Source organism: Parambassis ranga, chromosome 5 (genome assembly GCF_900634625.1).
Source record: "Parambassis ranga chromosome 5, fParRan2.1, whole genome shotgun sequence".
In the NCBI taxonomy this organism is placed as follows: Eukaryota; Metazoa; Chordata; class Actinopteri; family Ambassidae; genus Parambassis; species Parambassis ranga.
This window is the reverse complement of record NC_041026.1, coordinates 4,580,716-4,724,062: the sequence shown is the minus strand read 5'-3', so window position 1 is coordinate 4,724,062 and position 143,347 is coordinate 4,580,716. Positions and strand designations below refer to the sequence as shown.

At 41.1% G+C, this 143,347-nt stretch overlaps 7 protein-coding genes and 7 long non-coding RNA genes across 17 annotated transcripts in view; 10 read left to right on the top strand and 4 right to left on the bottom strand.

Moving 5' to 3' along the window:
• Positions 1–4,017: 4,017 nt before the first annotated feature.
• Positions 4,018–6,770, top strand: LOC114435760 (uncharacterized). Its single transcript, XM_028405703.1, has 5 exons — positions 4,018–4,066; positions 4,923–5,192; positions 5,281–5,547; positions 5,836–5,970; positions 6,084–6,770. Exons 1-5 carry the CDS (start codon positions 4,036–4,038, stop codon positions 6,119–6,121), a joined length of 741 nt encoding a protein of 246 aa, XP_028261504.1. The 5' UTR covers positions 4,018–4,035; the 3' UTR covers positions 6,122–6,770.
• Positions 6,771–10,664: 3,894 nt separating this feature from the next.
• Positions 10,665–15,211, bottom strand: LOC114435771 (myelin-oligodendrocyte glycoprotein-like). Its single transcript, XM_028405720.1, has 5 exons — positions 15,122–15,211; positions 12,223–12,600; positions 12,028–12,132; positions 11,538–11,626; positions 10,665–11,451 (listed from the first exon to the last, which is right to left on the bottom strand). The coding sequence occupies exons 1-5, from the start codon at positions 15,201–15,203 to the stop codon at positions 11,428–11,430; spliced, it is 678 nt and encodes a 225-aa protein (XP_028261521.1). The 5' UTR covers positions 15,204–15,211; the 3' UTR covers positions 10,665–11,427.
• A 14,918-nt stretch (positions 15,212–30,129) lies between these two features.
• On the top strand, positions 30,130–30,781 carry LOC114435803 (uncharacterized). Its single transcript, XR_003670639.1, has 3 exons — positions 30,130–30,186; positions 30,450–30,521; positions 30,723–30,781. It is a non-coding gene; the product is annotated as an uncharacterized LOC114435803 (long non-coding RNA).
• A 3,025-nt stretch (positions 30,782–33,806) lies between these two features.
• Positions 33,807–44,099, top strand: LOC114435417 (Fc receptor-like protein 5). Its single transcript, XM_028405085.1, has 11 exons — positions 33,807–33,847; positions 35,301–35,561; positions 35,799–35,976; positions 38,020–38,039; positions 38,224–38,466; positions 38,544–38,779; positions 39,368–39,418; positions 43,414–43,492; positions 43,684–43,734; positions 43,853–43,909; positions 44,011–44,099. The coding sequence occupies exons 1-11, from the start codon at positions 33,811–33,813 to the stop codon at positions 44,097–44,099; spliced, it is 1,302 nt and encodes a 433-aa protein (XP_028260886.1). The 5' UTR covers positions 33,807–33,810.
• Positions 44,100–56,388: 12,289 nt separating this feature from the next.
• On the top strand, positions 56,389–66,059 carry LOC114435795 (uncharacterized). 2 transcript variants are annotated; one of them, XR_003670630.1, is made up of 6 exons: positions 56,389–56,800; positions 65,083–65,133; positions 65,251–65,307; positions 65,409–65,471; positions 65,572–65,634; positions 65,740–66,059. It is a non-coding gene; the product is annotated as an uncharacterized LOC114435795 (long non-coding RNA). The 2 variants fall into 2 exon arrangements; XR_003670631.1 differs by having other exon boundaries at positions 56,389–56,859.
• Positions 66,060–70,968: 4,909 nt separating this feature from the next.
• On the top strand, positions 70,969–72,852 carry LOC114435819 (uncharacterized). Its single transcript, XR_003670655.1, has 3 exons — positions 70,969–71,004; positions 72,198–72,458; positions 72,696–72,852. It is a non-coding gene; the product is annotated as an uncharacterized LOC114435819 (long non-coding RNA).
• A 3,430-nt stretch (positions 72,853–76,282) lies between these two features.
• LOC114435799 (uncharacterized) lies at positions 76,283–99,889 on the top strand. The gene is made up of 4 exons (XR_003670635.1): positions 76,283–76,311; positions 76,400–76,465; positions 99,732–99,791; positions 99,875–99,889. It is a non-coding gene; the product is annotated as an uncharacterized LOC114435799 (long non-coding RNA).
• On the bottom strand, positions 76,766–84,034 carry LOC114435739 (uncharacterized). 2 transcript variants are annotated; one of them, XR_003670608.1, is made up of 2 exons: positions 77,038–84,034; positions 76,766–76,881 (listed from the first exon to the last, which is right to left on the bottom strand). XR_003670608.1 is itself a non-coding variant. In XM_028405676.1 (1 exon), the coding sequence occupies exon 1, from the start codon at positions 83,568–83,570 to the stop codon at positions 77,496–77,498; it is 6,075 nt and encodes a 2,024-aa protein (XP_028261477.1). In that variant the 5' UTR covers positions 83,571–84,034; the 3' UTR covers positions 76,803–77,495. The 2 variants fall into 2 exon arrangements, 1 of the variants encoding a protein (XP_028261477.1); XM_028405676.1 differs by having other exon boundaries at positions 76,803–84,034.
• Positions 94,226–95,832, top strand: LOC114435801 (uncharacterized). The gene is made up of 3 exons (XR_003670637.1): positions 94,226–94,253; positions 94,470–94,502; positions 95,710–95,832. It is a non-coding gene; the product is annotated as an uncharacterized LOC114435801 (long non-coding RNA).
• Positions 99,890–114,824: 14,935 nt separating the features above from the next.
• On the top strand, positions 114,825–115,130 carry LOC114435823 (uncharacterized). The gene is made up of 3 exons (XR_003670659.1): positions 114,825–114,848; positions 114,969–114,984; positions 115,077–115,130. It is a non-coding gene; the product is annotated as an uncharacterized LOC114435823 (long non-coding RNA).
• An 8-nt stretch (positions 115,131–115,138) lies between these two features.
• On the top strand, positions 115,139–115,714 carry LOC114435793 (uncharacterized). Its single transcript, XR_003670628.1, has 4 exons — positions 115,139–115,159; positions 115,314–115,364; positions 115,480–115,542; positions 115,631–115,714. It is a non-coding gene; the product is annotated as an uncharacterized LOC114435793 (long non-coding RNA).
• A 9,398-nt stretch (positions 115,715–125,112) lies between these two features.
• On the top strand, positions 125,113–127,386 carry LOC114435763 (uncharacterized). Its single transcript, XM_028405707.1, has 5 exons — positions 125,113–125,162; positions 126,019–126,288; positions 126,376–126,642; positions 126,931–127,065; positions 127,179–127,386. The coding sequence occupies exons 1-5, from the start codon at positions 125,132–125,134 to the stop codon at positions 127,214–127,216; spliced, it is 741 nt and encodes a 246-aa protein (XP_028261508.1). The 5' UTR covers positions 125,113–125,131; the 3' UTR covers positions 127,217–127,386.
• Positions 127,387–131,268: 3,882 nt separating this feature from the next.
• On the bottom strand, positions 131,269–135,236 carry LOC114435767 (butyrophilin-like protein 2). Of its 2 annotated transcripts, none has more exons than XM_028405714.1 (5): positions 135,103–135,236; positions 133,629–134,009; positions 133,416–133,538; positions 132,931–133,019; positions 131,269–132,844 (listed from the first exon to the last, which is right to left on the bottom strand). In XM_028405714.1, exons 1-5 carry the CDS (start codon positions 135,170–135,172, stop codon positions 132,821–132,823), a joined length of 687 nt encoding a protein of 228 aa, XP_028261515.1. In that variant the 5' UTR covers positions 135,173–135,236; the 3' UTR covers positions 131,269–132,820. The 2 variants fall into 2 exon arrangements, with proteins under 2 accessions (XP_028261515.1, XP_028261516.1); XM_028405715.1 differs by having other exon boundaries at positions 133,434–133,538.
• A 3,995-nt stretch (positions 135,237–139,231) lies between these two features.
• LOC114435770 (myelin-oligodendrocyte glycoprotein-like) overlaps positions 139,232–143,347 on the bottom strand; it is a 4,141-nt gene continuing 25 nt past the window's right edge. Inside the window, exons 1-5 of the mRNA XM_028405719.1 lie at positions 143,281–143,347; positions 140,481–140,858; positions 140,320–140,397; positions 139,983–140,101; positions 139,232–139,890 (exon numbers count right to left, since the gene is read on the bottom strand). The exon at positions 143,281–143,347 is cut by the window's right edge and continues 25 nt beyond it. Coding sequence (XP_028261520.1) covers positions 139,867–139,890; positions 139,983–140,101; positions 140,320–140,397; positions 140,481–140,858; positions 143,281–143,347 — 666 coding nt within the window. The 3' untranslated portion in view covers positions 139,232–139,866. The remainder of the gene's footprint in view (positions 139,891–139,982; positions 140,102–140,319; positions 140,398–140,480; positions 140,859–143,280) is intronic.

The following is a 143,347-nucleotide window of genomic DNA, read 5'->3' as shown; positions in this document are numbered from 1 at the left end:
ATGTTGAATAGTGCTTGAAAGTGTAAGGCCATATGGGCTTCAGTAATGGTCATACTACAAAGACAGATCAAATGTTTTCTTTTAAAAATGTAAGAACTATATGTCTACTTGTATTATTTTGGTCTTAATGTGTTGTCTTGCAGCTTCAGGACGAGTTTCACAGAATCACCAAGGTGCTCCTGGAACCAAAGTTCATGTCAAAGCTAGATGAATACACCCCCACCTTCCTTTAATCCTTCCTTTAATATTTTAAGTTCATTTCTAGTTAATATTTCAAGTTATTTGTCGTTTACAAACTACTTTAATATGAATTTGCTGAACTAATATTGTTTATATCTAACTCATGTGGAACTTTCTTTGAGGGCAGCCTCCAGAGCTCAGGTTGAAAAGGTTAGATGATGCTTGATTAGGACCTTTGACTTCCTGGGGATTCAGCAAGTATCCTTATTAACTTGATTGGTTGTTTAACAATGACTTGAAAAAACTTGTTAGATGAAAGTCTGACATCCCTTACACAAAAATCAATGAAGGTATCTGATGTGTCCATTTTTCTTAAAAGTCAGCATTTTGGACTGTATAAATGTTTAACCTATTTGACCAGCTTGCACAAGAACAGCATTGATTTGGATTATTAAGAAATAACAACGTTTAGTGAGTGGTAATAGAAAATATATATTTTTGTTGTTTCAGGCTCCTCGAAATCAGAGCATCATGAGAAGGGAGGCTGTCATTGGCTGCTGGATGGTGCACATTTCAAAGAGTATGACGTAAGTTAAAGCACATGCTAAAAAGAATAATGGTGATTTTCTGCCATAGCTTCTAGTCCCACCTGGCATGTCTTCAGCTCATTTAAAGCCAAGTAAGAGTACTTTCAGGTCAAACTCTGACTTGGGACTCAAGAATACTGATTAGGTTTTGCTGGTTGAGGACCATAGGTGTTCTGTAGCTGTTCTGAAATACACTATGTTTGGTTTGTTTCAGGATGATGATGGAGATGGTGTGTCTAAAGATCTTGCTACACAAAGGATGAACATCTGCAATACAAAGACTGATGGCCTCAGAGATGTGCTAAGGTGTGAGGCTTATGTAGTGGACCTTGCATTTCCCTTTCCCTTTCCAAGGAGTTCAGGTATACTATCAAAGTTTTTCAGAAACTGCTCCCTGACTTGGACTATTCCAGGCTGTCCCCAAAAGTCAACAAAATTTTATTAATTTAAAGCAATTTTTGTCAATTTATGTCAAGAAAAATACATTCACATTTCTAACATTTTTTATGTGTGGTTGTTTGTTACACATAAGTATCATGCAATTCCCCCATTGTGGGACTAATAAAGGTTTCTTAATCTTAATCTTTGTGTAGATTATACACAAAAAAATGATGGCAACAAAGTGACAATTAATGTTATTGGGTAGATTTAAAGTCCTGTAGTGCAAACTTAACCAATTTACCTTAGAAATGCAGTATATCTAAACACAAACATGTAGTAAATATTGATTGAATTTGCTGAGATTGTCAAAATTAACTGATTTTTGCCACGACTAGTTGTACCAACTAGATATACTTGAGTTGTATTAACTCATGATTTCACATGCTACGACTAAATAAAAAAAACACATTTTGAGCATTGTTTTAATTAATGTCAACTCAATTTTTTTGTTTCCATTTAATTGAGCAGTTCAGCATAATCATTCAATCAATTATTACACAATTAAAATCTACTCACTTATATTACGTGTCACTTTGTTGCCATCATTTTTTAAGTAACTATGGCTCACACTCTTTACAGCGCACACCCACACAAACTAACATCAGCCCTTATTGCCGGTGGGTGTACCCTCTTTATATAATTAAAATGCTTAAGAGGACCTGCTGTTTCCAGCGGCATCTTTAAGTCTTGGGGGAACTTTATAGACTGTGTCCTGACAGACACACACTTCGCGATTACAACAGAGATCCAGTTGTCAGTGTTCAACCTTCAGAATAATGTGAGGCTACCTCCCACATACCAAAGATGTGAGTGATTTTTTTTATTCCTGTCAGCCCTGTCCAGGGTGTAGCCTGATGTATGGATCTATTAGACCGCAGAGATCTCTTGTCTTTTTCCAGATACTTATTCAGGCCTGAAAAGACCTCAAACTGTTGCTTTAAAGTAAAATCTAGATGAATTTAATCCAACACGTCATGGTAGGATTATTTTGATTATTATGGTTTATACCTTTGTGTAGAGTATTGTTAATGAATATTGCTTAAGCATTGAGTGTGTGTTATGTAAAAACATGTATAAACACACTAAGTAATACAAACAATAAACAAATAATTCAAATAGACAGTAACCCAACATAAAAAAAGAAGGATCAGACCCTGTTTTTAAGGAGGCCCTGAGTCTCTGACAGCTAAACAAATAAAAAAGTTGTATCTACTCACTGCAGCGGTCAACAGGCTGAGGATGAGGAGAAGCAGCTTCATCGCCACTTTGCTCTCAGAAATAAGCAGAATTAGGTCTCCCGTTGAGTCCTTGGTCCTTTTTATGACGTGCACTCGCTCAGTTCCCTTTTTTTCTCTCCTCATCCACTTGTGAGCTGTTTAAACGCCGTCAGACAGCGCCCCGTTGTGGCAGAGAGGTGACAGCACATTTAAACACTAAAATTGAATTTTATTATTTTATTTTTTACATGTTATGTTGTGTTTTTTGTTGTCAAAATATAAAATTACTCGTTAAAAAGGCTCAATTCGGATTGGTAATTTATGTCAATTTGCCTACGTCATCACGTTTTTAAACGTCGGTCAATTGCATTATGGGCAAATGGCGGCATGTTTGTTGTTTCGCCCCACTTGACTTGCGTTCACATTTCGGACTTTTCTTCAGTATTTTTGCAACACAGTTCATCATTCAACTCATCAAATGGAGGATTTATTATTTCAACCTGTTGTCGGAGCAGCGGAAAGACTCACCGAGACGGGTTTGGTGAGTTTTATGTTCTTTCTGTCACTCCAGTGTCAAGCGCGACTTACGTTTGTAGCATGATGCTAAAGCTAGGTGGAGCTAGGTCAAAGAGAGTTTAGCACGGACATGTGTGGTGTTTTGACATTTGTGTGTGTGTGTGTTTATTTTAATTCACGAAGTTTGCTGAGTCGCTGTGGTGCACTCATTCCTCAACAGACGATGATGGCCAATGTTTATGCTGTTTGTAGAAGTAACTGGAATAAAGCGTTTGTTATGAGTGATCGATTAGGACTTATTGATCCCACAGTGGGGGAAACTTGCTGCATTTGCCTAACAGTTGTAGGCAGAGAGAAAAAACACAGTGAAATAAAATAAAAAGCTATATTTGCTGTCCTGAACATGTTAAATTAGAAGTTTAACAGAATTAATTTTTGTTTTACGGTAAAATGAATGGAGCTGACTCATTTCTTTCCTGTTTTTGCCTACAACAGACTGAAGCTGAATTTGCTTGTGTGGCATCTGTTAACCTAAAGGTTCCGTCTTTGCTGGGCTACACCAGAATCTGGTGGGGTTCCTGGAGCTGGACAATGCGATGAGCGGGGGGGATTGTCTGTCTGCAGGGGCTCAGTAATTTTTTCTTCCTCAATGTCTCACACAGTTGTTGTTATTCTCTTCTAGCCCATATTTGTGTTTGTATGGCTCTCATAATTACTAATCTGAGCCAGATATTGCCCCGTGTTTTACCTGTGCAGTCACCTCCTTTGTTCAGGGCTTCCAGTTGGTGGCACAGATAATAAATGCACTGCTCTACTTTAGATCAGCCTGGTCTTTAATCCTGATACAACGCTGCTATGAAATATATTTCCAAACAGACTAAGAGAAGCTTTATTAACGAGGGATCTGGGGAAATCTGTGCTTTGGCCTCGGTTAGCATTTAGCTCCCCTCTGCAGCACAGCCACAGCTCTCATTTTAACACTTTAAACTAAGGTTTGTTTTCATGTGCAGTCAGGAAGTGGGTGTGGGTGAAGGTAGCAACACCAGCAGCATGAGACGGAGAGAGAGAGAGAGAGAGAGCATCAAACAGACAGGATGGAGGTCACATCGCTCTGCCTGCTGCTGTGTGAGAACATTTTGACTTTTTAAAAACTTGTTGTTCTGTCTAAAAAAAAAAAAAAGAGGAAGTTAGTTTTGGTAGTTTGTTGTTTCTGAAGTTTGCAAACTGGATGCAGAGGTTTACAGAGAGTTTATTTAACTCACAATGAATCATTTTATAGCTGTATTTTTAATCTTTTAAAGCTTCATTGGTTATTTAAGGGTCTTTAACATAACCAGTGTTATCTGTGCTCTTTAGTCGTCGCATGAATGTTGCACATGTCAAACATGCTCTGTTGGAGCAGGGCTCAGGGCTCATGAGAGGTCGTTGTGTGTCCGTCTTTAGCTAAACCTGCAAAGTTTTAATGTCTAAATGTAAGTGTGATGGGAAAATAACTGCTCATAATTACCAGAAAAACTTAGGACGTCCATGTTTCCAGGCAAGTAGGAAGATCGTGTCTTTTGAGCATTATGTGTTGACAAAACACAAAGTTCTCATCTAAATCCTCTTTGTCTGCACTAAAGCTGCAACAATTCTCTATTTACATTCCACCTTTTAAAGTGTGTTTAATGTTGTGAGTGCATGTGTTTTGCTGACCCAGTTCTTTAATGTCAAACCTGAACCAGCTGTTTCTAAAATCAAACCATAACCACAAGAGAAGAGGGTCCAGAAAAGCCACAGTACACAACCACAGTACCACGTAGTTATGTTGAATCCAGAGTGGATGGCACAGCGGACTGTGTCGCTGTGAGTCTTATAACGAACACCAGGATGTGGCCAAGGTCACGTTGAGGAGGTGGTGGTTTCTCAGCAGACCATTGTTTGTCTTTCTCTTTTATCGTGCATGATTGTGACTTTTTTTCCCCTCTTCTGTTTCCTGCAGCAGCCACGCTGAACATCCACCCACACAGGTCTCACTTCTTTTGGTACGAGCACATCGCTCTGAGCTGCGAAACGGCAGCACTGACTTCTGGGAACTGGACAGTGAAGAGAAACACCTCCTCTCAGACCTTCGAGCCGTGCAGTGCCGGGTGGGGAATCCCTCAGGGATCCTCCTGCATCGTTCAATACGCCTATCCAGCGGACAGCGGAGTGTACTGGTGTGAGTCTGAGCAAGGGTGCTGCAGCAGCAGCCTGAATATCACCATCGCAGGTGACAGGAAGTGCTCCTGTTGTGGCCCTTTTGCGTAGAGTTTGGACCCGTTTTCCATCACGGTGTGTTTTTTTGTCTTTTCTTCCAGGTGGTGCGGTGATCATCGCCGCTCCACCACTTCCTGTGACAGAAGGCGATGAAGTGACGCTCTCCTGCCACTACAGAGAAGATGAAAACGGCAAAGCAACCTCCAACTTCTCTGCCAAATACTACAAAAATGGCGTCTTCCGTGGGACCTATCCCACAGGAACCATGACCTTTACATCTGTGTCCACGTCTGACGAAGGTTTCTACACGTGTGAGCACCCAACACAGGGAGAGTCGCCACAGAGCTGGATGTCCATCAGAGGAAGAGGTGGGTCCAAACCATCGATCTGTGAAGTCATCCTTTAAATATGAGAGAAGCATAAAGCTAAAAGAAAAGACTTGGACTTTACACGTGTCTGTATCTGTCAGACTGATGACTGATTAGCTGATGATGGGGGAGAGAACTGATGATGGAAATTTGTATTTAAAAAAACTAGCTTAAAATATACATCTTAAAATAAAAAGATATTGTGTTTGTTATACCACTCTTCTCCACTAGATGGGAGCAGCTACATTTTTAATGATTGTTCTGACAGCGTTTGTGTCCTCCTTGCAGCTCAGCCTCCTCCTCTTCCTCCTCCTCCTCCTCCTGTGTTGTCTGTGCCCAGGCTGGTCTGTATCATCCTTCTGATCATCGTCTACGTTGTGTTGTCTGTAGTCTGTGTGACTGTGCACAGAAAATGGGCCAGAGGTAGGAGAACCGGTCAGAATTAAATAATAAACCTGTGCAGCAGTGCTTCAGTTTTTATTTCCAGATGTCAGACTGTCGCTGTGTTGATAATGTGATCAATTGTCGTCCTGCAGCTCGAGCTGAAGCAAAGAGAGCGTCTGACCAGCTGTGACAGACGTCCTGTTTCCTGCTGGGACGAGCAGCAGGAAATAACACTTTATTTGGTTTTTATTATTACTTTGTACATAGTTTGTATTTATTTCTCTGCTCTCTAAATGTTGTCACTATGCACAAATTCTACAGCAAAGAGCAGACCTGACTCATGTCATGTTCTGCCTTCTACATACTCTCTGTATTTAAATAAAGAAAAACTAATAACATCACTGTATTAGAGGCCGATTTACTCATAAATAAAGTCACTGAATGTTTCTATAATGCATGTACTGTTAGAGCAGCTAAACATTTTAAATGGTCTTCCTTGCTCCTCCTGTGTTGCTGCCCCATGTCTGCTCCTGGTTTATTCCTCATGTGTCTCTCATGCTTCTAGTGTCTCCTCGGTGTCCAGAGCGTCTCCTCACTTCTTCATTTCTAGTTGGTTGTTGTTTAGTTTTGGGATGGTTGTGAACCTTTTAACTCGACTATATTTACATAAAGCTCGACCTTTGTTGGACCTTTTGGTTTAAGTTCTGCTTTATGTTTGGAGCAGCTGAGTCTGGTTTGCTCTGCTGTGTGAAGCTAAAGACTCCAACTTGTTACCAAACCTGCAGGAGGATGAGCTTAATGAACATACGTCATGTTCTGTCAAGTAATTGTACTTTGGTACTTGTAATCTTATCCATATTGGATTTATTCAGACAAGATTTTACTGCACATGGTACAAGTTGTATTATATATGACTTTAGTCTTCACTTGCCAGAATGTACATTAATGTTTAGAATTTATTAGGTTTTTATTTTATATTTTTTGTTTTTACGCTCACTACTTTACCTTATTTGTATTTCTGTCTTTTTTTGAGTATACATGGAGCACCTGGAATGAAAACAATTTCCCCCCGGGGATCAATAAAGTATTTCTGATTCTGATTCTGATTCTGGACTGAACATGTACATTAACTACACATGCTCCATTTTCATTTGAAGATTATTTTAACCTGTTCAGATCCTTTGCAATGGAAGTCAATCATATATATTCAGTGTGTGAGTACTTTTACTTTGAATACTTACATCTAAAAGTACTTAAGACTTTTACTTAAGTAGGATTGTTGATGCAGCACTTCTACTTTTACTTGAGTACCATCTTCAGTTCTTCCTCTTCTACTGTCTGTCACATAGCTGCAGGGTTTTCTCTTTGAACATATTGTTTGTTTGACCGTCATTATAAAGTCACTCTGGATAAAAATGTATTTTATATTAACTTGTAAGAACAGTTCAGTTTGTCTCCTCACACATCACACACAGTGTGTAACTCATTTTCATTCTGTGTGTAGTTTAGATGGGAACAACTGACAGAGATGTTTCATAGTGTCAGAGCCAGCAGCTGATTCAAATGCAGCTGATTATACAGACCTCTGCCTGTGGAAGTCTGAATTGAGTCTGTCTGGTTATCACAGTTCAGTGTGATAGTAAAATAATGTTTAACTCAGGCGGACGAGCTGCTTTATCTGACGATAACAGCATGAACAGCCACTTATTGCCAAGTATGGCTGCGTTCAAACGTCCATAGTTGTTCAGTTAGAGCTGCTACACGCACACACTTTCATTGATCCAGTCGCTCACATAATTCACAAGTTGTGAATACGATTGTTGGCACTTCTTCTCTCTGAGATACAGCACATTTTCAGTAGGAACAGTTTAAAATGTGTGCTGAAAGTGAAAAGCAGGCAGCTGTTGTAGGACGTCTGGGTACTTTTGGCACGTTGTGTACTCGGGCAGACTATCACACAGGGAAGAGTATAGAAATGTCAACACTGGAACATTAAGCCAGTGTTTCCTTGAATGTTTTATCAACCAGTCAACAAATACTACTGTGCTTCTCTTATGATGAAAACAGCTTTGCTTTGCTAAGTGTTGGACTAAACTCAAGATCATTTAGAATACAGTGTGAATAATGCAGAACAATAAACAAGTGTTCACATTACGTCCCTCACACAGTGCATCAAAGAGTCGAGTCAGTGATGTGACTTAACGTAACATGCAAATGTCCATATGACCATTCATGAATGCTGATATAACTAAAAAAAATTCTTATCAGATGATGATACAAAGTCATTGACAATGGTGTCTGTGGAGGTGCTCGGCCTATTTCTGCTCCACTCTGGCCTCCTGCTTCAGTCGGTGCTGCTGTGTGAACTGACTGACTTCCCCTCAGTAAGAACCTGCAGAACGGTGAGCTGCTCTCTCTGTGTTTTACCAGCGACCTGATGTCATGATCGTTTTTCTGTGTACTATTTTTAATATTTTCTTTAACAATGATGTGATCAGTCTGGATGAATATAACATAAGATTTCTACTGGAATGTATTTTGAATGTATTTTATATTGAGTGTGTACATACAGTAAATGAAGTGTTTGGAGGATTGTGTTTAAAATGTATTTCTCTTCCAGAAATACAGATAATTTGTAATATGCTGCATTCTCTTATATTACTCATAGACTGGTTCTCTATCCAGGCATGTGTGTGTAGTTTAGATGGGTACAACTGACACTATTGTTTCACAGCGTCAAAGCCAGCTAGACTAAACTAAAACTAACTTTAAATACAGAGTGAATAATGCAGAAAAAAGAAGTCTGATTGCATATAAACTGTGATTGATCTCTCTTCTAAACTGATGTTACAGATCTGGACCATGGCCTCAGTGAAGGTGCAGGGCCTCCTCCTCCTCCTCCTCTCTGCTGTCCTGCTTCTGTCCATCAGTCTCACTGGATCTGAAGTGGTGGCTTCAGTGAAAAACTGTTCCAAGTTTTTCCTTGATGGAACTCCACCACATATCCCAGGAGTCTTAGAAGACAAGAAAATCATGAACCAGACCCGATACAAAGTCATCTGCCAGACTTTAAATAGCAACAGAACCTTTGTGACGGTTTATGACACCAAGAACAAGATTCCAGTGTTTTCTGCCTCCAGGTACACAGGAGGTGTTGGTGAAAAAAACAAGATACCCTGGAAGATTGAACCACAGGTGTGTTTGTTTTACACATAAATGCTGCATCCACCTCTCAGTTTTATCCAGCAGCTGTTTATTAAAATATCCGTCAGTTATTTGGAATACATTTGAAAACATTTCATACATTGACTGAAATAATATCCATCCTCAGGGCTTATATGATATGTGGCGCCCTCCTGTGGTCATATGGATACAGAGCATGTGACATATTTTTCAGGACAGTGTTTATTACTTATGGCTCTAATGTGTCTGAAGAAATTTTGTCTGCATCCACCCCTCCATCTGCAGACTTCCATATCTGTGGACCTACAAACTAATAATGATATCTAATACTGTGGCAGAAGTTAACACCTGTTGCCAAACCAATAACGGCTGCTGTTTTTAGTTTTCTGTTATTCTTTGTGGAAGTATTTGTTCATTTAATCTGCTTTTACATTCCCTCTGTTACAGCTTGAGAACCAGGAAAATGACAAGAACATGAAAGATATTGACCCACATCAGACCTACACAAAGCAGGCTGTTGAAAGTGATTATCAAAACGACCAAGATTACAACAAAGACATATATTACCACGCTCTTATGGACATAATGACAATGACAAAAAGTCTACGTTCACTCTGACCAACATTGTTCCACAAGTAAAGTCATTCAACAAGGGGAGCTGGGGCAAGGTGGAGACTTGTGTCAGATGTGTTATGGATAAATTCTGCCATGTCAACAACAAGAAACTAACCTTTGTAGTGATCGGAGCAGAGGCCAGCAACAACAATTTAATGCCAGAATAATCCCTCAATGCTTTCTGCTAATTTTTTTTTTTTTTAAATTTTTTTAATTTTTTTTTTATTTTAGATACTTTAATAATCCCAGAGGGAAATTGTTTAAGGCTGCTGCCAAGCAGTGTCATACAATGACCAGCAGGGCGTGCCACACCAGTGAGTGCACTGGAGGCGGAGCGGGTAAAGACTTAGGGAGGAGTTGGGATTATCAATTAATTATCAATGATTTCCATAAATAACTTGCAATTAATTACATTTTATATGTTCTAAAGGGATATTTCTGCAGCTTTTAATGCTTTTAGCAACATATTAATGGATGTATTTACTGGCTTGAAATGTGTGTTATTATTATTGCAAACAATCCAAAACAATGACAAACACCGTCCAGAATATTCTACAGAATAACATCAAATGTTCAGTTTTTCCAATTCTTCATTATCTTGCTGTATTAAAATATTAATTAATTATTATGAGAAAATCCAATAAAATACATTTATTGGATTTTACATTATTTTTCGGGTGGATTGTTCATCGTTATATATAACATGATTATTTCACACAATAAAAGATCCATTAAAGACACATTTTCTACAGCTTCACAGTTGAAATCTATGAAATCAACTAACAGTTTATAGTAGTGTTTTTAACATTGTTATTAGTTTTTTAGGTTACAAGATGATTATTTGAAACAAGTTGTAGTACCTGACTTTGTCCAGAAGGTGGTGTTGTTGTTTCTCTGTTAAAATTACGTGTTTACGCTGTCACAGTAGAGACGGACACACAATTTATTTATTCCAAGCTTTCATCAGGCAAAACAATTATTTCACTTGAACACTTAACACTTAACACAATATAAGTGCAGAACATGACACTCTGTGTCCCTTCAACAAGATTTCTGTAACGTGTGCTGGGCTCTAAAAACCACTACAGGTCATTAGTTTTAATTTACACACATGCTGGACAACAGACAATCAACGTCCTGAGGAGGCGTAAGTCCTTTAATCTGCTTCAGGTGTCCCATCAGACCGTCGTTTCCAGTGTCCTCTTGTATGCTGTGGTGTGCTGGGGGAAGCAGCCTTATGACATGACAACCCTCAGCAAGACACTGTCCATCCTGGACACTGTCCACCACCCTCTGTACCCAGCAGAGGAGCTCCTTCAGGCTGCTGTCTCAGTCCTGGTCCACAGACAGGCTGAGACAGTCCTTAGTCTGGGGTTCTCCTATGTGGTCCTACTAAGACACCTTGTTCAGCTCTTGTTTACAGTTTACACCTTTATTGATCAGAGTTTCATCATCTGACTTCAACATGAACGTCGTTGTCCTCTGAAACGTACACACTTTGTGTACATACTACCACACCGCAGGCAGGTATGAATCACGTCCAGAACCTCCAAAGCTCCTACTCATCAGGGACTGCCGGACTCCTGCCTACAGGTCCTTGTGTGAGGCCGGAGGAGCTAGACCCCCTTTGAGTACTTCAGGGTGGGGTAAGTTCAGCCACTCAGGTCTGTGTTCCAATGTGCTTTGAAGCACTTGGATCTAGATCGGAAGAACCTCAGATTTCTGGAAGGAGAAGAGACAAGAACTAGTCTTCAGTCTGCCAAACCCTCAATCAGCTGTTTGCTAAAACTGAAAAGACTTGGACTCACCTTTTTAGACACATAGAACTTGTATAAACCAAATCCAAGGACCAGAAAGACAGAAACAACCACGACAGGGACCAGCCATTTCTGATGATCTGGAAAACCAAGGGGAGAAGCACTGTGACTGAAATGCAGACACACAAATCCAGTTCAAATCCTTGATGAGCACTTGTTAGCAATGCTAGCTGATAGCAACACACTTTATGCATGCTAACGCTACAGCAACATGTGAGCAGATGCTGGACAGGACTGATCTAATGAGACACAGAGACGAGAGCTGATGCTGAAATGATGATGCTGTTTAATTAATCCAGCCGCCATCTTGGATTCTGTGGCTGGTGACGGAGGTTCTTACTTTATGACACAGGGGTCATAAAGTAAGAACTCCAACTCTTGACGAGTTTAGTTCTATTGTACTTTTTCTATTCTTACATTTGCTCTGACTCGTTCACAATAAAAGCCATGCATGCAGAAGACTTTTAGTGTGACAGTTTACCACGATCCTGCGGTTTACCACGATCCTGCAGTTTACCGCTCTCTTTAGAGGACTGAGGAATTATAAGGCCCAGCGGTGTCTTGGTTGTCCTGGTTTTAGCTGAGTCTGTGGACAATGAAATTATTTAAGTTATTAATAAAGACAATATTTTAAAGGGACAAATTGTAAGATTGTAGCAACGTTAACGGGACCTACCAATGATCAGGCTAATGATTGATGACTGCGTTTGGCCCCCTAACTTTGGGATCAAACATCTGTATCTTCCCCCATCTTCCTCTGAGACGCTGAAGATTTTGAGCGATATGTTTCCATGTTTGAGTCCGTCTTTGAACAGCATGGTCCTCCCTCTGTACGCCTCCATCTGCAGGTCCAGGACCTCTCCAGCATCCCTGTACTGATGGACATACTCCTCTCCTTTCAGCCGGTCTCTGGGGTCAGGTGGCAGGTTGGGCTTTGACCACTCCACTGTCTGCTCTGCCAGGTTTAACTCAGGATCCACGCGACATGTCAGGATGACATCATCACCTGGAGCAGCCATAACGGCCTTAGGTGAGCCGATGATCCGATACTGAGCTGAGAAAGAAGGAGGACATTTTGAAACCTTCTCAGTAGTCAAGAAGGAATCCTTTAGGGCCAGGTTCAAATCTTTTTTTCAGCTTCAGTTTTACTTTTCTGGTTCAATTCTCTTCTTCACTTTCGCCTCTCCTTTTTTAACCTTTGAGGTTCTGGCCCCATTTTTGCGTGGTGGGGTTGGGAGTATAGGTGAAACTGAAAAAAGGATTTGAACCTTAAGAAATAAGATGTTAAACTGTAAAAAGTTTGAATCTGAAAACAAAGAATCTGAAAATAAAACGCTAAATCTGAAAATATTTATTGAAATGAAACCTGAAAATAAACAATTTATTCTAAATATTTTTGATATATATATGATATATTTTATGATTGAAAAAAGTGTGTTAACTGAAAAACAATCAACATCAAATTTTAGTGTTTGAATAAATTTTATTCTTATCAAGTGAACAAAACTTGTGACCCCAATTTGGCTCCATAGAGCTTTGAGAAAGTTACCAGTTGGAAATGAAGTGTGTACGGTTTGTTGAGTATGTGGTTTGCATGAATTACCAGTGCAGCAGTCGACACACAGACACACAATGTTGCACAATTCATTTCAGTAACATTTATAGCACAAAAATATTGGGGCTCAGTATCAGCAGATACTCAAGGTCAATTGACTCCGGGGGTAAAAAAAATCTTATCAGGACGTTCCTAATATTTAGCTGTTTGAGTTCAACACCTGTATTTTGCTGACTCAGAGGGTAATTTAATCAGAATCGTGAACAAATGCAGAAGCGGCCCCCGCAGCACTTGTGAAATGTGTCTATTGCAGCTCAGAGTGAATGGTGTGGACGTGCACGGAGGCGCGTCGTGTAGGGTCGGGTAGGAGCCCGCAGGAGCAAGGAGAAGGGTGGAGAGAGTGAGCCGGAGAGCAACCAGGTGGATGTTAGCTGGCCACCGGAGGAAAGTAAGTTTACGCCAGGGGTCTCAAAGTCAACTTACCCGGGGGGCCGCTGGGGGTATAGTCTGGGTGAGGCTGGGCCGCATTAAGGCCGCATTAGAAAAAAGGGTTTCAAATATTCCAAAAAAGTACAACTGGTCCAATCGTCTCAATCTTTATTAATAACAGGTCAGAATAGGGATGCAAATTATTGATGAATTCAATAATCGTTAGTTGAATGACCTTATCGATCGAATTGATAAGAGGTGATTTTCCTGGGCCTGAATTCCCCTCAGTTTCACTCAGACTAAAATCTAAACATTGTTTACTAAATAAACTGCATGTCATATTCCTCAATGAGTGATTTGCTGTACCATTGGAGATACAGTACAGACAATGACATTTATGTAGGCTAAAATAACAAAATCTATTGTGAAGAGAAATTAAATAAAACATGTCCAGCTGCTTTAACATGAAAATAAGTTGTCCACTGGCTCCTCACACAGACACATGTCAGGAGTCAGGCGTGTTGTTTACAGTGAGGGCAGCTACTGAGAACATGTGTTCCATTCAACCAGCATCCTGATTAAAAAGAAAGAAAGAAACTCCAAGTACTTCATGTGACCTGCGTATTCACAGCGAGCACAAATGGAAATGCTGATTAACACGCGGCAGTCTCCTAGTTTGATCCATTCTGGGACTATATTCTGACGGAGCACTGCTACATGCGCACAGAGATCACGCCGCACCTGAAAACACACACGGTCAACATACTAGCAGCCAGGCTGCTGAGAACTGTCCAACAGACAGCGCGTCGCTCGGCACAGTTTTCAATGCGCGCTCTCTGTCCGCTGGTGCAGTACGATCACATATGTGCGCACGCCTGTGTGTGTGTGTGTGTGTGTGTCGGGGGGCGGAACTCCTCTGCATGCAGAGACAGAAACAACACGCCGAGCAGAACAGAGGCTGCCACTCCTCAAAAAAAATCCCAAACTAAATATCAGAGAAATACTGACGGGCAATTAATAATAAAAATAAAATCCACAGGACAAGCCTCAGTAAATAAGTGCGTGTGAGAAAAATGTGCGGGCCGCACTAACACTAAACTTTGATGTCAAGTGGGGGGCCACAAAATATCGGCTCGCGGGCCGCAAATGGCCGCTACTTTGAGACCCTTTACGCCCATGTTTCCATGTGCAGTACTAGCCCAAATAAGTCACGCTTCAACCAACAACCTCCGTTATTTAGTGCACCACCACCATCCTTCATTGTCGGCAACTGAGTCAGGGTGGGAGTCAGCCCCGGAGGACCCCGCCTTCGGCCCTGGAGACCGTTCTCCCCTGTGTTCCCGACCACGGTTTGGATTAGGACAGGAACAGCTAACAACTTGCACACACTGACCGTCAACGGAAGTTTTGCATGTTAATTTATGCAGAAGGTTAATGAAACAGCAAGATTAGGTGAATATGTCCTTATAGCACAGAAAATAGACCACTGGTGGAAAACACTGAGTTATAATTAGAGGTTAATGCACTAAAAAAGATCATATTTCATTAGAGTGTAAAAATAAGCAGACACAGAGTAGCAGTATGATCTTACCTTCCACACATGTGACGATGAGAATGAGTAGAAAAGTGATCAGAGTCAGAGCAGAAGAGAGAAAACCGTCCTCACTGCCCATTGAGATCCACAGAGTGTCAGCGTGTGAGACAACCCAGAGGCTGTGTGAATATATATACAGGCTCCAGACTCCAGAGACTCCGCCCACATTACTCAAATTACTCGGTCAAAGGAATCCCCACAGTGACATAGCTCAGTGTGACTGCACCACTGTGATCCAGCAGCTCCGCCCACTTGTCTCTATAAAACCACCACAGCAGGCAAAAGTGATCATACTTATGTAATGTGATGAAAGGATGAAGTGTTTGAAGTGAACTGAGCTGTTACAGACTACAGTCTGAACAAAGACATGTCTGCACCTAGGTATTATTAAGTACGGTGTAATAAAGAAGCAGCATACCATGAGGTCGTTCTTCCTGTTTCTCTCAGCAGACTGTTTCAACACCTCATGCAATGTATTTTATTACAGCCTGGTTCATATGTGTCTTGGTGTTTTTCCTTTCAGAGCAGAGATCCACCTTCATTCCTGCAGAGGTCTGTGACCACAAACTATTCTATTCTATTCTATTCTATAATGTTTAAAAATAAGAATGTTGACATGAAGCTGCTCTGTGGATGAAGTTCCTGGTTTGTGTTTTTATTTTCCACAGAGCAGCTTCCTTCCTTAGTTCCTTAAAATATCTGAGTTTGAATGTTGCGCTGCAGCTGACAGAGGAAACACACACACAGTCACATGCTGTAATACCACAGAGCAGCTGCAGTATCAGCACATCTTCAGTGTCATACATCAAGCCCATTAAACAGAGCCTGTAGTGTGGTTATGTTGATGCTGATCAGACCATGGGTCTGATTGATTGACTGGTCAGATTGACTGGTCTGCAGCATTGATTGACTGGTCAGCGCCATGGTGGCTGATTCAACCAGCTGAAACAATGAGTCGTAGCAGGTTCCTCAGTAAAGCTGGCTCAGACCTTTATCTACAGTCCAGCAGCTGTTCACATTCTCTGAAGACAGCAGTGATCAAAACAGAGACCGCTGAGCTCCTCCTCCATCTTCAGGTAGAGGTAGACCAGGTGGACAGGTGTTGGTGGACTTGTGGTCTGAATCTGGTTGGTGTCCTCCTGTAGCTGCCTCTGTCCAGTTAGGATAACATGTAACAGAGGACCTAAGAGGGACCTTTGAGGGACACCTGCTGTAACAGGGTGCACTGTGACTGGCAGTCTGTCTCCACTGTTTGGTTCTCTGGTGTCAGGTCTAAGAAGTGGTGGACTCTGGTCTCATCCATGGTTGCAGATGGTTACAGGTGAGGATCCACCTCAGAAATGACTCAGACAGTTGACAGCTGGATCCTTGCTTAGTTTGTTGCTAGATGTTTATATCATAGTTTTATAGATCAGTGCTCTCCAGCCTGCAGGACAAGGCTCATGGTCCAGAGTCTATCTGCAGTATTGTCCACGTTGGAAGAAGAAACACCAGCACTAGTGATCGATGTCCCGAGGAACATGTGGTGTAGAGATAACGATGAAACTTATCGCACATCAACGAGAAACCAGTGCAGTGTTGATGCATGATTTTAGGATTTATAGAAAATATGTCATGTAACATCATGATAGTCAGAGCCTGTAGTGTTTCTGTTCTATTTTCAGGTCAGAGCTATTTATAGTGGAACAGGCTACTCCCACATTCTTAGATGGATGATGGTTTACTGCTTCAGGTTTGGTTTGTTTTTAACCACACCTAGTTACAGTGAATGAGGTCAGCCGCACCTCCAGAGGTGCCACACAGAGCATTTGGAGTCACCAAGAAACCTGACAAGCATGTCTTTAGAGTGTGGGAGGAAGCTGGAGTACCTGCAGAAGAGCACAGGCACAGAGGGAACATCCAAACACACATGAGCTGTGTCTCATTTCAGGGTCTGCATCCTTCGCAGTGCGCATTTTAAGGCCGCTTACGCCACAAAGCTGCGCGAAGGCTGTCCCAATTCGCCAAAAGTCGAAGGGTCCTTCAAATGCGTCCTCCAAATGCGTCCTCCTTTTGCCTGAATTTGGAGGATGCATCGCTACCATCCTTCGTGGCCTTAAATATCCCACAATGCTTTGCGGACCTACTTTTTGTCCAATAGTACAATGACGGACCAAGCGAGCGGCAGCGGCAGGAGTAAAGAGTAAAGAGCAGTAGTTCGAGAGTTTTAAAATGCTAGTAGTGACAGCGGCATTAAAAAAAATGAGTTTTATATTTACAAACATGACGTCCTGTTGATACGAGGCGCTGTAAACTAAACGCTTTGATTGGATGTTGTTTCTTGTTGTTTACTGTAGTATAGTATAAAGTATAGTTCACGTGAGGAGCAATATTATCGTTATTATATCAAACGGTCATTCTGCCTGTTGGCATTTTGTTGAAGGAGGAGCAGAGAGAAACAGAAGAAACCTGACAATTGATAACGGAGGAGATGAGACTGGAGAGAGAGAGAGAGAGAGAGAGAGAGAGAGAGAGGGAGGGAGAGAGAGAGAGAGAGAGAGAGAGAGAGGGAGGGAGAGAGAGAGAGAGAGAGAGAGAGAGAGAGAGAGAGAGAGAGGAGAGAGGGGGAGAGAGGGAGGGAGGGAGAGAGAGAGAGGGGGGAGAGAGAGAAAGAACGGACAGACCTCAGCTCATACAGAGGATGTTGGACAGCAGTGATTTTATGTTCTGTGTTATTTAAATGTTACTTATTAAATTGTATATTAAATCGTTCTTGTCTCTGTGTTCTTAAACTCTTCTCACCTTGTTACATTATGTGTTTTCACCTATTTATAATTGAAGTAAACTTTTGAACAACTTCTCAGTGACCACAGTAAATCATTTATTGTTCTGTTATGTACAATATTTACAAAGACACAGAACATTTCTAACTATTTACCAGTGGGCATTATGAAAATGTACAGTTTATTATTTATAAAGATCAGCAGAAAATACTATTCACAAAGAACATATATATAAATGTTTGGCTGAGCAGGAGTCCTTGGTGCTGCTGGACTGGATGATGCCACGGTGAAGACCTTGGAGTCCTCTGGCTGTGAGTGGGACATCATCTGGGGGAGGGGGGTGCCTGTCTCCTCTGTCCACCACATCGTCCATCAGGGTTTGCAGAGCTGACGATCGGCGGCTGCCATGTTACTAAAGATGTTTTTAAAAAGGGCAAAAATAAAAATAATAACTTCAACAGAGCGGCTTCCAACGCAGCTTAAAATATGAAAAGCTATAAAATATGTATCCTCACCCTCCAGAGGTGATGATGGTCAGTACACCTCCTCCAGGACAGACAGCTGGTCCTGCCAGGGAGCCCCACTCTCCTCCACCCAGCATAATTCTCTGGTGCAGTGACAGACCTGATGCTTAATGACACATTAAAGCAGTGCTTTCAGGGTTATTTGCAGGGTTCTTACACATGTAGCTATTTAATATAAAGTATTCAAATTACAAACAGACCCTGTATCAAGTCTTACAATTGAATCAAATATAAATTACATTTATTCATATTTGTCTATCTACTGGTTATATATCTAGCGTTTGCTCAGTAACTGGTATATTAATTATGATCAATAATATGGTTAAACAGCAGCTTACCGTCACCTCCCCACTGCGCTCTCCCAGCCTGAAGAAAATGAGCCGTCACCGGTTTTGCTGCCGCTGGAGCCGCCTCTCCTCTTCCTCCAACAACAAATAAATATATTAAAAAATTCCAAATGTCTAAATCCACACTGTTGTCCCGCTTGTTGTCTAGTCCGTGTTGTGTCGCTGTCGCTGCTTTTGTTTTTCCCGGGGCAAAATTTATGACGTCGCGCCACAATCAGGAAGTGCTTTGAAGGCCAGACCGTCCCATTTACCAACGGTGGAGGATCCTCCGGAGGATCCTCAGGAGGACGCGGCCTCCTGAGGATCCTCCGGAGGATCCTCAGGAGGACGCGGCCTCCTGAGACCGCGTAGGCTGCGTCCTCCGAAGGATGCAGACCCTGAATTGGGACACAGCTCTAGTGTGCCGAGGCTTGCTTCGGTCACGTGACTAGTGACGTTTGAACCACTTCAGTGACGTTTGAAGCAGTTGAGCGCTTCGAACGGCATACGAGTCATGTGATTGGTTCGGGTTGTGAATCGCTTGGTGGGATCGGGTGAGTTCAGGGATAGGACATTCGTATTAATGTAGCTATATCAATATATAGTTAATCGCAATTTGTCATTGTGTACATTTTAGTAAAAGAAATGTTATTGATCACGTTTTGGATTAATCATGATGTTTGATTAGCCCTAATTATTATTTATCCACTTCAAATGTAATTTTTTATAACAATTTCATGCAGTGAAAGTGAAAATTTCATGTATTTTATTGTGTCAGTCTGAAATTATTAAACCATGTAGTGTAGTCGAACGACACGATTCGAATCCCAAACAATCCACGAACCAATAACACACACCGCAATTCAGTTTGTTCACCACTAGATGTCCTCCTCGAACACTGTGTCATTGAAGCCTCGAGTAATGAACTTTTTTCTTGAATCATGTGTCAAAGCTTCAACAAAGCCTCGAAAAACCATCACTAATCATGGGTCTCTCCTCAAAAATCACAGGTGTATTCGGAAATAGGTGTTTTTTCCCATTTTGTTTTACCAGTCTCCAAAGTGCAGTATAAAGTGATGGAAAAACAATAACAGAATAACAATAATAATACTTAAAGTTGTAATTTGAGTTCTTCAATAACTCACAAATGTCAGGGTTGCGTGTCAGTGCGGACACAGATGCAGAGAGCAGAGCAGGTACAGCAAAGCGTCTTTTATTTTACGCCCTCAGGGCAAAAAACCAAAATCAACAAACTAAGGGTCACACTAAGTGTGGCAAAAACGAAGTTCTTAGCACAGGTTCATACAGTCGAAAAACCAAAGCAAGGCTTAGTCACCGGGAGATCACTGGAGTAAAGGCTGGCAAGGCACAGGCACAATCCCAAAGCGACGAGACGAACTAGCACCGAGTGCAGGGAGGACAGAGACTAAATACAAAGGGATCAGGGTGGACAATTGGACACAGGTGGGACACATGAGGGAGGAGCAGGTAATCACCGGGAGGAGGAGGGAGAACACAAGGAGGGGGAAGTCAAGACGCCTGCAACGAGAGGAGAGTCAGTGAACAACAAAACAGGAAATGCCAAAATAAAACAGGAAATAACACAGGCAAAACCAAAACACAAAACAAAAGCCCTGGCTCAAACCTGAATCCCTGACAACAAAATAATGACAAGCTCATTTACCTCCAGGAGCTGTTACCTGCCTTGTAACCATCATCAGAGTCTCCCAGAGGAGCCACAGCACCCTCTGTTAACCCTCTTGCCCCTCCCACTGGGCTGGAGTATTTTGACTTCATACTTCTTTTACACAGGTAAGTATTTTATACCTCCCAAACACACATAGAAACCATTCAAACAATATTTCTAGTCACAGAAATAGTCAGGACGTCACAGCGTGACACCGCGTCGCGCCCGTGAGCGGTGCGCAGTGTAAGTATATGTGTATGGAGTTATGAGTAAAGCCACCAAGTGTGCACCCTTGATTGACCGGATATTACGGTGAATTCTGGCGAAGTTTTAGAGAAGGATAATATGTAGACGGAGCATGAGTGAGTAATTAACTGCTGTTCTAAAAACAGTGGCACACTGCTGCGGTGTTGACAGACAGCAGGCTTATCTGTGCCATCTGTGCACTAGACACCTTGGTGAGACTCTGCAGTTAGCTTGTTATCTAGCCAGCAATGTATAGATGATGTATCCCAGAAACATTCACCCCATCACAGCGAATCTTTTATTGGCAGCTACTGTGCAGGCGTACTGTGCAATAAAGTATTCTAAACATGAACAGTATAGAGATCTGTTACAGTGTGTGTTGTATTTACACACATTGTCCTCTGATGGTGTTACTCTTGTTGCTGTGAAACAAACATTTGATTCCACCTTTCAGTCATTTCCTGAGTCTGAGGTTACAGCCACAAATAAACCAGCATTCGGCCACAAAGTGAGCACATGTATAGATTCTACACTCTGGTTAAATGATGCAGGAAATATAACCATGTGAAACTGCCGTGGGCAGAGCTGCTGTCTATAGGTGGACGGGCACAAAGGAAGGAAGAGTCTATAATCAGAAGCTGATGTAGGTGAGACTCTCTGATCACACCTTTTAAAGAAACGTCACTTCTGCCTTCAGCATTATAATTATGAATGCTTTTTATTTATTGTACTGCAAAGTTTTATTGTACAACAAAATGTAATATGCTTCAATTCAACAGTCTGATGTTTTATGCATGTGCAGTAATTAAAGTACAATAACATTTATAGGGACCAGACTAAACCTTGGCAGAGAAACATGTTCATATGTGTGAAGAGGACAGGAAATGTAACCGTGTGAACCATGTGCTGTGGTCAGAGCTGCTGTCTGAAGTTGGGGCAAAGGGGAAGGAAGAGTCTATACTCTGCATTCTGATCACACCTTTTAAAGAAACGTCACTTCTGTCTTCAGCATTATAATTATGAATAGATAGAACACTTTGTTCATTGTGCTGGATGTGAGGATGGGGCACACTTTGCTCTGTGTGCTGGACTTATTCTGTAAGTACATTTCTGACTTGTTGTTTCTGAAGAGTGTTTCTGAGCAGACTGGTGTCTTTATGAACGTCGGCTGCTGATATGTCTCTGTTTTACACTGAAGTCCTGCTGGATTTGGCTCCACACATCTACATTGTGTATATATAGTGTTTTAATGTTGTGATTGATCACTTTCTTTTGGTTTGATGATGTCTGATGAGGTTTTAATCTTTATTTCAGTGTTCAGCACACTCCTCTACGGACACACTGAAGGTGACAAATTATACTTTGTCTTTGTTTTTTCTCTTCATTTGTATATTACACAAAGTATTTATCTCCTGTTTATCGTCTTCTCAGTGTTTTATATTACATTGTGTATTAGATTGATAATCACTTTCAGACACAGACAATACCAACAAATACGAACCTTGTGCCTCTTCGGAGGGTTGCTAATACATGAACCATTCCGTTTTAATACTCTGTCTTTACCGTTTGTTGCCGTCACTGTTTAGTTATTAGCGGAACTCCGCGATTGCAGTGAAAACCCCTTCAAAATAAAAGCGCTCGTATTTAAAATAAAATATAAGACAATATAAGCTAAAACCAAGATGCAAACATGCTGTAAAGATAACAGAATAAAAATTAACAGGGCTATCTTCGTAAGAAGGCAAAATATAAATGGGGTTATTTACATAAGATGTACCACAGCACAACATGCATTCACATAATTATCATAGAGTTTAGTACTAAAACAAACAACATGTTTGTGTTTAATCTCTTTTGTATTCTAACTGGGTGTTTTGGATTTGAACAGGTTCCATGAAGGCCTCTGTGATCCTGGAAGAAGGCTGGACTGAGATATTCTATGGTGAGATAATCACCCTCAGATGTGACATTCAGGGAGCTGAAGGAACTCAGTGGACGTATGAATGGAGACGAGACAAGTCAGACCTTTATTCAATATACAATGAAATCATCAGAGTTTATGGGTCTGATATTGGAAAATACAGCTGTCGGGGTAGACACAACAAGTTAACAACAGAGTGGAGTGAAGCCCTCAGATTGACTGTATCAGGTAAGCTGATCATCTTTAATCCATATAAAAGTGCTGAATTAGGTCAAATCTAACCAACAATTTAAGTGCTACTAAATACACACTAAGTGTTGTGCTGCATGTCTTCCTGTTTTCACAACAGTGTCTGAAAAGAATGAAGTGCAAAGATTTTTCTGCAGTAATTCATACTCTAACCATTTACTATTTACTGTTTGACTGTTTTTTACTGACTGTTTCATTTTTTCTTCCTCACTGCAGATAAACCTCGGGCCTCACTGAGAGCAGACAAGACAGTCATACCAGCAGGGGGCAGCGTAACACTGACCTGCTCTGTGGACGTCTCTTCAGGGTGGAAGTACTACTGGTACAGAGATGGCTCAGTGTATTCTGGAGTTCAACCAATAAATGATCAATCAGACACTGTCAGTGTTTCAGAAGGAGGAATCTATCAGTGCAGAGGAGGAAGACGAGGAAGAGGAGGAGACCGAGTGTTCTACACATATTACAGCAGTGAAGTCACCGTTAATGAAACTGGTGAGTTTAATAATTAGTCTTGAAATGAAACAACATGAACTTTTCAAATGTTTCATCTGTTTGTCAGTAATGAAGAAAAGAGACATTTTGTTACCAACAGAAACAAAAAACATTGATTACATGTCAGAAGCTCCTCCTGCTCTGATGATGCTGAAAAATCAGAACTTTACTTTCTTCATTTTTAGACAGGACTGATCCACATTGCACCTCAGTTATATTAATGTTGCTTGTTACTGTGTTAATACTTCCTCTTCCTCAGCACCACTGAGCTCCATGTTTTAAATCAGAGGCTTTTGTTGCATTTCTTCCCCTTAAAGTTGGTTTTTGTGGAGTAAACCTGTCTGTCTCTCTTCAGAAGTGGACAGAGGAATATTAACAATGTTGAGCTGTTGGACTAATGAAAAACAATCACTGGAATTTATTGAATGAAATAAAATGATGTCAGCATAAAATGTAATCAGAGTAAATACTGGGACACCAAACCACAGCACTTTGTTACAGAGCTCAGCTGTTAAAAAGATCAATATGATAAGAAATATTTAAGGTTATCACACTGTCTGCTGACTGACTGGATGTTTCTATGTGAACAGTTCCCAGTGTCACGCTGCAGCACAGCTGGCCTCAGATATTCATTGATGAGATTTATCTCCTGTTTATCGTCTTCTCAGTATTTTATATTACATTGTGTATTAGATTGATAATCACTTTGATCATTAATCATACAATGAATGTGATTAGATTACAGGGACAGATGTGTTTATCATTAAGGAGAACAAACAAGTTTGTTGTTCTTAAAAAGATGATGCAATTTATCTCGTTCCACGGCACCATACTTGCCTGCTAATCGAGCTCCTAGCATGCTAGTCTTCCTTAATAATTAATTTATGTTCTCTATTTGATTAAATACTTTTACTAAACAGATCCTGCATAATAAACGCAGCCTGACCTCTGAGTGCACAGTTTATTTAAAGGAGCACACGTTCTCTTGATACCAAATGACAGCTGTGTTTTCTGTTCAATAGTTAAGATGCCACAAAAAGTGGAAGCAAAGTCCTAAAAGCATACGACTCCTTTAAATAAGCTAAATCAAACATTTGAATTTCTCTCGTCATGAGTGATTCGAACTTTGAGGCACGAAAGTGATTTTACAGCTTTAGTCTCTCTTGGTGTGAACACAGGGTTAAATGATATTTGGTTCTTTCACACAGCCTGTTTAAAGCTGGAGGTCTGCAGGCAGAACCTCAGGATATTGTTGTAGTCACTGTGAATAATAAATGATAGATCTGTGAGACAGGACACTGAAGTAGACACACTGTGACACTACATCACACTTCTAATTCTGTCTGCATGCTCTCTGAAACCACACGCTGGTGGCAACATCACAGTTTAGTTTGTTCATTCTAAACAAGACAACAGTCACAGAATGTGTACAAGAGTTTGATCCTTCAGTGTTTAAATATATATTTTGTAATATAACCTCCAACAGAGACTCAACATCCACAAACATGTGGTTGATGTCAAGGACACTTTATCTATAGTTATATTCAGTCTGTGTGTTTGACCCTAGATTCATCCTGATGATGCAAATACAGTTTAAATGTTTCACAGCTTTATTTTTGTTTTTTTTGTTTGTTTTGTAACATTAGTTATTTTAAGATGTAGCATATCCCACCGAAAGATGGTCTCACACTTGAACTGATGATCTCAGGGTTTAATGAAAATCCCAAAACCAACGTAAGAGCTGGTTACAAACACAAAAGAACAATATATGTTAGCTACTTTCCTCACAGTCTTACTGCATATACATAGCTTAACCACAGCTCATATTTAGCGAATGCTAACTTAACTAAACAATCAGTATGAAAGTTAATAAAGTTCAAATTTAACTTAAGACACAGACAATACCAACAAATACGAACCTTGTGCCTCTTCGGAGGGTTGCTAATACATGAACCATTCCGTTTTAATACTCTGTCTTTACCGTTTGTTGCCGTCACTGTTTAGTTATTAGCGGAACTCCGCGATTGCAGTGAAAACCCCTTCAAAATAAAAGCGCTCGTATTTAAAATAAAATATAAGACAATATAAGCTAAAACCAAGATGCAAACATGCTGTAAAGATAACAGAATAATAATTAACAGGGCTATCTTCGTAAGAAGGCAAAATATAAATGGGGTTATTTACATAAGATGCACCACAGCACAACATGCATTCATATAATTATCATAGAGTTTAGTACTAAAACAAACAACATGTTTGTGTTTAATCTCTTTTGTATTCTAACTGGGTGTTTTTGATTTGAACAGGTTCCATGAAGGCCTCTCTGATCCTGGAACACAGCTGGACTGAGATATTCTCTGGTGAGACGATCACCCTCAGATGTGACATTCAGGGAGCTGAAGGAACTCAGTGGACGTATGAATGGAGACGAGACAAGTTAGACCTTGATTCAACATACAGTGAATACATGTCCATCACAGTTTATTGGTCTGACAGTGGAGAATACAGATGTCGGGGTAGAAGCAACAAGTTAACAACAGAGTGGAGTGAAGCCCTCAGATGGACTGTATCAGGTAAGCTGATCATCTTTAATCCATATAAAAGTGCTGAATTAGGTCAAATCTAACCAACAATTTAAGTGCTACTAAATACACACTAAGTATTGTGCTGCATGTCTTCCTGTTTTCACAACAGTGTCTGAAAAGAATGAAGTGCAAAGATTTTTCTGCAGTAATTCATACTCTAACCATTTACTGTTTACTGTTTGACTGTTTTTTACTGACTGTTTCATTTTTTCTTCCTCACTGCAGGTAAACCTCGGGCCTCACTGAGTGCAGACAAGACAGTCATACCAGCAGCGGGCAGCGTAACACTGACCTGCTCTGTGGACGTCTCTTCAGGGTGGAAGTACTACTGGAACAGACGTACCTCAGTGTATTCTGGAGTTCAACCAATAAATGATCAATCAGACACTGTCAGTGTTTCAAAAGGAGGAATCTATGAGTGCAGAGGCGGAAGAGGAGACCCAGTGTTCTACACATATTACAGCAATAAAGTCACCATTAAGCAAACTGGTGAGTTTAATAATTAGTTCTGAAATGAAAGAACATGAACTTTTCAAATGTTTCATCTGTTTGTCAGTAATGAAGAAAATAGACATTTTGTTACCAACAGAAACAAAAAACATTGATTACATGTCAGAAGCTCCTCCTGCTCTGATGATGCTGAAAAATCAGAACTTTACTTTCTTCATTTTTAGACAGGACTGATCCAAATTGCACCTCAGTTATATTAATGTTGCTTGTTACTGTGTTAATACTTCCTCTTCCTCAGCACCACTGAGCTCCATGTTTTAAATCAGAGGCTTTTGTTGCATTTCTTCCCCTTAAAGTTGGTTTTTGTGGAGTAAACCTGTCTGTCTCTCTTCAGAAGTGGACAGAGGAATATTAACAATGTTGAGCTGTTGGACTGATGAAAAACAATCACTGGAATTTATTGAATGAAATTAAATGATGTCAGCATAAAATGTAATCAGAGTAAATACTGGGACACCAAACCACAGCACTTTGTTACAGAGTTCAGCTGTTAAAAAGATCAATATGATAAGAAATATTTAAGGTTATCACACTGTCTGCTGACTGACTGGATGTTTCTATGTGAACAGTTCCCAGTGTCACTCTGCAGCACAGCTGGCCTCAGATATTCATTGATGAGACGATCACCCTCAGATGTGACATTCAGGGAGTTGAAGGACGTCAGTGGACGTATGAATGGACACATGAGAGGTCCAACATTACTTCAACATCCAATGAATACAGAATAAACAGGGCTTCCTCTGCTGACAGAGGAGAATACAGATGTTGGGGCAGGAAAGAGAATTTATACACATTGTGGAGTTTTGCCTTCACATTGTCTGTATCTGGTAAGTTTGATTAGTTCAGTTTTGTTTTATTGTTTACAACTAAATAAATTCTAATGTTTTTATTCACTGTGTTCTGAACTGAACTGCAGCTAAACCAACAGCTGACCTGACTGCAGACGAGTCAGCTGTTCCAGCAGGGGGCAGTGTGACTCTGACCTGCTCTGTGAAACAGTCCTCTGGATGGAAATACTTCTGGTACAGAGATCAGAATTCCTCTGAACCTCTGACCACACAGGAGGCTGTTTCACTTTCAGACCAACAAACCAGAGTCTCAAAGGAAGGAGAGTACTGGTGCAGAGCAGGAAGAGGAGGAAGAGGAGGAGACCCACTTTACTACACAGAGTACAGCCAATCAGTGAAGATCTACAAACTTGGTGAGTTGTATGTAACACACAATGTCTGCTGTGATCTTGTATCAGGATGAATAAAGTATGAACAGATATGAACTTGTTGTGTTGTTTCAAAGCTTCAATCAGACCTGTTGTGACTCTGCAACCTAACTGGACTCAGATATATGAAGGAGAGAAGATCAGAGTCAGATGTGAGATCCAAGGAGGAGACACTGAGTGGGGTTATGAATGGAAAGCACCAGACTCCAACAAACCTTCAAATCAGAATGAGTACAGGATTAGTTCTGCTTCTTCATCACACAGTGGAGCCTACAGCTGTAAGGGCTACATGAACAATGAACATACAACAACAGAGTGGAGTGATCCAGTCAGACTGACCGTATCTGACAGTAAGTGTTATTTTATTGATAAAACTCTAAATCTGCAATCTGACAGTCTGTTTTAACATCATCTCTTTCCAACAGGTAAACCCCGACCTGTCCTCACTGTGTCTCCATCATGGCTGAGTCCTGGAGCCTCAGTAACTCTGAGCTGTGAGGTTGAACATCCACCTGCAGGATGGAGGTTCTACTGGTATAAATATGTTCCTGGTCTGTCAAAGAACTCTTGGTCTTACAGCTATGAGCTGCTGCCTGGTAGCACTGATGGGACTGCACAGGATTCCTACATCATTCATGGACAGACACACACAGCAGCATATGTGTGCAGAGCTGGAAGAGGAGACCCAGAGTATGACTCTGATTACAGTGACCCAAAGTTTGTCTGGTCTGCAGGTCAGTTTGATTCTGTCCTCTCAGTAAGAAGAATTTATTCTGTCACTGTGATTCCTCTGTTTATTGAGAGAATCAGAATGAGCTGGTTGTGTGTCATTTTTTCATCGTGTCATTTTTGTGTTCTTACTTTGTTCCTTTGACATGTTTTGTTTTTCAGGTTTTCATCCAGCAGCGTCTCTCACAGTGAATCCTGACAGAGTCCAACACTTCACCTCTGAGTCTGTCTCACTGACCTGTGAGGGAAACTCTGCTGAGTGGAGAGTGAGGAAGTTCTCTGATGAAGGACGTCTGTCATCCTGTTCTAACTGGGGAACAATGACTGGATCCACATGTAACATCAACACATCACAGTCTGATACTGGTGTGTACTGGTGTGAGTCTGCATCAGGAGAGTTCAGCAACACAGTCAACATCACTGTACATGGTAGGTGATTTCTTACTATACACTAACCTCCACCTCACTGACTGATCTCTGACTGACGTCCTCTGACTGTCTCACAGATACAGACATTGTCCTGGAGAGTCCTGTCAATAGTGTGACTGAAGGAGACTCTGTTACTCTTGGCTGCAGACTGAGAGGACAAAACAAACTTTCCAATGTGTTTTTCTATCACAATGACAAACTTGTTCAAAATGATACCAGAGGGGAGCTGAAGATCTCTGCAGTGTCAGAGTCACATGAAGGTTTCTACAGGTGTGAACATTCAGGAAAGAAGTCACCTCAGAGCTGGATGTCAGTGAAAGGTGAGTAAAGATGTTTGATGCTCCTTTTGTGGTATATTACGGTAATGTTTTGATTATTGTCTGTGCTAATGACACCAAGTCCAATATAAGTGTATTAATGTATGTTTATTATTTCTAATAGTTGTATCCAGACCTGAAAGCTCCTCATCCTCAGTGCCATTAATTGTTGGACTGCTGTGTGGAATCATATTATTCTTTGTCATTGTGCTCTTACTGTATCACTACAGACAGTCCAAAGGTGAGACCTTTTTCTTCTGATGCATCATGTATTTACTATAAACTTTAAATGTGACACAGAATGACAGCAGAATATTTTTACTTTATAAAACCATGTAACAACAAATGTCTTTTTTCACAGATTCCTGCTTTATCAGGTTAGTGCAGCACTCATCTCTAAACTTTTCTTCAACATGCATCAGTGCTTTCATGTTTCTGTATTAAATGTACTGTATGTGTTATTTTACAGGCTGTTCCAGTCAGAGAGCAGCAGTCAGGGCTCCAACAGAAATCAGGAAGTCAGTACGAATGAACACTGCTCTCCTCTCAGTGGTCAGCACTTATTAAATACTATGTGGACTTTTATTTAACTTCTCTTCATTCAGCTCACATTCATAAAAAGCTGAGATCTATTAGACATGTTCTCAAACATGAACCATCTGAATAAGGCAGACTGCTCTGACTGTTCCTGTGTTCTTTCTGAAGGTGATTCTCCTCTGTATGAGTCAGTCACTCCCTCTGGACACACTGGAAATGGTTTGTCTTTGTCTGACCCACAAATGCATAAACTGGTTCATTTAACCCATTAGGATTATAGATTAGGCTTGAAATCAAACTCTAAATATAGATGTGTGTATGTTACAGAAGCAAGTGGACCCCAAGATGTCACATACTCTGTAGTTGAGCTGAAGAAGTTTGGAAAGAAGAGTGAGTACTCCAAATACATGCAGTGTAGAAAATGAGACGATAGTTAAGAAAGATTTAGTTTTTTTATTGTCAAATATTGTCTTAACAGAGAGGACACACGAGGAAGAGGAGGGGTGTGTTTACTCTGAAGTGAAGACAGCAGGTACAGTCGCCTACAACAGTCATGCTTGTGTTGAAATGTGTCGTCATAGCACCACACTGCAGGTAATTATTGGGTCAGCATGCTGTTAGTTACCTCATATCACCAGTGGATGGCAGCAGAGAGTCAAATCTTCCACATGGTCTATGTGAGGTTCAGGTGTTCCTAAAAGTTTGAGATGGAATAATCCCGTGCTGCAGACAGACAGATATAACATGAAGCTGAACTGTTCATGTTCTCACACATTACGTGTGCTCCACCATCAGCTCCTGCTGCAGATAATCTGCTGTATTCTCAGATCATCCACCACAAGAAAGGAAAGGCCAAGAATAAAACAGGTACAGTAAAGTCTGCATTCAGCTGCCATTGTTGTTATTGTGCAGTATTTACATGTATGCATCCACAGTTTACATCATGTTTAAAGACTTAAAGCCGTGACACACAGTCAGTCTTTGTATAAATGGACACTGCTGGTTAAGAACAACATCATGTTGAATGATCAGATTACAGTTGTAAATGAATCAGGCCTCCATTCACAGGAACATCAGCTCCTGCAGCTGCTGATGCAGCAGTTTATTCTGAAATCAGAGCAGGAGCAGCTCTCGGAGCTCATGCTGCCATGTAGGATTCATACTGTGAGTGATTTATTCTCCACAAAGCGCCACATGATGGATGACTGTGATAAACCATGTTCTGTCTTTGTGCTTCTCTTACAGGGCTGTGCAGAGACAAACAGAACCAAACAGAAGCTGTTTGGTTTTGGGAATCTGTCAATCTGAACCTTGTACATTTATTTGATGTTGATATATTTCATGCTCTGAATACTGTCCTAAAAACACACGCCTCTTCTACTGTTCATGTACTGCATCATTATTATTATTTACATCTGTTATCTTTTGTATTAAGCTCTGAATGTATCCTCATGTATCAGCACAGCTTTTTTAGCAGTGACACCAGCAGTTATTGCATATATCTAATAATCCATGATCTATTTTCAAGCATCACATTTTATCAGCTGTTCTCACTGAAAACAGATTATGAGAGTTTAAAAGATATTTCTCTTAAAATTTGGTCAGATTTACAATAAAGTTCATGTCTCCAGTGTTTCTGGTGTAATTGTATTTTTAATATGTTTCTGTGGGGTTTGTGTACATGTATGTGAAAGTGTTGGTCTGTTGTCTGAGCTGGAGGAACAGGTCTTGGTGATTGTGCAGCAGTAACACAGCATGCATGTTTGGATTTGTCAGTGTAACAGTTGGTTTTTACATTTTATTTCATTCTTCACCCTGCATCAGCTCTGATTCTCATATCATTGGTAGTTCTGTGGTGGACTGTGGCTCCCCCTGCTGGCCTGCTTGGGTGAAAAACTCTGTACTAAATTTATTGCTTCTAAAAGTCAATAGGTGACATCAGCCCTGCTGTTGTCTGTGGTCATTGTCGCCTTTTCTGCTGTTGTATGTGGGGGTCTTTCACATGGTGTAAAACTAAATGTGTGGAAAATGTGCAAGATGGTTGATACCTGTGGTCTCTGCTGTCATGGTTACTTTGTATATTCAGACTGTGTACAGGAAGTGTTCATGCTCTGTGGTCAAAACCTTTGCAGTGGTGTGAGTTTTGATCAGCAGAATCCCCCTTACAGCTCATTGTTTGTCTTTATATGGATATATAAATATATATAATATATATAAATATATATAATACATATAAATATATATAAACATATTTGGGCAGCAGTGGCTTCCAATAACCAGAAGGTTGGTGGTTAGATCCCAACTCCTCCCTAGTCACTGTTGTGTATCCTTGGGCAAGGAACCCACATAGCCTCCAGTGTACTCACTGGTGTATGGCGCTCTTTGCTGGGCCTTAGGCAATTTCCCCATTGTGGGACTAATAAAGGTTTCTTAATTAATATTACTATGCTGGACCATGTCGTAGTGCTCTGAGCCACAGCTGCAGTGTGAGACAGGATGCAGACGTTGGTCAAACTGTCAGCATGACGTAACCAACATCTGATCTCACAGGTGTGAATGAGGAAGAACTAATTCTGTTATTCTTGGCTGTGTGAACATTCAGGAAAGAAGTCACCTCAGAGCTGGATTTTAGGTAAGGATGAGTCTGTTTTCTGAATACTTTAATATAGTTCTCTGTTTTTAACATCATCTCTTTCCAACAGGTAAACCCCGACCTGTCCTCACTGTGTCTCCATCATGGCTGAGTGCTGGAGCCTCAGGAACTCTGAGGTAAGTAGTCATACAGTCAGAAGTAAGAAGAATTTATTCTGTCACTGTGATTCCTCTGTTTATTGAGAGAATCAGAATGAGCTGGTTGTGTGTCATTTTTTCATCGTGTCATTTTTGTTTTCTTACTTTGTTCCTTTGACATGTTATGTTTTTCAGGTTTTCATCCAGCAGCGTCTCTCACAGTGAATCCTGACAGAGTCCAACACTTCACCTCTGAGTCTGTCTCACTGACCTGTGAGCTGTGAGGTTGAACATCCACTGGCAGGATTCGGCACTCCCTGCCTGGGCCACTTCCCCATTTCCGGCCAAGGCGCCAGCTCCAGATCCAGTTCCAATAGCCAGTTTGGACTGTGGCGGGCCTTTAGCCCTGCCTTCCTGTTCTGACCCTGGAGGATCCCCAGCCCTGGGTTTCTGTCCAGACCCAGATGGACCACCAGCTCTGGCTTCCTGTTCAGGTCCTGGTCGGCCTAAGTCTCCGTCTCTGGTGGTCTTCTGCTCAGACCCTGGAGGGTCCGCAGATCTGTGTCTGATGGCTTCCTCCCCAGACCAGGGGGGTCCACAGCTTGGACCCTTTGGACAGTGTTGGTCTCTTTTCTTTTCATTCCCCTGTGTCCCCGCCCTAATGTGTTTCACTTGTGTCTTGTTCCATAGTATATTTTTAAGGTAGATCAGTGTCACTTCACCTGTTTCCCCTGCGTTATCGTAAGTTTTGTATTATTTCTTTCTTTGGTTTTTCTTGGTTTCGTTTTGAGATTTGCAAGTTGAATCCTGCCTGTGCTTGAGTCCCTTTTCCTCAGTACCTGACAGTTACTGTCTCCAAACAATCAAGGTCAAAGTTCTTAGAGCTTTTTGATGGTTTTAAAGTTTGAATAAAGTTGGACTAGGTTTTTTGGTGCTTTATGTTAACTGATAACTGCTGTTCTAAAAACAGTGACATACTGCTGCGTTGTAGACAGATAGCAGGGTTAACTGTGCCATCTGGGCACTAAAGACCAACCAGCAGCAGTTAGAAGAAGCATTGATGTCTGATGTCTTCATATTTCTTAGTGTTTAGTCATGTTACCTTGGTAAACACTGCAGTTAGCTTGTTCTCTATAGATTCTACTCTCAGGTTAAATGATGCCTTTTATTTATTGTACTGCAAAGTTTTATTGCTCTAAACTGAAGATAAGAGAGAGAGAAACATGTTCATATGTGTGAAGAGGACAGGAAATGTAACCATGTGAAACTGCTGTGGGCAGAGCTGCTGTCTAAAGTTGGGGCAAAGGGGAAGGAAGAGTCTATACTCTGCATTCTGATCACACCTTTTAAAGAAACGTCACTTCTGTCTTCAGCATTATAATTATGAATAGATAGAACACTTTGTTCAGTTGTGCTGGATGTGAGGATGGGGCACACTTTGCTCTGTGTGCTGGACTTATTCTGTAAGTACATTTCTGACTTGTTGTTTCTGAAGAGTGTTTCTGAGCAGACTGGTGTCTTTATGAACGTCGGCTGCTGATATGTCTCTGTTTTACACTGAAGTACTACTGGATTTGGCTCCACACATCTACATTGTGTACATATAGTGTTTTAATGTTGTGATTGATCACTTTCTTTTGGTTTGATGATGTCTGATGAGGTTTTAATCTTTATTTCAGTGTTCAGCACACTCCTCTACGGACACACTGAAGGTGACAAATTATACTTTGTCTTTGTTTTTTCTCTTCATTTGTATATTACACAAAGTATTTATCTCCTGTTTATCAACTTCTCAGTGTTTTATATTATATTGTGTATTAGATTGATGATTAATTTGATCATTAATTATACTGTGAATGTGATCAAATTACAGGGACAGATGTGTTTATCATTAAGGAGAACAAACAAGTTTGTTGTTTTTAAAAAGATGATGAAATTTACCTCGTTCCACGGCACCATACTTGCCTGCTAATCGAGCTCCTAGCATGCTAGTCTTCCTTAATAATTAAAATTTCTGTTCTCTATTGAGAAAATGTGCGTTCATTTGATCAAATACTTTTACTAAACAGATCCTGCATAATAAACGCAGCCTGACCTCTGAGTGCACAGTTTATTTAAAGGAGCACACGTTCTCTTGATACCAAATGACAGCTGTGTTTTCTGTTCAATAGTTAAGATGCCACAAAAAGTGGAAGCAAAGTCCTAAAAGCATACAACTCCTTTAAATAAGCTAAATCAAACATTTGAATTTCTCTCGTCATGAGTGATTCGAACTTTGAGCCACGAAAGTGATTTTACAGCTTTAGTCTCTCTTGGTGTGAACACAGGGTTAAATGATATTTGGTTCTTTCACACAGCCTGTTTAAAGCTGGAGGTCTGCAGGCAGAACCTCAGGATATTGTTGTAGTCACTGTGAATAATAAATGATAGATCTGTTAGACAGGACACTGAAGTAGACACACTGTGACACTACATCACACTTCTAATTCTGTCTGCATGCTCTCTGAAACCACACGCTGGTGGCAGCATCACAGTTTAGTTTGTTCATTCTAAACAAGACAACAGTCACAGAATGTGTACAAGAGTTTGATCCTTCAGTGTTTAAATATATATTTTGTAATATAACCTCCAACAGAGACTCAACATCCACAAACATGTGGTTGATGTCAAGGACACTTTATCTATAGTTATATTCAGTCTGTGTGTTTGACCCTAGATTCATCCTGATGATGCAAATACAGTTTAAATGTTTCATAGCTTTATTTTTGATTTTTTTTTTGTAACATTAGTTATTTTAAGATGTACCACAGCACAACATGCATTCACATAATTATCATAGAGTTTAGTACTAAAACAAACAACATGTTTGTGTTTAATCTCTTTTGTATTCTAACTGGGTGTTTTTGATTTGAACAGGTTCCATGAAGGCCTCTGTGATCCTGGAAGAAGGCTGGACTGAGATATTCTTTGGTGAGAGGATCACCCTCAGATGTGACATTCAGGGAGCTGAAGGAACTCAGTGGACGTATGACTGGAGACGAGACAAGTCAAACCTTTATTCAACAGACAGTAAATTCAACACAGTTTATGGGTCTGACAGTGGAAAATACAGCTGTCGGGGTAGAAGCAACAAGTTAACAACAGAGTGGAGTGAAGCCATCAGATGGACTGTATCAGGTAAGCTGATCATCTTTAATCCATATAAAAGTGCTGAATTAGGTCAAATCTAACCAACAATTTAAGTGCTACTAAATACACACTAAGTATTGTGCTGCATGTCTTCCTGTTTTCACAACAGTGTCTGAAAAGAATGAAGTGCAAAGATTTTTCTGCAGTAATTCATACTCTAACCATTTACTATTTACTGTTTGACTGTTTTTTACTGACTGTTTCATTTTTTCTTCCTCACTGCAGATAGACCTCGGGCCTCACTGAGAGCAGACAAGACAGTCATACCAGCAGGGGGCAGCATAACACTGACCTGCTCTGTGGACGTCTCTTCAGGGTGGAAGTACTACTGGAACAGACGTACCTCAGTGTATTCTGGAGTTCAACCAATAAATGATCAATCAGACACTGTCAGTGTTTCAGAAGGAGGAATCTATCAGTGCAGAGGAGGAAGAGGAGACCCAGTGTTCTACACAGCAGGCAGCAGTCACCATTGAGGAAACTGGTGAGTTTAATAATTAGTTCTGAAATGAAACAACATGAACTTTTCAAATGTTTCATGTGTTTGTGTTGTCTCTAATGAAGAAAAGAGACATTTTGTTACCAACAGAAACAAAAAACATTGATTACATGTCAGAAGCTCCTCCTGCTCTGATGATGCTGAAAAATCAGAACTTTACTTTCTTCATTTTTAGACAGGACTGATCCAAATTGCACCTCAGTTATATTAATGTTGCTTGTTACTGTGTTAATACTTCCTCTTCCTCAGCACCACTGAGCTCCATGTTTTAAATCAGAGGCTTTTGTTGCATTTCTTCCCCTTAAAGTTGGTTTTTGTGGAGTAAACCTGTCTGTCTCTCTTCAGAAGTGGACAGAGGAATATTAACAATGTTGAGCTGTTGGACTAATGAAAAACAATCACTGGAATTTATGGAATGAAATAAAATGATGTCAGCATAAAATGTAATCAGAGTAAATACTGGGACACCAAACCACAGCACTTTGTTACAGAGTTCAGCTGTTAAAAAGATCAATATGATAAGAAATATTTAAGGTTATCACACTGTCTGCTGACTGACTGGATGTTTCTATGTGAACAGTTCCCAGTGTCACTCTGCAGCACAGCTGGCCTCAGATATTCATTGATGAGACGATCACCCTCAGATGTGACATTCAGGGAGTTGAAGGACATCAGTGGACGTATGAATGGAGACATGAGAGGTCCAACATTCCTTCAACATCCAATGAATACAGAATCAACAGAGCTTCCTCTGCTGACAGAGGAGAATACAGATGTTGGGGCAGGAAAGAGAATATGTACACATTGTGGAGTTTTGCCTTCACATTGTCTGTATCAGGTAAGTTTGATTAGTTCAGTTTTGTTTTATTGTTTTCGTTTACAACTAAATAAATCCTAATGTTTTTATACACTGTGTTCTGAACTGAACTGCAGCTAAACCAACAGCTGACCTGACTGCAGACGAGTCAGCTGTTCCAGCAGGGGGCAGTGTGACTCTGACCTGCTCTGTGAAACAGTCCTCTGGATGGAAATACTTCTGGCACAGAGATCAGAATTCCTCTGAACCTCTGACCACACAGGAGGCTGTTTCACTTTCAGACCAACACATCAGAGTCTCAAAGGAAGGAGAGTACTGGTGCAAAGGAGGAAGAGGAGGAAGAGGAGGAGACCCACTTTACTACACAGAGTACAGCCAAACAGTGAAGATCTACAAACTTGGTGAGTTGTATGTAACACACAACGTCTGCTGTGATCTTGTATCAGGATGAATAAAATATGAACAGATATGAACTTGTTGTGTTGTTTCAAAGCTTCAATCAGACCTGTTGTGACTCTGCAACCTAACTGGACTCAGATATATGAAGGAGAGAAGATCAGTGTCAGATGTGAGATCCAAGGAGGAGACACTGAGTGGGGTTATGAATGGAAAGCACCAGACTCCGATAAACCTTCAAATCAGAATGAGTACAGGATTAGTTCTGCTTCTTCATCACACAGTGGAGCCTACAGCTGTAAGGGCTACATGAACAATGAACATACAACAACAGAGTGGAGTGATCCAGTCAGACTGACAGTATCTGACAGTAAGTGTTATTTTATTGATAAAACTCTAAATCTGCAATCTGACAGTCTGTTTTAACATCATCTCTTTCCAACAGGTAAACCCCGACCTGTCCTCACTGTGTCTCCATCATGGCTGAGTCCTGGAGCCTCAGTAACTCTGAGCTGTGAGGTTGAACATCCACCTGCAGGATGGAGGTTCTACTGGTATAAAGCTGTTCCTGGTCTGTCAAAGAACTCTTGGTCTTACAGCTATGAGCTGCTGCCTGGTAGCACTGATGGGACTGCACAGGATTCCTACATCATTCATGGACAGACACACACAGCAGCATATGTGTGCAGAGCTGGAAGAGGAGACCCAGAGTATCACTCTGATTACAGTGACCCAAAGTTTGTCTGGTCTGCAGGTCAGTTTGATTCTGTCCTCTCAGTGAGAAGAATTTATTCTGTCACTGTGATTCCTCTGTTTATTGAGAGAATCAGAATGAGCTGGTTGTGTGTCATTTTTTCGTCGTGTCATTTTTGTGTTCTTACTTTGTTCCTTTGACATGTTTTGTTTTTCAGGTTTTCATCCAGCAGCGTCTCTCACAGTGAATCCTGACAGAGTCCAACACTTCACCTCTGAGTCTGTCTCACTGACCTGTGAGGGAAACTCTGCTGAGTGGAGAGTGAGGAAGTTCTCTGATGAAGGACATCTGCCATCCTGTTCTAACTGGAGAACAATGACTGGATCCACATGTAACATCAAGTCCACATCACACTCTGATATTGGTGTGTACTGGTGTGAGTCTGCATCAGGAGAGTTCAGCAACACAGTCAACATCACTGTACATGGTAGGTGATTTCTTACTATACACTAACCTCCATCTCATTGACTGATCTCTGACTGACGTCCTCTGACTGTCTCACAGATACAGACATTGTCCTGGTGAGTCCTGTTCACCCTGTGACTGAAGGAGACTCTGTTATTCTTGGCTGCAGACTGAGAGGACAAAACAAACTTTCCAATGTGTTTTTCTATCATAATAACAAACGTGTTCAAAGTGATACCAGAGGGGAGCTGAATATCTCTGCAGTGTCAGAGTCACATGAAGGTTTCTACAGGTGTGAACATTCAGGAAAGAAGTCACCTCAGAGCTGGATGTCAGTGAAAGGTGAGTAAAGATGTTTGATGCTCCTTTTTTGGTATATTATGGTAATGTTGTTTTGATTATTGTCTGTACTAATGACACCAAGTCCAATATAAGTGTATTAATATATGTTTATTATTTCTAATAGTTGTATCCAGACCTGAAAGCTCCTCATCCTCAGTGCCATTAATTGTTGGACTGCTGTGTGGAATCATATTATTCTTTGTCATTGTGCTCTTAATGTATCACTACAGACAGTCCAAAGGTGAGACCTTTTTCTTCTAATGCAGCATTTATTTACTATAAACTTTAAATGTGACACAGAATTTACAAAACCATGTAATAACATGATCATTTTTTGTTAATAACAGGTTCTTCTGCAGAGCAGACAGTGAACCAGGAAGTAAACCAACATCAGATATACTCCTCTCTTCTCCACGGTCAGTGTTTCATCTGGTTCTGAATGTTTTCACAGATATTTATAAGATGTATTGATGCTGCTGCAGCTTTAATACTGTTCGATAACAACATTTAATAAAAACAAAGACATTTAAATGAGTGTGACAGATGTGAGGTGACTCATTTAATGTTTCACTGTCCTGTAGGTGACCTTTGTGTCTATGAGACAATCAGAGGAGCTGAAGGCTCTGGAAATGGTACAGTACACACTTTGATTGACATGGAGCAGGTTAAAGTTATAATTATTATAGAATCACTGTGAAACTCAGTACTCACATTAATGTTATTTCAGGTCAGGCTGAAGAAGATTACTATAATGCTTCATATCTGATTCAGCTCAAAGCTCTGGACAGCAGGAGTGAGTATATAAAAATATCAGACGTCACATTGATACTAAACTACAGAGAATCATTATTTTATATATGATTGATGTCATGATAACAGGACAACAAGTTGACCCAGAAGAGTCACTGTCTGACTACAGTAATATGAATACAAGCACAGGTAATATTCTTCATATACAGTCAGAGCTCATGTTCCAAAGACAGTATTTTAAACTGAGACTTTGCTGTGATTTTATTTCAGGTCCATGAAGAGACGTTCATCATCAACAAACAAAGAGAAGCACAGCTGGCAGCATGGAGTCAATGACTAGCTGTCTGTTTTAAGCTTGATAACAGAACACATTTCAGTGCTGGTCTATTTTATAATGTATATATCTTTTCTTAACTTATCCCTTGCTGTCTGTACGCCGTTGCAAAAATGCAATTTCCCCATTGTGGGATTAATAAAGGTTTCTTAATCTTCTTTTTTTGTTCATCTTCATGTTCTCCTGTTTTGAGAGCAGAAACTTCAGCTTATAGTGTTGTCATTTGTCATGTCTCAAGAGAGACCGTTTGTTGTGAGTTCATTTCTTTGAGCTGCAGCTTTCTTTAAATGTGAAGAATCATGAGTTGAAAGATGTTCTGTGTGTGATGCTGTCTGACAAAGGTTTGTTTGAGGCTCCTCCTACTGATAGACTCTCTGACGTAAATGTGGATATCATGCAAGAGCACAACCAGACGAGCAGCCTGAGACGTTCAATAGGCTCAGAGCAAAGTCAGAAAGTGGACACTGTCTGCAGCATTTTACACATGCTGAATCTAAATGTCACCATTAAAGCCACAGCACCACCCACAGGACAAACTGGAGTATTACAAGTAAAGGACATAAAGTCCAACATGGAGTTTCATTGTGTGTCATTGTTCTGTTCTTTCATAAACTTTATTTTGTGGTCTTTGAAATGTTTTGTAAATAAAATGGTTCTTATTAAAATATAATTTCTTCTTTACTTCTCATTGGATCCAAGTGCTGTATTAAACAAAGATTTACCACAGTTCACACAGATATTCCAACATGACATGCAGGCAAAGCAGTTTGAGGTTAAAACGTTCTTTTAGTATGTAATATGGAACATTTGTCGATCTTTCCACAAAGGCCTCACAGTAGTGCTACTTACTACATCCTATTCAATCTTTAAGAATTCCGTATACTGTGAAATACTTAGAGATTGATCTGCTGCTGTAGGTTGAATCAGCTCTCTGTGAATCATTTGGTAAACACTTAAATGTAACACATGCTTATTTATGTTTTAAAGGAAAAGTTACACAGTTTGGTTTAAAATGTATTTAGATTGTTTACACAGTGTTTGTGTGATCAAGACAGTTACTTAGGTGGTAGTTCTTTGCATACATGTCTACAAGAGGGCGTTTAATGAAAAAAAAAAACTTTAATGTAGTATAGACAAACAACCATTGGCTGTCTTTGTAAAGTTACTTTGGTTCTGTCCTGTTTCCTGTTTTATTTTGAAAGTCCTGTCTCCCTTGTATTTGTCAATGTGTTTTACTTCCCCAGTGTTCCGGCCTTTGTGATTGTTTGCCCCGCCCTAATGCATTTCACCTGTGTCTAGTTCCATAGTCTATTTAAGTCCTGTGTTCCCCTTTGTCTGTGGCAGATCATCTTGTCACCCTCCCTGTCACCTTCCATGTTCCCTGTGTTTAGTAAGTTTTGAGTTATTAGGGCCCGAGTACGAAACGTGCGAGAGCCCTATTGAAATGCAAGTGTTCTCTTTTTTTTCCGAGTCATTTGACGCAAATTTGACCCCCTAAAGATGCTCAAAAACTCACCAATTTTGGCACACAAGTTAGGCTCGCGAAAAATGGCAATCTGAAACTGTCGCTGCAACTGTGCCTTCCCAAATGGCTCAGGAGCGCCCCCTAGAATTTGCAAATATTGTGTATCAGCTACGGCCATGAAAATCAAATCAAAAACGCAGCACTTCATCATACGGCCTGGCTTTGGCGCCCCCACGACCTTCACCAAAGCACAGGAAATGGATGTATTTATGAATGTATTTCCTACATACTTCATCTTATGTGGATGAAAAAAATCAGGCATGCTGAGCCTGTCATTCTGAACAGATTGATATGCTAATGAGCTGATACCCTCATAGCGCCACCTACTGTGTGTGGTATGAATTGTGCTCAGGCTGATTTCCATGTTCCACACCTCGTATTTGAATGAACTCCTCCTAGGGAAATACTCTGATAGACCCAAGATTTTGTTACATGCTTTTGAAGACATGGTTGAGAAAAACATATCAAAAACGCAGATCGCTGTTACACGGTGTGGGCGGGGCAACGCCATGAAGTAGCCACAAGTTTTCAGGAATTTCCTGATGTGATGTTGTTCCTTCTTTCCCTCTGAGCTGGCCAGGAAATCCCTGAAAACTTGTGGCTACCCCAACTCGGCACTCATCACAGCCACAAAAACAAGACCCACTAACAATAAGAAGGACAATAACCGACGGAGAAAAAAAAATCTCCATTCCATATGTGTCAGGAGTATCAGAGAAAGTCCGTAGGATCTTCAACAGCCATGACATCCTGGTCCATTTCAAACCGATGACAACACTGAGACACAAACTGGTTCACCCAAAGGATAAAACTCCCAGGGAGAAACACAGCAATGTGATATATGCAGTCCAGTGCAGTGCAAGACTCAGCTGTTCACCTCCACCTCAAAGAGAAAGAACACTCCTTTGAGGACAACAATGTTCACATCCTAGACAGAGAGGAAAGGTGGTTTGAAAGAGGAGTCAAGGAAGCATCTATGTTAAGCTGGAAAAAACTTCCCTTAACAGAGGTGGTGGTCTCAGACATCATCTTTCCACCACATACAATGCAGTGATTCCATCCATTCCCAGGAAGTTTGCACATACTCACAGCAAGAACAAAGGGCTGTCAACCAGCCCCCCTCAGTCTCATAGTCATTAGCCAGTTGTTAGACACACCTGGCCCAGTTTCCCCACCAAACAGTTAGAACTGATGAAGCTGCTTGGATGAGCAGCAAAACATCTTCAAGAAAACTCTCCAGTCTTCTAGACGCCTTGCTTCTACAAGATGAATGTGAATACCTGTGCTGTGTCTCTGTCCATGGTGCTGACTGTGGAGCCGGCAGCAATGCTGGAGCTGTCCGAGGTGCTGACTGTGGAGATGGCAGCAGTGCTGGAGCTGTCCGAGGTGCTGACAGTAGTGTCTGCTGCTCGTGGGGAATGCTCAGCCTGTGTCAGATCTTCTTATTTAATTTCAAAAAGAAAGACAAAAAGACCTTTTTTGACCATTTGCTTCCCTGCAGCTCACATTAGCTTCTCTCAAAGCTCCTGTGTAGGTTTATAAGCAAACAGAGGCAGATTCACCACTCAGACTCCAACAACAATAGGACTTTAAAAAAAAGTGCACAGTGCAGCAATGTATTTTGTGAAGTCTAAACCTCCCAAAATCCTGTAAAGAGCAGGACTGTCTCCTAAACACCAAACCAGCAAGCTAGAAAACAGTTGGTTATCAATCTTCCGTTCTTTGAGTTAAGATGGAGCTACTAGCCAAGAAACAGCTGCTACCCCTACTGTGACCTCAGTTATGGAAGACGAGTGACTTTAAATCACAAAATAAAATATATCAGAGCTGAACGACATGGTTCAGCAGCTCCTTGCTACTTGCCAGTTCCAATAAATCTATAGCACGTAGACATGTGGTCTGGCTATGGCTGTGTGCACGCATTGATATGCTCCTAAGCTACAGTCCCTGTGCCACCTACTGGCTGGAGGACTTCTCTTTTGTATATGTGTGTTTTGGTGTTCTCTTCTGGCCTGCAGACCACAGCTCATGCCGGTAGCAGGGGGGAGAGGCTGTGGGACAACAAGGGAGGCAGCGGCTGCGAGTCCCGACCGCAAAGTGTGCGAGGGCCCGTCATCGCTGCTTACAGCTTTAATTTTATGTGTCCTTCTGTGAGAAAACAAAAGTCAAACCTCAGACTTATCAATCAGCAATTGTGTTAAATGTAACACTTCCATGTCTTGTTAGCTGTTTCTAATTCATACGACGTGATAATAACGACTAACCTCATCTCGATTCTCACTCTGTAGGTGATGTGTCCGTCTATGAAACAATCAAAGAGCCTGAAAACACAGAACATGGTACAGTATACAGCGAGATGTTTTGAGTCCAGACAAGTTACAGTTACAAATACTACAATGATATGTTTAAGGTCACAGTAACATGTGTGACATTCTAAAGTGTAACTATATGTTTCAGGTGAATCCAGTGACGTCGCATATTCTTTGATTCAACTTAAAAACGTGACTAAGAAAGGTGAGCACCACATACAGCAGCTGGAAAAGCTAACAGCACACAGGTGCTTTTAAATGCCAGTAATACCTGAAGAAAGCTCATTCATCTGGGTCTTTTAACAGGGAAGAAGCAGAAACCAGTGGAGAGCTGTGTTTACTCAGACGTGAAGATAAGATCATCTGCAGGTACACGGCGTTACAACAACTGTTAATAAAGTATATTTGTGTTTTTATTCTCCCTCCTGTGAAGTCACTTTTCAATACTGCCACATGTTTATATTCACAGCACAACCAGCCCCTGCTGCTGCAGCTGATGGAGCTGTTTATGCTGATGTCAGACGAAGGACAGGTCTTTGTGCAGCAACAACACAACATGCATGTTTAGATTTGTCAGTGTAACAGTTCACTTGTACAGATTGTTGACCCTGCATCTCTGTCTTCATTTCTTTTCCAGATCAATGAAGAGTTCAGGATCAATGAAACCAGCAGGATGGATGACAAAAATGCTCCTAATTTAATATCACATCATGAACAAAATACAGATTTTAACACACATTTATTCTCCTGTTTATAATGTGAATATCCCCATTGTAAGTTGATTCACTTTACAAAACACAGTAGTTTGTGGTAGTTCATCTTCATACAGGTATATGTGTAATTATAGTAATTTGTTGTGTTTCTATGTATGATGTTACATTAATGTTTAATTGTTGATAAACTCTGAAGCTGCAAGCTTACAACAGACCAGACATTGTACAAAAGAACGTGATGAAACCTCAGAGTTTATAAAGAGAAACCCTTACAGAAGTGTTGAACATGTGGCTCCCCCTGCTTGTCTGCAGGGGTGATTCCACTGGTTCCAAAAAGAGGTCAGAGAGAGTATGACTTATGATTTTAATAATTTTTATTGAATGAATTCACTTAATAAACGTTTGAACATAATAATATAATCTATACTGTTGTCATGACGAGAGACAAAAAAACTTTGTGTGCTGTTTTAGCTGTTTTGTTGCTTCTGTGGTCAATTGTGTGTCTATAATTTTTCCAGTTTAACTTCTGAAGTGTTAACTTGATATGTTTGTTTTGACTAGTTATAAATAAGCAATTCACATAATTTATATAATTTCAGGAAATCAGGAGATGTGCATAAGTGGCTTCATATCAGAGCAGCTCTAACCACTTCTGCTTGTTGACAGAATGATGAAACGTCCTAAAAAGTCAAGTCACAGCCTGACAGACCACAAGAGGAAGTGGAAGTTGTTGCTCTCAACACAGAGGTGGGTTGTTGGTTAACTGTGTCACCACAGTAATGTCACATATAGTGGTGTTGCTTCTTGGAGTCTGCATCCCTGGTATGTACACCTATATGTTTGTTTATATATATATGTACCTAGTGAGTTCAGAAAGCAGAGGTCTGATGTCTTTATTAACATGTAAACTAGTGTTTTTTAATGTCATAGTCAGGAGGTTCCAATCTTTATTTTAGTGTTCAGCACACTTTCCTATGGACATACTGAAGGTTACATTTATTTCCTGTTCATACATATTACCATTAGTCAGGTCATATATGATCATATATTTACTGAGGAGTTTGTTGGTGACATTTGATGTTATAAATGTATCTCAGCAGGTCAGGATGATAACTTTGGGCCTGATTATAAGTCACACAGCTGGACTGAGCAAGATTTTCAAACTTAGAAAGGGAGGGGTATTCAGATTGACCACTAGATGTCAGTGAATCCTAACCCTGGTTCTTTGTTTAGTCACGATAACTAAAACTTATTGGTTTTCATTTATACCATTTTGTGTAATAAACCACTCAGAATATTTGTATTGTTCTAAAGTTCAGGTGTTTACACACATTATGTAAAAAAATCTCTGCTGCATGTTGAAGGAAGATATGAATTAGTCGTTCCTTTATTTATCATCTATGGCTGAAAGTAAAACATCACATTGACGTCATGTCATGGGTTAGTGATGGCCAAGTGACACCGACGCTCTGATACAAGCTTCCGAGTTGCAACAGCATTTATGTTGAACCACTGCTTCGAAGCTTGCTTTGGTGCGGGGAAAACCCACGTGACCGATGATGTCCAAAACAGTAACTGCTTCGGTCCTCTCAGTGAATCACATGACTGGTTCAAATAACTCCACACTGCTTCATAACGTGAGATTTTGCTTAAACCGGCTTGGTCCAAAACAGTTTAACAATGAAAATGTTTGAATTACTATCCAGGCATATCCACAAGCTCCTACTGCAATACATACATTTATAGAATCAACTGACCGACCAATTAATCAGTCTTAACTAAAATATATGTACATCACACACCCTGGTTAGACTCATCATATAATTAAGACACTGTGTCCTATTTCACCACTAGAGGTCACTGAAACGAAGCTTTGAATGAACCCATACTCGACACAACTGATAAAGTGGTTCAATACGGCTTCATTGCTTCATTTGGCATCACTATCATGGGTAAGGATGGTCCTCTGACACCCGAGGCTCCGACACATGCGCGGTAGCTCATGAAGCAATTGTTTCGAACCACTGTGCCGAGGCTTGCTTCGGTCACGTGACTAGTGACGTTTGAACCACTTCAGTGACGTTTGAAGCAGTTGAGTGCTTCGAACGGCATACGAGTCATGTAATTGGTTCGGGTTGTGAATCGCTTGGTGGGATCGGGTGTGTTCAGGGATATGACTATATATCAATATATAGTAATAGATCAATCAGTTAGATATTGAAATATATTAGCTACATTGATACTTTTATCGGTTTGATTGCTGCAAAGCAATCGAACTCTTGAGATTCTTTAAATATGAGTTAAATATATTACTTAGATGCAAATGATTCACATTTATTTTTTTTATTATTTATATCTAAGAATTTCATAGCAATAAACTCAGTTAATCGCAAATATGTCATTGTGTACATTTTAGTAGAAGAAAAGTTTATGATCACGTTTCTCTTGCGTGTGTGTGTGTGTGTGTGTGTGTGTGTGTGTGTGTGTGTGTGTGTGTGTGTGTGTGTGGAGGACCTCTTGCTGATTCGCGTATCATAAGTTTTGAATTCGGACCCTCACACACCCAAACCGACGATGATTCCCCTACACCACCATCCAGCTTCGTTCTCCGCTGCAAATGCTTTAATTGTGTTAAACATTTTAATCGGATTCATCATGTTGTTTGATCAGCCCTAATTATTATGTATCCACTTCAAATGTAACTTTGTAACAATTGTGTGCAGTGAAACTGAAAGTTTAATGTATTTTATTGTGTCAACCATTCAACCAGGTAGTGTAGTCGAACGAGACTGCATGGAGATTCAAATCCCAAACAATCCATGAACCAATAACACACACCGCAATGCATTTTAATCACCACTAGATGTCCTACTCGAGCACTGTGTCATTGAACCTTTTTCTTGAATCAGGTGTCGAAGCTTCAACAAAGCCTCGAAAACCCATCACTACAGGAGCTGTTACCTGCCTTGTAACCATCGTCAGAGTCTCCCAGAGGAGCCACAGCACCCTCTGTTAACCCTCTTGCCCCTCCCACTGGGCTGGAGTATTTTGACTTCATACTTCTTTTACACAGGTAAGTATTTTATACCTCCCAAACACACATAGAAACTATTCAAACAATATTTCTGTTCACAGAAATACTAATTCCCACATTTACTCAGTTTAAACATTATTTTTAACAAACGGAAGTCAGCTGACTAGAAGCGCTCGACTTTGATATTTAAAGGGTAGAGAAAGGCCGGCACGCTTTGCCTGCCCACTTCCTCGTCAGGACGTCACAGCGTGACACCGCGTCGCGCCCGTGAGCGGTGCGCAGTGTAAGTATATGTGTATGGAGTTATGAGTAAAGCCACCAAGTGTGCACCTTGATTGACCGGATATTACGGTGAATACTGGCGAAGTTTTAGAGAAGGATAATATGTAGACGGAGCATGAGTGAGTAATTAACTGCTGTTCTAAAAACAGTGGCACACTGCTGCGGTGTTGACAGACAGCAGGCTTATCTGTGCCATCTGTGCACTAGACACCTTGGTGAGACTCTGCAGTTAGCTTGTTATCTAGCCAGCAATGTATAGATGATGTATCCCAGAAACATTCACCCCATCACAGCGAATCTTTTATTGGCAGCTACTGTGCAGGCGTACTGTGCAATAAAGTATTCTAAACATGAACAGTATAGAGACCTGTTAGTGTGTGTTGTATTCACACACATTGTCCTCTGATGGTCTTGTTGCTGTGAAACAAACATTTGATTCCACCTTTCAGTCATTTCCTGAGTCTGAGGTCACAGCCACAAATAAACCAGCATTCTGCCACAAAGTGAGCACATGTATGGATTCTACACTCTGGTTAAATGATGCAGGAAATATAACCATGTGAAACTGCTGTGGGCAGAGCTGCTGTCTAAAGGTGGAGGGGCACAAAGGAAGGAAGAGTCTATACTCAGAAGCTGATGTAGGTGAGACTTTCTGATCACACCTTTTAAAGAAACGTCACTTCTGCCTTCAGCATTATAATTATGAATGCTTTTTATTTATTGTACTGCAAAGTTTTATTGTACAACAAAATGTAATATGCTTCAATTCAACAGTCTGATGTTGTATGCATGTGCAGTAATTAAAGTACTATAACATTTATAGGGACCAGACTAAACCTTGGCAGAGAAACATGTTCATATGTGTGAAGAGGACAGGAAATGTAACCATGTGAACCATGTGCTGTGGTCAGAGCTGCTGTCTAAAGTTGGGGGAAAGGGGAAGGAAGAGTTTATACTCTGCATTCTGATCACACCTTTTAAAGAAACGTCACTTCTGTCTTCAGCATTATAATTATGAATAGATAGAACACTTTGTTCAGTTGTGCTGGATGTGAGGATGGGGCACACTTTGCTCTGTGTGCTGGACTTATTCTGTAAGTACATTTCTGACTTGTTGTTTCTGAAGAGTGTTTCTGAGCAGACTGGTGTCTTTATGAACGTCGGCTGCTGATATGTCTCTGTTTTACACTGAAGTCCTGCTGGATTTGGCTCCACACATCTACATTGTGTATATATAGTGTTTTAATGTTGTGATTGATCACTTTCTTTTGGTTTGATGATGTCTGATGAGGTTTTAATCTTTATTTCAGTGTTCAGCACACTCCTCTACGGACACACTGAAGGTGACAAATTATACTTTGTCTTTATTTTTTCTCTTCATTTGTATATTACACAAAGTATTTATCTCCTGTTTATCAACTTCTCAGTGTTTTATATTATATTGTGTATTAGATTGATGATTAATTTGATCATTAATGATACTGTGAATGTGATTAAATTACAGGGACAGATGTGTTTATCATTAAGGAGAACAAACAAGTTTGTTGTTTTTAAAAAGATGATGCAATTTATCTCGTTCCACGGCACCATACTTGCCTGCTAATCGAGCTCCTAGCATGCTAGTCTTCCTTAATTAAAATGTCTGTTCTCTATTGAGAAAATGTGCGTTCATTTGATTAAATACTTTTACTAAACAGATCCTGCATAATAAACGCAGCCTGACCTCAAAGTGAGTGCACAGTTTATTTAAAGGAGCACACGTTCTCTTGATACCAAATGACAGCTGTGTTTTCTGTTCAATAGTTAAGATGCCACAAAAAGTGGAAGCAAAGTCCTAAAAGCATACGACTCCTTTAAATAAGCTAAATCAAACATTTGAATTTCTCTCGTCATGAGTGATTCAAACTTTGAGCCACGAAAGTGATTTTACAGCTTTAGTCTCTCTTGGTGTGAACACAGGGTTAAATGATATTTGGTCCTTTCACACAGCCTGTTTAAAGCTGGAGGTCTGCAGGCAGAACCTCAGGATATTGTTGTAGTCACTGTGAATAATAAATGATAGATCTGTGAGACAGGACACTGAAGTAGACACACTGTGACACTACATCACACTTCTAATTCTGTCTGCATGCTCTCTGAAACCACACGCTGGTGGCAGCATCACAGTTTAGTTTGTTCATTCTAAACAAGACAACAGTCACAGAATGTGTACAAGAGTTTGATCCTTCAGTGTTTAAATATATATTTTGTAATATAACCTCCAACAGAGACTCAACATCCACAAACATGTGGTTGATGTCAAGGACACTTTATCTATAGTTATATTCAGTCTGTGTGTTTGACCCTAGATTCATCCTGATGATGCAAATACAGTTTAAATGTTTCATAGCTTTATTTTTGTTTGTTTTGTAACATTAGTTATTTTAAGATGTACCACAGCACAACGTGCATTCACATAATTATCATAGAGTTTAGTACTAAAACAAATAACATGTTTGTGTTTAATCTCTTTTGTATTCTAACTGGGTGTTTTGGATTTGAACAGGTTCCATGAAGGCCTCTGTGATCCTGGAAGAAGGCTGGACTGAGATATTCTATGGTGAGATGATCACCCTCAGATGTGACATTCAGGGAGCTGAAGGAACTCAGTGGACGTATGACTGGAGACGAGACAAGTCAAACCTTTATTCAACATACAGTAAATACAAGCCCATCAGATTTTATTGGTCTGGCAGTGGAGAATACAGCTGTCGGGGTAGACACAACAAGTTAACAACAGAGTGGAGTGAAGCCCTCAGATTGACTGTATCAGGTAAGCTGATCATCTTTAATCCATATAAAAGTGCTGAATTAGGTCAAATCTAACCAACAATTTAAGTGCTACTAAATACACACTAAGTATTGTGCTGCATGTCTTCCTGTTTTCACAACAGTGTCTGAAAAGAATGAAGTGCAAAGATTTTTCTGCAGTAATTTATACTCTAACCATTTACTATTTACTGCTTGACTGTTTTTACTGACTGTTTCATTTTTTCTTCCTCACTGCAGATATACCTCAGGCCTCACTGAGAGCAGACAAGACAGTCATACCAGCAGGGGGCAGTGTAACGCTGAACTGCTCTCTGGACGTCTCTACAGGGTGGAAGTACTACTGGTACAAACATGGCTCAGTGTATTCTGGAGTTCAACCAATAAATGATCAATCAGACACTGTCAGTGTTTCAGAAGGAGGAATCTATCAGTGCTATGGAGGAAGAGGAAGAAGAGGAGACCCAGTGTTCTACACATATTACAGCAATAAAGTCACCATTAAGAAAACTGGTGAGTTTAATAATTAGTTCTGAAATGAAACAACATGAACTTCTCAAATGTTTCATCTGTTTTTTCAGTAATGAAGAAAAGAGACATTTTGTTACCAACAGAAACAAAAAACATTGATTACATGTCAGAAGCTCCTCCTGCTCTGAAGATGCTGAAAAATCAGAACTTTACTTTCTTCATTTTTAGACAGGACTGATCCAAATTGCACCTCAGTTATATTAATGTTGCTTGTTACTGTGTTAATACTTCCTCTTCCTCAGCACCACTGAGCTCCATGTTTTAAATCAGAAGCTTTTGTTGCATTTCTTCCCCTTAAAGTTGTTTTTTGTGGAGTAAACCTGTCTGTCTCTCTTCAGAAGTGGACAGAGGAATATTAACAATGTTGAGCTGTTGGACTAATGAAAAACAATCACTGGAATTTATTGAATGAAATAAAATGATGTTAGCATAAAATGTAATCAGAGTAAATACTGGGACACCAAACCACAGCACTTTGTTACAGAGTTCAGCTGTTAAAAAGATCAATATGATAAGAAATATTTAAGGTTATCACACTGTCTGCTGACTGACTGGATGTTTCTATGTGAACAGTTCCCAGTGTCACTCTGCAGCACAGCTGGCCTCAGATATTCATTGATGAGACGATCACCCTCAGATGTGACATTCAGGGAGTTGAAGGACGTCAGTGGACGTATGAATGGACACATGAGAGGTCCAACATTCCTTCAACATCCAATGAATACAAAATCAACAGGGCTTCCTCTGCTGACAGAGGAGAATACCGATGTTGGGGCAGGAAAGAGAATGTATACACATTGTGGAGTTTTGCCTTCACATTGTCTGTATCAGGTAAGTTTGATTAGTTCAGTTTTGTTTCATTGTTTTCGTTTACAACTAAATAAATTCTAATGTTTTTATACACTGTGTTCTGAACTGAACTGCAGCTAAACCAACAGCTGACCTGACTGCAGACGAGTCAGCTGTTCCAGCAGGGGGCAGTGTGAGTCTGACCTGCTCTGTGAAACGGTCCTCTGGATGGAAATACTTCTGGTACAGAGATCAGAAATCCTCTGAACCTCTGACCACACAGGAGGCTGTTTCACTTTCAGACCAACACATCAGAGTCTCAAAGGAAGGAGAGTACTGGTGCAGAGGAGGAAGAGGAGGAAGAGGAGGAGACCCACTTTACTACACAGAGTACAGCCAATCAGTGAAGATCTACAAATTTGGTGAGTTGTATGTAAGACACAATGTCTGCTGTGATCTTGTATCAGGATGAATAAAATATGAACAGATATGAACTTGTTGTGTTGTTTCAAAGTTTCAATCAGACCTGTTGTGACTCTGCAACCTAACTGGACTCAGATATATGAAGGAGAGAAGATCAGTGTCAGATGTGAGATCCAAGGAGGAGACACTGAGTGGGGTTATGAATGGAAAGCACCAGACTCCAACAAACCTTCAAATCAGACTGAGTACAGGATTAGTTCTGCTTCTTCATCACACAGTGGAGCCTACAGCTGTAAGGGCTACATGAACAATGAACATACAACAACAGAGTGGAGTGATCCAGTCAGACTGACAGTATCTGACAGTAAGTGTTATTTTATTGATAAAACTCTAAATCTGCAATCTGACAGGCTGTTTTAACATCATCTCTTTCCAACAGTTAAACCCCGACCTGTCCTCACTGTGTCTCCATCATGGCTGAGTCCTGGAGCCTCAGTAACTCTGAGCTGTGAGGTTGAACATCCACCTGCAGGATGGAGGTTCTACTGGTATAAAGCTGTTCCTGGTCTGTCAAAGAACTCTTGGTCTTACAGCTATGAGCTGCTGCCTGGTAGCACTGATGGGACTGCACAGGATTCCTACATCATCCATGGACAGACACACACAGCAGCATATGTGTGCAGAGCTGGAAGAGGAGACCCAGAGTATCACTCTGATTACAGTGACCCAAAGTTTGTCTGGTCTGCAGGTCAGTTTGATTCTGTCCTCTCAGTGAGAAGAATTTATTCTGTCACTGTGATTCCTCTGTTTATTGAGAGAATCAGAATGAGCTGGTTGTGTGTCATTTTTTCATCGTGTCATTTTTGTGTTCTTACTTTGTTCCTTTGACATGTTTTGTTTTTCAGGTTTTCATCCAGCAGCGTCTCTCACAGTGAATCCTGACAGAGTCCAACACTTCACCTCTGAGTCTGTCTCACTGACCTGTGAGGGAAACTCTGCTGAGTGGAGAGTGAGGAAGTTCTCTGATGAAGGACGTCTGTCATCCTGTTCAAACGGGGGAACAATGACTGGATCCACATGTAACATCAACACATCACAGTCTGATACTGGTGTGTACTGGTGTGAGTCTGCATCAGGAGAGTTCAGCAACACAGTCAACATCACTGTACATGGTAGGTGATTTCTTACTATACACTAACCTCCACCTCACTGACTGATCTCTGACTGACGTCCTCTGACTGTCTCACAGATACAGACATTGTCCTGGAGAGTCCTGTCAATAGTGTGACTGAAGGAGACTCTGTTACTCTTGGCTGCAGACTGAGAGGACAAAACAAACTTTCCAATGTGTTTTTCTATCACAATGACAAACTTGTTCAAAATGATACCAGAGGGGAGCTGAAGATCTCTGCAGTGTCAGAGTCACATGAAGGTTTCTACAGGTGTGAACATTCAGGAAAGAAGTCACCTCAGAGCTGGATGTCAGTGAAAGGTGAGTAAAGATGTTTGATGCTCCTTTTTTGGTATATTACAGTAATGTTTTGATTATTGTCTGTGCTAATGACACCAAGTCCAATATAAGTGTTTTAATGTATGTTTATTATTTCTAATAGTTGTATCCAGACCTGAAAGCTCCTCATCCTCAGTGCCATTAATTGTTGGACTGCTGTGTGGAATCATATTATTCTTTGTCATTGTGCTCTTACTGTATCACTACAGACAGTCCAAAGGTGAGACCTTTTTCTTCTGATGCATCATTTATTTACTATAAACTTTAAATGTGACACAGAATGACAGCAGAATATTTTTACTTTATAAAACCATGTAACAACAAATGTCTTTTTTCACAGATTCCTGCTTTATCAGGTTAGTGCAGCACTCATCTCTAAACTTTTCTTCAACATGCATCAGTGCTTTCATGTTCCTGTATTAAATGTACTGTATGTGTTATTTCACAGGCTGTTCCAGTCAGAGAGCAGCAGTCAGGGCTCCAACAGAAATCAGGAAGTCAGTACGAATGAACACTGCTCTCCTCTCAATGGTCAGCACTTATTAAATACTAATGTGGACTTTTATTTAACTTCTCTTCATTCAGCTCACATTAAGGTTTAAAATTAAACTCTAAATATAGATGTGTGTATGTTACAGAAGCAAGTGGACCCCAAGATGTCACATACTCTGTAATTGAGCTGAAGTTTGGAAAGAAGAGTGAGTACTCCAAATACATGCAGTGTAGAAAATGAGACGATAGTTAAGAAAGATTTAGTTTTTTTATTTTCAAATATTGTCTTAACAGAGAGGACACATGAGGAAGAGGAGGGGTGTGTTTACTCTGAAGTGAAGACAGCAGGTACAGTCGCCTACAACAGTCATGCTTGTGTTGAAATGTGTCGTCATAGCACCACACTGCAGGTAATTATTGGGTCAGCATGCTGTTAGTTACATCATATTACCAGTGGATGGCAGCAGAGAGTCAAATCTTCCACATGGTCTGTGTGAGGTTCGGGTGTTCCTAAAAGTTTGAGATGGAATAATCCCGTGCTGCAGACAGACAGATATAACATGAAGCTGAACTGTTCATGTTCTCACACATTACGTGTGCTCCACCATCAGCTCCTGCTGCAGATAATCTGCTGTATTCTCAGATCATCCACCACAAGAAAGGAAAGGCCAAGAATAAAACAGGTACAGTAAAGTCTGCATTCAGCTGCCATTGTTGTTATTGTGCAGTATTTACATGTATGCATCCACAGTTTACGTCATGTTTAAAGACTTAAAGCCGTGACACACAGTCAGTCTTTGTATAAATGGACACTGCTGGTTAAGAACAACATCATGCTGAACGATCAGATTACAGTTGTAAATGAATCAGGCCTCCATTCACAGGAACATCAGCTCCTGCAGCTGCTGATGCAGCAGTTTATTCTGAAATCAGAGCAGGAGCAGCTCTCGGAGCTCAGTAGGATTCATACTGTGAGTGATTTATTCTCCACAAAGCACCACATGATGGATGACTGTGATAAACCATGTTCTGTCTTTGTGCTTCTCTTACAGGGCTGTGCAGAGACAAACAGAACCAAACAGAAGCTGTTTGGTTTTGGGAATCTGTCAATCTGAACCTTGTACATTTATTTGATGTTGATATATTTCATGCTCTGAATACTGTCCTAAAAACACACGCCTCTTCTACTGTTCATGTGCTGCATCATTATTATTATTTACATCTGTTATCTTTTGTATTAAGCTCTGAATGTATCCTCATGTATCAGCACAGCTTTTTTAGCAGTGACACCAGCAGTTATTGCATATATCTAATAATCCATGATCTATTTTCAAGGATCACATTTTATCAGCTGTTCTCACTGAAAACAGATTATGAGAGTTTAAAATATGTTTTGGTTGAAATTTGGTGAGATTTACAATAAAGTTCATGTCTCCAGTGTTTCTGGTGTAATTGTATTTTTAATATATTTCTGTGGGGTTTGTGTACATGTATGTGAAAGTGTTGGTCTGTTGTCTGTGCTGGAGGAACAGGTCTTGGTGATTGTGCAGCAGTAACACAGCATGCATGTTTGGATTTGTCAGTTGGTTTTTACATTTTATTTCATTCTTCACCCTGCATCAGCTCTGATTCTCATATCATTGGTAGTTCTGTGGTGGACTGTGGCTCCCCCTGCTGGCCTTCTTGGGTGAAAAACTCTGTACTAAATTTATCAGGCCGAGGATGAGGAGAAGCAGCTTCATCATCACTTTGCTCTCAGAAAAAAGCAGAAATAGGTCTCCCGTTGAGTCGTTGGTCCGAAACTCAGAAGAATAAAAGTTTGGCGTGTGTCCACATGAGCAGGTTGACTGTACTATGTCGGAGGAGTTACTAACTCCTCTCGCAGACCCTAACTCAGCACAGACCAAACGGATGCTCACAAGGTGTATATCAGGCGTTTTAAAGGCGTTTTCTAATATTCTAATGATCTCCGCCCCATAACTTGCACAGCCTATCAGCAGAGAAGAAGCACGGACCGCGCTGATTGGTCCGTCCTTCTCTGCTGAACTACAGCGGCTGAGCAAGTTATGGGCCTTATATACGCCTTATCAGTGTCCGTTTGGTCTGTGCTGAGTTAGGGTCCGCGAGAGGAGTTAGTAACTCCTCCGACATAGTACAGTCAACCTGCTAATGTGGACACACGCCAAAAAAAACGCCATTTGAGTGTCCGTACGACGTTAAACTGTGAAAACACCATACGGCGTATGACGTGAAACGGCGTTTAAAGTACTGGCTGTGATATTAATGGCTTGCGATACAAGCGTCCAGCGCCGTCTCTCCGTTTCTCTCCCGGCGGACAGACTCCACAGACCGGCCCACGGTCTGACAGGAACACGGCTCCTGTCTCAGTTGTGTCGGGGACAGAACACACAGAATTTCGTCCAAACCAAAGTCCACACTGCGCACTGAGTGGACCAGTGCAGACCGTGGAAAACTTCCACAGGTGACAGCGTGGACTGAAGAGGATTCTTTCAGGTAACGGAGAAAAACTCGCAGCGGCGACTTGAGGATTGGGGACTTCAAACTATTTACAGGTTTTTAAGTTTTTTTAATATGTCAAGTAAAACCCGAGTTATGATAAATAACATACGCATGTTTTTTCATGAACATTTTCGCCACATTCGCTGCGTGTTTACTGCGAGTTTTATGCGAGCAAACACCGGCGTAAGAGCGGCTCTGACCGGCATGACAAACGTGGAACCTTCTTTGCTATTGGTGGAAAAATGCACCACATCAACCAATAAGAAAATGTGTATGGCATCACGTGGTATTTAGTTGCTAAGGGAAGATTGTGGGAGAAACGCCGGCGAATGACAGACAGTAGCGAGTTTTGACAATGGACAAATTTGATATTTAGCGTGTTTGGAGTGTATAGCTAGTGTGTGGTGAAGTGCGTTTAGTTTAGTCGTTTTATTGTTTTGTGCGCCATGAGACGGCTTTTGAATGTGGAGCAGGCAGTGCGGCTCTTCTTTGGGCTGGAAGGCGCAGAGGGAGACACGGGCTGTGTCCCAATTCAGGGTCTGCATCCTTCGGAGTGCGCATTTTAAGGCCGCTTACGTCACAAAGCTGCGCGAAGGCTGTCCCAATTCGCCAAAAGTCGAAGGGTCCTTCAAATGCGTCCTCCAAATGCGTCCTCCTTTTGCCTGAATTTGGAGGACGCATCGCTACCATCCTTCGTGGCCTTAAATATCCCACAATGCTTTGCGGGCCTACTTTTTGTCCAATAGTACGATGACGGACCAAGCGAGCGGCAGCGGCACCGGCAGGAGTGCCGAATTCACATTTAAATGTAAGTAAAGAGCAGTAGTTCGAGAGTTTTAAAATGCTAGTAGTGACAGTGGCATTAAAAAAATGAGTTTTATATTTACAAACATGACGTCCTGTTGATACGAGGCGCTGTAAACTAAACGTTTTGATTGAATGGTTGTTTCTGGACTGTTTACTATAGTACAGTATAAAGTATAGTTCACGTGAGGAGCAATATTATCGTTATTATATCAAACGGTCATTCTGCCTGTTGTCATTTTGTTGTAGGAGGAGCAGAGAGAAACAGAAGAAAACCTGACAATTGATAACGGAGGAGATGAGGCTGGAGAGGGAGGAAGAGGGAGAGAGAGAGAGAGAGAGGGGGAGGGAGAGAGAGAGAGAGAGAGGGGGAGAGAGAGAGAGGGGGAGAGAGAGAGAGGGGGAGAGAGAGAGGGGAGAGAGAGAGAGAGAGAGAGAGAGAGAGAGAGAGAGAGAGAGAGAGAGAGAGAGAGAGAGAGAGAGAGAGAGAGAGAGAGAGAGAGAGAGAGCGGACAGACCTCAGCTCATTGAGAGGATGTGGACAGCAGTGATTTTATGTTCTGTGTTATTTAAATGTTACTTATTAAATTAAAGGATGATATTAAATCGTTCTTGTCTCTGTGTTCTTAAACTCTTCTAACCTTGTTACATTATGTGTTTCATCACCTATTTATAATTTAAGTAAACTTTTGAACAACTTCTCAGTGGCCACAGTAAATCATTTATTGTGTGTGTGTTGTGTTATGTACAATATTTACAAAGACACAGTTTGAACATTTCTAACTATTTACCAGTGGGCATTATGAAAATGTACAGTTTATTATTTATAAAAGATCAGCAGAAAATCCTATTCACAAAGAACATATATATAAATGTTTGGCTGAGCAGGAGTCCTTGGTGCTGCTGGACTGGATGATGCCACGATGAAGACCTTGGAGTCCTCTGGCTGTGAGTGGGACATCATCTGGGGGAGGGGGGTGTCTGTCTCCTCTGTCCACCACATCGTCCATCAGGGTTTGCAGAGCGGACGATCGGCGGCTGCCATGTTACTAAAGATGTTTTTAAAAAGGGCAAAAATAATAACTTCAACAGAGCGGCTTCCAAAACAGCTTAAAATATGAAAAGCTATAAAATATGTATCCTCACCCTCCAAAGGTGATGATGGTCAGTACACCTCCTCCAGGACAGACAGCTGGTCCTGCAGGGAGCCCCACTCTCCTCCACCCAGCAGTAATTCTCTGGTGCAGTGACAGACCTGATGCTTAATGACACATTAAAGCAGTGCTTTCAGGGTTATTTGCAGGGTTCGTACACATTTAGCTATTTATTTAAAGTATTAAAATTACAAACAGACCCTGTATCAAGTCTTACAATTGAATCAAATATAAATTACATTTAATCATATTTGTCTATCTACTGGTTATATATCTAGCGTTTGCTCAGTAACCGGTATATTAATTATGATCAATAATATGGTTAAACAGCAGCTTACCGTCACCTCCCCACTGCGCTCTCCCGAGCCTGAAGAAAATGAGCCGTCACAGGTTTTGCTGCCGCTGGAGCCGCCTCTCCTCTTCCTCCAACAACAAATAAATACATTAAAATATTCCAAATGTCTAAATCCACACTGTTGTCCCGTTTGTTGTCTAGTCCGTGTTGTGTCGCTGTCGCTGCTTTTGTTGCTGCAAAATTTATGACGTCGCGCCACAATCAGGAAGTGCTTTGAAGGCCAGACCGTCCCATTTACCAACGGTGGAGGATCCTCAGGAGGACGCGGCCTCCTGAGACCGCGTAGGCTGCGTCCTCCGAAGGATGCAGACCCTGAATTGGGACACAGCCACGGAGTGAGTTTGATGAAGACACACCCTGGAAGTGTCAGGCTGTGACGTGCCCCGTAGTGTTGTGGTGGACAGGAAATGCTTTTTTTTTGCTTTATTTAAACATATTTCAAAACATCACATTGAATGAAATTTCAATTTACAAAGAACTCGTTTGAGGAATACAAAAATTGCTTGCATTCAAAACAGTACAAATGATAACGTTCAACAGTCTATAACAAAACTAAGTTGAAAGAAGAAAAAAGAAATAAAACAAAAATTATAGTAGTTACAGGGGTTGACCTTTCAATAAAGCTTAAGCATATACAAGGATAAGGGAATGTAAAATTAAAAGACAAGAGACTCAGACATTGTTTCATATAAGTCATTAATTGACTGATTTTCCTTTATTAGTACTTTTAGGGATGTTATATAGTTTTTAATTTCGTTTTTAAAACTGTTAATGGTGGGCTTGTTGTTGTTCCACTTTCCCATGTTTACCATCTCATATTTCCTTTGACAGACCTTCCATATAAATCATCACTTGATGTATGTTTAACGAAGAATTGTTAATCCCAATATTTAACCATCGGTAAACATCCTTCCAAAACATCATTGTGACTGAACAAGAGAAAAAAAGGTGTTCAATTGTTTCATTATTGCAAATATCTTGCAAAAAACACATGGATTGACTTCAAAGCTAAACCTTTTTCTTATAGTTTCAGCAGCAGGATAAATATTATTTATCAGTTTGAATTGAACTTCTTTTACCTTGGGTAAAATTGGCCATTTAAAATAGCTACAATACATTTTTTTAATGCAACTTCATTATCTGTTATATTTATTTTCATTGTTTTTTTGATATCATAGAAAAGCTTTTCTTTAAACACACTTCCAAGTACTATTTTACTTTTTTCATTTTCTTTCATCAATTTTTAGCTCACCGATTTTTAAATCAGGCAGATTAACAGACACATTTGAACTTGTGAGGATATTTTTCATCATGTGTTTTAAGGGAAGTGGAATGGCTCTACTGATTTGATTAAATTCTCTATAAGAGCATTTTAAGTTGAATTTGTCAGTAAATGAATTAAATTGTAACAGATTGTCAATTTCATCCATCAAATCAACAACATACAGAACCTTTTTATCATACCATTCTTGTTTGATTTCATCTTAACAAGAATTCTAGACCTCCAACATTTTGGAAACGATATTTTGGTATGTGGAACCATATAGAATCTGCTTGTGTCAAATAAGCTTTTATCCAGTTCATCTTTAATACACCTGTCATGGATTCAAAGTCAGCAGCTTTTAAACCACCATGTTTATAGTCTTTAACCATTATTGATTCTTTAAGGTAGTGTGTTTTATTTTTCCATATGAAATTAAAGATGATTGAATTTACATTTTTAATCATTTGGGGGGGGGGGGCATAAAGAGATGGACAAGGATATACTAATTTTGATCAACCTTCTGCTTTAGTTAATAAGATTCTCTCATGAGCCAATGGTTGAGAGATTATTTCATATTGTCTATTTCCCCCTCAATGTTCAATTGTTCTCTCATTTTTATCTTTAGACATTATTAAACCCAAATATGTTACTTTAGTTTTGACGGGGATGGAACCTATATTTGTCTCAGCACATGGATGAAGAGGTAGTATTTCACATTTTTAAAGTTTATGTATAGACCTGAAGCTTTGATATTATATCTATGGCTTTTTCAATTAAGGATTTATCTTTTAGAAATATTACTGTGTTATCTGCAAATTGACTTATTCGATATTCATAATCGAAAATGGTGATTCCTTTGAGGGTGATTTACTATTAAATATGCTAGCATTTGAGTGCATAAAATACATAATTTGGGCGAAATAGGACAACCTTGTCTAATACCACATAGAATCTTGATTTTTGGTGTCATTCCAGGGTTGAGGGAGATGTAGCTGTAAATATCCTTATAAAACATATTTATGATCTTACAGAATCCTTCTCCAAACCCGAGTTTGGACGGAGGCTGATTGATATTTTTGAATGAGTTTTTCAATTACATGTTTTAGGCGATTTGCATAAATTAAAGCAAGAAGTTTATAATCATTGCATAGTAAGGTTATTGTTATCCAGTTGTCTAGCATCAATAAATCTTTTTGTGGTTTTAGTAGCAAGGTTATTAAACCTGTTTTCATAGGGGATAAACTTCCTGTCTTAATACATTCCAAAAAGCATTGTATAATAATATTTTGATATCCTCCCAAACATGTTTTAGGAATTCAGATGTTAGCCCATCTATCCCTGGTGATCTACCGTTTTTCATTTGTTTTAATGCATTTTCAATTCCTATTAAACTTAAATTTTCTTCAAGTATACAGTTTTTTTATGTCTTAATCGATTTTGTCAAATAAAAAAATCACAATCTGATTGATTAAATTTGGATTTATACACGTTACAATAAAAAAGACATATTTCATCTTGAATTAATTTCTGTTCTTCAATTATAGTATAATTTATCAAAAGTTTATTAATTTTTTTTCTTAGATTTGTTTTTCAAGTCCAAAGAAATAATTTGAACTCTTTTCACCCTTCTCGATCCATCTAGCTCTTGACCGAACATAAGCTTCCTTTTGCCTTTGTTGTATATATATCATCTAAATGGGATTGCAGTGACTTTAATTCAGTCATGTTTTCTAAGGATGGTTGTGTATTACTTGTTAATGAGTTTATTTTGTCAATTAGGTCCTTTTGTTTTTGTTTCCTTATACATGATGTTTTACCTGTGTCAACTGCTGTTTGTTTGGTCCTAAACTTAAACCATTTCACTTAAACTTATACTATGCAGGCTTAGGCTGGCATCCACAATAAAAGGTTACAGGGCGGAAACCACTCTGAAAAAGGCACAAAGCCAGCTTTTAAATGAAAGGATAACAGAAAGGAAGACAGATCCATTTCACTATTGACACCCTCAAAAATATAAAAACACAGATTCCCCACCAGCATTAGCATTAAGGCCACGGGACCATTAACTTTCATATAAATATTACAGTGGTGAAACAGAAATCAGTTTATTTGAAGCATAGCAGTAAAGTACAATAATAGTGAATGGACATGATCAGAAGTATGGAGTCAGAAAAGTTCATTAGGATCTGGAAAAACATGTTCTGGGGCTGGAAGACTACAGCTGAGGGTACATGTGAAGAAGACAGTTAAAGGGACTGTTGGAAGAATTCTGTAAATAACCTGTGTCAGCAGCATGGCCTGCTGGACTTTGTGGAGACAGTCTGTCCATATGTCTCACTATGGAAATATATGTGATGTTACACCTATGATCTCATACATGATATGTTACTGTCATATATGATTATGCTTGTGCCTATAAGATGTGTGTATTCTGAGAAGCTGTGTCTGTCAGATAACAGAGGGTATAAGAAGGGAGCCCCTCTGAAAAGACCTTGAGCACTCCTACAGAGGCTACTGTCTGTGTGTGTGACTGCTCCATCCTCCAGGAATAAAAGCACTTGAGTGATTAACAGCTGATATTTTGGGTTTTATTCCTAACATAAATTGGTCCTTTGAGTCGGATCCCAATACGCACTCACTTCTCTGGCGGCTGATTGATAGTGCACACTGACGAGGGCTTTGCCTCCGCTAGAAGCAGGGAGCCGATGGAGGAGGGAGAGCTGACGGGATCCTCGTTTCAACCTGCTGTCTTTCACTCTCGTGTACACTGGTAAGAAATGTTCTGTTTTGTTTTTAGGGTTATTGTTGGCCGGAGCAAGAACACTGCTAGCAGAATTCCTCTTTTTCCGAGTGTAAAGAGGGGGGAGTGTATAAGTCGGGGACTCACACTCAGTACACGCGGGACTCATTCGTGAGAATTTCAGTCTGGGTGGGGCAGGGTAACCAATTTTCACTAACTTTTTCATTTTAAAGATTCATTCTTTTGATGATTTTGGTTTTTGAAGGGGCTCTTCAAGGAGCAATCTTAGTGACGGGGTCACTAAAAGGGTTACAGAGGAAGTCTTAGTCACGGACTAAGCCTCACCGAAAGGGTGAGTTTTGTTTGGACCGCAAAATAAGGAATTGAAGTTATTCCTAACCCAGCAGGCATGTGGACACCAAATTATTATTACAATTTAGATATGACTACTAATGGACCTGAAGCGGTTGTAAATGATTTACTAAAACTCACAGAAAAGCCAAAGACGTGCATTGTACAATGTATCACTGAATACACACATGGGCCGGACAGCTAATATGAGCACAGATTCTAGTTACGCGTGTACCGTCAACAGCTGTAAAGGCTGCATCTGAGTCACAATTTTGAGAAATGTTTTTGCTTTCGTCTGAGGAGGAAGATGCTTAAAGTATAGTGCCTAATAGTCTGTGGTCTACTGGGCCAGCAGATATTGGGACTATGAATGATACTGAGCTTGTAAAATAACACCTAAAAGTTCTTGCAGGCCTTTTCAAAGACAATACCCCATAAGGCCAGGAGCAGCTGAGGACATTAGGCCCACCATTAAGGCCCTCATTGAGTCTGGTGTTAGCAGAGAATGTGCTGATTCGCCTTGAAACACACCCTTTGTAATGACTTGATTTACCCTAACCTAACAACAAAAAAATAAATCAGTCACTGTGTGCTGTTAAACCATGTTTCCCCACCAAACAGTTAGAACTGATGAAGCTGCTTGGCTGAGCAGCGAAACATCTTCAAGAAAACTCTCTCTTCCAGACGCCTTGCTTCTAGAAGATGAATGTAAATACCTGTGCTGTGTCTCTGTCCATGGTGCTGAGTGTGTAGCCGGCAGCAGTGCTGGAGCTGTCCGAGGTGCTGACTGTAGTGTCTGCTGCTCGTGGGGAATGCTCAGCCTGTGTCAGATATTCTTATTTAATTTCAAAAAGAAAGACAAAAAGACCTTTTTTGACCATTTGCTGCAGCTCACATTAGCTTCTCTCAAAGCTCCTGTGTAGGTTTATAAGCAAACAGAGGCAGATTCACCACTCAGACTCCAACAACAATAGGACTTGAAAAAAAGTGAAAAAAAGTGCACAGTGCAGCAATGTATTTTGTGAAGTCTAAACCTCCCAAAATCCTGTAAAGAGCAGGACTGTCTCCTAAACACCAAACCAGCAAGCTAGAAAACAGTCGGTTATCGATCTTCCATTCTTTGAGTTAAGATGGAGCTACTAGTCAAGAAACAGCTGCTACCCCTACTGTCACCTCAGTTATGGAAGAAGAGTGACTTTAAATCACAAAATAAAATATATCAGAGCTGAACGACATGGTTCAGCAGCTCCTTGCTACTTCCAATAAATCTATAGCAGTTAGACATGTGGTCTGGCTATGGCTGTGTGCCCGCATTGATATGCTCCTAAGCTACAGTCCCTGTGCCACCTACTGGCCGGAGGACTTCTCTTTTGTATATGTGTGTTTTGGTGTTCTCTTCTGGCCTGCAGACCACAGCTCATGTCGGTAGTGGGGAGAGAGAGGCCGTGGGACAATTTTATTTATCCTTCTGTGTGAAAACAAAAGTCAAACCTCAGACTTATCAATCAGCAGTTGTGTTAAATGTAACACTTCCATGTCTTGTTAGCTGTTTGTGATTCATATGATGTGATAATAACGACTAACCTCATCTCGATTCTCACTCTGTAGGTGATGTGTCCGTCTATGAAACAATCAAAGAGCCTGAAAACACAGAACATGGTACAGTATACAGCGAGATGTTTTGAGTCCAGACAAGTTACAGTTACAAATACTACAATGATATGTTTAAGGTCACAGTAACATGTTGACATTCTAAAGTGTAACTATATGTTTCAGGTGAATCAAGTGACGTCACATATTCTTTGATTGAACTTAAAAATGTGACTAAGAAAGGTGAGCACCACATACAGCAGCTGGAAAAGCTAACAGATCGTAGGTGATTTTAAATGCCAGTAATACCTGAAGAAAGGTCATTCATCTGGGTCTTTTAACAGGGAAGAAGCAGAAACCAGTGGAGAGCTGTGTTTACTCAGGCGAGAAGATAAGATCATCTGCAGGTACATGGCGTTACAACAACTGTTAATGAAGTATATTTGTGTTTTTATTCTCTCTGCTGTGAAGTCACTGTTTACTACTGCCACATGTTTATATTCACAGGACAACCAGCCCCTGCTGCTGCAGCTGATGGAGCTGTTTATGCTGATGTCAGACGAAGGACAGGTCTTTGTGCAGCAACAACACAACATGCATGTTTAGATTTGTCAGTGTAACAGTTCACTTGTGCAGATTGTTGACCCTGCATCTCTGTCTTCATTTCTTTTCCAGATCAATAAAGAGTTCAGGATCAATGAAACCAGCAGGATGGATGACAAAAATGCTCCTAATTTAATATCACATCATGAACAAAATACAGATTTTAACACACATTTATTCTCCTGTTTATAATGTGAATATTCCCATTGTAAGGTGATACACGTTACAAAACACAGCAGTTTGTGGTAGTTCATCTTCATACAGGTATATGTGTAATTATAGTAATTTGTTGTGTTTCTATGTATGATGTTACATTAATGTTTAATTGTTGATAAACTCTGAAGCTGCAAGCTTACAACAGACCAGACATTGTACAAAAGAATGTGATGAAACCTCAGAGTTTATAAAGAGAAACCCTTACAGAAGTGCCTCGAACCTGTGGCTCCCCCTGCTGGTCTGCAGGGGTGATTCCACTGTTTCCAAAAAGAGGTCAGAGAGAGTGGACTTATGATTTTAATACTTTTTATTAAATGAATTCACTTAATAAATGTTTAAACATTATAACATAATCTATACTGTTGTCATGACGAGAGACAAAAAAACTTTGTGTGCTGTTTTAGCAGAGGTCTGATGTCTTTATTAAGATGTAAACTAGTCTTTTAATGTCATAGTTCCAATCTTTTTTTTAGTGTTCAGCACACCTATGTCCTATGTCCTATGGACATACTGAGGGTTACATTTATTTCCTGTTCATACATATTACCATTAGTCAGGTCATATATGATCATAGATTTACAGAGGAGTTTGTTGGTGACATTTGATGTTATAAATGTATCTCAGCAGGTCAGGATGATAACTTTGGGCCTGATTATAAGTCACACAGCTTGACTGAGCAAGATTTTCAATCTTAGAAAGGGAGGGGTATTCAGATTGACTACTAGATGTCAGTGAATCCTAACCCTGGTTCTTTGTTTAGTCATGATAACTAAAACGTATTGGTTTTCATTTATACCATTTTGTGTAATAAACCACTCAGAATATTTGTATTGTTTTAAAGTTCAGGTGTTTACACACATTATGTAAAAGAATCTCTGCTGCATGTTGATGGAAGATATGAATTAGTCGTTCCTTTATTTATCATCTATGACTGAAAGTAAAACATCACATTGACATCATGTCATGGGTTAGTGATGGCCAAGTGACACCGACGCTCTGATACAAGCTTCCGAGTTGCAACAGCATTTATGGTGAAGCACTGCTTCGAAGCTTGCTTTGGTCCTGGAAAACCCACGTGACCGATGACGTCCTCGCAGTGAATCACACGACTGGTTCAAATAACTTGACTCTGCTTCGTAACATGAGATTTTGCTTAAACCGGCTCAGTCCAAAACAGTGGAAAAAATATCGTTTAACAATGAAAATGTTTGAATTACTATCCAGGTATATCCACAAGGTCCTACTGCAATACATACATTTATAGAATCAACTGACCAACCAATTAATCAGTCTTAACTAAAATATATGTACATCACACACCCTGGTTACACTCATCATATAATTAAGACACTATGTCCTATTTCACCACTAGAGGTCACTGAAACGAAGCTATGAATGAACCCATACTCCGACACAATTGATGAAGTGGTTCAATACGGCTTCATTGCTTCATTTGGCATCACTATCATGGGTAAGGATGGTCCTCTGACACCCGAGGCTCCGACACATGCGCGGTAGCGCATGAAGCAATTGTTTCGAACCACTGTGCTGAGGCTTGCTTCGGTCACGTGACTAGTGATGTTGAACCCCTTCAGTGACGTTTGAAGCAGTTGAGCGCTTCGTACGGCATACGAGTCATGTGATTGGTTCGGGTTGTGAATCGCTTGGTGGGATCGGGTGTGTTCAGGGATAGGACATTCCTATTAATGTAGCTATATCAAGATATAGTTATACAGGCTTTTTATATAGTTAATCGCAATTTGTCATTGTGTACATTTTAGTAAAAGAAATGTTATTGATCACGTTTTGGAATAACAATGACGTTTGATTAGCCCTAATTATTATTTATCCACTTCAAATGTAATTTTTTTTATAACAATTTCATGCAGTGAAACTGAAAATTTCATGTATTTTATTGTGTCAGCCTGAAATTATTCAACCATGTAGTGTAGTCGAACGAGACTGTGCATGGCGATTCAAATCCCAAACAATCCACGAACCAATAACACACACCGCAATTCATTTTGTTCACCACTAGATGTCCTCCTCGAGCACTGTGTCATTGAAGCCTCAAGTAATGAACCTTTTTCTTGAATCATGTGTTGAAGCTTCAACAAAGCCTCGAAAAACCATCACTAATCATGGGTCTCTCCTCAAAAATCACAGGTTTATTCGGAAATAGGTGTTTTTTTCCCTCTTGCCCCTCCCACTGGGCTGGAGTATTTTGACTTCATACTTCTTTTACACAGGTAAGTATTTTATACCTCCCAAACACACATAGAAACCATTCAAACAGTATTTCTGTTCACAGAAATACTAATTCCCACATTTACTCAGTTTAAACATTATTTTTAACAAACGGAAGTCAGCTGACTAGAAGCGCGCGACTCTGATATTTAAAGTGCAGAGAAAGGCCGGCACGCTTTACCTGCCCACTTCCTCGTCAGGACGTCACAGCGTGACACCGCGTCGCACCCTTGAGCGGTGCGCAGTGTAAGTATATGTGTATGGAGTTATGAGTAAAGCCACCAAGTGTGCACCCTTGATTGACCGGATATTACGGTGAATACTGGCGAAGTTTTAGAGAAGGATAATATGTAGACGGAGCATGAGTGAGTAATTAACTGCTGTTCTAAAAACAGTGGCACACTGCTGCGGTGTTGACAGACAGCAGGCTTATCTGTGCCATCTGTGCACTAGAAACCTTGGTGAGACTCTGCAGTTAGCTTGTTATCTAGCCAGCAATGTATAGATGATGTATCCCAGAAACATTCACCCCATCACAGCGAATCTTTTATTGGCAGCTACTGTGCAGGCGTACTGTGCAATAAAGTATTCTAAACATGAACAGTATAGAGACCTGTTACAGTGTGTGTTGTATTTACACACATTGTCCTCTGATGGTGTTACTCTTGTTGCTGTGAAACAAACATTTGATTCCACCTTTCAGTCATTTCCTGAGTCTGAGGTCACAGCCACAAATAAACCAGCATTCTGCCACAAAGTGAGCACATGTATAGATTCTACACTCTGGATAAATGACGCAGGAAATATAACCATGTGAAACTGCTGTGGGTAGAGCTGCTGTCTAAAGGTGTAGTGCAGGGGTGGCCAAACGTTTTCGGGGAGGGCCAGATTCGATAATGCGAAACTCTCCGAGTGCCAACAGTCCCCGATGTCATTATTTTAAACAATAAAAAATGCTGTTTTGTAATATATTACATCTTACACAGCAAACAAAATAACATCTTAGCATTCAGATGAACAGAGCAGAAAATGTTATGTGAATTTACAGGATAAATTTAAAACTGATCTGATCATATGTGGCAGGTCTGGTTTAGGAGCAGCAGACATCAGTAAAATGTCAGGTAGACCAGGTGGGAGTCATTTAGTGCTGATCTCAAAGGGTCTGGTAATTTAATGTCTACACAGGTTTGCAGTGCATGTCAACGAGACGTAAAAACGTGATGACGTGCCTTACGACAGATGCGTACTGAATGACGGAGCCTTTTTGGGAGAAGTGCCGCGTCTCTCTGTACAGCTGACAGTTTAACAACAGAGAACGTTAACAAGCAAAGACGGACTGCTCATTGCTGCTCCAGTAACACATCACAGTTTATAACAGTCTGCTTACACGGCACAAACTAAGTCATGATTTACAAATGTTCGCATTTCTGGAGAGTTGCTTTTATCCAGCCGGCGGTAAAAAGACCCGAGGACAGGACGCAGCCTCCCCGGGCAGCAGGGAGCAATGAGCGTCCCTCTCCATCATGTCGTTTTAACTTCTCTAATGGCTCTAGCATCGCTCCCTGCTGCCCGCTCCTGCCCTCCCAGCAGGGAGCGACACGATGGACAGGGAGAGGGACGCTCCGCTTCACTCCCCTGCGCTCCTGGAGCCCCCCAGTACTCCGGCACGTTCACCAGAGAGGGACGCTCACTGCTGCACGGGGAGGCTGCTCTCTAGCCGGGCAGCCCGCTCCCATGCACCCAGTCCATGAATTCTAATAGGGGGGCTCCGTAGTTTTGGAGAACTTCACTTGTACAGACGCTCTCTGATAGCAGGTTGTATGCAGAAGCATGTTTAGTCTCGTGGTGAATTGTGTCGAAGTGCTGAACCAGTGTTTGCACCTTCGGAGCCCTCTGTGTATCTGGAACCAACAACCAAGCCCTGCAGCACCGCGTGACGCACCACGATGCAGACAGAGAGAGAGATAATGTTCTGCTCAGAGAATCATGCAAACGTTAAACAATGAGTTAAAAACAAAAATAAGAATTGCCTGTTGATTTTGTATAATTTACTCTGTTTGGCTGGTGGGCCAAAAAGAACACATTTTAAGATAGAAGCCGCGGGCCGCAGTTTGGACACCCCTGGTGTAGGGGCCCAAAGGAAGGAAGAGTCTATACTCAGAAGCTGATGTAGGTGAGACTTTCTGATCACACCTTTGAAAGAAACGTCACTTCTGTCTTCAGCATTATAATTATGAATGCTTTTTATTTATTGTACTGCAAAGTTTTATTGTACAACAAAATGTAATATGCTTCAATTCAACAGTCTGATGTTTTATGCATGTGCAGTAATTAAAGTACAATAACATTTATAGGGACCAGACTAAACCTTGGCAGAGAAACATGTTCATATGTGTGAAGAGAACAGGAAATGTAACCGTGTGAACCATGTGCTGTGGTCAGAGCTGCTGTCTGAAGTTGGGGCAAAGGGGAAGGAAGAGTCTATACTCTGCATTCTGATCACACCTTTTAATGAAACGTCACTTCTGCCTTCAGCATTTTAATTATGAATAGATAGAACACTTTGTTCAGTTGTGCTGGATGTGAGGATGGGGCACACTTTGCTCTGTGTGCTGGACTTATTCTGTAAGTACATTTCTGACTTGTTGTTTCTGAAGAGTGTTTCTGAGCAGACTGGTGTCTTTATGAACGTCGGCTGCTGATATGTCTCTGTTTTACACTGAAGTCCTGCTGGATTTGGCTCCACACATCTACATTGTGTATATATAGTGTTTTAATGTTGTGATTGATCACTTTCTTTTGGTTTGATGATGTCTGATGAGGTTTTAATCTTTATTTCAGTGTTCAGCACACTCCTCTACGGACACACTGAAGGTGACAAATTATACTTTTCTCTTCATTTGTATATTACACAAAGTATTTATCTCCTGTTTATCGACTTCTCACTGTTTTATATTATATTGTGTATTAGATTGATGATTAATTTGATCATTAATTATACTGTGAATGTGATTAGATTACAGGGACAGATGTGTTTATCATTAAGGAGAACAAATAAATTTGTTGTTTTTAAAAAGATGATGCAATTTATCTCGTTCCACGGCACCATACTTGCCTGCTAATCGAGCTCCTAGCATGCTAGTCTTCCTTAATAATTAATTTCTGTTCTCTATTGAGAAAATGTGCGTTCATTTGATTACATACTTTTACTAAACAGATCCTGCATAATAAACGCAGCCTGACCTCAAAGTGAGTGCACAGTTTATTTAAAGGAGCACACGTTCTCTTGATACCAAATGACAGCTGTGTTTTCTGTTCAATAGTTAAGATGCCACAAAAAGTGGAAGCAAAGTCCTAAAAGCATACAACTCCTTTAAATAAGCTAAATCAAACATTTGAATTTCTCTCGTCATGAGTGATTCGAACTTTGAGCCACGAAAGTGATTTTACAGCTTTAGTCTCTCTTGGTGTGAACACAGGGTTAAATGATATTTGGTTCTTTCACACAGCCTGTTTAAAGCTGGAGGTCTGCAGGCAGAACCTCAGGATATTGTTGTAGTCACTGTGAATAATAAATGATAGATCTGTGAGACAGGACACTGAAGTAGACACACTGTGACACTACATCACACTTCTAATTCTGTCTGCATGCTCTCTGAAACCACACGCTGGTGGCAACATCACAGTTTAGTTTGTTCATTCTAAACAAGACAACAGTCACAGAATGTGTACAAGAGTTTGATCCTTCAGTGTTTAAATATATATTTTGTAATATAACCTCCAACAGAGACTCAACATCCACAAACATGTGGTTGATGTCAAGGACACTTTATCTATAGTTATATTCAGTCTGTGTGTTTGAGCCTAGATTCATCCTGATGATGCAAATATAGTTTAAATGTTTCATAGCTTTATTTTTGTGTTTGTTTTGTAACATTAGTTATTTTAAGATGTACCACAGCACAACATGCATTCACATAATTATCATAGAGTTTAGTACTAAAACAAACAACATGTTTGTGTTTAATCTCTTTTGTTTTCTAACTGGGTGTTTTTGATTTGAACAGGTTCCAAGAAGGCCTCTCTGATCCTGGAACACAACTGGACTGAGATATTCTCTGGTGAGATGATTACCCTCAGATGTGACATTCAGGGAGCTGAAGGAACTCAGTGGACGTATGAATGGAGACGAGACAAGTTAGACCTTTATTCAATATACAGTAAATCCATCACAGTTTATGGGTCTGACAGTGGAAAATACAGATGTCGGGGTACAAGCTACAAGTTAACAACAGAGTGGAGTGAAGCCCTCAGATGGACTGTATCAGGTAAGCTGATCATCTTTAATCCATATAAAAGTGCTGAATTAGGTCAAATCTAACCAACAATTTAAGTGCTACTAAATACACACTAAGTATTGTGCTGCATGTCTTCCTGTTTTCACAACAGTGTCTGAAAAGAATGAAGGGCAAAGATTTTTCTGCAGTAATTCATACTCTAACCATTTACTATTTACTGTTTGACTGTTTTTTACTGACTGTTTCATTTTTTCTTCCTCACTGCAGATAGACCTCAGGCCTCACTGAGAGCAGACAAGACAGTCATACCAGCAGGGGGCAGCGTAACACTGACCTGCTCTGTGGACGTCTCTTCAGGGTGGAAGTACTACTGGTTCAGAGATGGCTCAGTGTATTCTGGAGGTCAATCAATAAATGATCAATCAGACACTGTCAGTGTTTCAAAAGGAGGAATCTATCAGTGCAGAGGAGGAAGAGGAGACCCAGTGTTCTACACAGCAGGCAGCAGTAAAGTCACCATTAAGGAAACTGGTGAGTTTAATAATTAGTTGTGAAATGAAACAACATGAACTTTTCAAATGTTTCATGTGTTTGTCAGTAATGAAGAAAAGAGACATTTTGTTACCAACAGAAACAAAAAACATTGATTACATGTCAGAAGCTCCTCCTGCTCTGATGATGCTGAAAAATCAGAACTTTACTTTCTTCATTTTTAGACAGGACTGATCCAAATTGCACCTCGGTTATATTAATGTTGCTTGTTACTGTGTTAATACTTCCTCTTCCTCAGCACCACTGAGCTCCATGTTTTAAATCAGAGGCTTTTGTTGCATTTCTTCCCCTTAAAGTTGGTTTTTGTGGAGTAAACCTGTCTCTCTCTCTTCAGAAGTGGACAGAGGAATATTAACAATGTTGTCTGTTGGACTAATGAAAAACAATCACTGGAATTTATTGAATGAAATAAAATGATGTCAGCATAAAATGTAATCAGAGTAAATACTGGGACACCAAACCACAGCACTTTGTTACAGAGTTCAGCTGTTAAAAAGATCAATATGATAAGAAATATTTAAGGTTATCACACTGTCTGCTGACTGACTGGATGTTTCTATGTGAACAGTTCCCAGTGTCACTCTGCAGCACAGCTGGCCTCAGATATTCATTGATGAGACGATCACCCTCAGATGTGACATTCAGGGAGTTGAAGGACGTCAGTGGATGTATGAATGGACACATGAGAGGTCCAACATTCCTTCAACATCCAATGAATACAGAATCAACAGGGCTTCCTCTGCTGACAGTGGAGAATACAGATGTCGGGGCAGGAAAGAGAATGTATACACATTGTGGAGTAATGCCTTCACATTGTCTGTATCAGGTAAGTTTGATTAGTTCAGTTTTGTTTTATTGTTTTCGTTTACAACTAAATAAATTCTAATGTTTTTATACACTGTGTTCTGAACTGAACTGCAGCTAAACCAACAGCTGACCTGACTGCAGACGAGTCAGCTGTTCCAGCAGGGGGCAGTGTGACTCTGACCTGCTCTGTGAAACAGTCCTCTGGATGGAAATACTTCTGGTACAGAGATCAGAAATCCTCTGAACCTCTGACCACACAGGAGGCTGTTTCACTTTCAGACCAACAAATCAGAGTCTCAGAGGAAGGAGAGTACTGGTGCAGAGGAGGAAGAGGAGGAAGAGGAGGAGACCCACTTTACTACACAGAGTACAGCCAATCAGTGAAGATCTACAAACCTGGTGAGTTGTATGTAACACACAATGTCTGCTGTGATCTTGTATCAGGATGAATAAAATATGAACAGATATGAACTTGTTGTGTTGTTTCAAAGCTTCAATCAGACCTGTTGTGACTCTGCAACCTAACTGGACTCAGATATATGAAGGAGAGAAGATCAGTGTCGGATGTGAGATCCAAGGAGGAGACACTGAGTGGGGTTATGAATGGAAAGCACCAGACTCCAACAAACCTTCAAATCAGAATGAGTACAGGATTAGTTCTGCTTCTTCATCACACAGTGGAGCCTACAGCTGTAAGGGCTACATGAACAATGAACATACAACAACAGAGTGGAGTGATCCAGTCAGACTGACAGTATCTGACAGTAAGTGTTATTTTCTTGATAAAACTCTAAATCTGCAATCTGACAGTCTGTTTTAACATCACCTCTTTCCAACAGTTAAACCCCGACCTGTCCTCACTGTGTCTCCATCATGGCTGAGTCCTGGAGCCTCAGTAACTCTGAGCTGTGAGGTTGAACATCCACCTGCAGGATGGAGGTTCTACTGGTATAAAGTTATTCCTGGTCTGTCAAAGAACTCTTGGTCTTACAGCTATGAGCTGCTGCCTGGTACCATTGATGGGACTGCACAGGATTCCTACATCATTCATGGACAGACACACGCAGCAGCATATGTGTGCAGAGCTGGAAGAGGAGACCCAGAGTATCACTCTGATTACAGTGACCCAAAGTTTGTCTGGTCTGCAGGTCAGTTTGATTCTGTCCTCTCAGTAAGAAGAATTTATTCTGTCACTGTGATTCCTCTGTTTATTGAGAGAATCAGAATGAGCTGGTTGTGTGTCATTTTTTCGTCGTGTCATTTTTGTGTTCTTACTTTGTTCCTTTGACATGTTTTGTTTTTCAGGTTTTCATCCAGCAGCGTCTGTCACAGTGAATCCTGACAGAGTCCAACACTTCACCTCTGAGTCTGTCTCACTGACCTGTGAGGGAAACTCTGCTGAGTGGAGAGTGAGGAAGTTCTCTGATGGACGTCTGTCATCCTGTTCTAACTGGAGAACAATGACTGGATCCACATGTAACATCAAGTCCACATCACAGTCTGATACTGGTGTGTACTGGTGTGAGTCTGCATCAGGAGAGTTCAGCAACACAGTCAACATCACTGTTCATGGTAGGTGATTTCTTACTATACACTAACCTCCACCTCACTGACTGATCTCTGACTGACGTCCTCTGACTGTCTCACAGATACAGACATTGTCCTGGTGAGTTCTGTTCACCCTGTGACTGAAGGAGACTCTGTTATTCTTGGCTGCAGACTGAGAGGACAAAACAAACTTTCCAATGTGTTTTTCTATCATAATAACAAACGTGTTCAAAGTGATACCAGAGGGGAGCTGAAGATCTCTGCAGTGTCAGAGTCACATGAAGGTTTCTACAGGTGTGAACATTCAGGAAAGAAGTCACCTCAGAGCTGGATGTCAGTGAAAGGTGAGTAAAGATGTTTGATGCTCCTTTTTTGGTATATTACGGTAATGTTGTTTTGATTATTGTCTGTACTAATGACACCAAGTCCAATATAAGTGTATTAATATATGTTTATTATTTCTAATAGTTGTATCCAGACCTGAAAGCTCCTCATCCTCAGTGCCATTAATTGTTGGACTGCTGTGTGGAATCATATTATTCTTTGTCATTGTGCTCTTAATGTATCACTACAGACTGTCCAAAGGTGAGACCTTTTTCTTCTAATGCATCATTTATTTACTATAAACTTTAAATGTGACACAGAATTTACAAAACCATGTAATAACATGATCATTTTTTGTTAATAACAGGTTCTTCTGCAGAGCAGACAGTGTACCAGGAAGTAAACCAACATCAGATATACTCCTCTCTTCTCCACGGTCAGTGTTTCATCTGGTTCTGAATGTTGTCACAGATATTTATAAGATGTATTGATGCTGCTGCAGCTTTAATACTGTTCGATAACAACATTTAATAAAAACAAAGACATTTAAATGAGTGTGACAGATGTGAGGTGACTCATTTAATGTTTCACTGTCCTGTAGGCGACCTTTGTGTCTATGAGATAATCAGAGGAGCTGAAGGCTCTGGAAATGGTACAGTACACACTTTGATTGACATGGAGCAGGTTAAAGTTATAATAATTATAGAATCAATGTGAAACTCACATTAATGTTATTTCAGGTCAGCCTGAAGAAGATTACTATAATGCTTCATATCTGATTCAGCTCAAAGCTCTGGACAGCAGGAGTGAGTATATAAAAATATCAGACGTCACATTGATACTAAAATACAGAGAGAATCATTATTTTATATATGATTGATATCATGATAACAGGACAACAAGTTGACCCAGAAGAGTCACTGTCTGACTACAGTAATATGAATACAAGCACAGGTAATATTCTTCATATACAGTCAGAGCTCATGTTCCAAAGACAGTATTTTAAACTGAGACTTTGCTGTGATTTTATTTCAGGTCCATGAAGAGACGTTCATCATCAACAAACAGAGAAGCACAGATGGCAGCATGAAGTCAATGACTAGCTGTGTAGCTCCCCTCCAGTTCGAATCACGACCAAAATCGTTCTTATCACACACAGGCGTTTATTAGCACGTCTTGGGACACCCGTCGTCATGCCAACATGCCAAACACGTCGTGAGAACTAAAATAATATGTACAAATAAGCACAAATAATAAATTCTCACAGAGAATAAAACAATCTTCTCACATAATCAAAGTAAACAACAGTACTTCAAATGATAATTAGCTTACAAAATAAATGACAAACGTACTGTGAATTATCATCTAACTTACGAACCTCATTGGCCTCATAACTCAAGGGGAGGTTAACCAATCTTCTAAAAAGGTCTTGACAAAAGAGTAAAGAATTCCTTAGTATTTCTTTATCTTCTTCATCTTCAAAATCAGTCTTAACACAGTCAGTTCTTCCACATGGCATTCTTTCTTGCATCGGTAAAAACAATCCCTCTATCAACATAACAATGAACATTTGTTCCGCTTTAGAAATTAAATAGATCCTCTTGGATTCTCATTCTTAACACGTTACAGTGCAATAAAACAAACAAAAAAAATACCTTTAAAGTAAAAATATAAATTCTTATTTTTTCAACATAAACATTTATCAATTAAATTAAATGAAGTCACTGACTACAGCTACACTCCCACCAAATCACTAGTGATTTCCCTTTCACTAATGAATAAAACGAGTGTGGTGCTCTGTATTGTATAAACTTAACCTAGGATAGAAACATAAAGCTAGTCGGCCTCTAACAGTGTAACTGTTTTGTGAATAGGTCTCTCTAAATAGAGCGGCCTTGTGACTTTCTTTCCTTGATTGTCCAGTGCCGAGTCACTGATCAGCAACTGCAGCTTTCTCACACATCCATCTTTGTCAGGATACACCTTGGTGACCTTAGCCATCTTCCACTCGTTACGTGGTGCAGTGTCATCTCGCACAATGACTATGTCATTGACCCTTGCATTTCTGCGTGTTTTGTGCCATTTCTGTCTATATTGTAAGTTTAATAGATACTCCTTTTTCCATCTAGACCAAAACTCATTTGCCAAGTATTGCACTCTACGCCATCTTTTGCGAAGGTACAAATCCTCTCTCACAAACTCTCCGGGCGGAGGCAAGATCACTGACGACTTCATGGTCAAGATGTGATTGGGTGTAAGAGGTTGTGGTCCGGCTGGATCATTGAGCAGGTGAGCAGTTAAAGGTCTGCTGTTTATGATTGCCATGATTTCATAAAAGTAGGTCCTCAAAGATGAGCCATCAAGACCTTTGGATGACTGGTCCAGAATGGACGCCAACACACTTCTTATTGTTCTTATGTGCCTCTCCCAGATTCCACCCATGTGGCTTGCAGAGGGAGTGTTAAAGATGAACTCGCAACCAAGTTGCTTCAGGCACTCTTGATTCATCTCTTTAACAGTGTCCAGAAACTCACGTCTTGCGCCAACAAAGTTGGTTCCTTGATCTGATCTAAGTTGTCGTACGTGTCCACGCAAAGCAATGAATGCACGAAGGGCGTTGATAAAACCATCACTTGTCATATCATCAAGCACCTCTATATGCACAGCACGAGAACACAAGCAGGTGAATAACAAACCATAATGTTTCAGCTCCTTTCTTCCATCCTTAATGTAGAAAGGACCAAAGCAGTCCATCCCACAATAAGTAAAGGGAGGAGTTGCTTCCATGCGTTCACTGGGTAAGTCTGCCATCTTTTGGTTTTCAGTGCTCCTTCTAAACTTCCTACACTTCACACACTTGTAAATGTACGATGACACAGCCTGGCTACAACCAACGATCCAGATGCCATTGGATCTGAGCTCGTTCATTGTCATTCCACGTCCTTGGTGTTGTACTTGTTGATGGTAATGTCTGATCAATAGCTTAGATATGTGGCTACTCTTTGGCAAGATTGCTGGATGCTTAATGTATGGATGCAAAGCAGCATGCTTAAGACGACCTCCCACCCTAAGTATACCACATTCATCCAAGAAAGGATTCAGTCGATGTAGTCTGTTGACATTATCCTTCACAGTCACTTCCTTCTCATGCTGAAGGCGCTGGATTTCCTCATGAAAGGCTGCTCTTTGAGCAAGGCCTATGATTGTAAGTTCTGCATCCTTTCTCTCTTCAATGCTTGATGCTTCATTGGTTCGTGGTGTCAAACCCTTATACTCCTTGACACATCGCTTAAGTCTGGCAACAGCTTTAGTTAGCCTCGTCCAGCTAGAAAACTTTAAAAAACGATCAAGCAGTAAACTTTCAGTTGCCAATGTTTTATGTACAATGACCTTTCGAACTTCTGGGTCATCAGCTGCAATATCTCCCACCATACTATCTCCACTTGGTAGTTCTTCATTCCAGAGAAAATCCGGCCCAGTGAGCCAGTTGGAAGATATGAGCTCTTTTGCCTTGAGACCCCTTGAGGCATGATCAGCTGGGTTTTTCTCAGAGGTCACGTGCCTCCATTGGCTTGCAGTTGTACTTTCCTTGATACGCTGAACACGATTAGCCACAAATACGTGGAAGCGTCTGGCGTCATTGTTGACATATCCCAGAACGACCTTTGAGTCGGTCCAGAAAAAATCCTGGGCATTTACTTCCAACTCCTTTCTCAGGAATTCACTTGTACGGACAGCAACAACAGCAGCCGACAGCTCGAGTCTTGGTACTGTGGTAATCTTTGTTGGAGCTACCCTGGCTTTGCCCATGACTAAGGCACAGTGTATCTTTTGAGATGCACTGATGGACCTCAAGTAAGTACATTCTCCATAGCCTGTGACACTCGCATCAGAGAAGTGATGGAGTTCATATCTTATGACTTCCTTAAAGTTCTCTGGAAGGTAACATCGCTGCACCTTAACATCAGCTAGATGTTGCAGGTCCAAAAGCCATGATTCCCATCGTGGTCGAAGTTCATCAGACAGCAGTTCGTCCCATCCTGCCTTATCTTGACACATTTGTTGAAGTATTTGTTTTCCTGTCAGAATGAAAGGCGCCACCAGACCAAGTGGATCGAAAATGGACGCTACTGTGGACAATACTCCTCTTCTTGAGAGAGGACGCTCGTTCACAACTACTCTGAACCTAAACTGATCTAAGGCAACACACCATTTCACCCCTAAAGCTCTCTCAATCTGTGGTTCACCTAATGACAAGTCTTGACCTTGTGTCATTTCTGCACATTCCTCCTTGGGAATTGATGCAAGCACTTCTGGGTGGTTGGAAATGAACTTATGGATTCGTAGCTTTCCATTGTTACAGAGCTGTCTTGATTCACTGATCAACTGGACTGCTTCCTCCTTTGTTGAGACACTTATCAGGCCATCGTCCACGTAAAAGTTTCTTTCAATGAAGTGGATTGATGCTTCACTGAATTGACCTCGTCCTTGGGCTGCGATGTGCCTGAGACCATAGTTTGCGCAGCCGGGTGATGAAGCAGCTCCAAATAAATGTACTCTCATTCTGTACACTGATGGTTGGGTTTGAAAGTCTCCATTGTCCCACCAAAGGAACCTTAAATAGTCTTGATCTTCCTTTCTTACGTGAAATTGGTGAAACATGCGCTCAATGTCGCACATTACTGCTACTGGGCCCTGGCGAAACCTGCAAAGGACGCCTATCAAAGTGTTGGTAAGGTCTGGCCCGGTAAGCAAGTGATCATTTAATGACACGCCTTGAAACCTTGCTGAGCAGTCGAATACGACTCTTATCTTTCCAGGTTTTTGCGGGTGATACACGCCATGGTGAGGGATGTACCAGGCAGGGCTTTTGTTCAGTTCACTTCCTGGCACTTTCTCAGCATCTTTGTGAGCAATGGTCTCATTCATGAAGGTTACATAATGTTCATGGTACTGCTTGTCCCTTTCAAATCTCCTCTTCAGACAGCCGAGGCGATGCTCTGCACATTTCTTATTGTCTGGCAGGTTTGGGCTATTCTCCTTGAACGGCAAAGGCATTTCACAGTGACCATCTTCATTGATTTTAATTCTTTCCTCAATTATTGATATGAAGCGCAAATCCTCTTGGGAGAAGTGAGCTTCCTCTCCTGTTCTTTCATTGAAGTCTGACTCCAGCACTCTTAGCACGTCAGGTGTAGTGATTAGTTCTTTGACTTGTGTTCTGCATATGTATCGCACTTCACTCAGGAGAGTGGTGGATGACATAGGCTGAGGTGTCACTTGTCTCACCGCAACCCTGTGGCTGCCTCCAATCGCATCGCCATAGTCAAGACAAGGGTTGACACAGCCGACAATACTCCAACCGAGGTCTGTTCTTTGAGCAAATGGCTCATTGTCTTTGCCTGACACAACTTCCCTAGGTAGCAGTGCTTGAGAGCAATTATAGCCAATGAGCAGACCCACATCACATTCGATTAAAGGGGGAATCTCTTCAGCAAGATGCTCTAGGTGTGGCCATGCTCTTGCTGTTTTGGGGGTAGGGATGTGACTTAGATTAGCAGGAATGAAGTCTCTTGAGTATGTTTCTGGGAGAGTGATTTTCTTTGATGAGTAAAAACCTCTCATCTGCAACCCAGTTAACCTTTGACTTGGAATAACTGCTACCTTGTGTGACATTGTAGACAACTTTAATTGTACAGGCTTACTTTGCGTTTTTAGAAGGTTTGCCTTCTCCTCCAGTATGAAGGTCGTGTCACTTTGACTGTCCAACAGCGCATAGATAAGGAGTTCAGTCTCTGGATCGCTTGTTGTGGACAACCACACAGGAACAACAGTGGATGTGAATATGCCGGTTTTATTTTGCACCACTTGGTTAGATGTTGCTTCTGCCTGCTTAATATCTGTCCTTTCCTTTGACCTTTCTTTGTCCTTTGAATGTTTTCCACTTTCCTTTTTTTCATTGTCTCTCTGTGTTTCTCTTTTGTCCTCTTTGGTGCGGTCCTCATGTAAACATGTTGGGTGCTTTCCCTTACACACATCACAGATGTTCCTTTGTGCACAGTTCTTTGAATGGTGTCCTGCTTTAAGACAACCAAAACATAATTTCTTATTTTGCACAAACTTGACTCGTTCAGCTACTGACCTTTCCATGAACTTTCGACAGGTATGAAGGCTGTGTGTTGACCTCTCACAAAAGATGCATGACTTGGTATCTGAGGCTTCTTCAGAGTTGCTCGTCAAAACCTTTGCTCCAACACTCCGAATCTTTAATGTCTTCATCTTTTCTCCATCACCAGACTTCAGAGCATGTAGAGATGTCACTGGATTACAAGCAATCTTTGCTTCCCTTGTGACAAAGTCGACAAACAGATTGAATGTAGGAAACATCTTTCTTTCTTCCTCAAACTCAATGACCTTTCTGTTCCATCTGGCTGCCAGCCAATCAGGAAGCTTAGTTATCATTTTCTGGTTTTCACTACAATCATTTAATATTTCAAGGCACTTAACCTGAGACATTGCTGCTTCACAAGCTCGTAAGAAATCTGAAAACTCTCTTAGCTCTATGCTTTCTTTAGGACCTATTTTTGGCCATGAGTTGAGCTTGTCTCTAAATGCCTTGGCAATGACAAAGGGACTTCCATATCTCTCCTCCAAGACTTCCCAAGCTGAATGGTAAGCCTCATCTGTACTAAGCAGGAAATAACTCTCAATGGCTTTCCTTGCTGATCCACCAACATATTTGCGGAGGTAGTAGACTTTCTCATTTACTGGGATGTTCTTCCTGCCAATCAGTGTTTGAAAAGACATCTTCCAGTCTTTGTATCTTAATGGGTCTCCAGTAAAGATAGATGGCTCTGGTGCTGGGAGACGGCTTGAATTAATTGACTCTGCTATTGCTTCAGCAAGTGAGATCGCACTGTTATCAGGTTTACTGTTACTTGCAGACTGGACCTGTGTCACTAGTGGTGATGCTGTGCATTGCACTGGAGGTCTCTCTTTCTTGGGCACAGGTGTGCTTTGATTTAGCCTTGTGCTATAAAGCAACTCTGATATCTCTTCATCTCCTTGTTCATAGACCTGTAGTCTGGCTTTAGCAGCATTCATCTGCTTAACTGTCTCTAAACGTAAAATCTCTCTGCGCTTTTCTTCTAGTGTATTCTGTCTTGCAATATTTTCAGCTTCTTGTAGTGCAAGCCTCTGTTTGTTTTCTACCTCTAAACTTTCAAGCTTTTGTTTTTCACACTCTATTTCTTTTAAAGCTTGCAAGGTAGCTCGAGTAGCAGCTAGCTCAGCTGCAGCGTCTTGTTTCATTGCAGAGCACAAGCTTGAGTGTCGCGTGCTTACATATGAACTGCTTGCAGATTTTGAACCTTTTGATCTTGACTTAAACCTTGAGGATATAGCAGATGAAAGCACTGAACTAGTTCCATCCCAGTGTACTTGATCACTATTTGCACCCTGTTCTTTGTCTTTCTCTTCAAGAAGATTAGATGCATATTCTTCAATTTGTTTTGAGATAGCATCACAAGTATCTACTCTGCGGCGTGTTTCACCATCAGGAGTACAATATTGTCTTAAGTCTTCATAGGTCTGTTTCACATCTGTTGAAGCCTTACAAGTCGTACTCACAAGTTCTCTAAGGAGCTCACTGGACGTAGACTTGTTAAGAGCTTTCTTAACCTCTTTAGCTTGTGTTTTCCACTTGTCATAAGCAACTGTGAAGAGATGCTGAAGCCTTTTGGACTTACTATCTTGGAGCTCTTGGCCTTTTGCTGTGAGTTTACGTGTTCTCTGACTTCTTCTTAATGTCTCAGCAGCAGTCTGAGGATCTACAGTGGCATCAGTCTCTTCTGGTGGGCTTGTAACTAATGAGTTGTTCTCAAGATTTTTCAGCAGCTGATGCTCATTCATTTTTGTTATTGCTAAAGCTGATTTTACACTTTGTAATCCAGAAGCATAGGATTTAGCTTTAACTCAATTATTTAGTTTACTAATTTGGCTTCAATATGTATGATTAGCATGAATGACCTATGAAAAATACACTTATTGGCTTCAATGCAGTAAAACTTATGGTTACTTATTGCTACTCTCCTTGTAATAGTATGACCTTATTTTTGTCAACAATTTAACCACTTATTTTAACACATAAGCACTCTTATCATAAACTGAACTGTATCAAAACCTTGAATATTACACCACTTAAATAGCTTAGTTGTGAAAGGATTTAAACATGTACATAACACCAATGCACCTTAATCATAACGCTTATAGAGTCCCTTTAAAGCAGATGTGGGGCTATTCCCTTTGTTAACATATAACTTGTTTTAGATGTTACTTGTGGATTTGACGACACTCTGCTTCTGGACGCCGCTTGTTGTTGCTTAGTGGGCTGGCGCATTCACAGTCTTTTCCGTTCGCTGAAACTTGCTTGCAGCTCTGCTGAGGACAGGCGCCGACCGGGATCTCTTCACGCCGCGTGGAGCAGGCTCTTGAGTTCTCACTGTAGCTCCCCTCCAGTTCGAATCACGACCAAAATCGTTCTTATCACACACAGGCGTTTATTAGCACGTCTTGGGACACCCGTCGTCATGCCAACATGCCAAACACGTCGTGAGAACTAAAATAATATGTACAAATAAGCACAAATAATAAATTCTCACAGAGAATAAAACAATCTTCTCACATAATCAAAGTAAACAACAGTACTTCAAATGATAATTAGCTTACAAAATAAATGACAAACGTACTGTGAATTATCATCTAACTTACGAACCTCATTGGCCTCATAACTCAAGGGGAGGTTAACCAATCTTCTAAAAAGGTCTTGACAAAAGAGTAAAGAATTCCTTAGTATTTCTTTATCTTCTTCATCTTCAAAATCAGTCTTAACACAGTCAGTTCTTCCACATGGCATTCTTTCTTGCATCGGTAAAAACAATCCCTCTATCAACATAACAATGAACATTTGTTCCGCTTTAGAAATTAAATAGATCCTCTTGGATTCTCATTCTTAACACGTTACAGTGCAATAAAACAAACAAAAAAAATACCTTTAAAGTAAAAATATAAATTCTTATTTTTTCAACATAAACATTTATCAATTAAATTAAATGAAGTCACTGACTACAGCTACAAGCTGTCTGTTTTAAGCTTGATAACAGAACACATTTCAGTGCTGGTCTATTTTATAATGTACATATCTTTTCTTAACTTATCCCTTGCTGTCTGTACGCCGTTGCAAAAATGCAATTTCCCCATTGTGGGATTAATAAAGGTTTCTTAATCTTCTTTTTTTGTTCATCTTCATGTTCTCCTGTTTTGAGAGCAGAAACTTATAGTGTTGTCATTTGTCATGTCTCAAGAGAGACCGTTTGTTGTGAGTTCATTTCTTTGAGCTGCAGCTTTCTTTAAATGTGAAGAATCATGAGTTGAAACCATTGACAGTAAAAACTATGGACAGAGCTTCCGTGACGTCACCCGTTTGTTTCTGAAGAGCGGTTTTGAGTCTCAGTGGGAGGTTCCGGGACGTGATGACCGCCGCCATGTTGGCAGCGTCACGTCAACTAAAATTCCGAATATGGACAAAGAGGGGGAGCACGAGCGGGGTTTAGGGGGGGCGGGCGATCGTGGAAGCCGGAAACTCACGCTGTGATACGTCAACTGTCTGTCACTCAAGCGGCAACGCCCATAATTAGGCGTAATTTTAAGTCCGAATACAATTGAAACGAGTGAGTTGTAAAAAAATTCACCCCCCCTACAATTGACACTAGAAGAGAACCTATCATCTGAGACCACAGCGATTTTTTGTACCAGGCTGTAAACATGTTCTTTTCTGCTGTGAAGTCGGCCATTTTAACATGGGAGTCTATGGGAAATGACTCGCTTTTGGAGCCAACCCCCAGCTGTTGCAGCGTGAATTACAAGTTTTGACACTTCCGCATGGGCTTCCACTTTGAGCCCCGAAGGTTGCCGCTTGGTTGAAACATGTTCTGTGTGTGATGCTGTCTGACAAAGGTTTGTTTGAGCCTCCTCCTACTGATGGACTCTCTGACGTAAATGTGGATATCATGCAAGAGCACAACCAGACGAGCAGCCTGAGACGTTCAATAGGCTCAGAGCAAAGTCAGAAAGTGGACACTGTCTGCAGCATTTTACACATGCTGAATCTAAATGTCACCATTAAAGCCACAGCACCACCCACAGGACAAACTGGAGTATTACAAGTAAAGGACATAAAGTCCAACATGGAGTTTCATTGTGTGTCGTTGTTCTGTTCTTTCATAAACTTTATTTTGTGGTCTTTGAAATGTTTTGTAAATAAAATGGTTCTTATTAAAATATAATTTCTTCTTTACTTCTCATTGGATCCAAGTGCTGTATTTAACAAAGATTTACCACAGTTCACACAGATATTCCAACATGACATGCAGGCAAAGCAGTTTGAGGTTAAAACATTCTTTTAGTATGTAATATGGAACATTTGTCGATCTTTCCACAAAGGCCTCACAGTAGTGCTACTTACTACATCCTATTCAATCTTTAAGAATTCAGTATACTGTGAAATACTTAGAGATTGATCTGCTGCTGTAGGTTGAATCAGCTCTCTGTGAATCATTTGGTAAACACTTAAATGTAACACATGCCTATTTATGTTTTAAAGGAAAAGTTACACAGTTTGGTTTAAAATGTATTTAGATTGTTTACACAGTGTTTGTGTGATCAAGACAGCTACTTAAATGGTAGTTCTTTGCATACATGTCCACAAGAGGGCGTTTAATGAAAAAAAAATGAAAAAAAAAACTTTAATGTAGTATAGACAAACAACCATTGGCTGTCTTTGTAAAGTTACTTTGGTTCTGTACTGTTTCCTGTTTTATTTTGAAAGTCCTGTCTCCCTTGTATTTGTCAATGTGTTTTACTTCCCCAGTGTTCCGGCCTTTGTGATTGTTTGCCCCGCCCTAATGCATTTCACCTGTGTCTAGTTCCATAGTCTATTTAAGTCCTGTGTTCCCCTTTGTCTGTGGCAGATCATCTTGTCACCCTCCCTGTCACCTTCCATGTTCCCTGTGTTTAGTAAGTTTTGAGTTATTAGGGCCCGAGTACGAAACGTGCGAGAGCCCTATTGAAATGCAAGTGTTCTCTTTTTTTTCCGAGTCATTCGACACAAATTTGACCCCCTAAAGATGCTCAAAAACTCACCAATTTTGGCACACAAGTTAGGCTCGCGAAAAATGGCAATCTGAAACTGTCGCTGCAACTGTGCCTTCCCAAATGGCTCAGGAGCGCCCCCTAGAATTTGCAAATATTCAGTGTATCAGCTACGGCCATGAAAATCAAATCAAAAACGCAGCACTTCATCATACGGCCTGGCTTTGGCGCCCCCACGAATTTGACCTTCACCAAAGCACAGGAAATGGATGTATTTATGAATGTATTTCCTACATACTTCATCTTATGTGGATGAAAAAAATCAGGCATGCTGAGCCTGTCATTCTGAACAGATTGATATGCTAATGAGCTGATACCCTCATAGCGCCACCTACTGTGTGTGGTATGAATTGTGCTCAGGCTGATTTCCATGTTCCACACCTCGTATTTGAATGAACTCCTCCTAGGGAAATACTCTGATAGACCCAAGATTTTGTTACATGCTTTTGAAGACATGGTTGAGAAAAAGATATCAAAAACGCAGATCGCTGTTACACGGTGTGGGCGGGGCAACGCCATGAAGTAGCCACAAGTTTTCAGGAATTTCCTGATGTGATGTTGTTCCTTCTTTCCCTCTGAGCTGGCCAGGAAATCCCTGAAAACTTGTGGCTACCCCAACTCGGCACTCATCACAGCCACAAAAACAAAACCAACTAACAATAAGAAGGACAATAACCGACGGAGAAAAAAATATCTCCATTCCATATGTGTCAGGAGTATCAGAGAAAGTCTGTAGGATCTTCAACAGCCATGACATCCTGGTCCATTTCAAACCGATGACAACACTGAGACACAAACTGGTTCACCCAAAGGATAAAACTCCCAGGGAGAAACACAGCAATGTGATATATGCAGTCCAGTGCAGTGCAAGACTCAGCTGTTCACCTCCACCTCAAAGAGAAAGAACACTCCTTTGAGGACAACAATGTTCACATCCTAGACAGAGAGGAAAGGTGGTTTGAAAGAGGAGTCAAGGAAGCATCTATGTTAAGCTGGAAAAAACTTCCCTTAACAGAGGTGGTGGCCTCAGACATCATCTTTCCACCACATATAATGCAGTGATTCCATCCATTCCCAGGACGTTTGCACATACTCACAGCAAGAACAAAGGGCTGTCAACCAGTCCCCCTCAGTCTCATAGTCATTAGCCAGTTGTTAGACACACCTGGCACAGTTTCCCCACCAAACAGTTAGAACTGATGAAGCCGCTTGGATGAGCAGCAAAACATCTTCAAGAAAACTCTCCAGTCTTCTAGACGCCTTGCTTCTACAAGATGAATGTGAATACCTGTGCTGTGTCTCTGTCCATGGTGCTGACTGTGGAGCCGGCAGCAATGCTGGAGCTGTCCGAGGTGCTGACTGTGGAGATGGCAGCAGTGCTGGAGCTGTCCGAGGTGCTGACAGTAGTGTCTGCTGCTCGTGGGGAATGCTCAGCCTGTGTCAGATATTCTTATTTAATTTCAAAAAGAAAGACAAAAAGACAAAAAGACCTTTTTTGACCATTTGCTTCCCTGCAGCTCACATTAGCTTCTCTCAAAGCTCCTGTGTAGGTTTATAAGCAAACAGAGGCAGGTTCACCACTCAGACTCCAACAACAATAGGACTTTAAAAAAAAGTGCACAGTGCAGCAATGTATTTTGTGAAGTCTAAACCTCACAAAATCCTGTAAAGAGCAGGACTGTCTCCTAAACACCAAACCAGCAAGCTAGAAAACAGTCGGTTATCAATCTTCCATTCTTTGAGTTAAGATGGAGCTACTAGCCAAGAAACAGCTGCTACCCCTACTGTGACCTCAGTTATGGAAGAAGAGTGACTTTAAATCACAAAATAAAATATATCAGAGCTGAACGACATGGTTCAGCAGCTCCTTGCTACTTGCCAGTTCCAATAAATCTATAGCACATAGACATGTGGTCTGGCTATGGCTGTGTGCACGCATTGATATGCTCCTAAGCTACAGTCCCTGTGCCACCTACTGGCTGGAGGACTTCTCTTTTGTATATGTGTGTTTTGGTGTTCTCTTCTGGCCTGCAGACCACAGCTCATGCCGGTAGCAGGGGGGAGTGGCTGTGGGACAACAAGGGAGGCGGCGGCTGCGAGTCCCGACCGCAAAGTGTGCGAGGGCCCGTCATCGCTGCTTACAGCTTTAATTTTATGTGTCCTTCTGTGAGAAAACAAAAGTCAAACCTCAGACTTATCAATCAGCAGTTGTGTTAAATGTAACACTTCCATGTCTTGTTAGCTGTTTCTAATTCATACGACGTGATAATAACGACTAACCTCATCTCGATTCTCACTCTGTAGGTGATGTGTCCGTCTATGAAACAATCAAAGAGGCTGAAAACACAGAACATGGTACAGTATACAGCCAGATGTTTTGAGTCCAGACAAGTTACAGTTACAAATACTACAATGATATGTTTAAGGTCACAGTAACATGTGTGACATTCTAAAGTGTAACTATATGTTTCAGGTGAATCCAGTGACGTCGCATATTCTTTGATTCAACTTAAAAACGTGACTAAGAAAGGTGAGCACCACATACAGCAGCTGGAAAAGCTAACAGCACACAGGTGCTTTTAAATGCCAGTAATACCTGAAGAAAGCTCATTCATCTGGGTCTTTTAACAGGGAAAAAGCAGAAACCGGTGGAGAGCTGTGTTTACTCAGACGTGAAGATAAGATCATCTGCAGGTACACGGCGTTACAACAACTGTTAATAAAGTATATTTGTGTTTTTATTCTCCCTCCTGTGAAGTCACTTTTCAATACTGCCACATGTTTATATTCACAGCACAACCAGCCCCTGCTGCTGCAGCTGATGGAGCTGTTTATGCTGATGTCAGACGAAGGACAGGTCTTTGTGCAGCAACAACACAACATGCATGTTTAAATTTGTCAGTGTAACAGTTCACTTGTACAGATTGTTGACCCTGCATCTCTGTATTTATTTCTTTTCCAGATCAATGAAGAGTTCAGGATCAATGAAACCAGCAGGATGGATGACAAAAATGCTCCTAATTTAATATCACATCATGAACAAAATACAGATTTTAACACACATTTATTCTCCTGTTTATAATGTGAATATCCCCATTGTAAGTTGATTCACTTTACAAAACACATCAGTTTGTGGTAGTTCATCTTCATACAGGTATATGTGTAATTATAGTAATTTGTTGTGTTTCTATGTATGATGTTACATTAATGTTTAATTGTTGATAAACTCTGAAGCTGCAAGCTTACAACAGACCAGACATTGTACAAAAGAATGTGATGAAACCTCAGAGTTTATAAAGAGACACCCTTGCAGAAGTGTTGAACATGTGGCTCCCCCTGCTGGTCTGCAGGGGTGATTCCACTGGTTCCAAAAAGAGGTCAGAGAGAGTATGACTTATGATTTTAATAATTTTATTGAATGAATTCACTTAATAAACATTTGAACATAATAACATAATCTATATTGTTGTCATGACGAGAGATAAAAAACACTTTGTGTGCTGTTTTAGCTGTTTTGTTGCTTCTGTGGTCAATTGTGTGTCTTTAATTTTTCCAGTTTAACTTCTGAAGTGTTAACTTGATATGTTTGTTTTGACTAGTTATAAATAAGCAATTCACATAATTTATATAATTTCAGGAAATCAGGAGATGTGCTTAAGTGGCTTCATGTCAGAGCAGCTCTAACCACTTCTGCTTGTTGACAGAATGATGAAACGTCCTAAAAAGTCAAGTCACAGCCTGACAGACCACAAGAGGAAGTTGTTGCTCTCAACACAGAGGTGGGTTGTTGGTTAACTGTGTCACCACAGTAATGTCACATATAGTGGTGTTGCTTCTTGGAGTCTGCATCCCTGGTATGTACACCTATATTTTTGTTTATATATATATGTACCTAGTGAGTTCAGAAAGCAGAGGTCTGATGTCTTTATTAACATGTAAACTAGTGTTTTTTAATGTCATAGTCAGGAGGTTCCAATCTTTATTTTAGTGTTCAGCACACTTTCCTATGGACATACTGAAGGTTACATTTATTTCCTGTTCATACATATTACCATTAGTCAGGTCATATATGATCATATATTTACTGAGGAGTTTGTTGGTGACATTTGATGTTATAAATGTATCTCAGCAGGTCAGGATGATAACTTTGGGCCTGATTATAAGTCACACAGCTGGACTGAGCAAGATTTTCAAACTTAGAAAGGGAGGGGTATTCAGATTGACCACTAGATGTCAGTGAATCCTAACCCTGGTTCTTTGTTTAGTCACGATAACTAAAACTTATTGGTTTTCATTTATACCATTTTGTGTAATAAACCACTTGTTTATAATATTTGTATTGTTCTAAAGTTCAGGTGTTTACACACATTATGTAAAAAAATCTCTGCTGCATGTTGAAGGTACGAATTAGTTGTTCCTTTATTTATCATGGCTGAAAGTAAAACATCACATTGAGATCATGTCATGGGTTAGTGATGGCCAAGTCACACCGACGCTCTGATACAAGCTTCCGAGTTGCAACAGCATTTATGTTGAACCACTGCTTCGAAGCTTGCTTTGGTGCGGGAAAACCCACGTGACCGATGATGTCCAAAACAGTAACTGCTTCGGTCCTCTCAGTGAATCACATGACTGGTTCAAATAACTCCACACTGCTTCATAACGTGAGATTTTGCTTAAACCGGCTTGGTCCAAAACAGTTTAACAATGAAAATGTTTGAATTACTATCCAGGCATATCCACAAGCTCCTACTGCAATACATACATTTGTAGAATCAACTGACCGACCAATTAATCAGTCTTAACTAAACTATATGTACATCACACACCCTGGTTAGACTCATCATATAATTAAGACACTGTGTCCTATTTCACCACTAGAGGTCACTGAAACGAAGCTTTGAATGAATGAACCCATACTCGACACAATTGATGAAGTGGTTCAATACGGCTTCATTGCTTCATTTGGCATCACTATCATGGGATGGTCCTCTGACACCCGAGGCTCCGACACATCACTCATGAAGCAATTGTTTCGAACCACTGTGCCGAGGCTTGCTTCGGTCACGTGACTAGTGACGTTTGAACCACTTCAGTGACGTTTGAAGCAGTTGAGTGCTTCGAACGGCATACGAGTCATGTGATTGGATCGGGTTGTGAATCGCTTGGTGGGATCGGGTGTGTTCAGGGATATAACTATATATCAATATATAGTAATAGATCAATCAGTTAGATATTGAAATATATTAGCTACATTGATACTTTTATCGGTTTGATTGCTGCAAAGCAATCGAACTCTTGAGATTCTTTAAATATGATTTAAATATATTACTTAGATGCAAATGATTCACATTTATTTTTTTTTATTATTTATATCTAAGAATTTCATAGCAATAAACTCAGTTAATCGCAAATATGTCATTGTGTACATTTTAGTAGAAGAAAAGTTTATGATCACGTTTCTCTTGCATGTGTGTGTGTGTGTGGAGGACCTCTTGCTGATTTGCGTATCATAAGTTTTGAACCCGGACCCTCACACACCCAAACCGACGATGATTCCCCTACACCACCATCCAGCTTTGTTCTCCGCCGCAAATGCTTTAATTGTGTTAAACATTTTAATTGGATTCATCATGTTGTTTGATCAGCCCTAATTATTATATATCCACTTCATATGTAACTTTGTAACAATTGTGTGCAGTGAAACTGAAAGTTTAATTATTGTGTCAACCATTCAACCAGGTAGTGTAGTCGAACGAGACTGCACGGAGATTCAAATCCCAAACAATCCATGAACCAATAACACACACCGCAATGCATTTTAATCACCACTAGATGTCCCACTCGAGCACTGTGTCATTGAACCTTTTTCTTGAATCAGGTGTCGAAGCTTCAACAAAGCCTCGAAAACCCATCACTACAGGAGCTGTTACCTGCCTTGTAACCATCGTCAGAGTCTCCCAGAGGAGCCACAGCACCTCTGTTAACCCCCTTGCCCCTCCCACTGGGCTGGAGTATTTTGACTTCATACTTCTTTTACACAGGTAAGTATTTTACACCTCCCAAACACACATACAAACCATTCAAACAATATTTCTGTTCACAGAAATACTAATTCCCACATTTACTCAGTTTAAACATTATTTTTAACAAACGGAAGTCAGCTGACTAGAAGCGCGCGACTCTGATATTTAAAGTGCAGAGAAACGCCGGCACGCTTTGCCTGCCCACTTCCTCTCAGGACGTCACAGCGTGACACCGCGTCGCGCCCGTGAGCGGTGCGCAGTGTAAGTATATGTGTATGGAGTTATGAGTAAAGCCACCAAGTGTACACCCTTGATTGACCGGATATTACGGTGAATACTGGCGAAGTTTTAGAGAAGGGTAATATGTAGACGGAGCATGAGTGAGTAATTAACTGCTGTTCTAAAAACAGTGGCACACTGCTGCGGTGTTGACAGACAGCATGCTTATCTGTGCCATCTGTGCACTAGACACCTTGGTGAGACTCTGCAGTTAGCTTGTTATCTAGCCAGCAATGTATAGATGATGTATCCGAGAAACATTCACCCCATCACAGCAAATCTTTTATTGGCAGCTACTGTGCAGGCGTACTGTGCAATAAAGTATTCTAAACATGAACAGTATAGAGACCTGTTAGTGTGTGTTGTATTCACACACATTGTCCTCTGATGGTGTTACTCTTGTTGCTGAGAAACAAACATTTGATTGACTTTCAGTCATTTCCTGAGTCTGAGGTCACAGCCACAAATAAACCATGCATTCTGCCACAAAGTGAGCACATGTATAGATTCTACACTCTGGTTAAATGATGCAGGAAATATAACCATGTGAAACTGCTGTGGGCAGAGCTGCTGTCTAAAGGTGTAGGGGCCCAAAGGAAGGAAGAGTCTATACTCAGAAGCTGATGTAGGTGAGACATTCTGATCACACCTTTGAAAGAAACGTCACTTCTGCCTTCAGCATTATAATTATGAATGCTTTTTATTTATTGTACTGCAAAGTTTTATTGTACAACAAAATGTAATATGCTTCAATTCAACAGTCTGATGTTTTATGCATGTGCAGTAATTAAAGTACAATAACATTTATAGGGACCAGACTAAACCTTGGCAGAGAAACATGTTCATATGTGTGCAGAGGACAGGAAATGTAACCATGTGAACCATGTGCTGTGGTCAGAGCTGCTGTCTGAAGTTGGGGCAAAGGTGAAGGAAGAGTCTATACTCTGCATTCTGATCACACCTTTTAAGGAAACGTCACTTCTGCCTTCAGCATTATAATTATGAATAGATAGAACACTTTGTTCAGTTGCGCTGGATGTGAGGATGGGGCACACTTTGCTCTGTGTGCTGGACTTATTCTGTAAGTACATTTCTGACTTGTTGTTTCTGAAGAGTGTTTCTGAGCAGACTGGTGTCTTTATGAACGTCGGCTGCTGATATGTCTCTGTTTTACACTGAAGTCCTGCTGGATTTGGCTCCACACATCTATATTGTGTATATATAGTGTTTTAATGTTGTGATTGATCACTTTCTTTTGGTTTGATGATGTCTGATGAGGTTTTAATCTTTATTTCAGTGTTCAGCACACTCCTCTACGGACACACTGAAGGTGACAAATTATACTTTGTCTTTATTTTTCTCTTCATTTGTATATTACACAAAGTATTTATCTCCTGTTTATCAACTTCTCACTGTTTTATATTATATTGTGTATTAGATTGATGATTAATTTGATCATTAATTATACTGTGAATGTGATTAAATTACAGGGACAGATGTGTTTATCATTAAGGAGAACCAACAAGTTTGTTGTTTTTAAAAAGATGATGCAATTTATCTCGTTCCACAGCACCATACTTGCCTGCTAATCGAGCTCCTAGCATGCTAGTCTTCCTTAATTAAAATTTCTGTTCTCTATTGAGAAAATGTGCGTTCATTTGATTAAATACTTTTACTAATCAGATCCTGCATAATAAATGCAGCCTGACCTCAAAGTGAGTGCACAGTTTATTTAAAGGAGCACACGTTCTCTTGATACCAAATGACAGCTGTGTTTTCTGTTCAATAGTTAAGATGCCACAAAAAGTGGAAGCAAAGTCCTAAAAGCATACGACTCCTTTAAATAAGCTAAATCAAACATTAGAATTTCTCTCGTCATGAGTGATTCGAACTTTGAGCCACGAAAGTGATTTTACAGCTTTAGTCTCTTTTGGTGTGAACACAGGGTTAAATGATATTTGGTTCTTTCACACAGCCTGTTTAAAGCTGGAGGTCTGCAGGCAGAACCTCAGGATATTGTTGTAGTCACTGTGAATAATAAATGATAGATCTGTGAGACAGGACACTGAAGTAGACACACTGTGACACTACATCACACTTCTAATTCTGTCTGCATGCTCTCTGAAACCACACGCTGGTGGCAACATCACAGTTTAGTTTGTTCATTCTAAACAAGACAATAGTCACAGAATGTACAAGAGTTTGATCCTTCAGTGTTTAAATATATATTTTGTAATATAACCTCCAACAGAGACTCAACATCCACAAACATGTGGTTGATGTCAAGGACACTTTATCTATAGTTATATTCAGTCTGTGTGTTTGACCCTAGATTCATCCTGATGATGCAAATACAGTTTAAATGTTTCACAGCTTTATTTTTGTTTTTTTTGTTTGTTTTGTAACATTAGTTATTTTAAGAAGTACCACAGCACAACATGCATTCACATAATTATCATAGAGTTTAGTACTAAAACAACCAACATGTTTGTGTTTAATCTCTTTTGTATTCTAACTGGGTGTTTTGGTTTGAACAGGTTCCATGAAGGCCTCTGTGATCCTGGAAGAAGGCTGGACTGAGATATTCTATGGTGAGAGGATCACCCTCAGATGTGACATTCAGGGAGCTGAAGGAACTCAGTGGACGTATGACTGGAGACGAAACAAGTCAGACCTTGATTCAACATACAGTGAATTCATCAGGGTTTATGGTTCTCACAGTGGAGAATACAGATGTCGGGGTAGAAACAACAAGTTAACAACAGAGTGGAGTGAAGCCCTCAGATTGACTGTATCAGGTAAGCTGATCATCTTTAATCCATATAAAAGTGCTGAATTAGGTCAAATCTAACCAACAATTTAAGTGCTACTAAATACACACTAAGTATTGTGCTGCATGTCTTCCTGTTTTCACAACAGTGTCAAGAATGAAGTGCAAAGATTTTTCTGCAGTAATTCATACTCTAACCATTTACTATTTACTGTTTGACTGTTTTTTACTGACTGTTTCATTTTTTCTTTCTCACTGCAGATACACCTCGGGCCTCACTGACAGCAGACAAGACAGTCATACCAGCAGGGGGCAGTGTAACACTGACCTGCTCTGTGGACGTCTCTTCAGGGTGGAAGTACTACTGGTACAAACATGGCTCAGTGTATTCTGGAGCTCAATCAATAAATGATCAATCAGACACTGTCAGTGTTTCAAAAGGAGGAATCTATCAGTGCTGTGGAGGAAGAGGAGGAGTCCCAGTGTTCCTCACATATTACAGCAATAAAGTCACCATTGAGGAAACTGGTGAGTTTAATAATTAGTTCTGAAATGAAACAACATGAACTTTTCAAATGTTTCATCTGTTTGTCAGTAATGAAGAAAAGAGACATTTTGTTACCAACAGAAACAAAAAACATTGATTACATGTCAGAAGCTCCTCCTGCTCTGATGATGCTGAAAAATCAGAACTTTACTTTCTTCATTTTTAGAAAGGACTGATCCAAATTGCACCTCAGTTATATTAATGTTGCTTGTTACTGTGTTAATACTTCCTCTTCCTCAGCACCACTGAGCTCCATGTTTTAAATCAGAAGCTTTTGTTGCATTTCTTCCCCTTAAAGTTGGTTTTTGTGGAGTAAGCCTGTCTGTCTCTCTTCAGAAGTGGACAGAGGAATATTAACAATGTTGAGCTGTTGGACTAATGAAAAACAATCACTGGAATTTATTGAATGAAATAAAATGATGTCAGCATAAAATGTAATCAGAGTAAATACTGGGACACCAAACCACAGCACTTTGTTACAGAGTTCAGCTGTTAAAAAGATCAATATGATAAGAAATATTTAAGGTTATCACACTGTCTGCTGACTGACTGGATGTTTCTATGTGAACAGTTCCCAGAGTCACTCTGCAGCACAGCTGGCCTCAGGTATTCATTGATGAGACGATCACCCTCAGATGTGACATTCAGGGAGTTGAAGGACGTCAGTGGACGTATGAATGGAGACATGAGAGGTCCAACATTCCTTCAACATCCAATGAATACAGAATCAACAGAGCTTCCTCTGCTGACAGAGGAGAATACAGATGTCGGGGCAGGAAAGAGAATTTATGCACATTGTGGAGTAATGCCTTCACATTGTCTGTATCAGGTAAGTTTGATTAGTTCAGTTTTGTTTTATGATGGAGACACAGTCTGTTTTAACATCATCTCTTTCCAACAGGTAAACCCCGACCTGTCCTCACTGTGTCTCCATCATGGCTGAGTCCTGGAGCCTCAGTAACTCTGAGCTGTGAGGTTGAACATCCACCTGCAGGATGGAGGTTCTACTGGTATAAAGCTGTTCCTGGTCTGTCAAAGAACTCTTGGTCTTACAGCTATGAGCTGCTGCCTGGTAGCACTGATGGGACTGCACAGGATTCCTACATCATTCATGGACAGACACACACAGCAGCATATGTGTGCAGAGCTGGAAGAGGAGACCCAGAGTATCACTCTGATTACAGTGACCCAAAGTTTGTCTGGTCTGCAGGTCAGTTTGATTCTGTCCTCTCAGTGAGAAGAATTTATTCTGTCACTGTGATTCCTCTGTTTATTGAGAGAATCAGAATGAGCTGGTTGTGTGTCATTTTTTCATCGTGTCATTTTTGTGTTCTTACTTTGTTCCTTTGACATGTTTTGTTTTTCAGGTTTTCATCCAGCAGCGTCTCTCACAGTGAATCCTGACAGTCCAACACTTCACCTCTGAGTCTGTCTCACTGACCTGTGAGGGAAACTCTACTGAGTGGAGAGTGAGGAAGTTCTCTGATGAAGGACGTCTGTCATCCTGTTCTAACTGGAGAACAATGACTGGATCCACATGTAACATCAACACATCACAGTCTGATACTGGTGTGTACTGGTGTGAGTCTGCATCAGGAGAGTTCAGCAGCACAGTCAACATCACTGTACATGGTATAATACATTATTTTATTAGATTTATATCATCTTAAACATCTTATGTAACTCTAGATCATATATGTTTCACTTTATGCTATGTTAAATAATTGTATGTGAGAAAACAGACAAATGACTTCTTCTTTGTTGTGTAGATTTAATGTAAACATCTTCAGTCTTTATTTGAGTCAGTTTGGATTTTGTTGCATTTTTGTGTCAATTCATCAAGTGTTCATCCTCAAAGTAGAATTCAGTGGGATCTCTTAACAGAAGATGAGTATAGTTTTGTTAATTATTGTTTTAATTGGTATATCACCTGTAACAGCTGTGACTTTAGCTGCAGTCTGCTAATTGATCACTAGATGTCACTAAATCCCAACCACAGTCCTTTGATCAAATCAAATTGATGATGTAATTTATAATTTTGTGGTACATTTTTTGCTTAAATGTTTTAAATGATGTACACCAGATGATCTCTGACTGACGTCCTCTGACTGTCTCACAGATACAGACATTGTCCTGGAGAGTCCTGTCAATAGTGTGACTGAAGGAGACTCTGTTACTCTTGACTGCAGACTGAGAGGACAAAACAAACTTTCCAAGGTGTTTTTCTATCACAATGACAAACTTGTTCAAAGTGATACCAGAGGGGAGCTGAAGATCTCTGCAGTGTCAGAGTCACATGAAGGTTTCTACAGGTGTGAACATTCAGGAAAGAAGTCACCTCAGAGCTGGATGTCAGTGAAAGGTGAGTAAAGATGTTTGATGCTCCTTTTTGGTATATTACGGTAATGTTGTTTTGATTATTGTCTGTACTAATGACACCAAGTCCAATATAAGTGTATTAATGTATGTTTATTATTTCTAATAGTTGTATCCAGACCTGAAAGCTCCTCATCCTCAGTGCCATTAATTGTTGGACTGCTGTGTGGAATCATATTATTCTTTGTCATTGTGCTCTTACTGTATCACTACAGACAGTCCAAAGGTGAGACCTTTTTCTTCTGATGCAGCATTTATTTACTATAAACTTTAAATGTGACACAGAATTTACAAAACCATGTAACAACATGATCATTTTTTGTTTATAACAGGTTCTTCTGCAGAGCAGACAGTGAACCAGGAAGTAAACCAACATCAGATATACTCCTCTCTCCTCCACGGTCAGTGTTTCATCTGGTTCTGAATGTTGTCACAGATATTTATAAGATGTATTGATGCTGCTGCAGCTTTAATACTGTTCAATAACAACATTTAATAAAAACAAAGATGTTTAAATGAGTGTGACAGATGTGAGGTGACTCATTTAATGTTTCACTGTCCTGTAGGCGACCTTTGTGTCTATGAGACAATCAGAGGAGCTGGAGGCTCTGGAAATGGTACAGTACACACTTTGATTGACATGGAGCAGGTTAAAGTTATAATAATTATAGAATGACTGTGAAACTCAGTACTCACATTAATGTTATTTCAGGTCAGGCTGAAGAAGATTACTATAATGCTTCATATCTGATTCAGCTCAAAGCTCTGGACAGCAGGAGTGAGTATATAAAAATATGAGACGTTACATTGATACTGAAATACAGAGAGAATCATTATTTTATATATGATTGATGTCATGATAACAGGACAACATGTTGACCCAGAAGAGTCACTGTGTGACTACAGTAATGTGAATCCAAACACAGGTAATATTCTTCATATACAGTCAGAGCTCATGTTCCAAAGACAGTATTTTAAACTGAGACTGTTTGCTCTGATTTTATTTCAGGTCCATGAAGAGACGTTCATCATCAACAAACAAAGAGAAGCACAGCTGGCAGCATGGAGTCAATGACTAGCTGTCTGTTTTAAGCTTGATAACAGAACATGTTTCAGTGCTGGCCTGCTTTAGATTGTTCCCCATGTTATAAAGAAGAAGTTCTTTTTTTGTTCATCTTTATTTTCTCCTGTTTTGAGAGCAGATACTTCAGGTTATAGTGTTGTTATTTGTCATGTCTCAAGAGAGAGTGTTTGCTGTGAGTTCATTTCTTTGAGCTGCAGCTTTCTTTAAATGTGAAGAATCATGAGTTGAAAGATTTTCTGTGTGTGATGCTGTCTGACAAAGGTTTGTTTGAGGCTCCTCCTCCAGATGGACTCTCTGACGTAAATGTGGATATCATGCAAGAGCACAACCAGACGAGCAGCCCGAGATGTTCAATAGGCTCAGAGCAAAGTCAGAAAGTGGACACTGTCTGCAGCATTTTACACATGCTAATCTAAATGTCACCAGTAAAACCACATTACCACCCACAGGACAAACTGGAGTATTACAAGTAAAGGGCATGTAGTCCCACATGGATTAATATTTTGTGGCCTTTGAAATGTTTTTTTTTTTTTTTGTAAATAAAATGGTTCTTATTAAAATATAATTTATCCTTTACTTCTCATTGGATCTAATTGCTGTATTAAACAAAGATTTACCACAGTTCACACAGATATTCCAACATGACATGCAGACAAAGCAGTGAGGGTAACATATTCTTTTAGTGTGTAATATGGAACATTTGTCGATCTTTCCACAAAGGCCTCACAGTAGTGCTACTTACTACATCCTATTCAATCTTTTAAGAATTCAGTATACTGTGAAATACTTAGAGAAAGGAACAACATCATGTTGAATGATCAGATTACAGTTCTAAATGAATCAGGCCTCCATTCACAGGAACATCAGCTCCTGCAGCTGCTGATGCAGCAGTTTATTCTGAAATCAGAGCAGGAGCAGCTCTCGGAGCTCATGCTGCCATGTAGGATTCATACTGTGAGTGATTTATTCTCCACAAAGTGCCACATGATGGATGACTGTGATAAACCATGTTCTGTCTTTGTGCTTCTCTTACAGGGCTGTGCAGAGACAAACAGAACCAAACAGAAGCTGTTTGTTTTTGGGAATCTGTCAATCTGAACCTTGTACATTTATTTGATGTTGATATATTTCATGCTCTGAATACTGTCCTAAAAACACACGCCTCTTCTACTGTTGATGTACTGCACCATTATTATTATTTACATCTGTTATCTTTTGTATTAAGCTCTGAATGTATCCTCATGTATCAGCACAGCTTTTTTAGCAGTGACACCAGCAGTTATTGCATATATCTAATAATCCATGATCTATTTTCAAGGATCACATTTTATCAGCTGTTCTCACTGAAAACAGATTATGAGAGTTTAAAATATGTTTTTGTTGAAATTTGGTCAGATTTACAATAAAGTTCATGTCTCTACTGTCTGTGTGTGTGACTGCTCCTTCCTGCAGGAATAAAAGCACTTGAGTGATTAACAGCTGATATTTTGGGTTTTATCCCTAACAAGGACAGTACACCCCAGAGTCAGGGACAGGACCAGCTGTCAGTCATATTAAAATTCTCTACAGCTTATGAGGGTTAAAATCACCTGTTTTGGTTCCAGCAACAAAGACAGAACCAGACTGCTGCTTCTAAACCATCACTATGTTAAATTTGGTGTCCTCCTCCTGTCCGCTCCCCTCCTCTCCTCTGTCCTCACCGCCTTCCCAGACGTTCTTCTGCTCGGGTTGGTTCATCTCAAATCCTCTGCTCTTCAGTTTCCAGCCAAGAAAAGCGATCAGCGGCACAAAGAGCACAGCCATCACTGTGACTGTGGTGATGATGGTGGTCCCAGTGTGGCACTCTGACTGCTGCAGACAGGAAGAAACTTTGTCAGCTCTGACAGTCATGCTGTAGTTATGCACAATTACACATGTGTCAATAAAACCAGTGGTTAGCTGCAGCGGGAACAGTGGACTCTACCTGCTGCTGGGGGGGAGGCGGCGGTGTGCGCGCAGCTGGTTCAGGGACCCTCTGCGGGACCTCCAGTCTCACTGCTGCAGGGTTTCCGTGTCTCTTCTGTCCGTTTGAGTAGAAGTAGCAGAAGTAGACCCCCTGGTCTCCGGGCTGAGCCGGCTCCATGGTGAGTGACAGGTCCCCTGTGCGGTGCCAGTCTGGGGACGCAGACACTCAGGCATACATGAGAGGACTTGAAAACCTGCTGCCCCCATAAAACAGACAGAGAGTCATTATTATAATGAAAGGATTGATGCTAAATTCTGGGATTCTTTGACGTTGGAGGATGATCGTGGACTTCAGACCTGCTGAGCTCAGGGATGGTTTTATACAGAAGAAAGCAGCAAAATGAGGATAAACCCTGAAATAGCTCCATGTTCCCCTCTCTCACATTTGGAGTTTGACTTTAAATCTGTCTTTTATTTATTGGTTTGATATGAGAGTCAGCTGGTTCTTATTGTCTCTGTGTGTTGAATTATTCACTGAGAAATGCAGAACCAGGACTGTTTTAATGAGATCTGAGCTGTAAAGACAGTAAATATGATGACAGACACACAGCGGATGGAGCTTCAGTATAATATGAAACATTTCACAACACAACGCATGAATGCTGCTGACACATGAGTCACTGAACATCCTCTTTCCTTCTTTCAGTGTCTCCAGATTAGCCACTGCTAGCCTCGTACCATGTGCCCTGTATCAGTGCTAATAGCTTAGCGGATTCTTTCAGTAACACTGTTGTCTGGCACAATTAAAACCATCAAAAACATCACCACTAAGTGCATTCAAGAACATAATCTTAACAGTACAGTACATAATGTTTGTCATTACAGTGGATTTCAGCTTTAAAATAATCCTTCATGTAAAATCTGTGAGTATTAAAAAGCTAACGGAGCAGTGTCGATGTCTTCACGCCAGACTTCGCAACATTTTTCTTAGGCTGCGTTCAAACACTAAGTAGCTTTGACAGCGGACCGGCAGCTTCAGCAGAGAGCAGCCTGCCCTCCGATTGAAGCCACAACGTATCTTTTTTCTGAAGCCGACAGTGATTCTCTGTCCTGTGAACAAGTCTAATCCAGTGCAGAACCTGAGGAAAAGGGACAGCTGCTGGCTGCCGGCCTGTCTGAGGTATAGGTGTAGAAACCCGAGAGCTCGGTCCTCATGAAGATCCTGGATCGAACTGAATGCAAGAGATCCGACAATCTTTTCAAATGTCGGTTGTAGGTCTTGATAGGCTGCTGAAACTGCCCTCAGCTCTGATCCAACAGGAGCCAGTGTGCGGCTCCACTGCTGAATCACAGAGCCGGGTTCCTGGATCAGAGCTTTCTGAGCTAGCTCCCTCAAGATTAGCTCAACGACATCGGCTGTCAGACGCCTGCGGTTATTGTAACGGTCCATGATCGTCAGCACAGCTACCAGGTCAACACCTTCGAAATCCAAACGCCAAGATTCAAGGACCTTTCTGTCAGACTCTGACACAAATTTTAAAAACGAGTCAACGGGGTCGCTCTTCACTGAGCCCAACATGGCCTCCTCCAGCAGCACGGGTGCTAGCTTCACAGGGAGGTACCTCTCTTTCTGCCAGCCGGCTCTGATTATTCGGCCAACACTTCCCCACTCTGCTTCACCAAAGTGATGACATGCACGTGGAACTTTGAAATCACTTCCCACAGTGCACTGCTCATAGAAATCAGTCCAAAATGCACACAACACCTTCCTGAAAACACATCCACCCGCAGCAGTCGGTCCAAGCCTCCCATCAACAATCACAAAGTCATCAACCCGGACGCCTTCCTGCCCAAAAACCGCCACGAGTTCTGGTACAATGTGTTCACGGTGAAGAACGGTCTTATCTGAGGAAGGAGGACAGGTGGTTCTTCCTGGTCGCTCAGAGGTTTGAGAGTCTGCGTCCTCAGGGTTCACCCGTCCATCAAGGCTGGGCGGTGGATACTGTGTCAGCCGGTGGTCTGTCATTGGGCAGGGATCAACCTAACACAGAGACATGTTCAAATGTAACATTGATCCGCATCAGACTGAAACATCAGCACAGCTCAAAAAGTAGCATAGTGAATATAGCATAGCATGATAGCAGGTGGCTGTTTGCTGTATCACCTCATGTTGTGGTGGTCGCTGTGTGTCCTTCTCAACCGTCGTCAGCTCCTCCACGGTGTCCTGCACACAGAGCAGAGCATCAGGGACATTTTGACCTCCTCGTTCTGTCTGCGGGGCCAGATCAGACTCCTCTGTAGATCTTAGACTACTTTTCTATCTGAGCAGACTTCAGCCAACAGTTTGATCATAAATCATGATTCACAGTGATAACAAGGTGGCATCAGTGGCGGTTCTACATTTAATTATTCCCCGGGCGAGACCCCTGGCATCAGACTCTCAGTCCAGCATCAGACTCTCAGTCCAGCATCAGACTACAGTCCTCTGTCTCTGCCTGCAGCTCTGCTGTCTGTCCGGTTTGGCCCCAAAACTTCTGTGTTGTTTAATGGTCTATCATTCATGCTGCTATGCACAAACATGCAGTGACGCATCAGGACAGAGTGAGACCTCCCTCCTTCACTCCCTGAACTCTGCTGCACGCTCTGCTGAACAATTACAGTTTCAAAGAATGTGACTGCATTCTCTCCTCATGAGATGAGCGTGCAGTGGGTGCAAATTCAGGAGTTATTACCTGGCGGATATTCATATTGATATTTAGGCTGAGTAATTTGCAGTAATAAATGAAGTAAAGTAAACTAACCAATAACAAATATACATGAAATAAACATAGGCTACTGAATAATACCCAAAATAAACAAATATTTCGAATAGAACCCAACATCAAGAAATTGGCTAAAATACAGCCACGGTAACTCAAAACTCAAAACACAATAAAATAACTAGAGTGATGATGATTGTTAAGGATCAGACCCTGTTTTAAGGAGGTTCTGAGTCTCCTAAACAAATAAAAAAGCTGTATCTACTCACTGCAGCGGTCAACAGGCCGAGGATGAGGAGAAGCAGCTTCATCATCACTTTGCTAAAGTGGTTCGAAACTCAGAAGAATAAAAGTTTGGCGTGTGTCTGTACTATGCCGGAGGAGTTACTAACTTCTCTCGCGGACCCTAACTCAGCACAGACCAAACGGACACTCAAAATACTATAAGGCTGAGCAAGTTATGGGGCGGAGATCATTAGAATATTAATGCCTTAAGATTGTGGGACTAATAAAGGTTTCTTAATCTTAAGGCATTAATATTCTAATGATCTCCGCCACATAACTTGCTCAGCCGCTGCAGTTCAGTCTTCAAGGACGGACCGCGCTGACTCAGCACCGACCTTCTTTGCTGGATGAAGCTGTTGAAGAGTGAACTGCAGCGGCTGAGCAAGTTATGGGGCAGGAATATTAGAAAACGCCATTTGAGTGTCCGTACGACGTTAAACTGTGAAAACGCCATACGGCGTATGACGTGAAACGGCGTTTAAAGTACTGGCTGTGATATGAATGGCTTGCGATACAAGCGTCCAGCTCCAGCGCCGTCTCTCCGTTTCTCTCCCGGCGGACAGACTCCACAGACCGGCCCACGGTCTGACAGGAACACGGCTCCTGTCTCAGTTGTGTCGGGGACAGAACACACAGAATTTCGCCCAAACCAAAGTCAACCTGTGGACCTGTGTGGACCTGTGCAGACCGTGGAAAACTTCCACAGGTGACAGCGTGGACTGAAGAGGATTCTTTCAGGTAACCTGGATTTGTTCACACGGAGAAAAACTCGCAGTGGCGTCAAAACCAGTCTTAACCCCCTGGTCTTTTTCGCATGGCCAATTTAAGATGACTTGGCAGCGTCGCTGAGTCACTGCTTTAGTTTGTGTTAAAAGTGGGGGCTTCAAACTATATACAGGTTTTTAATTTTTTTAATATGTCAAGTAAAACCCGAGTTATGATAAATAATATACGCATGTTTTTTCATTAACATTTTCGCCACATTCGCTGCGTGTTTACTGCGAGTTTTATGCAGACACAGGAAACATCGGCGTAAGAGAGGCTCTGACCGGCATGACGTGAAACGTGGCACCTTCTTTGCTATTGGTGGAAAAATGCACCACATCAACCAATCAGAAAATGTTTATGGCACCACGTGGTATTTAGTTTCTACGGGACCGTTAATTAACTTTGTGAAACACAGAAATCAGTCTATTTGAAGCATAGCAGTAAAGTACAATAATAGTGAATGGACATGATCAGAAGTATGGAGTCAGAAAAGTTCATTAGGATCTGGAAAAACATGTTCTGGGGCTGGAAGACTACAGCTGAGGGTACATGTGAAGAAGACAGTTAAAGGGACTGTTGGAAGAATTCTGGAAATAACCTGTGTCAGCAGCATGGCCTGCTGGACTTTGTGGAGACAGTCTGTCCATATGTCTCACTATGGAAATATATGTGATGTTACACCTATGATCTCATACATGATATGTTACTGTCATATATGATTATGCTTGTGCCTATTCTAAGATGTGTGTATTCTGAGAAGCTGTGTCTGTTAGATAACAGAGGATATAAGAAGGGAGTTGCTCTGAAAAGACCTTGAGCACTCCTACAGAGGCTACTGTCTGTGTGTGTGACTGCTCCTTCCTCCAGGAATAAAAGCACTTGAGTTATTAACAGCTGATATTTTGGGTTTTTATTTTGGGAACAGTTTTTTCTGATTTAAACATAATGAAAAAATAAAGAAAAAACTGCTAGAGACAATGTCAGCTCATGAATCTAACACTGAAACCAAAACTGCTAAAATGGTGAATAAAGAAGAATAGGGGTACTAAACACCATGCCAATACGTAAAACTAAACCATGTACAGGCCATGATCGTGGAAAGTGATGTAGAACCAAAATGTGCATCACTTACAACTACCAAAGAGAATGCTATTCATGCAGAGGATGTAATAAAGTGGGACCCAAAGGAAAATGGTGACTGAAATATTTATCATTGATAATAATAATGTGGATGATGATTCTAATGCCTGTGACACTTATTTCAGAGGTAACATGGGAAGAGGAGGGCAGCGTGGAACAGGGAAAAGGGGAGAGGAATGGAGGAGAGGACAGGAGGGGAGATGTGTGCTACAAATGCGGAAAAGCCGGACATTGGGCACAAATCTGTAAAGTGAGAAAAGGAGAAAGACAGGATGGAGGGGGAGATGGCTGGCAACCCCGGGATGGATCAGCAGGTCAAGACATGAACACACACATGTTCTAACTGACGAAAAGTTTTCACCTTCACACTTAGCACACTCACACCAAGGCGAGACAAATGATGATGTTGATGTTATTGAGCTGCACCACCTAGATACATTGTTGAATCTCTCTGCCACAACTGTTCAAAACAAAAGGTCTACAGATTGTGTGTCAGCTAGTGGTCAAATCGGCAAAGAGTTTTAATCTGCAACGCTCAAGGTTACAGACCCAGTTTCAGGAATGAGTATAAAGTGTTCTTTTGTGCTGTCTGACTTTTGCCCTGTTAACCTCCTGGGGAGAGATCTGATGGCAAAATAAGGAATTGAAGTTATTCCTACCCCAGCAGGCATGTGGACACCGAACCAAATTATTATTACAGTTTAGATATGACTACTAATGGACCTGAAGCGGTTGTAAATGATTTACTAAAACTCACAGAAAGTATAGTTCTCTACTGCCATCATTCAACAACCCAAAGACGTGCATTGTACAATGTATCGCTGAATACACACATGGGCCGGACAGCTAATATGAGCACAGATTCTAGTTACGTGTGTACCGTCAACAGCTGTAAAGGCTGCATCTGAGTCACAATTTTGAGAAATGTTTTTGCTTTCGTCTGAGGAGGAAGATGCTTAAAGTATAGTGCCTAATAGTCTGTGGTCTACTGGGCCAGCAGATATTGGGACTATGAATGATACTGAGCTTGTAAAATAACACCTAAAGGTTCTTGCAGGCCTTTTCAAAGACAATACCCCATAAGGCCAGGAGCAGCTGAGGGCATTAGGCCCAGCATTAAGGCCCTCATTGAGTCTGGTGTTAGCAGAGAATGTGCTGATTCGCCTTGAAACACACCCTTTGTAATGACTTGATTTACCCTAACCTAACAACAAAAAAATAAATCAGTCACTGCCACCAAACCTCCCCACCAAACAGTTAGAACTGATGAAGCTGCTTGGATGAGCAGCGAAACATCTTCAAGAAAACTCTCCAGTCTTCTAGACGCCTTGATTCTAGAAGATGAATGTGAATACCTGTGCTGTGTCTCTGTCCATGGTGCTGACTGTGGAGCCGGCAGCAGTGCTGGAGCTGTCCGAGGTGCTGACTGTAGTCTGCTGCTCGTGGGGAATGCTCAGCCTGTGTCAGATATTCTTATTTAATTTCAAAAAGAAAGACAAAAAGACCTTTTTTGACCATTTGCTTCCCTGCAGCTCACATTAGCTTCTCTCGAAGCTCCTGTGTAGGTTTATAAGCAAACAGAGGCAGATTCACCACTCAGACTCCAACAACAATAGGACTTTAAAAAAAGTGCACAGTGCAGCAATGTATTTTGTGAAGTTTAAACCTCACAAAATCCTGTAAAGAGCAGGACTGTCTCCTAAACACCAAAGCTGTTTATGCTGATGTCAGATGAAGGACAGGTCTTTGTGCAGCAATAACACAACATGCATGTTTAGATTTGTCAGTGTAACAGTTCACTTGTACAGATTGTTGACCCTGCATCTCTGTCTTCATTTCTTTTCCAGATCAATGAAGAGTTCAGGATCAATGAAACCAGCAGGATGGATGACAAAAATGCTCCTAATTTAATATCACATCATGAACAAAATACAGATTTTAACACACATTTATTCTCCTGTTTATATTGTGAATATCCCCATTGTAAGTTGATTCACTTTACAAACACAGCAGTTTGTGGTAGTTCATCTTCATACAGGTATATGTGTAATTATAGTAATTTGTTGTGTTTCTATGTATGATGTTACATTAATGTTTAATTGTTGATAAACTCTGAAGCTGCAAGCTTACGACAGACCAGACATTGTACAAAAGAATGTGATGAAACCTCAAAGTTTATAAAGAGACATCCTTACAGAAGTGCCTTGAACCTGTGGCTCCCCCTGCCGGTCTGCAGGGGTGATTCCACTGGTTCCAAAAAGAGGTCAGGGAGAGTGGATTTATGATTTTAATACTTTTTATTAAATGAATTCACTTAATAAACGTTTGAACATAATAACATAATCTATACTGTTGTCATGACGAGAGACAAAAAAAACCTTTGGTGCTGTTTTAGCTGTTTTGTTGCTTCTGTGGTCAATTGTGTGTCTATAATTTTTCCAGTTTATCTTCTGAAGTGTTAATTGATATTATTGTTTTGACTAGTTATAAATAAGCAATTTACATAATTTATATAATTTCAGAAAATCAGGAGATGTTCATAAGTGGCTTCATGTCAGAGCAGCTCTAACCACTTCTTCTGCTTGTTGACAGAATGATGAAACGTCCTAAAAAGTCAAGCCACAGCCTGGCAGACCACAAGAGGAAGTGGAAGTTGTTGCTCTCCACAGAGGTGGGTTGTTGGTTAACTGTGTCACAACGGTAACGTCTCATATAGTTGTGTTGCTTCTTGGAGTCTGCATCCCTGGTATGTACACCTATATTTTTGTTTATATATATATATGTACCTAGTGAGTTCAGAAAGCAGAGGTCTGATGTCTTTATTAACATGTAAAATAGTGTTTTAATGTCATAGTCAGGAGGTTCCAATCTTTATTTTAGTGTTCAGCACACTTTCCTATGGACATACTGAAGGTTACATTTATTTCCTGTTCATACATATTACCATTAGTCAGGTCATATATGATCATATATTTACTGAGGAGTTTGTTGGTGACATTTGATGTTATAAATGTATCTCAGCAGGTCAGGATGATAACTTTGGGCCTGATTATAAGTCACACAGCTGGATTGAGCAAGATTTTCAAATTTAGAAAGGGAGGGGTATTCAGATTGACCACTAGATGTCAGTGAATCCTAACCCTGGTTCTTTGTTTAGTCACGATAACTAAAACTTATTGGTTTTCATTTTGTGTAATAAACCACTCAGAATATTGACTATTGAATATTGACATGACTGGTTCAAATAACTCGACACTGCTTCGTAACGTGAGATTTTTCTTAAACCGGCTCAGTTCAAAACAGTGGAAAAAATATCGTTTAACAATGAAAATGTTTGAATTACTATCCAGACATATCCACAAGCTCCTACTGCAATACATACATTTATAGAATCAACTGACCGACCAATTAATCAGTCTTAACTAAAATATATGTACATCACACACCCTGGTTAGACTAATCATATAATTAAGACACTGTCTCCTATTTCACCACTAGAGGTCACTGAAACAAAGCTATGAATGAATGAAGCCATACTCGACACAATGAAGTGGTTGAATACGGCTTCATTGCTTCATTTGGACATCACTATCATGGGTAAGGATGGTCCTCTGACACCCGAGGCTCCGACACATGCGCGGTAGCTCATGAAGCAATTGTTTTGAACCACTGTGCTGAGGCTTGCTTGGGTCACGTGACTAGTGACGTTTGAACCACTTCAGTGACGTTTGAAGCAGTTGAGCGCTTCGAATATGAGCCATGTGATTGGTTCGGGTTGTGAATCGCTTGGTGGGATCGGGTGTGTTCAGGGATAGGACATTCCTATTAATGTAGCTATATCAATATATAGTTATACAGGCTTTTTATATAGTTAATCGCAATTTGTCATTGTGTACATTTTAGTAAAAGAAACGTTATTGATCACGTTTTGGATTAATCATGACGTTTGATTAGCCCCAATTATTATTTATCCACTTCAAATGTAATTTTTTATAACAATTTCCAACATTCCTTCAACATCCAATGAATACAGAATCAACAGGGCTTCCTCTTCTGACAGAGGAGAATACAGATGTCGGGGCTGGAAAGAGAATTTATGCACATTATGGAGTAATGCCTTCACATTGTCTGTATCAGGTAAGTTTGATTAGTTCAGTTTTGTTTTATGATGGAGACACAGTCTGTTTTAACATCATCTCTTTCCAACAGTTAAACCCCGACCTGTCCTCACTGTGTCTCCATCATGGCTGAGTCCTGGAGCCTCAGTAACTCTGAGCTGTGAGGTTGAACATCCACCTGCAGGATGGAGGTTCTACTGGTATAAAGCTGTTCCTGGTCTGTCAAAGAACTCTTGGTCTTACAGCTATGAGCTGCTGCCTGGTAGCACTGATGGGACTGCACAAGATTCCTACATCATTCATGGACAGACACACACAGCAGCATATGTGTGCAGAGCTGGAAGAGGAGACCCAGAGTATCACTCTGATTACAGTGACCCAAAGTTTGTCTGGTCTGCAGGTCAGTTTGATTCTGTCCTCTCAGTAAGAAGAATTTATTCAGTCACTGTGATTCCTCTGTTTGTTGAGAGAATCAAAATGAGCTGGTTGTGTCATTTTTTCATCGTGTCATTTTTGTGTTCTTACTTTGTTCCTTTGACATGTTTTGTTTTTCAGGTTTTCATCCAGCAGCGTCTCTCACAGTGAATCCTGACAGAGTCCAACACTTCACCTCTGAGTCTGTCTCACTGACCTGTCAGAATCAGAATCAGAATCAGAATCAGAAATACTTTATTGATCCCCGGGGGGAAATTGTTTTCGTTCCAGGTGCTCCATGTATACTCAAAAAGACAGAAATACTAATAAGGTAAAGTAGTGAGCGTAAAAAATAAAGATAAAAAATATAAGATAAAAACCTAATAAATTCTAAACATTAATGTACATTCAAGTCCTGGCAAGTGAAGACTAAAGTCATATAAAGTCATATGTAATACAACTTGTACCATGTGCAGTAAAAACTTGTCTAATAAATCCAATATGGATAAGATTACAAGACAGTGTGTTCTGATCTCAGAGGGAGGAGTTGTACAGTTTGATGGCCACAGGAAGGAAGGACCTCCTGTGGCGCTCAGTGGTGCATTTAGGAGGGATCAGTCTGGCGCTGAACGTACTCCTGCACTTCAGCAGCACGTGGTGTAGAGGATGGAAGCTGTTCTCCAGGATCCCCTGCAGCTTAGACAGCATCCTTCTGTCTGACACTGCTGTCAGGGAGTCCAGCTCCACCCCCACCACATCCCCGGCCCTTCTGATCAGTTTGTTGAGTCTGTTTGTGTCCGCTGCTTTCAGTCTGCTGCCCCAGCACACAACAGCAAACAAAATGGCACTGGCAACCACAGACTCATAGAAAATCCTCAGCATAGTCCGACAGATGTTAAAAGACCGGAGCCTCCTCAGAAAATAGAGGCGGCTCTGGCCCTTCTTGTAGAGGGCTTCAGTATTTTTAGTCCAGTCCAGTTTATTGTCCAACACCACTCCCAGGTATTTGTAATCCTCCACAATGTCCACACTCTGCCCACCGATGGAAACTGGAGCCGCGTGTGTCTTGGTCCTCCTCAGGTCCACAACCAGCTCCCTGGTCTTTGCCACATTGAGCAGCAGATGGTTCCGCTCGCACCATGTAACAAAGTTGTCAACCACAGTCCTGTACTCAGACTCTCCACCTTTGCTGATATATCCCACTATGGCAGAGTCATCAGAAAACTTCTGAAGATGACATGACTGTCTGGTAGCTGAAGTCAGAGGTGTAGAGCGTGAAGAGGAAGGGAGAGAGGACTGTCCCTGTGGGGCCCCGGTGCTGTTGACCACTGTATGAGACAAACACCGCTGCATCTGCACATACTGTGGTCTACCAGTTAGATAGTCCACAATCCATGACACAAGGGGGGCTCTACCTGCATCGCTGTCAGTTTCTCACCCAGGAGAGCCGGCTTGATGGTGTTGAAGGCACTGGAGAAGTCAAAAAACATGACTCTCACAGTGCTCGCTGGCTTGTCCAGGTGGGTGTAGACACGGTTCAGCAGGTAGATGATGGCATCCTCAACTCCCAGTTGGGGCTGGTAGGCGAACTGGAGAGGGTCCAGGTGAGGCCTAACAGTAGGCCGGAGCTGTTCCAGAATGAGTCTCTCCAGGGTCTTCATGATGTGTGACGTCAGTGCCACTGGTCGGTAGTCCGAAGAACCACTGGGCCGCGGTGTCTTCGGCACCGGCACTATGCAGGACGTCTTCCACAGCACAGGGACCCGCTGGAGACTCAGGCTCATGGTGAAGACCCGGTGAAGCACTCCACAGAGCTGGTCAGCACAGTCTTTGAGGACCCGAGGGCTAACACCATCAGGTCCAGCAGCCTTGCTGGTGGGGAGTTTACTCAGCTGTCTTCGAACCTGGAGAGGTGTGAAGAGTGGAGACTGAGAGTGCGGAGGAGGGGAGTGCACAGACAGAAGAAGAGGGCCGTTAGAGGAGGTGATTGGAGGTGGGGGTGGGGGGCCGTTGTAGGAGATGGAGGCGTCAAGAGGGGGGAGGGGAGGGAGCAGTGCAGGTTCCAAACCAGGAGACTCAGCGTGGACCGGGACCGCAGTGTCAAATCTGTTAAAGAACAGGTTTAATTCATTGGCCCTTTCCACGCTACCATCAACCCCTCTGGTAGCTGGTCTGAAACCTGTGATGGTCCTCATGCCACTCCAGACCTCCCTCATGTTGTTCTGCTGGAGCTTCCACTCCAGCTTCCTCCTGTAGTGTTCTTTAGCCTCTCTGGTTTTCACCTTCAAGTCTCTCTGAATGGCCCTCAGCTCCTCCCTGTTGCCACCTCTGAAGGCCTGCTTCTTTTCATTGAGGATGGCTTTGATGTCCTTTGTTACCCAGGGCTTGTTGTTTGGGTAACATTTAACAGTCCTTGTTGTGACGTTGCAGTCAACACAGAAATTAATGTAGTCTGTGATGCACCCTGTAAGCCCATCAATGTCCTCACCATGCGGCTCACAGAGCACCTCCCAGTCTGTTGTTTCAAAGCAGCCCTGCAGTGCCAGACAGCTGTCCTCTGACCATCTCCTCACTGTCCTTGTGGTCACAGGCAGCCTCTTAACCAAGGGCTCGTAACAGGGGGTGAGGTGAATCAAGTTGTGATCCGATCTTCCCAGAGGGGGGAGGGGGGTACAGCTGTATGCATCCTTCACGTTTACATACAGCAAGTCCAGGGTCCTCTCTCTCTGTGAGGGAAACTCTGCTGAGTTGAGAGTGAGGAAGTTCTCTGATGAAGGACGTTTGTCATCCTGTTCTAACTGGAGAACAATGACTGGATCCACATGTAACATCAACACATCACAGTCTGATACTGGTGTGTACTGGTGTGAGTCTGCATCAGGAGAGTTCAGCAACACAGTCAACATCACTGTACATGGTAGGTGATTTCTTACTATACACTAACCTCCACCTCACTGACTGATCTCTGACTGACGTCCTCTGACTGTCTCACAGATACATTGTCCTGGAGAGTCCTGTCAATAGTGTGACTGAAGGAGACTCTGTTATTCTTGGCTGCAGACTGAGAGGACAAAACAAACTTTCCAATGTGTTTTTCTATCACAATGACAAACTTGTTCAAAATGATACCAGAGGGGAGCTGAATATCTCTGCAGTGTCAGAGTCACATGAAGGTTTCTACAGGTGTGAACATTCAGGAAAGAAGTCACCTCAGAGCTGGATGTCAGTGAAAGGTGAGTAAAGATGTTTGATGCTCCTTTTTTGGTCTATTACGGTAATGTTTTGATTATTGTCTGTACTAATGACACCAAGTCCAATATAAGTGTATTAATGTATGTTTATTATTTCTAATAGTTGTATCCAGACCTGAAAGCTCCTCATCCTCAGTGCCATTAATTGTTGGACTGCTGTGTGGAATCATATTATTCTTTGTCATTGTGCTCTTACTGTATCACTACAGACAGTCCAAAGGTGAGACCTTTTTCTTCTGATGCATCATTTATTTACTATAAACTTTAAATGTGACACAGAATGACAGCAGAATATTTTTACTTTATAAAACCATGTAACAACAAATGTCTTTTTTCACAGATTCCTGCTTTATCAGGTTAGTGCAGCACTCATCTCTAAACTTTTCTTCAACGTGCATCAGTGCTTTCATGTTTCTGTATTAAATGTACTGTATGTGTTATTTTACAGGCTGTTCCAGTCAGAGAGCAGCAGTCAGGGCTCCAACAGAAATCAGGAAGTCAGTACGAATAAACACTGCTCTCCTCTCAATGGTCAGCACTTATTAAATACTAATGTGTACTTTGGTTTAACTTCTCTTTATTCAGCTCACATTCATTAAAAGCTGAGATCTATTAGACATGTTCTCAAACATGAACCATCTGAATAAGGCAGACTGCTCTGACTGTTTCTGTGTTCTTTCTGAAGGTGATTCTCCCCTGTATGAGTCAGTCACTCCCTCTGGACACACTGGAAATGGTACGGTTTGTCTTTCTCTGGCTCACAAATGCATAAACTGGTTCATTTATTCTGTTAGGGTTATAGATTAGGCTTGAAATAAAATTTTCTAAATATAGATATGTGTATGTTACAGAAGCAAGTGGACCCCAAGATGTCACATACTCTGTAGTTGAGCTGAAGAAGTTTGGAAAGAAGAGTGAGTACTCCAAATACATGCAGTGTAGAAAATGAGACGATAGTTAAGAAAGATTTTGTTTTTTTAATTTCAAATATTGTCTTAACAGAGAGGACACATGAGGAAGAGGAGGGGTGTGTTTACTCTGAAGTGAAGACAGCAGGTACAGTCGCCTACAACAGTCATGTTTGTGTTGAAATGTGTCATCATAGCACCACACTGCAGGTAATTATTGGGTCAGCACGCTGTTAGTTACCTCATATCACCAGTGGATGGCAGCAGACACTGCTGGTTAACAGCATCATGTTGAATGATCAGATTACAGTTCTAAATGAATCAGGCCTCCATTCACAGGAACATCAGCTCCTGCTGATGCAGCAGTTTATTCTGAAATCAGAGCAGGAGCAGCTCTCGGAGCTCATGCTGCCATGTAGGATTCATACTGTGAGTGATTTATTCTCCACAAAGTGCCACATGATAGATGACTGTGATAAACCATGTTCTGTCTTTGTGCTTCTCTTACAGGGCTGTGCAGAGACAAACAGAACCAAACAGAAGCTGTTTGGTTTTGGGAATCTGTCAATCTGAACCTTGTACATTTATTTGATGTTGATATATTTCATGCTCTGAATACTGTGCTAAAAACACACGCCTCTTCTACTGTTCATGTACTGCATCATTATTATTATTTACATCTGTTATCTTTTGTATTAAGCTCTGAATGTATCCTCATGTATCAGCACAGCTTTTTTAGCAGTGACACCAGCAGTTATTGCATATATCTAATAATCCATGGTCTATTTTCAAGGATCACATTTTATCAGATGTTCTCACTGAAAACAGATTATGAGAGTTTAAAATATGTTTTGGTTGAAATTTGGTGAGATTTACAATAAAGTTCATGTCTCCAGTGTTTCTGGTGTAATTGTATTTTTAATATATTTCTGTGGGGTTTGTGTACATGTATGTGAAAGTGCTGGTCTGTTGTCTGTACTGGAGGAACAGGTCTTGGTGATTGTGCAGCAGTAACACAGCATGCATGTTTGGATTTGTCAGTTGGTTTTTACATTTTATTTCATTCTTCACCCTGCATCAGCTCTGATTCTCATATCATTGGTAGTTCTGTGGTGGACTGTGGCTCCCCCTGCTGGCCTTCTTGGGTGAAAAACTCTGTACTAAATTGATTGCCTCAATGTCTAAAAGCCAGTGGGTGACATCAGCCCTGCTGTTGTCTGTGGTCATTGTCGCTGAAGTATGGAGTCAGAAAAGTTCATTAGGATCTGGAAAAACATGTTCTGGGGCTGGAAGACTACAGCTGAGGGTACATGTGAAGAAGACAGTTAAAGGGACTGTTGGAAGAATTCTGGAAATAACCTGTGTCAGCAGCATGGCCTGCTGGACTTTGTGGAGACAGTCTGTCCATATGTCTCACTATGGAAATATATGTGATGTTACACCTATGATCTCATACGTGATATGTTACTGTCATATATGATTATGCTTGTGCCTATTCTAAGATGTGTGTATTCTGAGAAGCTGTGTCTGTTAGATAACAGAGGATATAAGAAGGGAGCTGCTCTGAAAAGACCTTGAGCACTCCTACAGAGGCTACTGTCTGTGTGTGTGACTGCTCCTTCCTGCAGGAATAAAAGCACTTGAGTGAAGAACAGCTGAGATTTTGTGTTTTATTCCTAACCAGGACAGTACACCCCAGAGTCAGGGACAGGACCAGCTGTCAGTCATATTAAAATTCTCTACAGCTTATGAGGGTTAAAATCACCTGTTTTGGTTCCAGCAACAAAGACAGAACCAGACTGCTGCTTCTAAACCATCACTATGTTAAATTTGGTGTCCTCCTCCTGTCCGCTCCCCTCCTCTCCTCTGTCCTCACCGCCTTCCCAGACGTTCTTCTGCTCGGGTTGGTTCATCTCAAATCCTCTGCTCTTCAGTTTCCAGCCAAGAAAAGCGATCAGCGGCACAAAGAGCACAGCCATCACTGTGACTGTGGTGATGATGGTGGTCCCAGTGTGGCACTCTGACTGCTGCAGACAGGAAGAAACTTTGTCAGCTCTGACAGTCATGCTGTAGTTATGCACAATTACACATGTGTCAATAAAACCAGCGGTTAGCTGCAGCGGGAACAGGGGACTCTACCTGCTGCTGGGGGGGCAGCTGGTTCAGGGACCCTCTGCGGGACCTCCAGTCTCACTGCTGCAGGGTTTCTGTGTCTCTTCTGTCCGTTTGAGTAGAAGTAGCAGAAGTAGACCCCCTGGTCTCCGGGCTGAGCCGGCTCCATGGTGAGTGACAGGTCCCCTGTGCGGTGCCAGTCTGGGGACACAGACACTCAGGCATACATGAGAGGACTTGAAAACCTGCTGCCCCCATAAAACAGACAGAGTCATTATTATATTATTATAATATTATTATTGGAGGATGATCGTGGACTTCAGGCCTGCTGAGCTCAGGGATGGTTTTATACAGAAGAAAGCAGCAGAATGAGGATAAACCCTGAAAGAGCTCCATGTTCCCTTCTCTCACATTTGGAGTTGGACTTTAAATCTGTCTTTTATTTATTGGTTTGATATGAGAGTCAGCTGCTTCTTATTGTCTCTGTGTGTTGAATTATTCACAAACTGGATGAGTTTCTGTCCAAAACTATCGAAGAATTTAGCAGACAGCAACTGAGAAATGCAGAACCAGGACTGTTTTAATGAAATCTGAGCTGTAAAGACAGTAAATATGATGACAGACACACAGTGGATGGAGCTTCAGTATAATATGAAACATTTCACAACACAACGCATGAATGCTGCTGACACATGAGTCACTGAACAGAAATCCTCTTTCCTTCTTTCAGTGTCTCCAGATTAGCCACTGCTAGCCTCGTACCACGTGCCCTGTATCAGTGCTAATAGCTTAGCAGATTCTTTCAGTAACACTGTTGTCTGGCACAATTAAAACCATCAAAAACATCACCACTAAGTGCATTCAAGAACATAATCTTAACGGTACAGTACATAATGTTTGTCATTACAGTGGATTTCAGCTTTGAAATAATCCTTCATGTAAAATCTGTGAGTATTAAAAAGCTAACGGAGCAGTGTCGATGTCTTCACGCCAGACTTCGCAACATTTTTCTTAGGCTGCGTTCAAACACTAAGTAGCTGCGACAGCGGACCGGAAGCTTCAGCAGAGAGCAGCCTGCCCTCCGATTGAAGCCACAACGTATCTTTTTTCTGAAGCCGACAGTGATTCTCTATCCTGTGAACAAGTCTAATCCAGTGCAGAACCTGAGGAAGAGGGACAGCTGCTGGCTGGCGGCCTGTCTGAGGTATAGGTGTAGAAACCAGACAGCTTGGTCCTCATGAAGATCCTGGATCGAACTGAAATCAAGAGATCTGACAATCTTTTCAAATGTCGGTTGTAGGTCTTGATAGGCTGCTGAAACTGCCCTCAGCTCTGATCCAACAGGAGCCAGTGTGCGGCTCCACTGCTGAATCACAGAGCCGGGTTCCTGGATCAGAGCTTTCTGAGCTAGCTCCCTCAAGATTAGCTCAACGACATCGGCTGACGGACGCCTGCGGTTATTGTAACGGTCCATGATCGTCAGCACAGCTACCAGGTCAACACCTTCGAAATCCAAACGCCAAGATTCAAGGACCTTTCTGTCAGATTCTGAGACAAATTTTAAAAACGAGTCAACGGGGTCGCTCTTCACTGAGCCCAACATGGCCTCCTCCAGCAGCACGGGTGCTAGCTTCACAGGGAGGTACCTCTCCTTCTGCCAGCCGGCTGCGATTATTCGGCCCACACTTCCCCACTCTGCTTCACCAAAGTGATGACATGCACGTGGAACTTTGAAATCACTTCCCACAGTGCACTGCTCATAGAAATCAGTCCAAAATGCACACAACACCTTCCTGAAAACACATCCACCTGCTGCAGTCAGTCCAAGCCTCCCATCAACAATCACAAAGTCATCAACCCGGACGCCTTCCTGCCCAAAAACCGCCACGAGTTCTGGTACAATGTGTTCACGGTGAAGAACGGTCTTATCTGAGGAAGGAGGACAGGTGGATCTTCCTGGTCGCTCAGAGGTTTGAGAGTCTGCGTCCTCAGGGTTCACCCGTCCATCAAGGCTGGGCGGTGGATACTGTGTCAGCCGGTGGTCTGTCATTGGGCAGGGATCAACCTAACACATATGTTCAAATGTTACACTGATCCACATCAGACTGAAACATCAGCACAGCTCAAAAAGTAGCATAGTGAATATAGTACAGCATGATAGCAGGTGGCTGTTTGCTGTATCACCTCATGTTGTGGTGGTCGCTGTGTGTCCTTCTGAACCGTCGTCAGCTCCTCCACGGTGTCCTGCACACAGAGCAGAGCATCAGGGACATTTTGACCTCCTCGTCCTGTCTGCGGGGCCGGATCAGACTCCTCTGTAGATCTTAGACTACTTTTCTATCTGAGCAGACTTCAACAGTTTGATCATAAATCATGATTCACAGTGATAAAGAGGTGGCATGGTGGTTAGTGTTTTAACACTCTTGTATACGTGTTCTGAAGATTACAAGAGAGTGCAGTATCCAGCCACTAGGAGTGCTGTCGTGCTCAAACAGGTAGAGTGCCGCTGATTGTATCAGACAGGGAAAGGCAGAGACTGACGGCAGAGTAGGCTGGTGCGCTGTTTGTAGCCCAGTGTGCGTCCATAGAGATGACCACACACACACACACACACAAAAGGGGGATTAGGATTGAGTAGTATTTAATAAATAACTATTAGTAGTTATTTAGCTGAAAACGGGCTAAGTTAAATTCAATACATTTGTATGCTTTATTAATTTATTCTACTCAGGTTTTGATCGAGTAAAATTAGCTCTGATACACTGAGAGGTTAATTAGATTTGATCAGAAATGTAAAAGATGCAGAAAATCGATGGATTTTACTCATAGGGAGCTATTTTGGTTTCAATCACTTTAACTTGCACCCTGTTTCTGCCCGCTGCATTTTGCGTGGCTGTCCTCACTCTGCAAGAGCTGCAGTCATCCATCTTTCGACAGGTAAGACCACTTTTGTACTTTACTTTTGTAGAACAAAACGTTTCTTAGCCACTTCATGCAGCAGCCATCACTACACGGTGTAACTACGTTACGCGTGTGTGTACCTACAATGTTTGAGAGGGACTGGAGCAGGAGTGAAATCCACATTAAGGAGCGTGATGCTTGTGTTATGCATAAGATGCTCCACTTTAGTATGTGTCATGCGCTTGTTCGCGTTTGTTGGGAGGAAACGTTTATGCCAATGTCAACAAACTGAACCCGTTTGTCTACACAGGTTAACAGCATGCATGTCCCCACTGGTTCGCTCCTCGGCTCAGCTGACTCGCTCTGACGTCACCTCAGTTTGTGTCGCAGTGCTTATGGCTCGAATATACAGTCGCAACATTAATCCTACAGGTTTTATTTTGACGCGTTTGTTCAAATAAATAAATGAAAACCGGATTGATTCATTTTGAGATTATACAGTTTAACAGGATTCATGTTGAATAGTGCTTGAAAGTGTAAGGCCATATGGGCTTCAGTAATGGTCATACTACAAAGACAGATCAAAATGTTTTCTTTTAAAAATGTAAGAACTATATGTCTACTTGTATTATTTTGGTCTTAATGTGTTGTCTTGCAGCTTCAGGACGAGTTTCACAGAATCACCAAGGTGCTCCTGCAACCAAAGTTCATGTCAAAGCTAGATGAATACACCCCCAGCTTCCTTTAATCCTTCCTTTAATATTTTAAGTTCATTTCTAGTTAATATTTCAAGTTATTTGTCGTTTACAAACTACTTTAATATGAATTTGCTGAACTAATATTGTTTATATCTAACTCATGTGGAACTTTCTTTGAGGGCAGCCTCCAGAGCTCAGGTTGAAAAGGTTAGATGATGCTTGATTAGGACCTTTGACTTCCTGGGGATTCAGCAAGTATCCTTATTAACTTGATTGGTTGTTTAACAATGACTTGAAAAAACTTGTTAGATGAAAGTCTGACATCCCTTACACAAAAATCAATGAAGGTATCTGATGTGTCAATTTTTCTTAAAAGTCAGCATTTTGGACTGTATAAATGTTTAACCTATTTGACCAGCTTGCACAAGAACAGCATTGATTTGGATTATTAAGAAATAACAACGTTTAGTGAGTGGTAATAGAAAATATATATTTTTGTTGTTTCAGGCTCCTCGAAATCAGAGCATCATGAGAAGGGAGGCTGTCATTGGCTGCTGGATGGTGCACATTTCAAAGAGTATGACGTAAGTTAAAGCACATGCTAAAAAGAATAATGGTGATTCTCTGCCATAGCTTCTAGTCCCACCTGGCATGTCTTCAGCTCATTTAAAGCCAAGTAAGAGTACTTTCAGGTCAAACTTTGACTTGGGACTCAAGAATACTGATTAGGTTTTGCTGGTTGAGGACCATAGGTGTTCTGTAGCTGTTCTGAAATACACTATGTTTGGTTTGTTTCAGGATGATGATGGAGATGGTGTGTCTAAAGATCTTGCTACACAAAGGATGAACATCTACAGTACAAAGACTGATGGCCTCAGAGATGTGCTAAGGTGTGAGGCTTATGTAGTGGACCTTGCATTTCCCTTTCCCTTTCCAAGGAGTTCAGGTATACTATCAAAGTTTTTCAGAAACTGCTCCCTGACTTGGACTATTCCAGGCTATCCCCAAAAGTCAACAAAATTTTATTAATTTAAAGCAATTTTTGTCAATTTATGTCAAGAAAAATACATTCACATTTCTAACATTTTTTATGTGTGGCTGTTTGTTACACATAGTGTTTGCAAGTATTATGCAATTTCCCCATTGTGGGACTAATAAAGGTTTCTTAATCTTAATCTTTGTGTAGATTATAATCAAAAAAATGATGGCAACAAAGTGACAATTAATATTAATGTGTAGATTTAAAGTCCTATAGTGCCAACTAAATCTTAAATTTAAATCAATTTACCTTAGAAATGCAGTATATCTAAACACAAACATGTAGTAAATATTGATTGAATTTGCTGAGATTGTCAAAATTAACTGATTTTTGCCACGACTAGTTGTACCAACTAGATATACTTGAGTTGTATTAACTCATGATTTCACATGCTACGACTAAATAAAAAAAACACATTTTGAGCATTGTTTTAATTAATGTCAACTCAATTTTTTTGTTTCCATTTAATTGAGCAGTTCAGCATAATCATTCAATCAATTATTACACAATTAAAATCTACTCAATTATATTACGTGTCACTTTGTTGCCATCATTTTTTAAGTAACTATGGCTCACACTCTTTACAGCGCACACCCACACAAACTAACATCAGCCCTTATTGCCGGTGGGTGTACCCTCTTTATATAATTAAAATGCTTAAGAGGACCTGCTGTTTCCAGCGGCATCTTTGAGTCTTGGGGGAACTTTATAGACTGTGTCCTGACAGACACACACTTCACGATTACAACAGAGATCCAGTTGTCAGTGTTCAACCTTCAGAATAATGTGAGGCTTCCTCCCACATACCAAAGATGTGAGTGATTTTTTTTATTCCTGTCAGCCCTGTCCAGGGTGTAGCCTGATGTATGGATCTATTAGACCGCAGAGATCTCTTGTCTTTTTCCAGATACTTATTCAGGCCTGAAAAGACCTCAAACTGTTGCTTTAAAGTAAAATCTAGATGAATTTAATCCAACACGTCATGGTAGGATTATTTTGATTATTATGGTTTATACCTTTGTGTAGAGTATTGTTAATGAATATTGCTTAAGCATTGAGTGTGTGTTATGTAAAAACATGTATAAACACACTAAGTAATACAAACAATAAACAAATAATTCAAATAGACAGTAACCCAACATAAAAAAAGAAGGATCAGACCCTGTTTTTAAGGAGGCCCTGAGTCTCTGACAGCTAAACAAATAAAAAAGTTGTATCTACTCACTGCAGCGGTCAACAGGCTGAGGATGAGGAGAAGCAGCTTCATCGCCACTTTGCTCTCAGAAATAAGCAGAATTAGGTCTCCCGTTGAGTCCTTGGTCCTTTTTATGACGTGCACTCGCTCAGTTCCCTTTTTTTCTCTCCTCATCCACTTGTGAGCTGTTTAAACGCCGTCAGACAGCGCCCCGTTGTGGCAGAGAGGTGACAGCACATTTAAACACTAAAATTGAATTTTATTATTTTATTTTTTACATGTTATGTTGTGTTTTTTGTTGTCAAAATATAAAATTACTCGTTAAAAAGGCTCAATTCGGATTGGTAATTTATGTCAATTTGCCTACGTCATCACGTTTTTAAACGTCGGTCAATTGCATTATGGGCAAATGGCGGCATGTTTGTTGTTTCGCCCCACTTGACTTGCGTTCACATTTCGGACTTTTCTTCAGTATTTTTGCAACACAGTTCATCATTCAACTCATCAAATGGAGGATTTATTATTTCAACCTGCTGTCGGAGCAGCGGAAAGACTCACCGAGACGGGTTTGGTGAGTTTTATGTTCTTTCTGTCACTCCAGTGTCAAGCGCGACTTACGTTTGTAGCATGATGCTAAAGCTAGGTGGAGCTAGGTCAAAGAGAGTTTAGCACGGACATGTGTCGTGTTTTGACATTTGTGTGTGTGTGTTTATTTTAATTCACGAAGTTTGCTGAGTCGCTGTGGTGCACTCATTCCTCAACAGACGATGATGGCCAATGTTTATGCTGTTTGTAGAAGTAACTGGAATAAAGCGTTTGTTATGAGTGATCGATTAGGACTTATTGATCCCACAGTGGGGGAAACTTGCTGCATTTGCCTAACAGTTGTAGGCAGAGAGAAAAAACACAGTGAAATAAAATAAAAAGATATATTTGCCGTCCTGAACATGTTAAATTAGAAGTTTAACAGAATTAATTTTTGTTTTACGGTAAAATGAATGGAGCTGACTCATTTCTTCCTGTTTTTGCCTACAACAGACTGAAGCTGAATTTGCTTGTGTGGCATCTGTTAACCTAAAGGTTCCGTCTTTGCTGGGCTACACCAGAATCTGGTGGGGTTCCTGGAGCTGGACAATGCGATGAGCGGGGGGGGATTGTCTGTCTGCAGGGGCTCAGTAAAAGGTTTTTTTTTTCTTTCTCAATGTCTCACACAGTTGTTGTTATTCTCTTCTAGCCCATATTTGTGTTTGTATTGCTCTCATAATTACTAATCTGAGCCAGATATTGCCCCGTGTTTTACCTGTGCAGTCACCTCCTTTGTTCAGGGCTTCCAGTTGGTGGCACAGATAATAAATGCACTGCTCTACTTTAGATCAGCCTGGTCTTTAATCCTGATACAACGCTGCTATGAAATATATTTCCAAACAGACTAAGAGAAGCTTTATTAACGAGGGATCTGGGGAAATCTGTGCTTTGGCCTCGGTTAGCATTTAGCTCCCCTCTGCAGCACAGCCACAGCTCTCATTTTAACACTTTAAACTAAGGTTTGTTTTCATGTGCAGTCAGGAAGTGGGTGTGGGTGAAGGTAGCAACACCAGCAGCATGAGACGGAGAGAGAGAGAGAGAGAGAGAGAGCCTCAAACAGACAGGATGGAGGTCACATCGCTCTGCCTGCTGCTGTGTGAGAACATTTTGACTTTTTAAAAACTTGTTGTTCTGTCTAAAAAAAAAAAAAAGAGGAAGTTAGTTTTGGTAGTTTGTTGTTTCTGAAGTTTGCAAACTGGATGCAGAGGTTTACAGAGGGTTTATTTAACTCACAATGAATCATTTTATAGCTGTATTTTTAATCTTTTAAAGCTTCATTGGTTATTTAAGGGTCTTTAACATAACCAGTGTTATCTGTGCTCTTTAGTCGTCGCATGAATGCTGCACATGTCAAACATGCTCTGTTGGAGCAGGGCTCAGGGCTCATGAGAGGTCGTTGTGTGTCCGTCTTTAGCTAAACCTGCAAAGTTTTAATGTCTAAATGTAAGTGTGATGGGAAAATAACTGCTCATAATTACCAGAAAAACTTAGGACGTCCATGTTTCCAGGCAAGTAGGAAGATCGTGTCTTTTGAGCATTATGTGTTGACAAAACACAAAGTTCTCATCTAAATCCTCTTTGTCTGCACTAAAGCTGCAACAATTCTCTATTTACATTCCACCTTTTAAAGTGTGTTTAATGTTGTGAGTGCATGTGTTTTGCTGACCCAGTTCTTTAATGTCAAACCTGAACCAGCTGTTTCTAAAATCAAACCATAACCACAAGAGAAGAGGGTCCAGAAAAGCCACAGTACACAACCACAGTACCACGTAGTTATGTTGAATCCAGAGTGGACGGCACAGCGGACTGTGTCGCTGTGAGTCTTATAACGAACACCAGGATGTGGCCAAGGTCACGTTGAGGAGGTGGTGGTTTCTCAGCAGACCATTGTTTGTCTTTCTCTTTTATCGTGCATGATTGTGACTTTTTTTCCCCTCTTCTGTTTCCTGCAGCAGCCACGCTGAACATCCACCCACACAGGTCTCACTTCTTTTGGTACGAGCACATCGCTCTGAGCTGCGAAACGGCAGCACTGACTTCTGGGAACTGGACAGTGAAGAGAAACACCTCCTCTCAGACCTTCGAGCCGTGCAGTGCCGGGTGGGGAATCCCTCAGGGATCCTCCTGCATCGTTCAATACGCCTATCCAGCGGACAGCGGAGTGTACTGGTGTGAGTCTGAGCAAGGGTGCTGCAGCAGCAGCCTGAATATCACCATCGCAGGTGACAGGAAGTGTTCCTGTTGTGGCCCTTTTGTGTAGAGTTTGGACCTGTTTTCCATCACGGTGTGTTTTTTTTTTTTTCTTCCAGGTGGTGCGGTGATCATCGGCGCTCCTCCACTTCCTGTGACAGAAGGCGATGAAGTGACGCTCTCCTGCCACTACAGAGAAGATGAAAACGGCAAAGCAACCTCCAACTTCTCTGCCAAATACTACAAAAATGGCGTCTTCCGCGGGACCTATCCCGCAGGAACCATGACCTTTACATCTGTGTCCACGTCTGACGAAGGTTTCTACACGTGTGAGCACCCAACACAGGGAGAGTCGCCACAGAGCTGGATGTCCATCAGAAGAAGAGGTGGGTCCAAACCATCGATCTGTGAAGTCATCCTTTAAATATGAGAGAAGCACAAAGCTAAAAGAAAAGATTTGGACTTTACACGTGTCTGTATCTGTCAGACTGATGACTGATTAGCTGATGATGGGGGAGAGAACTGATGATGGAAATTTGTATTTAAAAAAATTAGCTTAAAATATACATCTTAAAATAAAAAGATATTGTGTTTGTTATACCACTCTTCTCCACTAGATGGCAGCAGCTACATTTTTAATGATTGTTCTGATGGCGTTTGTGTCCTCCTTGCAGCTCAGCCTCCTCCTCTTCCTCCTCCTCCTCCTCCTGTGTTGTCTGTGCCCAGGCTGGTCTGTATCATCCTTCTGATCATCGTCTACGTTGTGTTGTCTGTAGTCTGTGTGACTGTGCACAGAAAATGGCCCAGAGGTAGGAGAACCGGTCAGAATTAAATAATAAACCTGTGCAGCAGTGCTTCAGTTTTTATTTCCAGATGTCAGACTGTCGCTGTGTTGATAATGTGATCAATTGTCATCCTGCAGCTCGAGCTGAAGCAAAGAGAGTGTCTGACCAGCTGTGACAGACGTCCTGTTTCCTGCTGGGACGAGCAGCAGGAAATAACACTTTATTTGGTTTTTATTATTACTTTGTACATAGTTTGTATTTATTTCTCTGCTCTCTAAATGTTGTCACTATGTTCTGCCTTCTACATACTCTCTGTATTTAAATAAAGAAAAACTAATAACATTGGGGCAACAGTGGCGCAGTGGGATAGCAGGGTTGTCCAATAACCGGAAGGTTGGTGGTTCAATCCCAACTCCTCCCTAGTCACTGTTGTGTGTTCTTGGGCAAGACACTTCACCCTAGCCTGTGGCGCCTTGCTAGTCATTGTATGACACTGCTTGTGCAGCAGCCGTAACGAATTTCCCTCTGGGATTAATACAGTATCTAAAATAAAAAAAAAAAAAAATAAAAAAAATCATTGTATTAGAGGCCGATTTACTCATAAATAAAGTCACCGAATGTTTCTATAATACATGTACTGTTAGAGCAGCTAAACGTTTTAAATGGTCTTTCTTGCTCCTACTGTGTTGCTGCCCCATGTCTGCTCCTGGTTTATTCGTCATGTGTCTCTCATGCTTCTAGTGTCGCCTCGGTTTCCAGAGCGTCTCCTCTCTTCTTCATTTCTAGTTGGTTGTTGTTTAGTTTTGGGATGGTTGTGAACCTTTTAACTTGACTATATTTACATAAAGCTCGACCTTTGTTGGACCTTTTGGTTTAAGTTCTGCTTTATGTTTGGAGCAGCTGAGTCTGGTTTGCTCTGCTGTGTGAAGCTAAAGACTCCAACTTGTTACCAAACCTGCAGGAGGATGAGCTTAATGAACATACGTCATGTTCTGTCAAGTATTTGTACTTTTACTGTACTTGAGTAATTTCTTATGTATTTCTACTGTACTCAAGTAAAAGTAATAGTGCATACTTTATACTTTGACTCCATGCTGCAGCTGTTACCTGTACTTTCTCCTCCACTACATTTCTACAGTGTCTGTAGTTCTTTGTTCCATGTGATGAACACAGTGCTGGACTGATGTGAGGTCAGACTCTGCATGGAGCTGGTGTCACGCTGCCAGCTGTGTTTCTGTAATGAGCCTCAGTCATGATGCCGGTGCTCTGGCTCAGTTAGCTAACTAGTTAGCTGCTGTCTGCTAACACAGGTCCATCCATTAATGTCTGATGAACATGAATCATACATGAATCTACAGCAGGAACACTGACACAGTAAACATGCTGAATGCCTGTTTGTTATCAGCAGCCTCTCTGTTCACTTGATGCCCACAGCCTGCCTCATGACACACAGACCTGTCCACATCTGCTTCTGGACTGAACATGTACATTAACTACACATGCTCCATTTTCATTTGATTATTTTAACCTGTTCAGATCCTTTGCAATGGAAATCAATCATATATATTCAGTGTGTGAGTACTTTTACTTTTAATACTTTAAGTACATTTAAAAGTACTTAAGACTTTTACTTAAGTAGGATTGTTGATGTAGCATTTCTACTTTTCCTTGAGTATATATTTTGCTGGGTATTTGTACTTTTACTTAAGTACCAAGCTTCATACTTCCTCCTCTACTGTGTCACATAACTGCAGTTTTCTCTTTGAACAAATTGTTTGTTTGACCGTCATTATAAAGTCACTCTGGATAAAAACGTGTTTTATATTAACTTGTAAGAACAGTTCTGTTTGTCTCCTCACACATCACACACAGTGTGTAACTCATTTTCATTCTGTGTGTAGTTTAGATGGGAACAACTGACAGTGATGTTTCATAGTGTCAGAGCCAGCTGCTGATTCAAATGAAGCTGATTATACAGACCTCTGCCTGTAGAAGTCTGAATTATCACATTGTTTCAGTGTGATAGTAAAATATTCACCTCACTGTGTTATCTCAAGCTGACAGCATGAACAGAAATTATGGCTGCGTTCAAACGTCCATGTTGCTAAGGCTAAAGCTGCTAAATACACACCACAGTTCACTGTCATGTGGATACATTCATTGATCCGGTCGCTCACATATTTCACAAGTTGTGAATACGATTGTTGGCACTTCTTCTCCGAGTGAACCGAGTTCTGCTGTTGTTACTCATGGTTACTCTTGGTCATGTGACATATTTTCAGTAAGAACTGTTCAAAATGTGTGCTGACGGTCAAAGCAGGCAGCTGTTGTAGGACATCTTGGTACGTTTGGCACATTAGGTATACTATTACATAGTGAATAGATAATGGAGCATTAAGCCAGTGTTTCCTTTAACGTTTTTATTCCATAACATCAAGAGTTAGAGTGAAAACCAGTCAATGAATCAAGTAAACTCCTCTGTTTTCCTTGTTTCCTCAAGGTGAATTCTCTTGTAATGAAAATAACAGAAAAAGTCAGTTTGTTGGCAGTTTGACCATCAACTCAGAATAATTTAGAATACAGTGTGAGTAATGCAAAAGAACAAGGAAGCCTGTGGTTACACTGTACAGTGCATCAAAAATAGTTTTAAAATACTCAACTCAGTGATGTGACTAAATGTAACATGCAAATGTCAAAGTTTGTGGTATCACCTGTCACCTGTTCATGAATGCTGATATAACTTAGGTGTGAACATTTTCTTATCGGATGATGATACAGAGTCAGACAATGGTGTCTGTGGAGGTGCTCGGCCTATTTCTGCTCCCCTCTGGCGTCCTGCTTCACTCGGTGCTGCTGTGTAATGTCATGATCGTTTTTGTAATACTAATATTCAAAGACTAATTACTGTCAGAATGGATTTCAAATAGATCAATGAAGCTGTTTAAAACAGGGACGTTAAATATGTTCATGAAACTATTTTTTTTATGTGATCAGTCTGGAGTAATGTGTAGAATTCTTAGATTAAAATTCTGCTTTGTATTTGCCTGTTTAGTTAGAGGTAGAGTTTAGTGATGAATTGGGACTACATGACCGTCATTATAACATCATTCTGTCGGATAAAATATGATCGTTTCATATTGAATTACAGGCTGGTTTCTTGCCAGCAGATGAGCTGATTATGACTAAACTAACTTTGTATTAAAGCAGGTTTAAATTCAAATTCAATAACGAAAACAAGTTTGATTGCATATAAACTGTGATTGATCATTGATCTTCTAAACTGATGTTACAGATCTGGACCATGGCCTCAGTGAAGGTGCAGGGCCTCCTCCTCCTCCTCCTCTCTGCTGTCCTGCTTCTGTCCATCAGTCCCACTGGATCTGAAGTGGTGAAAGCAGTGGACAAGTGTTCAGAGTTTTTCCTTGATGGAACTCCACCAAATATCCCAGGAGTCTTAGAGAACGGGAACATTCAGGACCAGAACCGATACAAAGTCATTTGCCAGACTTAATCTGACCAGAGAACCTTTGTGACGGTTTATGACACCAAGAACAAGATTCCAGTGTTTTCTGCCTCCAGGTACACAGGAGGTGATGGAGGAAAACGCAAAAAATCCTGGAAGATTGAACCACAGGTGTGTTTGTTTTACACATAAATGCTGCATCCACCTCTCAGTTTTTTCCAACAACTGTTTATTAAAATATCCATCAGTTATTTGGAATACATTTGAAAACATTTCATACAATTGACTGAAATAATATCCATCCTCAGGGCTTATATGATGATATGTGCCGCCCTCCTGTGGTCATATGGATACAGAGCATGTGACATATTTTTCAGGACAGCGTTTATTACTTATGGCTCTAATGTGTAACAGTCTGTCACCATCCACCCTCCACCTCCACCGCAGATTTCTGGCTTCCTTTATATCTGTGGACTTTGTTCCTCTATAATAATCATAGTAAATATTTGACACACATTAGGACAGAAGTTGACTCAATTGTCACAGAACTAAGAGTTACTACTGGTTTTGTGTTAATGTAGGTGATTTATCAGCTCACTTTTTCCATTATTCTGTTCATCCTACAAAACTTTGTGGAGCTAATTGTCTGTTTAATCTGTGTTACAGCTTGAGGACATAACTCATGACATGAATATGAAGAAAGCAAGGCCTAGGACATACAACCAGCAGGCTGGCGACATTGATTACAAAGACCAGAAGCCTTATACCAGAGGACATTTATTACCAAGCTCTTATGGACTTGACAAAAAGGCTATGTTCTCTCTGACCAACATTGTTCCTCAGATAGGCTCATTCAACTCCGGGAGCTGGAAAAACATGGAGAAATGTGTAAAATGTGTTATGGATAAATTCTGTATTGACAACAATGGTAATATAGACGCCTTTGTAGTAATCGGAGCAGAGCCCGGCAACACCCTCCTCAATAGCAGGGTTAATATTCCTTCCAAGATGTGGACAGCGTTCTGCTGCTACAGCAACAGTCAGAACAGGTGGCTGGCAAGTGCACACTGGGGCGAGAACAGAGAAGAAGAGAAAGTTCATCATCTACAGACTAAGACTTTGGCAGAGCTCTCTGCAGAACTGGGAAAACAATTTGATCTGTTTCGTGGAACACAATGTCCTCTTGACACAACTGTCACTGAGTTGTATCCACAACTAAACAAAAATTGCAAATGTCCACCACCTATTTCAACTATTTCATCACCCAACACAACCCCAGCTGGTATTCCACAGGTTGGATGGGTTAGGTGGTTTTTGGATCATATAGGTTCTATAAGGGGATTTTTTTCTCAACTGGGAAGATATTGGCCTAGCTTTTTTCAAAGAAGTGACCCTAATCCTCAGGCCACATCAAAATCAGACACTGCTGTGATTAACAAAAAGAAATCGGGTTAAATACAGAAAGAGTGGAGCAGCAATGAAGACATGAGCTGCTCCTCCAGGTTGCATCTGTATTAAATTCATGGCAAAGAAAACATATCCTCCACCACATAATAAAGTCTTTCTCTCAGTGTCAGTCTGCTGTGTGTTATCTTGTTGCCTCACGTCTTTGTACATTCCTAACAGTAACAGTGTTCACACAATAGCTGTAGTAGTGTATTACTGATCTGTACTACTGACACAGAAGTGCCAGGCTACACACTAATTTCCAGAAGGGTTTATGCACGACAGAGACCAGCACAGACTCTGGTGTAAGTCAACAATGTAGGTAAAGAAAATAGCGACCTATATGCAGGGAAACCGTACATCCAGACTGGCAGCATGGGAGAATCGCTCCTCGCGGTCAATATCATCGACTGTCGGACGCCTGTGGTTATTGATCCACGATCGTCAGCACAGCTACCGGGTCAACACCTTCGAACTCTAAACGCCAAGATTCAAGGACCATTCTGTCAGACTCTGATGCAATTTTTAAAAAAAGGGGTCAACGAGGTCGCTCTTCACTGAGCCCAACATGGCTTCCTCCAGCAGCACGGGTGCTAGCTTCACAGGGAGGTACCTCTCCTCCTGTCAGCTGGCTGCGATGATTCGGCCCGCACTTCCCCACTCTGCTTCAGCAAAGTGATGACCCGTGTGTCCACCACAGGTCAATGATTGAAAACCAGCACTGTTCAGATTGCACACAGGTAGCTACTGTATGAATCACATCCAGAACCTTCAAGAGCTATAGCTAGACCCCCTTTGAGTACTTCAGGGTGGGGTAAGTTCAGCCACTCAGTTAGGTCTGTGTTCCAATGTGCTTTGAAGCACTTGGATCTAGATCGGAGGAACCTCAGATTTCTGGAAGGAGAAAAGACAAGAACTAGTCATCAGTCTGCCAAACCCTCAATCAGCTGTTTGCTAAAACTGAAAAGACTTGGACTCACCTTTTTAGACACACAGAACTTGTATAAACCAAATCCAAGGACCAGAAAGACAGAAACAACCACGACAGGGACCAGCCATTTCTGATGATCTGGAAAACCAAGGGGAGAAGCACTGTGACTGAAATGCAGACACACAAATCCAGTTCAAATCCTTGATGAGCACTTGTTAGCAATGCTAGCTGATAGCAACACACTTTATGCATGCTAACACTACAGCAACATGTGAGCAGATGCTGGACACGACTGATCTAATGAGACACAGAGACGAGAGCTGATGCTGAAATCATGATAACTGCTGTTTATGAATGAATCCAGCCGCCATCTTGGATTCTGTGGCTAGTGACGGAGGTGACTTTATGACACAGGGGTCATGAAGTAAGAACTCCAACTTTGAGTTCTATTGTACTTTTTCTATTGTTGCATTTGCTCTGACTCGTTCACAATAAAAGCCACGCATGCAGAAGACTTCTATTGTGAAGGCTTACCACGATCCTGCGGTTTACCACGATCCTGCGGTTTACCACGATCCTGCAGTTTACCGCTCTCTTTAGAGGACCGAGGAATTATAAGGCCCAGCGGTGTCTTGGTTGTCCTGGTTTTAGCTGAGTCTGTGGACAATGAAATTATTTAAGTTATTAATAAAGACAATATTTTAAAGGGGCAAATTGTAAGATTGTAGCAACGTTAACGGGACCTACCAATGACCAGGCTAATGATTGATGACTGCGTTTGGCCCCCTAACTTTGGGATCAAACATCTGTATCTTCCCCCATCTTCCTCTGAGACGCTGAAGATTTTGAGCGATATGTTTCCATGTTTGAGTCCGTCTTTGAACAGCATGGTCCTCCCTCTGTACGCCTCCAGCTGCATGTTGGGGTCCTCTTTGTAGTGCCGGTACAGATGGACAAAGTCGACTCGTTTCAGTCGATCTCTGGGGTCAGGTTTCAGGTCGGGGTCCGACCACTCCACCGTCAGGCCTTCTACATTCAGCTTCGGCTCCACCTGACACGACAGGATGACATCATCACCTGGAGCAGCCACGATTGGCTCAGGTGAGCCGACCACCTTATACCTGCTACCTGAGAAAGAAGGAGGACATTTTGAAGCAGTTTCATCATCTTGTTGTCAAACTTCCTGAATTCTGAATAATTAAACAATATTTATTATTATTACAGTTTATATATTAACTTTTTGAGCATTTGTCCTTTCTGGAAATTAAAATGATTGTTTTTGTTATTTTATTTATTTGTATAAATATTATTATTATTACATTTGATCCATGTAGTTATTTATTTTTTAGAACTGATCCGCCATTATCAATTCAATCCCTTAGTGGAGGAGGGGGCGTGACCCGCGTCACTGGGCAGAAAACTTTGAACCAATCATGACCCGGCTGTGACGTCACTCCACGCGCTTGCGCTTTTCTCGTCTATCGCTCCGGTCGAGTCATGTGACAACAACCTGTAGAGAAGACACGGGGCTTCACCCTTAAGCTAACATGCTAACACATTTCCGGTCTTAATAAAACAGCAGTAAGAGGCTCTAAAACTCGTTTTACCGACCTCAGAGTAGCTGAACATGTCGGAGCGGTGCGTGAAGTTGTGGTGGGGCTAGCAGGGGGGATGTGTGTGAGTGTGAGGATTGTTCCACACTCGTCTGTGTGCGGCACCCTCGTCATGTTCTTCCGGAAGAAGGTCCCGGGACTCGGCTTGTCCTGGAGGTGGACGCGGACAGGCTGCTGCTGCCGCCGCGTCGCGACCCGGGACAAACGGGAGAACATGGACGGAAGGATGTGTTGTATTTGTGAGTGTGTTGCTGTAATCTAAGTCTGTCAAAGTGTGTGTGTGTGAGAGAGAAAGAGAGAGGCACCCAATCACAGAAGGCGCACCTGATCAGCTGATGCCAAAACTCCCCTTCACAACTTAGAAATGCTGTTGTTGCGTCACAAAAAGTGTGTTAAAGATGTTTTTATACGACTTTGTTCTGGTTCCACATCTGTGGGGGAGTTATGATAGTATAATAGTCCCCAGACCAGCTGATATGCTGCTGTGAGCCCGCCTCACCTGTTTATTCTACCATGAAAATAAGGTGGATGCAGCCTCTAGAAAGCAGCTCCCTGTCATCAGACCTCAGTGAAAAACAACAGCAGCAGCTTGGAGGAGGTGATCTTACCTTCCACAGGCGTGGAGGAGACAGCCAGCAGAGAGGCCATGAAAACAGACGATAACACAAACTTCTCCATGTTCACTCTCCCATTCACACTTTAACTGTGTGTGTGTGTGTGTGAGCAGGCAAGCAAATTTATACCCCCCCCCCCCCCAACCATGGTGACTCACATCCTCTGAGGGCCCACACTGCATCAGGAGAGCTTTCAGACCTGCTATTGGCCAAACATAAAGTAAACAAAATCCATGTCACTTCCTTATGAAGATTCTCACTGATTCTAAAAGTGTTCATTTCTATTTTTTATTTTCAAATTTACACAAGTCCAAGAAAACATTATAAAAAAACACTCAGTTTTTCTGCCATCTATTAAACAATGTAAAGTAATTTCACTGATGTTTTAGACTTTTATGACCTTGGATACACCGGCTTAAAGAAGCAGGAAGCAGTCCAGGGGAATACCAGTCACTGCACTTATGCCCCACACACACACACACCTCCTTCACCCTGAAACAGAACCTGTGTCGTCTTTCATCAAACTGTCCACTAGGTGGACGAACAGGCTCACATGTTTTTTGAGGATGATTCAAGGTTTGGTTCTTATTTCATCACTCTCCTCCCCCCCTCATAAAACAAAAAATGGCTTCAGTTGTTTTCCCAGAACCGGCCCATGCCTCCTCTTTATCAAGTCAGATAAAAACAACAGCATATAACTTTTTAACTGTTCCATGCTGTATTTAGCAGCAACATGTTGAAGCGATGGTTTCCTGTACGTCTTTATCACATTGTCTAGGAGGACTGTGGCCCATTTTTCTTCCAATCATTGCTTTGGTTTCAGATTTTTTGGATAATTGTTTTAGTTACAGATAAGAATAAGGAAGCAGAGTTAAGAAATGAGCATTCTGAGCTCACACTGTGTAAAAAGTTCACCGTGATGCCCCCTGCTGGATAGTGTTTGGTCACCTTAGCAACGAGAACAGCTGAGCTGGATGTGAGAGGTTTGAATGTGCATGTATATAATGTACTAATGTTGTACATCTGCCTGTGTGTATTGGAAAGAACAAACTTGTGACCTTAATGGAGATGTCCTGTGGTTTCATGTCTCATGAATAAAATCACAACAGCATCTGTTTCATCTGGTTTCAGCTGTTTTTAGCTTTTCTGAGAAAGGGCGTTACTCTGAAAACACCTAATAATATTTAACGTTTGGTTGATGTTTCAGGCCGACACCTTACAGCTAACACTGATTACTGATGGACACAACACATCCGGATAGTTGTTTTTCTGAGTCTGAACAACGTGAGTCCGGATATATCTGGGTTGATTTCAAACCACCTCTTGGAGCCGGATCTAGCCGGATTGGCTCAAATCTGGCTCAGGTCTGAACGCAAATGCGGCTAGCGACGTCATACTTCCGGGTTCACGGGGACAGTGTCCGGGCTGCGTACAAAAGCTGTGTGTAAACATCCATTGAACTGCTAAAGACTCCAACCTGTCACCAAACCTGCAGAGCGGTGAGCCTTTATTCTGTTGTTCTGTGTGTGTTATTCATATTTGTATCAATAATGTTAGTGAAATTACACACAATTATTACGCTGTTTAAAACATGGACAATCAAATTTGTTTTAGGATGTGATCTGTGTGCAATAAGTGATGCAGTTGTCAGAGTGCATAGTTATGTTAGTTATGTTAATTTCATTGTTGAATTGTTTTGTTTGCTTAAACACATCCACACTGTAATAACAGAGGGAAAACGTTATACTGTTACAGAACGTTTAGTTTGTTTTCTCACTGCTGTTAAGTGTGCGTTCAGTTTGCTCGATGCATTTGGTTTTCTTGTTGTTTCCTTAAGATGAATAATGCAGGAAAAGAAGTCTGATTACATGCAAATTGTAACTAAGTCATATTTAGTCCCATGATCTGTATAGTACGTCAACAATAGGTTCCCAGTCAGTAAGTAACTTGGGTGTGTATTCTCTCCTAGAGCTGGACCATGGCCTCAGTGAAGGTGCAGGGCCTCCTCCTCCTCCTCCTCTCTGCTGTCCTGCTTCTGTCCATCAGTCCCACTGGATCTGAAGTGGTGGATTCAGTGATGGACTGTTCAGAGTTTTTCCTTCAGCAAACTCCACCACATATCCCAGGAGTCTTAGAGAACGGGAACTTTCAGAACCAGAACCGATACAAAGTCATCTGCCAGACTTTATCTGACCAGAGAACCTTTGTGACGGTTTATGACACCAAGAACAAGATTCCAGTGTTTTCTGCCTCCAGGTACACAGGAAGTCTTGGTAGAAAACCCAAGAATCCCAGGTGGTTGATTGAACCACAGGTGTGTTTGTTATCCTGCGACTGTTTATTTGTAAAATATCCATCAGTCATTACATTTTAAAACATGATTGAAATATTATCCCTGTTATCTTCAAAAATCATTCTTTAGAGCCCTCTTGTGGTCATATGAGGGTTAGGGCTTGTTAATAATGCCTTTCCCAGCATCCTGGGTGAAGGTCTGGAGAAATATTGTCACCATTCACCCCTTTCTTCCCTATTTACAGACTTATATGTTTGGACTTTGGTCCCTCTGACAAACTAATAAGAATAATATCTAATAATAATATAATAATAACAATAATATGGCAGAAGTTGACTCCAGTTGTCAGATGAAAAACAGCTGCTGATTCTACTGCTCATTTTTAGTTTATTCTACATAACCTTGTGGAAATATTTGTGCATTTAATCTGTTTTTATATTCACACTCTTACAGCTTGAGGATCGAACTGATGACAGGAATATGAGGGAAGCAGACGCAAATCAGACCTACAACCATCAGGCTGTGTTCATTGATTACAAAAACAATCAAAGTTATGACAGAGGACATTTATTACCAAACTGTTATGGACAGACTGAAAATGTCAGAAAGGCTACGTTCACTCTGACCAACGTTGTTCCTCAGATAGGTTCATTCAACAAGGGGAGCTGGAACAAAGTGGAGACCTGTATCAGATGTGTTATGGATAGATTCTGCTATAACAACAATAATAAAATAGAAGCCTTTGTTGTAGTCGGAGCAGAGCCCAGCAACAACAACCTCCTCAACAACAAGGTCAATATTCCTTCCAAGAAGTGGACAGCATTCTGCTGCTACAGCAAGAGTCAGAAGAGGTGGCTGGCAGGTGCACACTGGGGTAAGAACGAGAAAGAGACACCAAATACATATCTACAGACGAAGACTTTGGCAGAGCTCTCTGCAGAACTGGAAAAACAATTTGATCTGTTTCCTGAAACACAATGTCCTCTTCACACAACTGTCACTGAGTTGTATCCACAACTAAAACGTACATGCATGTGCCCACCACGTATTTCAATCAAGTCTGCTCCTCCTACAACTCCCTCTACTACGTTGGTTCCAACCAGCACTGCAAGTACCACATCTGCCCCCCTTGGCACCACATCTGACCCCCTTTGTAGTACGTCTGCCCCCCACAGCCCTGCATTTGACCCCTTTGCCTACGCTAGGAGGCTGATTTTGACATGTAGGAGGTGCATGCTTATGTTTAGGCTAGCATCATCTGCAGAAGAAGATGCATTGTCTGAAGTTGTGTGTAGTAGTGAACTGTGTTCTTTCTGCTCTTGGTTCCTCAGGCCTTGGGTCAGAAAGCATTTCCATCATGACTATTACTCTGACTACTGAGGCATCAACTCAATATTCTGCTCCATCACTCGCCCTGTTATTCACTCAAATACAAGTTATGATTTGAACTTTCCTTCTTATCCAGCACTCACTCTTTGAGAATTATCATCATTAATTTCAAGTTTTTCATTAAGGAAAAATGTGTCTGACTAGATTTTTCCAAATATGATCGTGTTTGTATTTTTTGGAATAATCTTTTTAATTTTTAACTTCTTGATGACAAATTACATCCAGGTGTAAATGCATGTGTGCTTCTTTGTTACTGTAACAGTCTCTTTATAATCACATGATCACTAATCCATTAAAGACTGATTATCTCCAGTCTTGGTCAACCCTTCCTGTAAAGTAAACAATCATTTGTTCAGTTTGCTAATAGAAGTGCAACAGTATATGTGTTTATTAACAATGGTTATTGGTTGGACAATGGTGACAACAATGACAACAATGGTCAAACACACTGACGATCTGGTAAACTAAAGCTGAGCACCAAACAGTAAAGAGCTAGCATCAAATCTTGAACTATCTTGAGTTTCACATAATAATCAGTCCTCAGGTGAGGTTTCACATTTTAAGTTACTTCATGACTCACACAGTGATAATCGATCTATCGATCAATAATAAATATCATTTCATCTACAACAGCCGAGCAATGACCTGCATGTACGGGGTTAAAAGTGCGTCCTGCATCAGACAAACTGTTTACATGATGGAAGCTTTTACACAGAGTCTCATTATCCTGAACACTGAGTGGACCACGTGATGGATGAAGCCCGTCATCCACAGACGGACAGACGTCCTCACCGTCTGTCCCTGGTTTGGTTCACTCAGTAGAAACTCAGTCCTCAAATATATGTGAATAAAGACAGACAGCTGTGAGCTCTGTCCGTCTCCCAGTGGACACGTGGTTGCAGCAGCTTTGACTCTGATGTCCATCAGTTGTGTCTGTCCACACCATGACAGCCTTCCTCCTGCAGGTCCTGTGAGTCCATCTGAGGCCGGAGGACATCTGTTAAAGTACCTTTAACAGATGTGAGTGAGTGAAGCTGCTGTCCTCTCTGTTCACAAAGACCCCCTGAGCAAGGCACCTAGAGTGGAGGGACTTTACTGACCTGGAAGCAGAAGAGACGAGACACATGTCAAACACCTGTCTCCCAAACATCTGTCGGCCATCAGGTCAAAACAACTAAAGACTTTGACTCACTTCTGATTTTTGGTGCTTTGACACAAACACGTATAAACCAGATCCAACACCGAGGACAACAAGGACCAGGAAGACCACCAGAGGGATCAGCCTGCTCCGATGAGACGAACCACCGAGATCTGTGAGACAGAGACCAGAACCACTGAGACTGAAATCCACTGGAACATTGAGGTGAGTGTCTGCTGCTTTACAGCAGCTAACACTGTGTTTCATTCAGCCACCACCTGCAAACACACTGAAGGTCACATAGAGGTCAGATTTTCAAGCCTAAAGAGAGAAAATATAATGAAATAATGCTGGATTTTTTACAGAGTTTTGATCTTTGTTTAAGTCTCACCATCAAATTCCTTTGGAGTTTGGTGGTTTCTGGGATCCAGTGGTGTCTCTGTCGTCCCTGTTTTAGCTGGTTTTGTTTCTGGAAGAACAGAAGATTCAGACTTATTCATGAAAATAACATTTAAAGAAGAGTTGTTGAAGTCACTGATGTTGCTTACTCACCGATGATCAGACTAACGATCGATGACCGAGTCCATCCCTTTAACTTTGGGATGTAGCATCTGTATCTTCCTCCATCTTCCTCTGAGACGTTGACGATTTTGAGCGATATGTTTCCATGTTTGAGTTCGTCTTTGAACAGCATGGTCCTCCCTCTGTACGCCTCCATCTGCATGTTGGGGTCCTCTTTGTAGTGCCGGTACAGACTGACATACTTCTCTCCTTTCAGTCGGTCTCTGGGGTCAGGCGGCAGGTCGGGCTTTGACCACTCCACTGTCCGCTCTGCCAGGTTTAAATCCGGCTCCAGGTGACACGTCAGGATGACATCATCACCTGGAGCAGCAGTAACTCTCTCAGGTGAGCCGATGACCCGATACTGACCTGAGAAAGAAGGAGGACATTTTGAATACATTTTATTCTTATCAAGTAAACAAAACTTGTGACCGGCTCCATAGAGGTGCTTTGAGAAAGTTACCAGTTGGTAAGGAAGTGGTTGCTCGAATATATGGTTTGCATGAATTACCAGTGCAGCAGATGTTGGTGCTGTAAGCACACACACACACTCACACTCAGTGTTGAACAATTCATTTCTGTAAAATACAGAAGCGGCCCCTGCAGCACTGCACACAGTGACCATCACTTCTTCACATCCAGCGACTGAAGTTTTTAAAGTTTTGCATGTTGATTTATGCAGTACTCCAAAACTGGAGATGTATAAATCAGCAAGATTAGGTGAATGTGTCCTTAAAGCACAGAAAAGAGACGACTGGTGGAAAACACTGAGTTGTAATCAGAGGTTAATGCACTAAAAAAGATCATATTTCATTATAGTGTAGAAATATGTTGATGAAGATTCTCAGTCATCCAGGTCATCATACGTAGAGAAGATTGAAGCAAGGCGTCTGGACTTGTAGAGTTTTCTAGAAGACGTTTCGCTGCTCATCCAAGCAGCTTCATCAGTTCTAACTGTTTGGTGGGGAAACATGGTTTATATGTGGTTACAGATCTGTGTGGGTGGGTCTGGGTAAAACTTAAAAAACTTAAAAACAATAGCACTAAATGTTTCCATACTTACCTGTGATGTTCTGGCTGACTGGGCCAGGTGTGTCTAACGACTGGCTAACGACTATGAAACTGCCGGAGGGGGACTGGTTGACAGCCCTTTGTTCTTACTGTGAGTATGTGCAAACTTCCTGGGAATGGATGGAATCACTGCATTGTATGTGGTAGAAAGATGATGTCTGAGGCCACCACCTCTGTTAAGGGAAGGTTTTCCCAGCTTAACATAGATGGCTTCCTTGACTCCTCTTTCATACCACCTTTCCTCCCTGTCTAAAATGTGAACATTGTTGTCCTCAAAGGAGTGTCCTTTGTCTTTGAGGTGGAGGTGAACAGCTGAGTCTTGTCCTGAGGAGGTGGCTCTCCTGTGCTGAGCCATTCTTCTGTGGAGTGCTATTGTGGCCAACCTCTACATGGAAGAAGTGGAGAGAAGAGCCCTGAGTTCCTATCCTGGAACCACCCCCACCCACTGGTTCAGATATGTGGATGACACCTGGGTCAAAATCAAGACCAACGAAGTGGAACGGTTCACAGAACACATCAACGCAGTGGATAACAACATCAAGTTCACTCGCGAGGACACCAAGGACAACAATCTGGCCTTCTTGGACTGCACAGTACATATTGAGGAGGACAGGAGCCTCAATGTGGAAGTGTACAGGAAACCCACACACACGGACCAGTACCTGTTGTTTGATTCACACCACCCACTGGAACACAAACTGGGAGTCATCAGGACCCTGCAGCACAGAGCACAAACTGTACCAACCAGCTCAGAGGGGAAGAAGAAGGAGCAACACCACATCAGGAAGGCCCTGCAAACATGTGGCTACCCGAAGTGGGCACTCATTAAAGCCACAAAAACAAGACCCCCCAACAACAAGAAGAAGGACAACACCAGGCGGAGAAAGAACATCTCAATTCCATACGTGTCAGGAGTATCAGAGAAACTCCGCAGGATCTTCAACAACCATGACATCCCGGTCCATTTCAAACCGATGACAACACTGAGACAGAGACTGGTTCACCCGAAGGACAAGATTCCCAGGGAGAAACACAGCAATGTGATATATGCAGTCCAGTGCAGTGAGGAATGTTCTGATCTGTACATTGGAGAAACTAAACAACCACTCCACAGAAGAATGGCTCAGCACAGGAGAGCCACCTCCTCAGGACAAGACTCAGCTGTTCACCTCCACCTCAAAGACAAAGGACACTCCTTTGAGGACAACAATGTTCACATTTTAGACAGGGAGGAAAGGTGGTATGAAAGAGGAGTCAAGGAAGCCATCTATGTTAAGCTGGAAAAACCTTCCCTTAACAGAGGTGGTGGCCTCAGACATCATCTTTCTACCACATACAATGCAGTGATTCCATCCATTCCAGGAAGTTTGCACATACTCACAGTAAGAACAAAGGGCTGTCAACCAGTCCACCTCCGGCAGTTTCATAGTCGTTAGCCAGTCGTTAGACACACCTGGCCCAGTCAGCCAGAACATCACAGGTAAGTATGGAAACATTTAGTGCTATTGTTTTTAAGTTTTTTTTTTTTTTTTAAGTTTTACCCAGACCCACCCACACAGATCTGTAACCACATATAAACCATGTTTCCCCACCAAACAGTTAGAACTGATGAAGCTGCTTGGATGAGCAGCGAAACGTCTTCTAGAAAACTCTACAAGTCCAGACGCCTTGCTTCAATCTTCTCAGTGTAGAACTAAGCAGAGTAGCAGTATGATCTTACCTTCCACACATGTGAGGAGGACAATGAGTAGAAAAGTGATCAGAGTCAGAGTAGAAGAGAGAAAACC

Excerpts from the sequence above, each read along its gene's own strand:
- LOC114435760 (XM_028405703.1), top strand. The coding sequence starts at position 4,036 with ATGGAGGTCACATCGCTCTGCCTGCTGCTGT. Across the intron at positions 5,193-5,280 it reads CCTGAATATCACCATCGCAG|GTGGTGCGGTGATCATCGCC; the intron begins GTGACAGGAAGT and ends CTTTTCTTCCAG. Across the intron at positions 5,971-6,083 it reads GCACAGAAAATGGGCCAGAG|CTCGAGCTGAAGCAAAGAGA; the intron begins GTAGGAGAACCG and ends GTCGTCCTGCAG.
- LOC114435771 (XM_028405720.1), bottom strand. The coding sequence starts at position 15,203 with ATGGGCAGTGAGGACGGTTTTCTCTCTTCTGCTCTGACTCTGATCACT. Across the intron at positions 12,601-15,121 it reads CATCGTCACATGTGTGGAAG|CTCAGTATCGGATCATCGGC; the intron begins GTAAGATCATAC and ends CTTCTTTCTCAG. Across the intron at positions 12,133-12,222 it reads AATCATTAGCCTGATCATTG|ACTCAGCTAAAACCAGGACA; the intron begins GTAGGTCCCGTT and ends CATTGTCCACAG.
- LOC114435417 (XM_028405085.1), top strand. The coding sequence starts at position 33,811 with ATGGGGCACACTTTGCTCTGTGTGCTGGACTTATTCT. Across the intron at positions 38,780-39,367 it reads CACCTCAGAGCTGGATGTCA|GTGACCTTTGTGTCTATGAG; the intron begins GTGAAAGGTGAG and ends ACTGTCCTGTAG. Across the intron at positions 43,910-44,010 it reads TAAAAACGTGACTAAGAAAG|GGAAGAAGCAGAAACCAGTG; the intron begins GTGAGCACCACA and ends GTCTTTTAACAG.
- LOC114435739 (XM_028405676.1), bottom strand. The coding sequence starts at position 83,570 with ATGAATGAGCATCAGCTGCTGAAAAATCTTGAGAACAACTCATTAGTT.
- LOC114435763 (XM_028405707.1), top strand. The coding sequence starts at position 125,132 with ATGGAGGTCACATCGCTCTGCCTGCTGCTGT. Across the intron at positions 126,289-126,375 it reads CCTGAATATCACCATCGCAG|GTGGTGCGGTGATCATCGGC; the intron begins GTGACAGGAAGT and ends TTTTTCTTCCAG. Across the intron at positions 126,643-126,930 it reads GATGTCCATCAGAAGAAGAG|CTCAGCCTCCTCCTCTTCCT; the intron begins GTGGGTCCAAAC and ends TCCTCCTTGCAG.
- LOC114435767 (XM_028405714.1), bottom strand. The coding sequence starts at position 135,172 with ATGGAGAAGTTTGTGTTATCGTCTGTTTTCATGGCCTCTCTGCTGGCT. Across the intron at positions 133,539-133,628 it reads AATCATTAGCCTGGTCATTG|ACTCAGCTAAAACCAGGACA; the intron begins GTAGGTCCCGTT and ends CATTGTCCACAG. Across the intron at positions 132,845-132,930 it reads AGTTCTGTGTGTCTAAAAAG|AAATCTGAGGTTCCTCCGAT; the intron begins GTGAGTCCAAGT and ends TTCTCCTTCCAG.